General features: G+C 41.5%; 1 protein-coding gene and 1 pseudogene across 1 annotated transcript; one reads left to right on the top strand and one right to left on the bottom strand.

The window, feature by feature from the left end:
• Positions 1-78,153: 78,153 nt before the first annotated feature.
• Positions 78,154-81,307, bottom strand: LOC147437932 (uncharacterized; annotated as a pseudogene).
• A 492-nt stretch (positions 81,308-81,799) lies between these two features.
• Positions 81,800-111,280, top strand: LOC147437931 (putative plastidic glucose transporter 2). Its single transcript, XM_086486032.1, has 13 exons — positions 81,800-81,891; positions 81,983-82,091; positions 84,229-84,296; positions 84,357-84,489; positions 84,820-84,919; positions 85,015-85,127; positions 85,264-85,357; positions 109,455-109,599; positions 109,731-109,877; positions 109,964-110,037; positions 110,105-110,193; positions 110,293-110,407; positions 110,485-111,280. Exons 1-13 carry the CDS (start codon positions 81,837-81,839, stop codon positions 110,731-110,733), a joined length of 1,491 nt encoding a protein of 496 aa, XP_086342158.1. The 5' UTR covers positions 81,800-81,836; the 3' UTR covers positions 110,734-111,280.
• Positions 111,281-144,179: the final 32,899 nt, after the last annotated feature.

The raw sequence follows: 144,179 nt of genomic DNA, 5'->3' as shown, positions 1-144,179 counted from the left end.
CAGCAGGGTGGTCTACCTTGGTCGGTTCTTCTGTGTACAGGTTTTTCATTGCAGACTCTTGCAATGTCTATCACATGCATCTTTGATGTAAGGTCTTGAGGGTCTATTACATCAGAGAATCCGCCGCAGTGGTTACTGAAAAGGGTTTGTGTGGTTGATGTAAGATTTTATGCGCCTTATGTATTGTGATGAAAATATGCAAAGCCTGTTGTTGAGGGTCATGGTAAGGTTTTATTGAGTTGAGGGATTCTCAAATGTGGAGATCCTTTTGGTGATACAGATTTTGGAGCGAGCCCTCGACATCCCCATATTTCTAGCATCGACATAGGATGTATGTTTATGCGGTTAGTGCAGTATTGGTGTGCATCTATTGACCCACCATTGTTGGCATTATTGTCATCTTTATGTGTATGTGTTTGAAAGTGTTCAGTTGGTCAGAGACACTCTTCTAAAGTTGGAGATACTGAAAGTGACAGTTCTTTGAGATTTTATATTGCCGGTTTAGCCACTTTGATTAGCATTTTAGTCATTGTACACATTTGTTTTGGGTTTAGAAGTCAGTTTTGCAGGGGAGACTCTACCAAAATTTTTCAGGTATTCTATCATCTTCTTTAGTGGAGCAGATCTATCACTTTTGTTCCTTGTTGAGTGATGGATTCATCATCGAATAACTCTTTGTTCAACATTGAGAAGTTAGATGGCACTAACTTCCCATTTTGGAAGGAACAAATTTACAATGTCTTAGTACAGAAGAAGCAGGTCCGGCCGATAAAGATGAAGGGGATAAAGCCTGAGGATATGGATGAGTATGACTGGGAGGAGTTGGATGAGCTTGCCAAGTCCACCATCATGATGACTTTGTCAAAGAATGTGTACTTCAATGTGAACATGGAAAAGACTAGCTATGAGATGATGAAGAAGTTATGTGACCTTTATGAGAAGCAAAGTGCAGCATCACAGGTTTATTGGCTGAAAAAGTTAGTTGATTTGAAGATGGATGGGGGCACACCCATGTGCAACCATCTCAATGAGTTTGACACAATTTCAGTCAGCTTTATGCGCAGGGAGTCAATTTTGACAATTTGGTCAAAGCAATTTCTTGCTAGTTACATTGCCAGAAAGTTGGGATACTTTTCGCTCAACCATAAGCACCTCCTGATGGTTTAACATGTGTTGATGTTGAGGGAAATTTGCTTACTGAAGAGATTAGCAAGAAGAATCTTGATACTTCTTGTGGTACTAGCAATGATCTTGTTGTTCGTGGTCGATCACAAGGAAAGGGCAAATAGAATCAGAGAGAAAAATCTCATAGCAAATCACATGGACGAAAAGACATTGAGTGCTATCATTGTCACAAAAAGGGTCATATGAAGAAAGACTGTCAAAAGTGGAAACAAGAGAAAGGTAAAGACAAAAGTAGGAAGAAGGAAAGACTAAGGAAAGCAGTATAAAGAGTGAAGAGATCAACAATGTTTTTGTTGAAGATTATGATAGAGATATTTATCTCACATATGCTATGGATTCAACATTTCTGGTTTCCACTTATGACTATGCTTTAGAGGATTGGGTTACTGACTCAAGTGCATCGTTTCATGTGACTCCTCACAGAGAGTGGTTCAGTACATATGATACAACACATAAAGGTCGTGTTCGTCTTGGCAATGATTTTTCTTGCGGCATAGTTGGTGTGGGTGATGTGTAGCTGAAATTTTAGAATGGTTCTTCATTCATGCTCAAGAATGTGAGACATGTGTCATCAAAAGCTTGATTAGTACAGGACAATTGGATGACGCAGGATATTACTGCACATTTGGTGATAGTTCATGGAAGATCACCAAAGGTTATTTAGTGGTAGCACATGGTCTAAAGTCTGGGACATTGTACATGCTACATGTATCCAATGTTAAAAACCATGTAATTTGTGTAACCGAGCAGCCAAGTGTTTCTTTGTGGCATCACCGGCTAGGACATATGTCTCAAAAGAGAATGAAAATCTTGTCTCGTTTTGGTTATGTGCATGGCTTCAATTTCTCAGACTTTTCAGTTTGTGAGCATTGTCTTTATGGTAAACAAAGACAATCACCGCACAAAAGGGGAAGCACTTGGAAAAGTGAGCCATTAGAGTTAGTGCCTAGAGATGTGTGTGGACTTATGCCTAACGTATCCATGGGAGGTTCATTGTACTTTGCTACATTCATTGATGACTTCTCAAGGAAAGTGTGGGTATATCCTCTCAGGAAGAAGGATGAATTTCTTTCAAAATTTCAAAATTTTGTGGGATTAGTGGAGAATCAGTCTGGAAAGAAAGTCAAGTGCTTAAGGTCAGACAATGGTGGTGAGTATGTCACTAAACCCTTTCAAAAATTTTGTGATCGCAAAGGCATCAAAAGAGAGTTGACTGCTCCATATAACCCTCCACAAAATGGTGTTGCTAAGAGGATGAACTGTACTATACAAGAAAAGTTACGTAGCATGTTGTCTAATGTAGAGTTGCCTAATGGATTTTAGGCGGAAGCTTTAGCAACTGCTATCCATCTTATTAATAGATCTCCTAACAAGGCTTTAGATGAGAAGGTACCTGAAGAGCTTTGGTCTAAGAAGTCACGTTCTTACAAGCATCTTAGAGTCTTTGTCTATGAAGCGTATTGCCATGTTCCAAGAAGTTTCAAGGAAAGTTGTCTCCTAAGTCAAAGAAACGTATATTTCTTGGCTATGGAAATTCTTGCGAGATGGGACTTTGGTTATGGGATCTTGAAGCTAAAACTATAGTTCGCAGCAATGACATATACTTCAATGAAGAAAATATGCATAAGAAGCCTGTGCATACAGTGGAGGTCAGGAGAGTTATCTTCCAAGAAGATGGAATTGTCCACAATAGGGCTGAAGTGCCTAATGTCAGACAACAAGTACAGAATCCTCGTGCAGTACAAGATGTTGCTGAGGGACAACCGGCTCAAGCAGTTATTAGAAGGTCTACAAGAGTTTCAAGGCCTCCTGATAGATTTACTCCCTCATTGGACTACATTATGTTGACAGATTGCAGAGAGCCTTCATGCTATAAGGAAGCCATGTCAATGGATGACAAGGCAAAGTGCAAGAAAGCTATACAATTAGAAATGGACTTGCTGCATAAGAATCAAACTTGGAAGTTGGTTCGGTTGCCTAAAGGTAAAAAGGTATTACCATGCAAATGGGTGTAAAAGCAAAAAATTACACCTCATGATAATAAACCCAAGTACAAGGCACGACTTGTTGCTAAAGGATTTAAGCAGTAGCAGGATATTGACTTTGATGATATCTTTTCTCCGGTTGTCAAGATGACTACTCTACGGTGTGTGCTTGTGTTGGTTGCTAAAGACGACATGGAACTTGACCAGATGGTTGTCAAGACGACGTTCTTGCATGGTGACCTTCAAGAAGAAGTTTATATGTAGTAGCCAGAAGGTTTTGTTGAGAAGGGCAATGAAGACTTGGTGTGTCAGTTAGAAAAGACTCTTTATGGTCTAAAACAGTCATCAAGGAAGTAGTACCGTAGATTCTACTCGTTCATTCTCTCTCAAGTCGACAAACAATATAGACCATTGCCTCTACACTAAGCGAGCTAAAGATAGTAGTTGGCTCATTTTGGTCCTTTATGTGGATGATATGTTAATTGCCGGGAAATGCAAGGATGAGATTTCAGCCTTGAAGTCAGAGTTACATGCAAACTTTGAAATGAAAGACATGGGTGAAGCAATCCACATCCTTGGCATGCGCATTAAACGAGACAGATGCAATAAATTGGTCTATTTGTCTCAATCTAAGTACATTTCTATAGTGCTCAAGCGTTTCAATATGGAGAGTGGGAACGCATTGAGTGCTCCATTGCCTCCTTATGTGAAACTTTATAAAAATGATTGCCCTAAGTCTGCAGAGGAAAAGGTTGATATGGCACAAGTGCCTTATTCATCTGTAGTTGGGAGTTTGATGTATGTTATGATTGCTACACGTCCTGATATTGCTTTTGCAGTGGGAGTTGTTAGCAGATATATGTCAAATCCAGGCAAGAAACATTGGGAGGCAGTGAAAGGGGTTATGCGATATTTGAATGGTACAAAAGACATGTGCATTTGCTTTGGAAGAAAGGAAGCATGTGTAAGGGGTTACACGGATGTAGATTATGTAGGAGACTTGGACAAGAGAAGGTCCACTTTAGGCTATGTTTTTGAATTCACTGGAGGTGTTGTTTCAATGGCGGTCTCATTTGCAAGATTGTGGTACCTTGTCTACTACAAAGGCTGAACATGTTGCAGCTTCAGAAGCTTGCAAGGAAGCTATATGGCTTGATCGGCTAGTGGGAGACTTGGGAATCAATGTTGAGATGCCTGTGCTACATTGTGATAGACAAAGTGCTATACAATTGGAAAAGAATCTATTGTTTCATGCAAAGACAAATAATCTCAATGTGAAGTATCACTTCATTCGTGAGGTGCTTGAGGACAAGCGGTTGCAGCTTGCCAAAATTCACACCACTGAAAATCCTGATGATCTTTTGAAAAAGGGATTACTTTCAGAGCGGTTTGCACATTGTTGGGCACTGATGGGCATTGGGTAGATGATCATGGTCATTGTCTACATGTATTGTATGTATATATACATTGTCACCCCAGCTTAAAGGTACATTGTCCTTTAAGTGGGAGGTTGTTGGGGTGGTAAAGCCCAATGTGCCGCGCCTAAGTGTTGGGCGACCGAAGACTAACCGGGAACTTACATAAAAGAATAAGGGCTCATAACTCTAACACTAGTGTGTTTGGAGTCCACCCAAAACCTATGTCTCCTCTCTTCTCCATTGCTGCACACACACACACACACACGCTCTTGCACGCGCACTTCAACTTCTTGATTTTATGTTTTTACTGCGTGACTTGGCCGTCCTTCTTTGATGTTGGGCATCAATGTCAAATCCCTTCATATTTCTTACCTTTTGTAGGTGCGTTTATGCGTGCGTGTATTGTTTGAATATGTGCGTGCACGTAGGCATGTGTGCTCTTATATATATGTATGTGGGTGTGTACGGAAAGAGAGCGAAAAGTGGGTGAGGTTGGAGTGAGGGGTGTGTGTGTATGTATTTGAAGTGTGTAATAATGTGTGTGGGGGAACGATAGCGTAGGGATTTATATATATATATATATATATATAAAATAAATAAAAAAATTCAACGTGTTACGATAGCATACAGATCATGAGGGGGGGTGAGAGAGCATGAGAGAGAGAGTTGTATGTGTGAGAATGATGGAGATGGGGTGTGTGTGTGTGTTACGATCGAGAGAGAGAGATTATCCTGGCTGCACCTTTGGGCTGAATGAGGGGAAGAGAGAGAGAGGGCGGGAGTGAGTGTGTGGAGAGAGCAAGAGTTGAGGGGGTAGTGTGGGATATGTGTGTGTGTGTGTGTGTGTGGGTGTGAATGAGAGAGAGAGATATTATCTTCTTCCTGCACCTTCGGGCTGCCTTCGACACAAGAAACGAGAGGGGGAGAGAGAGTCAACAGGGGTGGGGGAGAGGGAGAGGGAGTAGTGGGCCAGGGAGGGATGTGTGGGGAGAGTGTATGGGGGGGAAGAAAGTGAGTGTGTAGGGATGTGTGTGCGTGTGAGAGGGGGGAGATGGTGTGTGAGAGAATAATGAGAGAGACAGAGAGCTATGGGGGTACGTACCCAGAACAAAAACAACTTGCCTCACTATAGCTCATGGTAAATACAACACCCCAATCCACTGGGATTCACCTTCAAAATCCTCTTTCCTGCTAGAAGACCACCGCCTACACACCTCTCGAGTAGATCACACTATATCAGATGACGATCGAGCACATACACAACGCATGATACATTTTGTAGCTTCCCATGCACACCCAAAGTCTCTTTCTCTCTCTTTGCCACAAGACATCGTCGGTTTGATGGGGGCACACTTGCCTACATACACACCCGACACCGCGGACACAATCACAAGAGCAACAAAACAGAGAGGGGAAAAGGGGAAACATGCTTAAAAGCGGACAATCATTGCTTTTATTGTATTGAAGATCATCAAATACGGATAGCCCCGTCGGCACGACCTCAACAAGCGTGGAAAAGACGGGTTTCAACAACCCTCGCTGATGCCACCACTGTAGTGGAATCTCTCTCCAACCACCTTCGTTGTTGTGACTGCACACCTACACCAACTCCATCGAGCTCACATTGTCCAAAAAAAAAAAGAGGAACTACTTCCGCTCACCCCTTCCTTGGCAGCCAAAGAAGAAGAAGCCGAAAAGATCCTTTTCTCTGCCCTCCACCCCTTCCTCAAAAAAAACTTCTCCTCTTTTCTTCCCTCTCCTTCCTTCCTTCTCTTGTCCTTTCCCTTCCTCCCTTTTCCTTTCTTCCTTTCTCTTCTTTTCTTTTCTTCTTCTCTTCTTTTCTTCTTCTCTTTCACTTCTACAATGCCCTCTCCTTTTCTTTCTTACCCTCCCCCCTAAAAACCCTTCTCCTTTATTTTTTGACTCTAGGGGCAATGACGACGCCGTCCTCGCTCCCTTGGAGTCTCTAGACTTTTTAGAAAAATCTTTAGGAGAGGGTCCCATGCCCTTTTGCATGAATGCACCCGTGCGGGTCGTATTGCTACCTTATCATCTTCTTTATGCAGGCAGTGTGGCATTCGGTGATTAGAGCACCTAGCCGCAAAGTCCTGGCAAAAGCCATTGTTGTCGACCTTGATCCATGATTTTCTTTTCGCATCCCAATTTTCCTAGGCCCTCGATTCCAAGCCGCCAAAATGGGCAAAAGCATCTGATGCCTTACTCCGAGTCGTTGTCCCGGCATAACTTGCCGCCTGGATTTATGATCGATGATTGATCACTTCCTACCCACTCCACATGGTATGCACTACCCCTGCGAACTATGGCAAGACCCCACAACGTCCAAATGGCATGTTTACCAATACAACTAGGTGGGCACACAACTAGCCATCGACAAATTTTCAAATGGCCATAACTTGTAGTTTAGAGCCCAGAGTGGCAATCTGAGAAGACCGGCATGCTCCACAACTTGAGCCTTCTAATCCTATTTGCTGATGCTAACCTTGGTCATCTGTCCCCATCTTCCCTACCGTCGGGGATCTGCAAGGCTTCTAAATTAGAACTTTAATATCTTTCACCCCAGGACTCCGTTTGACGAGCCGTCTGGATCGGCTTCTAGAGCACCTCAAATACTTCATTCAAAATAACCAATTTGGCACTTCAATCACCTTTACCTACTATCGCATCTGGACCATTCTTGAGTCTTTCTGGCCTAAAAAAGTGCTTTAGACATACACTCCTGCTGCCATTGGTCTGCCGAGGACTTTCCCACTTGCTTTAGCTCGTCGCCATGCACATGCTGGCATCCATAGCACTTCTTGTCACCCTTTCTGGCACGGACCAACTTTGGCTGCACCATCATTGCCCACCCCCCTGTTGAACATTCATGTTCAACGAAAAGAATATTTACAAAACTTGAAACCTGCAACACTTCGCTAGCACTCAAGCATATTGAAAAAGGCATGATCATATGTACAGTATGTGCAATATATACAACATTGTATATCCGTTACTTCCAAATCTCCTCAGGTGGATTGCACCCCCATGGCTACAATCTGGTTTACATCAGGCACCAAACCTCTGTCGAAGTACAGCTTAAGCCGCACCCCATTCACCCTATTTCTAAGCAGCTTTCCATTTGCCCTTATTAATTCATAGGTCCCGTTTGGAAAAGCTTTGTGTACTTTGTACGGACCCGTCCACTTATTCTTGAACTTCTTTTGGAAATTAAAATCCAAATAGCTCTCATACTTCATCACAAGATCACCTTCTTCTATACTTTTATCAAGAAAACTCTGATTAAACTTAATAATTCACTTCTCCCGCTGCTTTACATAATAACCTGCGGCGGCTGCCTCCCTGTTCATCTGCAAAGTTTGGAGCCTAGCAATTCGATCATGTAACATCTCTTTTTGTATGGCATTTACTCGCCACATCCCCTTCAAAGAACCTAATTGCATATGCATTGGCAACACTGCCTCTTTACCGTAGACCAATTCAAACAGGGTAAAATTGGTCGCCACATTGTAGGACATCCTGTACGCTCACAAACACTTTTCAAGGTTCACTTCCCACTCCGCCTCTTGCTTGTAAACATATTTTGTCAACATCTTAATGATTTGGCCATTTGCACTTTCTACCAAACCATTGCATTGAGGATGATAAGGTGAAGAAAACCGGTGTTGAATAGCCAGCTTCTCTACCAAAGCTTTCATAAGTTTACTCCTAAATCCTTGTCCTCCGTATGACACGAGCACCCATGGCACTCCAAAACGACAACAGATGCCATCAGAAACAAATTGAGCTACCACATGAGCATTTACCTCCTTCACAGCTTTGGCTTTGACCCACCTGGTAAGGTAGTCAATTGCCACTACGCTGTATTTTTTCCCACTTGCCGAGTTTGGGAGTGGACCAATGGAGTCTAAGCCCCACTTTTCAAAAGCATCTTGGGAAATCATAGCTCCTTGAGATTTGGCTATCAGCCTCCTCTCACCCATAGTTTGACATTCATGGCAAGTTTTGCACCAATAGTGTACATCACATACTATCGACGGCCACCAAAAACCTGCTCTCAAGATTCGAAACAAAATGTGGTCTTTACCCTGATGCCACTTTCCTCATGACATTGCTATAGCATCATACCAATTTCTTCTTTATAAAGTACCCTTTGCAACACTTCATTACGTCCATAGGTCATAAGATCCTCCCCTATCAGTGTAAACTTGCAATATTTTTGTACTATCTCCTCTTTTGTAGCTTTGACAATCTTTTAGAGCACTGACCAGTATTCAAAAAGTCTTCAATCTCTTTCAAGGTCTCACGACCAGCATAGGTGGCTGGGGCCACATATATACCTGCAAGCTGCACTTGTACTTTGCTGCTTGCAAGCTGATCTGCTTCTTGGTTCTTCTCTCTTCTAGCATGCTTGAACTGAACCTCCTCAAAAAACTTCAGCAGCTTCTTGATGGCATAGAACCAATGCTTTAATGAATCCCGTTTCACATGCCATTGGCCCAACAACTGCTTGATGACTAACAGTGCATCACCTTTCACCACCAACCTCGAGATACCAAACTCGACACACTGTTTCAAACCTAAATGGAGAGTAAGATACTCCACCTCATTATTGGTATGAACATCCTCCAAGTCATAGGCTTTTAAAAAGATCACCCTGTTGCGTGGATCTTGTATCACAACACCTCCACCTTATTTTTGTATTACCCTTCTATATGCTCCATCAAACCACATGGTAAAATATTCCGCTAAGTCAAATCCTCCTTGGTTTCATCCCGCACCACTCTGGGATAGATTGGCAAATCAATCGCCTTGCTGACTAGAATATCTGCCAGGTGAGATCGACTTGTATGGTCAACTTTGAATTCAAACTCAAAATCTTGTAGCTCTATCACCCACTTCATGATCCGCTTCCCTAGCTTTAAGTGCAACACTACCTTCGGCAATAAATTATTGGCCGTTAGCACAAAAAACTTTCGCACGATAAGATACAACTTGAACTTCCTGCAGGCAAAAACTAAGGCCATTACCCACTGTTCGGATTTGGTGTAGGTCGCCTCCCCAGGAATTATCACCATGTTTTCAAAATAAATAGGTTTATAGATTCTTCCCACCTTTTGCAATAGTACTGCCCCAATGGCTAGAGTGCCTATCGTCATGGCAATATAAAAATCATTCATGATTGGGAGGACACACTGTAGGCAGTTGACACAAGATTTCTTTCACCCTGTCAAAAGCTACTTGAGCCTCTTCATCCCATTTAAAATCATGCACTTGTTGCGCCCTCTTTTGAAGTGGGTATACATACTGCGACAACATCCAAAAAAACCTTGACATATACTTTAGCCTATGCACGAACGATGCCAAAGCCTGTGCACTGGGAGGAGGATCCATTAAGACTAGAGCCTTGACCTTTTTTGGATCCGCTTCAATCCCATTTTTTGACACCACTTGGCCCAATAATGATGCTCGGGGTTGTGCTAATCTACACTTCCTGGGGTTCAACTAACCTCCCTCTTCATCCACTCTCCGTAAAAACAATCGCAGTTTTGACAAATGATCCTCCCTTGAGCTATAACATCCAATGTTGTCCATGAAAACCCTAATGAACCTACCCAGATAGGGACCAAAAACCTTGTTCATCCAATCTTGAAAGGTAGCATAGGCATTTACCAGCCCAAAAGGCATCCGATGGTATGCAAAGCAATCCCATGGGGATATGAATGTCGTCTTCAGTTGGTCTTCAAAAGCAATCCCTATTTGAAAGTAACCCAAAAACCCATCCATAATGGAATCCTCTCATGGCCAGCCACCTGATTTAAGATCTCATCTTGAAATGACAAAGGATAGTGAATCCTCTTGGTCGCATCATTCAATGGCTTATAATCCACACACACCCTCCATCTCCCATTCTTCTTAGGAGTGATAACTTCTGGGGAAACCCAATCTGAATCTTTCACATGGTATATAATACCTACATCCAGTAATTGGTTGATCTCCTTCCAAAGGGATTCCTTTTGAATTTCACCCAATCTCCCTTAGCTTCTATGCCTTATGCTTGTATCCTTCCTTGAGGGCTATTTTGTGCTCAGCACCCTTGGCTTCTCATAAATCTTTATACTCATTTGCAAGTTCAGAAAAGATGCACACAACTGGACATAGATTTCTTTCTCCTTCTTGGTCAAGTCTCCACTTAGCATATTGACCACCTCTTTAGTACCCATGGCATGCACCTGTGCTTGCACCTCCTCTTTCGCACAAGGTTCTTCCACAGTGACCCCAAACAAGTCAGCATTAATCTTGAGCATATCATCCTCGCTTTCTTCTTCCTCTGTATCTTTATAGCCCTCATCATAGGCCATTTCAGTCTCGTACTCATAGCTGGTGGTGTCTCCTTCGTCTCTTGCCGTCATAGGATGGAAATGGGTTTCCTTGGTCTTCAAATCCAACATCACTTGTCTTCCTTTCTCTTTATCAGGTAAGGTAAACACTTTGCTTTCCCAATCCTATTTGGCACCTATTGCCAATACACATGTCCTACCCAAAATGATAGGATATGCGTTATCCCCAACTTTCATCACAAAGAAGTCGACCAGGCACTCTATGCCCATCACTTTCACTCTTACATCCTAGGCCATGCCCAAACACCTAGATTTAGCATAATTAGTTATCCTCATGCGCACACTCGACTTGGCTACCGCCTTGACCCCTATTTCCCCCATTGCAGCTTTCGTCATGAAGCAAACATGTGCTCCCTCATCTATATAGGCTTGAACGTGCATCCTTTTCTCAATGACATCATCCACCAAAGGAAGAACATCCATCAGGCTACCTACCTTGAGTGCCATATTTTGCACCACTTGAACATTGCCCTTACCCCTTGGTAGTCTGGTGCTAATGCTAGTCGACCATTTTCGCCTCAACGTTGGGTTCAATGCCAACAACGATCCAAAAGTAATATTAGCTCTTTGACTTTGGACATCACTCACCAAGTCATACTCTGGATGGCCGCGCCCAAGCTAGAAATCTATTTGTTTAATCCTGCGATGCCTTCTTCTCTTGCTAGTTTCTTTCTTCTCGTATACCTTCTCCTTGCCTTTACAAGCTCTGGTCTCTCACTCAGTTTTTGTCTCCCTTTCAGCTCTAGCTCTTTTGTTGGCCAACACTTTGATATCCTGTTTATCCACCCCAATGATGTTCACCCTAGGGGCTTCATCTCCATCCGTTTGGGCTTGCTGCATTACATTCTCCATTGCTTGCTCCCTTGGGCCATTAAACTGTGCTTGGCCTCTCCCCCTTCCAAACAATGGGTAGATACCACCTCTTTCCCTCAAAAGATGAGGGTAGTCTGGTGCATAATGCCCTTATTCACCCCAATTATAGCACCTTCCAAGTAGAGGCCTTGCCCTCCCCTTGCTCCTCTTGGTTGTCCCCTATCCATTACGCTCAATCGTAACTCTTGCATCTGCTCCGATAGATCCTAAACCGTACATATCCACTACTGTGGACTAGCAGCCATAGCCCTATTTCCTTGATTTTCCTCTTGAGTTGACTCTCGCGGGCTTTGTGGCTGAACAGGTGCCATTGCTTCATAACCTACTACACCTTGCTCTATATTTTTAAAAAATTTTCTTTCTACTTTTTGACCTTGCAACCTCCACTGCCCCATTGTAGTTCTCTAGGCTTTCAAAGTCCACTTTCTCTCGCACTTTAGGATGTAAGCATGCCATAAACTTATCCAATTTGAAGTACTCACCATTGGCTAGCTGCATAGTTGCTGCTAACTCTGCCCCAACATGCTTCGAAACGATCCAGAAACGAGCTGAATTTCTCACCTACATCCTGCTTTAGATCCTTTAGCCTCACATCCATCTCAACTGTAGAAGCTTCTTTGTGAAAATCATGCAAAAATCTTGCACATAGAGCCAGCCATGCCTGTCTCAGCTTAAAGTTTAAATTCCTACTTATGATGAAATTAGTCCGCAGGTCAGTGATGCCAAAAGATACAAAATACCTTGAAATGCTTACGTCAATGTGTAGAACTCTTACCTACGGTTACAATGCAATAGATGCGCCTGCAACGCGACAACCGGGGAGGGAGTAGGAAGCACGATAAGGAGAGAAGTGAGCGTCGTTAGCTCTTGCTGTGTATTTCATGATCCAAAAACTTAATGCTAACTTTACAAAATTGGCTTTTATACATTAGCCAAGGTTTTTGGTGGTCAAAACTAATAATTTGGGACCTCTAACTAAAGACAGGTTGATACAATCTAGAAGCGTGTAGCCCCGGCTCATCAATTACAATGTTTATCTGGAAAATAGGAGTTACAATACTCCCGATTCATCAAAATAATAAATTTTTTTATAGTGAGAGCTTCGAAAATGGTATCCGAGTCAGCTTGCTACTAACATTTCCCCCCTCCTCGCTTGTGTCATCCCTTGACACAACTTTATGGGATGAAATAATCTTTGGGTTGACGACTAGCGAGGCGGTCTTAAGTGCATGGAGTTCCTTCTCATATCTGATCTTTCTTTCTTTGTCTGGAACCTACAAAAATTGAATGGTGACTCTGTTCTTGAGCTCGATGGCTGAGTAGCCTACGAATCTGGAAGCTAGTTTGTTGATCACTAGAAAAAAAAATCATTCGCTAAGTGAAAAACCCTGTATAGAACGCTTCCTCAAACGCCAACATATTGTGAGATGACAAGAACATGCAGCCGGCGTAGAAGCCATAAAGGACTTCTTTGGAAGGTTGGCTGCTTAGATTGTAGCATAGACCCTTATTGACCTCGAGGAACGATATCACAGTGCTCTTGCTTGCTCTGGCTCGTGAAAGGCTTCAATGCATGTGAGCAGCATTCGGCATATTTTGTAGAGCATAGCACAAAGAGATCAGGGAGACTTTTGAAGAATGCCATGGCACCCGTTAGGGTTTTCACCATGTATTTCTCTGTTGGCATTCCCTTTTCTTGAGCTGGCAATCTCGGATAATTCAGCCATGTAGGCCGCTTCTTTGTCATTGCCTCATGTGCTTGCCACATCCTTACTCTTGGTACATGACAAAAAGTTGGGTCTTTTTGAAGTACTGAAGGTTCTCTTGTGAACAGAATCAAGTGTCTGGGATTCTTGTTCAGCCAGCTCTTTCTCCACTTGGGGTGGACTTCATCTGCGCCTTCTGCTTGCATGTCTTTATACAGTCGTTCCTTAACCTGTAGCAGCTCTACCTTGATCAAGGGATATGGCAGTGATTGTTGATGCCATTGTGCATTGATTTGGTTGGGAGTGAGCTGAGTAACATTGACTAAATGGAGAACTCTCAACTCCCAATCCATCGCTGCTTTCCACTGCTCATCTGTTTCTTGAGCAACCTGCGCCTTAATTCCATCTTCTTCATCTTTTGACAACTGGACCATTGGCACTTGATCAGCACCTATGATTGGTACCTGAAAGTCTTCTTCTCCTCCTAGCCTTTTTGCCGGCTGTGTTTCCATTTCAGTAAAAGAGACTAAGGGAATTTCAATGTGGGGTTGTTCTGAAGTACCTGCTGCCTCTTGCGTCTCTTGCTGTCCATCTCGCAATAGTTGATTAACTCTCTTGAGTTCTGCTACCTCCTTGAGCAGCTCTTCTTCTCTTTGTACCCGCATTAATGCAAGGTCTATGCGTTGTGATTGCTCTAGCTTTAGCTCAAGCTCGAGATCTTTATTCTTCTTTTCTAGTGCTTTATACACTTCGTTTGTACCTTTGATCGAGGTAACTGCGGGATTTTCTCTTATCTATCACAAGAAGGTTGCCTGATCATTGATCCTTTGCTCTGAATATTGTGATGAAGTGTTTGCCACGTCGAGCTGCACTTGGATCTTTTGAATTGACAGAGTTGTAGTAAAGAGTTCATTGGTAACCTTTGTCAGTTGTTTGTCTTTGGTCTTACAAGCATCTGTTAACTTCGTGAGAAGTTCACCTAGCTCTTCCATTTCCTTTTGTTGCTTTTCTCTGGTCAGCTGGTGTTGTTCAACTTCATCTTTCAACTCTTGGATTTGTCTGTGCAGATCGGTGATGATACATCCTATCCGCTAGTTCTCCTTGCGGAGCATCTATCACCATCTCCAATTATCTAGCCTTAGCATTGCGCCTAAGTGCTGTTGATCGCTGTTTCTATGTCATTTCTTGCATTTTATTTGCATATTCGTCTACTTAGAGAATTACTTCATCATTTTTTTGCCACTCTTCTTGTTCTGTGAGCTGCCTAGATGTTTCAGCAGTCTCTTGTGGCTCCTTGGGTGGGGTTGCGGTTGCTTCGGCTTCTTTCTCTCCTTGAGGCTTAGTGGATGCCTCGGCCGTTTCCTGTTGGGTGGTGGTAGACGGGGTGGCCTTTGATTCTTGTGCCTTTGGTTGCTCAAAACTGGAAGTCTCTTGTGGTTCAGGACTTGCTGTCCTTTTCAGTTCTGGCTCTTTTGCTTTGGCTTGCTCGGAAGTAGTTGTTGCCTGTTGTTCAGATCCTACTGCTTCTTGCGGTTCAGGCTCCTTTTCCTTGGTTTTCTCTTCCTCAGTGGGTCTAAGTGTTGGTGAAGGTGAAGGGCTTGGCATGGGGTGGTCTTGTTGTTCCATAGCAGGTGATGATGGCCTGGGAGACATCTCTTCTTGATCGTGTTGGGCTTCACTTTGTTGGGTCGCTTGAGATTGTCTCTGTTGTTCTATCGCATCTTCCTTTGCATTTCTTTCAGCTTTTTGAGCTTCTTTTAGCTTTAATACTTTTGCTTCTTGGTACATACGTTCAAGAGAATCCTTGGGATCTTCTGGTTCTCTCCTAGTAGGATTCTTGGTTTGTGCTAGGTTCTCAATGCAGCTTGGCGGCTTCCTTCGTAGGTCTCTTTTGCCCTTTCAAACCTCACCTTCTTTTGCTGAATTCTTCTTGATGTGCATCCACTGCCTTCTTCTTCATCTCCTCTCTTCTGGCTTTCTTCTCTTCATTGTCTGAGCTTTTGTTGCTATGTGCGTCATGAGAGCTTTCTATAGACTCCTCATCGGGTTTTTAAACTCTTTTTGTCGACCTTGTGGTACTTGGAGATGACTGTGCTGACACTACCCATGTGTTTTGATCTGGGGCAGGCGAAAAATTGTCTGCCTGCCAATAGCATGGTATGTTATTCTTATGAGTATCTCACGTGCTCCTAAATAGGTTATCTTGCCCTCTTTCTTGGTACCCTTTAGTGTGGATAGCACATACTGTGCATGATCAATGGGTTGCTTGGTTGTCAACTTCAACACTTGTGTGAAGGTAGTCACAACTGCATGATTGGGTGTTGTGTACCTTGGCAGTCTTTTATCTAGAAAGTGGAAGTGTTGGTGATATAACCGTTCTGGTTCTTTCACTTGCATCTGGATGAGATCAACAAAGGTAGCCACAACGGTCTCCTTGGTGAAGGTACCTGCTGTCTTTCTGTCTCTATCCCTCATTGTCATCCCTTCTGTCAGCAAATTGAGAGCCTCTACCACAATATCTGTCGTTATCACCACTTCTACCTTATGCCCTTGCTGGTCAGTAATCTAGGTTGTTCCATCTTCTTTTATTATAGACAAAACCTCATAGGCTTTCCAAAAATCTACACCACACGGCTCTTGGTCGTAGAATTCTCTGAGTCCAATCCTTCTGTTAGCTTCTTTTGTTTCGGGCTTTGCCGCAATAGCATAGACCTCTTTTGGCAACAGCTGTAGTTCTACCTGATGTCCTTCTTCACTTTTAAATCTGCCTGTAAAAATTGTGATGTTGTTTTCTTCAAGTTGCTCCTTGGATATATATGTTGCCTTTGCTGTCTTTAGTGAACTGGGGTCCAGTTGGTATGGTGGTAGTGTTGGGAATGGGATCCTGCTAGCTATGGTGGATGAAAGAGAAACATAGGGTCAATGTGTAAGTGTGTGTGTAATCAAGGTTATCACTCAAGTGAATTAGGTTCCAAGATAGAATTAGCTTGGACTCATAAACACAATCTTGAGTATTGACGTAGCTTAGCACAAGCTCACCATAGACAAGCATGTAGTGCAAAATAGAGTCGTGTTTATTCATTCATGAAATGAGCTTTAAGTAGATCTACATCCTTGCTCCACAACATGTGGGATAATTCCACTCTTCTCTCCTTGACTCACACTTTAGTACAAAGCTCACATTTTACAATCCTCCCCTTGAGGTTTGGACTATGATAAAATACTGAAGATGCATGATCCACACACGATGATAAGCTGATATCCACACATGATGGTAAAATCCACAAAGACTGACAAAATACACACAGGATGATAATATCCACACAGGAAAATAAAAGTCCTCCTCATTTTATGAAAGCATCCCGGAAAGCGCTTTTCTTCCACACAAACCGCTGACCATTATGGGTGGAGAAGATCACTCTAGCATCGACCTTACAAGGAAAACTCTTCAAGAGATGGATGAGAAAACTGAGGTATCCACTTTTCAACTTTATTGATAGTAAATTGTTTCCTATAGCAAGTGTTGAAGTTGTTTAAAATGTTTTGCAGACCGCATACCATGTTGATAAGTTTGCAATGCATACTGGAGGTTCACGCAACAATCCTATGGGTAGAGATAGCTCCTTGTGGCACTACCTTGGCCATCTGGGGCCATCCGTTCTTCAAGTTGCACACACAGAGTGTTACCATATACATGTGGTAGTGATGTGTGTGAACACACTAGGACCGCCGGGGCATTTTTTCCCTCTTTAGGAGGTTTTTTCCCCCGTTCATTGTATATACGCCCATCACTCTAGGGCTATCTATCTTTCCATTGCATGACAAGTTGAAATACAAGCCGGATGGTGAGATCGATCGCCATAAGGCTCGACTTGTTGCAAAAGGTTATGCACAGCAAAAAGGCATAGATTATGAAGAGACTTTTTCTCCCACTTTTCGTATGGCTACTGTACATTTTCTATGTGCATTGGCATCTCATTTTGGTTGGGATGTACATCAATCAAACATTGTTACTGCTTTCTTGAATGGTGACATTTATGTAACGCAGCCTCGCGGTTTTGTCATAAAAGGACAAGAGGACAAAGTGTGCAGATGTAAGAAGGCTTTGTATGGGTTGAAGCAATCTCCTCGTGCTTGGTATGAGAGAAAGATGACACTCATTTGGTTAAACAAGGCTTTCGTAACAGTCCAACAGAAAGCACATTGTATGTAAAGCGTGAGGGTGATGTACTTCTCATTGTGGTTCTTTATGTTGATGATTTGCTGATCACTGGACCAAATGAGAGACATATTGCTGAGTTTAAGTCTGATTTGAATGCTACTTTCAAGATGAAAGATTTGGGGCTGTTGCATCATTACTTGGGTATACAGTTTAAGTAGTGTGTTGGTGGTATTGCCTTGTGTTAGAAAAGTTACATAGAGACATTGCTATGTAAGTTTGGACTTGAGGATTGCAAACCTATTGCCACTCCCATGGAAACAGGTTTGAAGTTGAGTCTACATGATGCTGGCGATCTTGCTGATGTCACTCTTTATCAAATGTTGTTGGTTGCCTCATTTTTTTCCGCAAAGCTTTGGGCTTACTCCCCTTTGTCGACTGATCATGTCCTTAGGGCATGGCACTTCCCTTTACTCATGTGTCAGCTCTCGTGCACCGCATCACTCCAGGGGGGATTTGTTACCATATACATGTGGTAGTGATGTGTGTGAACACACTAGGACCGTCGGGGCATTTTTTCCCTCTTTAGGAGGTTTTTTCCCCCGTGCATTGTATATACGTCCATCACTCTAGGGCTATCTATCTTTCCATTTCACACTAAGTAACACACTCTCTATTGTGTGCCTTGATCTTCCTTCGTCTTCTCCAAGCTGTGTGTGTTTCTCTGCAACCCTAATTCCAACACAGAGTTCTCCAAGCATGGTTCTACGGAGCTGCTCAAGTGCAAGGCATTAAGTGCCATCCTTGCTCTCTTGGTGGATCGTGAGGCCGCATTGTATGCTTTTACAGGAAAGCACCCTGGGTCATTCCTCTCCCACTGTGCCATAAGCTTAGGTCAAGGGGTGACAAACCCAGAGGAGATTGTCAAAACTTTTGGTGTCAAGTCGGCCATTCGCCATATACCAAAAGATGTAATTTACAAGAAAACCAACCATCCATGATGTAATATCCAGAGAAATATACAATAATTTTGTCTTCTGTATTTTGTTTGTCACCATGTACTTATTTTTTCTATTGCACATATTGGCCAATACATATTTTTCTTCAACGCGCTCACACCTCCTCGACCATCCAAGCACTCGTCTGACGTGGGACGCCTACCGGTGAATATTTTGTGAAACGGAGTCGTTTCGGGTGCGTACGGAGGCCGCGGGACGACCAAAAGCCACGGTGATGACCAACGACGCGGAACAGGCCGCAAAAATGCCCTGTGCGCACAGGGCATTTTTGCGGCCTGTTCCGCGTCGTTGGTCATCACCGTGGCTTTTGGTCGTCCCGTGGCCTCCGTACGCACCCGAAACGACTCCGTTTCACAAAATATTCACTGGTAGGCGTCCCACGTCAGACGGGTGATTGGATGGTGGAGGAGGTGAAATCTAACTACTTGATTAATTCAAATACTTCAACAATAGAAAGTACAGAATTAACTATTAGAGTTACATCGAATGAGAGAAAATCGAGTCGTTTATATCATATCGAAAGATTACAAATCTGATAAATAGAGGTTACATGGGAAAACTAATTCTTATGGAGGCACCCTTCATTCCTCATATTGAGGCTAGAGCTAGATCTGTATTTTTTAATGTAACTCACGTTTCATGCACCATACAAGATACACCATCTTGGAACAACTACACCAAAATGTCCTCGGCGGCATCCTGTAAAGCCAAAAGAGCCGCTCGCTGGATACATATAACTGAATATGCATATTCATCCATTATTTCTCTTACCACCCAAGAAAAAGTTGCCTTTGGTATATTGGCTCCGTGCTCTTTTTATATTTGCGGATCTCACGTAGAGCAACTGTTCCAAGCTTCCATCACCTTTTGTTCTGCGATGTTGACGGTGGTGGAGGAGCCGCTTGTTTGGCCCATTCAGGAGGGTCATTTTAATTCTTCTTCCTCCTCTCTTCTTGGGCTTGCTCCTCTTCAGGTGTGAGCTTGTTCTTTTTCTTTTTCGCACATTGTTTTTCTCTCTAAGGAATTTTTGATGGTCTAGAGCTCCCAACCTTTGCTTGCTGGGTGGCCTGAGCCCTGTCCTCTTCTGCTCTCTTCTCGGCCTTTGCTCGTGCTTGTAAATTAGCCAAGTGGGCTCTCTTAGCCTCCGCTCTCTGCCATTCTTCATGCTCTCTCTCCCTTATTTGTTCTTCTTGCAATTTCTATGCTTTTCTATCTACTGCCTCTTTCTTTTCTAACTCTCTCATTCTCTTCCTCCTCTTGGCATCTCTTGCTCTTAAAACAGGATCACCGGGTATTACCTTGATCACCCTTTGTTTGATTCACGGAGGGAATCTCCACGGTGTAGTTGTGGCTGCTTGAGCTTCAGGTGCTGATGTTGCTTGATCTCTAGTTGCTGCCATTGCTTGATCTTCAGTTGGTGTCGTTGCATCGGCTCCAGGTCCTGTTTCTTGTGTTGGTCTGTTAAGAGCTGCAAATGCTCCGAGGTCTAATAGAGGTGTGCAATTCGCATGCTGTAGTGGCTGGAGATCACCAAAAATCTGTCACATGGTTTTTTGATCCTCTGTAAAAGGTTGGGGAAGTGGTTGGGTGTTAGGAGCTGGTTTTTGTGGTTGAGGCTGTGGATTTAAAGCGGTGGATTCTGTACAAGGTGCTGGTTGCGGATTTACAGTGTTGTCAATGGCAGTGGTGTCATCGTTGTGTGTGGTGGTGTGCCCTTGTGTATCGTCCATGTTATGCAAGATATGAGTGCGTATACGTTTAGGCTTGAGAGGATCTTTTAAAATATTCAAACAAGAAATGAACTTTGACTTGTGAGTTTTGACTTATATAGTACTTAAACTTTTAAAATTTTTAAAAAACTCAATAAAATCACTAAAAATTAAAAAAGACTCCAAATAGATGAAACTTGAGCCATGGGACTAATAGCTGTCGCCTTTACAAATCATTTTGCATGACAATGCATGTTTACAATAGAAATGGTTAGTGTCAAAAGGAAATTAAATTTCCACCCAACACCATGCCGCCTTGTCTCCAACCAGCGTTGGAATTGATCTTTTGCACTCGAAGAATGATATGATTGTGATAGCCTCAAGCTGACCACTTTTTCTATTCTACATTTTAAACTTCTTTATTCTCTTGTGTTTTTTCTCTCTCTCTCTGCTAAAACTCTGTAGAAACAATTGAACATCTCGTGAAGGGAATTTCTCTTTTTTCTTCCACCTCCATGTCGTGAATTTTTAAAATACACTTCTTTTGCTTGATAGTGTGAGCGCTCCATCCCTTGGCTGCTCCAAATGCCTAATGAACCATAAGTGTCAAGGAAAAAAGCACTATGTGCAAAAAGAATGTGCTGAAAAAAAAAAAACTTTAGTTTTGCATACAGATGTATTTTGATTGAAAATATCAAATGTGCAACACACCATGTAATGTGTTATGTGTGTCTCCCCCAAGCATCCACCATTTGTGTTGTAAAACTATTGATTACAAACTTTAGGGTGGATACCTCATCATCGGTTAGCTTTGCCTTTTTGAGAAGACAAAAAATATCATCAGTAGACTACCACACACGAGCATGCTTAATTCCTAGGGCTGCTTCATTACCTTTGTAGGTGGTAATGTCACACACCTTTTTCCACAACTGAAACTCATTGGGACTTTGGGAGTCTGAATAGTTTGAAAGCAAATGTCTAGCTTTACTACCACCCATCCAAAATTTATTAGGGCAATCTTGTGTACTTCCAGATGCCTTCTTGTCTTTTGATAGCTCAATTGCACCCCCATGTTGACCAACGCTCGATAGAATCGATTCTAGTTCTCATATACACTCTTCTCTTCTTTCTGAAGGCTCCATATTCCAAGCGTAATTAATATGGAGCATAAGCTACTCATCAAGAATTCGTAGAGGGGCATGAAGGGTGCACACATGCATATTTATCAGTGGTATTGAAAGAATGGGATCCCAATTTGGATCATCCATGTTTCAATTAGGAGGTACCTCTTGGTCACAACTGAGGATACCTTGAAACCATTGTTGCAGTGCTTTACCCACTGCTTGTGTAGTGGGTACACCTTTTGCAGAGTTGGTTGTAACTTTTCCTCCCTTACCCCTACCACCTTTCAACTTGCTGGCCTTTGCACCCTTGCCATTAGTTCGCATTGAGACTTTACTGTGGCAAACAATAAATGCATGGAAAGAGGGTCATTGCACCTTGCTTGCACCCTAACGTACACTTGAGTGTTTTCAAGTCTCTTGTCAAATTCCACTTAACTTGGAACGTTCCAAGACCTGAAACATGCAATCTCTGTCCTTCTTGATGTTGTCGAATGACATCAACGATTGCTATGTGATTGAAATACCATTTGAGAGTCTCATGTGTCTCATGTGGGAGATGGAAAGCTGCTAGCCACCAAATATTTTTCTCTGACTGAACACCTAAACAAGTGTTTCCCTTGTCATTGGCATTTAGCTCCACATCGACACCCACCAAGGCCCTGCTCATCAACGTGACACTTACCCTTTCGAGCCGTTGACCTTTAACAACTTGGCACTCATCAAGCTTCATAACAAATATCACTTTCCCATCACACTCTTCTTGTGTCAACCCATAAAATCTTATCATTGACTCTTGGAGCTTCAATAAGTCAACATACACATTGTTGAACTCGTTGTAGCAGAATAATTTGTTGTCATCTAATGACATGTCATCCTTCACATATTGAAATCCTCCCAACAAGCTTGGCACACCATTATTGGTGCACTTTTTTGCAACACTGACACTGTAAGGCATTGTTAAAAACAGAAACAAACCTTTTTTTCGATGATCGAGTATGACACTTTTCTACAAAGCTTCATAGGCCTTGAAACTTATTCCTGCGTTGTCACACACCTCCATCATCTCTTGAGGCAACACAATGTTCTTTAGCTCACTGAAAAACTTCTCCCACAAAACATTAGCAATGCGAGCGTTGCATGGATCATCTAGTAGCTCAACCAACTCCTTTGGCTTGATGATATGCTACAGCAGAGTACGTCCGGTTGTTTGAGCATCGGGATCAATTCCCATCATCATTCGAGCCAAGTTTCTGCATATTGAATTACCGTTACACAAACCTGTAGAACATATAGGAAATCAGAATCTTTTATCAGTATTCTTACCGAGTTTGACGAACACGTTTCTTTTGAGCTCCACTACTTGAGGATAGCAAGGACATCGCTTGTCTCTTGCGCTTACGAATGTGGTAGCTGAGGGGAATGTGTGTGAGATGATCGATTCGCCGACGCATATTGCGTGAAGTGTGTTGTAGTCGAACATAATTGTGTAGTCGACGCTCCTGCTCTTTTTTGTTGCTGTACTTTTTTATTGAGATTTAAAAAAATCTGGCTATGGAGGAAAAAAGTGGAAGGTACTTAGAGATAGTAGAGAAGGATTATGTTGTGAAGGAAAGAAAGAGAGTGAGTGTAGCTCAATCTCTTTTGAACTCAAAATATTGATCATGAGGGATTTTGAGAGAGAAATGCAGCTACACACAGAGGTAATGGAGTTCTCCATTGCTCTCACCTGAAGCTGGAATGGGAGGAGAGAGAGCCTAAGAGAGAGAGAGAGAGAGAGAGAGAGAGAGTAGATTTGCAGCCTTGGAGGATCTGCACTTTCTGTCAAATGTAGGCAGCATAGAATGTCCTCTTGACGATTGGGAGGTGGAAGTGACAAGAGAGAAAGGGGGGGGGGGGGAAGAGAAAGAGTTGACTCACGTTTTAGAGAGAGAATGCAGAGAGAGAATATGCAAAATCTGTTTTTTGGGCGGGGGCTGAAAAGTGCTTCTTTTAATGAGAACTAAGTGAGAGAGAGTGTTATATGTTAGAGAGAGAGGAGAGAGATGGGGAAAGACATTTTTAAATTTAGTTACCCACCTCTCTTTTGTGTTAAAGTAGCCTATTTTTAAAATACAAAATATAAAAATGGTATTTTTAAAATCTCAGCATAGGCCTTTGTGCCCTCTCTTTTAGGCTTGGTAAAACTTGACTTAAGCTTTAAGCATTTCCTTAAAGTGCCAAATAAAGAGGCCCTCCTATACCCCATTCCCTTCCTAATGAAGGAATGAAGGAAGAGACTGTGGAAGAGGAGTTGTGGCTAGAACCCATGCCATTATTAGGAGCCAACATTAGGAGACCTAGCTATTGTGAGAGTAACTTTGCACCCTTGAAACTTGAGAAAGGTAGCTTAGGAAAAGAAGCATCATTGAGCACCTAAATGAAACAGATGGATTTCCCTAAAAAAGATGCAACATGTAAAGATAAAATATCTCTCCTTAAAGTCATTCAAACTTATTTTTGAGATGAGGACATCTCAATTCTTCAAGTTGGAGAGAATGTAAGGTCTTTGAACCCTTGCAGAGGGGATTCCCATGTAAAGGATTAATATCAAGTCATTTTGGTCATAAATAGAAAGTTTCTATTTTTGATAGTTTTTTTGAATATATTGATGTAAGATTTTTAAAAATGAAATTTTTACTTTTTCCTCATCTTTGTTCAGATATAATAAGTTTTGAGGTGCTTCCACCCACTTAGATGGGACTGTCTCGTCTAAATCTATCCCATCCTAGATTTCCACAAAAATAGTTGTTTGCCTTGAAAACTACTAAATATAGTGGATGCGTGCATTTGACATCTTAGTTTGTCATTCTTAAGCTTGTCTTTTTAATAACAACTTTGAGAATAAATTTTTGTAAGCCAAGCTCACTCTAGAGAAATAATTTTCTTCCTAGTGTTAATAAATCAATTCCTAAGTCTAAGGTGTGTATATATATATATATATATATGCATGTGCATGGGCATGTATGTGCATGTGTAGTATGTGCATGAGTATGTATGTCCATGGATGCCCATAAATGACCCATAGCCATGGACCCATCTCTTGTGGTATGGTTGACTATAAGCATGGGTAAGTACATGAGGTGTATCACCCAAAAGGGTAAAGAGGGACACCTCTAATGACTAAGTGGGAGCTTGTGACACCTCTACACATGAATTTAGCAAGAGGGGGCAAGCTAGGGAGGTATGGGGCTGAGTTGGGCAACAAGGAACCTCCAAACTCTATATAAAGAGCATTCCCACTCAGTTTTACACACACTTGAACACACTTGGGAGAAGGGAACTTTGCTGTCAATAGCTTCAAAGCACATTTGGATAATGTCAATCTATTATTCAATCAGGTTAATAACAAAGTCTTCTCTCAATTGGAATCCTTTCCAATTGCTACCATAATATTATTCACAAGGAATCCTTTCCAATTACTACCATATTATTATTCAATTGGAATCCTTTCCAATTGCTACTCTATTATCAAATGCTATTCTCTTATTTACCTATCTTCAATTGGAAATTAATAATTATTATACCTATTGTATGGTGATTTCTCTACATTACAAAGTAATGCAGGTCTCACTACTTGATTAATCAATTGTGTAGACTGCATGCAGAATTCTTCGTCAATGTAGCCTAGATGTTTGCATGTATCCGACTAAAATGATGGATTGTTCTTGCAAGTAAATATAAGTGATTAATCATGTGATTAGTGTATGGGTTATAACGCATGTCTATTATAAGATTATAGAAAGATTAATCAAGCATATGTTTTTGGTTTGATGTGTGGAATAACCATATATGTTTTGGAATTTAATCATTTACCCTACTTCCATTGGTTTCTTTATACATTAGATTACAAACCTCTCAAGTTAATTTAAGTATCTAACAGTGGGGATGGCACCCAAGAGAACTCGCTATGGTGGATTATATGATCACGAAGCCAGAACCAGCCATGGTAAAGACAAAGGAGAGGTCTTGATGAATGAGGATGTGCCACTTATCCCACTAAAACACCATTTTAGATAATTTGGGAAAATCCCGTTTCCCAAATTCTAAATGTGTATGCTAGGATTTTGTTATTTAATGATTTTTAAGCTCTAGTTGCCTTTAATTTAGATAAATTATCATGATTGTATGAGTCTATTTTAATTTCTCTACTATAAAATTTAAGAATAAACCTCCAATATAGTTTTTGGAAAGAGGATTTGTATGACATCAGTGCTTTTCAAAATTCAACAAATGCTTCTAGAAGTAGCTTCTCAAAAAATGAGGTGTCAAAAAAACCAATATATTGATATGATTTTAAAGCAGCATATAGATTGATTACAGCAATTAAAAAAGATCATATGTAAAGGCAAATACTATTAAACACTCTTGTCATAATTTGGTGACCTTAATCCATGTATAACAAAATACTTGGTCATGGTTTTGTAGCATGCTATCAAGTTTTAAATACACGATACTTTAAACAACATTCAACTAATATTTCACGCTTAAAAAGTCAAAACAATACTATATAGTATCCTATGGCTATAAGACCATGAGATGCCATCTATTGCACCTATGGCCTTAAGTCCATATGGTGCTGTTTGTAGACATGTCTATGACTTTAATATGTCTCTTTATGACCTCAAGGCCATAGGGTTAGGATTGTTAGCTGGTCCCAACGTATAAAGAGATCCAGTCCTTCAAAGCCATATGGGACTTTATTTATGTGCCACCCTATGTCCCTAAGGCTGTAGGTTGTCTTAGGGCCACAAGATGTTGTTTATGCCAATAAGAAACCCTTCTATGCTCTATGTTGGCACTCTATATCCCAAGGCGCACAAGGTGTGCCTCGTATGCTAGTTAGAAACCCTTTATTCTATATGTTGTCACCATATGGCCTTAGACCATAGGGTGCCCTCTGTGCTAGTAAGAACTCCTCTATACTCTGTGTTTGCACCCTATGGACCTAGGGCCACAAGGTACCCTCTATGCTAGTAAGAAATCCTCTACGCTCAATATTGAGACCATGTGGCCCCAAATCCATAGGATATCCTCTATGGTAGTGAGAAAAACCCTCTATGATCTATGTTCACAAACAATTAAAAAATCTAAACAATACTATAGAGTATCCTATGGCCCTAAGACCATAAGATGTCATCTATTGCACCTATAATTCCATTTGGTATTTTATTTAACTATACAAAGTTAGATGAGGCTCTTACTTAGATAAACTATCATAATTCTAACTTTCAAATTATTTCTTAACATAAAACTACAATATAAAAACTCCTAATATAAGTTTGTGCCAAAGAATCAATGTTAAGATGAAGATTTTGTACATCAAGTACATGCTTTAAAACTTCACTCAAAGGTTTTAGAGATGGTGTCTCAAAAAAAGGAGGTGTTTAAAAACACCATTTGATGTGAATAATACTAATTGTATACATTGATTAAGTCAAAATAGTATAAAGTATAAACATAAAGATTACCACCAACTTGACAGTTTCATAAAAATGATGGTCTTTATCGCATGTACAATAAAGTACTAACTAGAAAGAGTATGATATCTCCAAGATTGAGGGTGTTCAAAAAACACCGTTTTGTAACACTACCAAATGTCAAGAACATTCTGATTGTTTGGATCACTTAATAAAGACAATTAATAAGAAGAAAAAGTTAACAATACCATAGAAGCATCAAACAATGAAACCAAAGAACTTGAATGAGAGACGTCTCCTGACAATAGGATGCACTTCATTAAAAAAACAGTTTAAAGATGTTTCAAGATATCCCACAACATTCCATCAAGTTTAAATTTTGAAAAGTACACATTGCCAAATACTTGGTAGATGGTATTTAGAATACTTAACTAGTACACTTAAAATGGCCTCCTTCTCTTGAGATTTCGAGTCCTTTGAGACATATAACATTGCATTACATAGTGAGTCTCAGGATCAGGATGGAACATTACAAAATTTCTTATGGTATATACTCTCTTGTCTTTAGCATACAACCATCCACATAACCATGGAACAATTTCATCTTTTAAAAAACTTTGAAGCAATTGAGTAGGTTGGTTCCAAAACTTTGGAAAAATCATATAAGTTCCTTGCATATTCCACATCACTCGATATGGACTATCATCAAATATTATAGTGTTGCCCCCATCTAAATAATCAAATAGCTTCCATATGGTCGAAAGATTTTTGTGATAGGCTCTTTTGTAACCGATCATGAAAGTTGAATTTTGGCAGCACCGGTTATCCATAATCATCTTGAATTTGTGACTTTGTGTAGGAAAACAGGTCTTGATTATGTGTTGAGCTTTTTGTAAACGATGACAGCTCCAAATCCAAACCTCAAAGAACTCAAAGCAAAATCTTAAGAAATACTCTGCATCTGGACGTACCGCATACACCTCATTGTTATCTTCTACAATGCACATGTACTTGGTCCAAGTTGGCCTTGATTGAAGTTCAAATGTTGCAAGAAGCACACCCTCTAAATCCAAGATAAGCGTTCTTTTGTCCTGTTTGAAAGATGTTGGTAGATAATGAAACCATTGCTCTTGGTTTGAATGTGATATTTGATGTAATATGAAAGGGAGCTCCTCTATTTTGTGATAATCTAATAGCAAAACATTTTTTCTTAGAAGCTCTGAAATGATTAAAAAAGAAAAGTTAATATAGAGATCTTAAGTGTGTTGAAGACCTTAGGGACATAGGGTGCTAATTTGTGGTTACACTTAGTAAGTCCTATGCAAGAACACATGCCAAACTATGACCCTATGGCCTTAGATTCATAGGGTGTTAAGACCATAAAGTGAAACTCCCCCAAGGTTATAGAGCACGATTTGACCTTCTGAGCATGTGTATTGTCCTTGATGGCACAATGAACTCAAATTTCAAAGCAAACAACATAAAATCTTTTTAAAAAACGAGCATTTGGCACATGAAACTCAGAAGTTACTTATAGTATTGAAAGACAATTTAAAAAACTATTCATCATTTACATCTTCATATATCTTGAAACCCTAAGCACTCTAACAAATTCTCTGAGTACATAAAGATCTTTGTAAATGACAAAATGTTACAAAACATTGCTCCATCATTTCTTGATATAGGGCTATTTGAGATCATACTGAATTTTTAGATGCTTTATATAATTCCTGGCTTCATGTACTTTGATCACAGGCTCCTTGTATCCCAATTTTTGGGCAAGCATGATTGCTTCTGTACCTTTCAAGGCTGATAATGATTTGATATTCTTTAAGACCCTTACTTTTTCTCGATCACGTGCTGAAAGTTTCTTGTCTTGACTTCGAGTGGACATTCCACTAGTGCTAGATGTTGTAACTTTCTCATCGTGAAGAGGACGAGAAACTTCTAGTAGCCTTCCCGTGGAGTAGGTTTTTCCTAGAAAAATTAGATTGCTCTCCTCCCACTCTGCAACAACCTTGTGTATACGGTTATAAAGCTCATGACCTTGAGCAATGGGTGCTTGTCCATATAAATGAGACCCTGTAACTGTGCGAATGTCATTAACATGATTGAGAGCTTTGATATATGGTAGCAGCTCCCCAAGGAGGATATTATCCTCCTCATCATCAACATTAAATGATGGTGGAAAAATACAATTCACTGCAGGATTCACACATCCCTTTAATGGTTCATCATCTACAAGAAGCAATCTTCTTGCATCAAGCCCAAATTTTGATGATGCAATAGCCAACGGTTTGAAAAGTGCTTCTACTCCTAGATTATCTAAGAGAGTGATCCTTGATTCTACGCACCAAGGACATAGGGTGTCCTCCATGATAGTAAGAAACCCTCTATGCTCTAAGTTTACACCCCATTTGACTATGTTGACACCCTATGGACCTGGGGCCATAGGGTGCTGCCTAGGCCCACAAGGTGCCCTTCAACTTAGAAAAAGACCCTTTATGCCCTAAATTGGTACTCTTTGGCCTCAGGGTCATAGGGTGCCTTCTATGCTAGTATGATACATTATAGGTCTAGGTTTACACTTTATAGTGTAGGGATAAAAGGTTTGCTCTATGAAGAAACCATGTATACTATATGTTGGCAGTGTATGGCGCTAGGGATAGAAGGAAATTCTAGGGCTATAGGGTGTTCTCTATGCTACTATCATATGGTCCAAGGGCTAGATAGTGACCAAGGTATCATGTGTGTGAGAATTCTCTACTATATATACAAAAACCACTTTATGGCACTATGGTGTCCCAAGGGCAACAAGGTTCTAATAAAAAGCCGTCTATGCTCTATGTTGGCACCCTATGGTCCCAAGGCCATAGGGCGGTCTTTATGCTAGTAAAATTCCCTCTATGCACTATGTTTACGTGTATACTTATAAGAAGGCATTTATGCACTATGTTGGTGTCTTATGACCCTAGATACATAAGATGTCCTCTATGGTAAAAGAGAAATTGTACATGGGATATGATGGCATTTTATGGTCCTAGGGCCATAGGGTGTCCTCTATGCTAGAAAAATGTGTAAGTTAATATTGCGATAAATATGCAACACGATATACAAAATTGAATCATTATCATACATCATACATTTGTTGCTTTGCCACACAGTTGAAGGTGTCTTTGCCTTCAAATATCATCATAACATTCAAACATTTAAATCAAATTTGCAAGTACTGTAATTTGCAAATGCATTGATCTGTTGGTGGATGGAAGGTCCGGCTCACCATGCACTTTGATTTACAAATCCTGAGGGGCAAAAGTATTTGTGTTGGATTCTCCTTATGGCATTGCACATATTTTGGAACTTGCATTGCCTTCTACTTCTAATTCACAAACTTAAACAATGGTTATACATTATACAATCATTTCTTTGCAATAAACCTTGATACAATGTTCCGATTGCTACATGACAAGCTAAAAAATTCTACTAGTCCTAGCTTCCCTCTATTGAAAAAAATTCAAGGTATAAATTCCAATTCTCTGCATCATCTAGAAGAGAAACAAAATCATAGTTTGGAACAAAATACTCGCACTTTATATCTTTGAATAAAATCTTGTTACAATCAAAGAAATAAATCTTCACATAATCCAAAGGACAAATTCTTCAATAACCATTTATACTCGATGTTTACTATCTAAGCAATCAATTGGCATTTACAAAAAATATTGAATATATGTTTAATCTAGTTAGTTTCAATACAAAGATAATTATTTCAAAGAGAATATGTTTAATCTAGTTAGTTGCAATACAAAGATGATTATTTCAAACGCTTACACCATCAATTCACAATAGAAGGACTTACACCCAACAAAAAATGATCATACATCAATTGTTCAAACTCTCATTTTGGAATTTTGAGGACTAAATACTTTTTAGTTTTTTCTAGCTTATTTCATTCTCAATAGACACCTAGATATGGACACAAGATATAAGGCCAACAAAAAATGTTCTTGAAACACTTAAAGAGTCTTTAGGTGACCTAGAATAACCAACCTATGGTCTAAAGGTTATAGGGTGTCATGTGATGTTTTATAAGATGTGTCCATAAGAGCTAGGTGATTTGTATCCATGGGGTGATTTAAGTGCCCCTGTGGAGATTCTATGTCACCACCCTATGGCCCTAAGGCCTTAGGGTATCCCAAATTCTCTTGGATAACTTATGTTTCCTTCTAGAATATCCCAAATACTCATGTGCCCGTTTGGAGACTTTATGTAATCTCTCTATATACATAAGATTGTAGGATAGCTGTGTTGACACCCTATGGCCTTAAGGCTGTAGACTAGCCCAAATGCTTATGTACCCTTTTAAAGAATCTATATAATCACCCTATATCCGTAAGATTGTAGGGTAGCCAAATTCTTTTGGGGGATTCTATGTTGACACCCTATGGGCCTAAGGCTATAGAGTAACCCAGATGCTTATGTGCCCTTTTAGAGACTCAGCGTAATCACCCTACATCTGTAAGGTTTTAGGGTATCCCATTTTCTTTTGGGGGATTCTATGGCCCTAGGGCCATAGGGTGTCTTGTCTACAAAGAACTCTATGATCCTCAAGTCTACAAAGAACTCTATGATCCTCAAGTCATAGTGTATTCTTCCCAAACCTCATATGATCAATTAACTTTAAAGTATTACATAATATATATCTTATGACCATATATAAATGTAGAATTCTATTTACCAAAACGTGTCCATATAATATCATACACTTAAGTCTAATTCATTTATTGTGGAAAAACTCAAACTCACAAGTTCACATTTTTTCAAAGAAAATAAATTGAGAAAAATAACGAGCCAAACATCAATGTTTTTAACATCATGGGTAGATTTGAGATGGTACAAATAAAATAAAATGACAACAATAATAATCTAAATATCAGTAATCTAATATCATGGGTAGCTAGCTTAACCTGTTTCCTGTAGAATTTCTAGAATGGCCTCAGCACTTGCATCCAATGGTTCTTCAATTTCTTCTTCCTCTGAATCCTTGGCATTGACTTTCTCTGTGTTATCCACACCTGCCCACCTTCTAAGATCAAGGTCTTCTTCCACTATGGAATGGCAAAGAGATTCCAATTGCGTCATTTGATCACTACTACATGCAATTGATATCACCTTTCTCTGTTGTTGTAGTGCCTCTTTAGTCCCATAGCCTAATGAGAAGATGTCTATCACTTGATCATCTTCTTTGAGACAGATGCATTTGATTGCACGACGTACAAAAAAGGATTTGTCCGTGGTCACAGCATCATACTCGTCGTCATTGATGCAGAGAGTATGCATTGGCTCCAACAATGACTCTTTAACACTAGAGTAGTTGGTGTACTGCTCTCCTTGACTGAAAAATGCCCAAACCCCCAAAAATTACTTCGCGAAGAGCACATGTTTGGATGGTCTCTGATCCCATTAAGGAGCTCAAAGGTAGAACGTGCATTTCATACCATTTAGCTTTTTCAGAAATTGCCTTCTCTAGGGAAGCAGCATGCTGATACTTGACTAAGCCGGTAATTAAAAACTCTGATGGTTGATGTGCTACCCCACATACTCCATCAACTACTTTACCAAATTGGGCAGCACTCCAACCACTAGATGTAAGACTTTTGTTTGTTGTGTCTATGATGCAAACACCAACACGAATTTTAGAGCTATTCTCACTGCAGAGAAACTCAATGCCTTCCAGATTCTTTCCAACACACTTGATTGTCCATGGTAAAATGAATTCCAAACTAGAAGTCCCATTCTTTTGTGCAATGATCCACTGCACATATGCCCTAGTGATCTCAGGAATTGGCTCTTTCTCCTTTCCTTTTTGTAGTAGGAGATTTAGCCATTGCGTACAACTCGTGAAGAGAGATTTGTAAATCTCATCTGTAATGTTATAATGAGACTTACATTGATCCCATGAAGTAATTGCTATCGCTGATGGATCTATCTCTTTAAATGCCATCAACATTTGAGGCTCAAAAACCCTGGTCTTCTTTAAGACCGTTGCACGTGCAGTGAGGTCGAGCATGCCCGCTTGACCTGGTTGCTTCACTAAGAAGATCTTCTCATCTGCCAGCTCTTGTTGTAGTAGCTTGACATCATTATCTTCTAAACCATTTAGGAATCTAAAGGTTGTTATGCTTGGTTGTCGCCCACGAGCAGTTGATGTATGATGCTTCTCCAAGATGTGTATCCACTGATCATAGATTTCATCATCGTACATGACCATGTGTGCTTCTTTGTTGGCAAATGATTTATGGTTGAACACGATGTTTGCCACATTTACAAAGGCCTTCAAAATAAAGAAAAGAAAATTAACTTTATTTCAAGACATATTTGTAACAAAAACAAGCATAGGGAAGTGGAACTTACATCCCAACCTGCTCGACTCGGATGACCGACAGGAACACCTGCCTTGGGTTTTGTTGGTTTAGAATATGCAAGCCATTGACTACGGCCATGCTTCAAGACCTCCACATAAGGCTGGTGTTTCATTGCTGTTATTCTCTCCATGTTCTCCATTCTGGAAATTCGAACAACAAGCTCTTTCGGAGCGTCTACCACTATCCTTGCAGTTCTAAACTTGTAGAACTCTTTTCTCAAAGCATACTTAGTGCTGTTGTTACGCAAAAAAGCTCTAGCCACTATGATGGAATGCTGACCAGCTAGAATCCAGTAGTGGTATGTTGATAGCTTGTCTCCATGCACTTCAGCTGTTTGTAAAGTCATTTTTGTAATTGGGTTATACGGCATCAAGTCTGCTGCACTCGAGACTGGCCTAGAGTGCCCTGCAAATTGCTTCAAGAGATATTTCACATATACATCTGACAATGGTCTGCATCTATAGCCATCTGGTGCAAGGTTGCATTGCTCAACTGGGATCAATTGGGTAAATTGTACACCAAATTTAAAATAGTGGTCAATTCCGACGTATCCATCTAGCCCACTCTTAGAAGTTTTGGCAACTTCTTTATCAAGATCTTTTTCTTTGGGCTGTATAATAGAGTCCAACACAGCTAAGGATGCTGAGTCCACAACCACTACCACTGAGGGGGTTCCAACTGTTAGGGTTGCAAGTCCACTAGAATCTCTTGCTTCTTGAGTCTGTAAGGGTATAACTGAAAGATTTTCTTTCGCCACATTTCCACTATTTTCTCCAAGTGAGGGAGTCTGACTCTCCTTGCGCGTCTTAGATTGATTTACTGTACCTGTGTCTTCATTCTTTCGCTTCTTATTCTTCTTTGTGCTGCTCAATTTACCTAAATATTGATTGACTTTCTTAAAGCCCTCAATATATAAGTCTATAAAGTTCTCACTTGGAGTGTCGTCTTGAAGCTCCACCCACCCTGCTTTTGTCATTATCACTCCTTCATAATCAACCTTCATCAATTTTTGAGCAAATGCCACAGGCTCCAACAAGTAGGAGTCACCATTGAGTAGTTTTACTCCAAGGCATGGAGACATTTCAAGATCTGAACAATCTTTCTTTATGTCCTTGACAATACCACAGTCCTTGAAGGGCAATTGCTCTTTATCTTGAAAGAACAAGTGGACTTTCTCATCACTTCCACCATTTGGTAAGTGAAAATCTAGATACCAAGAATTTGGTGTTGAGCCTGTTGCATCAACTGACTTTGACTTTCTCTTCTGAGACATTTTCTGTAAAAAGAATGACATATATTTAGACAAGATGGACATTATTACATCCATATGGACCTAGGGCCATAGAGTCACCTCTATGTTAAACCATGTGGTCCTAGGTCCAAAGGGTGCCAACAAAATGGTTCTACAAGTGTACCTAGGCCACTCTATGGTAGTGTGATCACATGTTCCCTTATGACATTAGAGGACCCTCAAAGAAGTATTCCTTGAATGGCCTAAATACCCCTTTAGAGCCTCTACACCAACACCATATGGCACCATGTGGCCTGAAGGCCATAGGGTCCCCTGCATGCTAGTAAGAACCTCTCTATGCTCTACATTGGCATCCTATGGCCCCAAGGCCACAAGGTGGCCACAATGTTTTAAAGAAACGCTTCATGAGGGTTTTCAGGTAACCTATGACCCCAGGGCCATATGGTGCTCTCCATGCAAGTAAAAACCACTATTTGCTCTATATTGAGGAGACCTTGTGGGATGAAGTCCATAGGGTCCCCTCTATGCTAGTAAGAACCTCTGTTTACTCTATAATGGCACCCTATGGCCTGAAGGTCATAGGGTTCCCTCTATGCTACTAAGAATCTCTTTGTTCTCTATGCTCTATTGTCTATGCTCTATGATCTATATTGAATTCCTATGGCCCCAAGACCACAAGGTGCCCTCATCATTTCCAAAAACACCTCATTGTTTTGCTATGGCCCTAGGGCCATAGCTCTCTATGCCGATAGAAAGCACCATGCTCTATATTAGCTCCCTAAGGCCTGAAGGCCATAGGGTTGGCCTCAAGGGCCCCAAGGGTGCTCTGTATGCCAATGAAAAATACTATTCGCTCTATACTGAGAAGACCTTGTGGGCTGAAGGCCATAGGAACCCTTCTATGATGGATTTTTGACAACCAATCCCCCTAGGTCAGGATGTTCTATATGCTAGTAAAAACACTATTTTCTCTATATTGGCAGTATGTGACTTGAAAGCCATATAGTCCCCTATATTCTAGTAAGAGCCGCTCCATGCTCTATATTGGCACCCTTTGGCCTGAAGGCCATAGGGTCCGATCTTTGCTAGTAAGAACCATCTATGCTCTATATTGGCATCCTATGGCCTGAAGGCCATAGGGTCCCCTGTATGCTAGTAAGAACCTCTCTATGCTCTACACATCCGATGATCCCAAGGACACAAGTTGCCCTCTATGTTTTGAAGAAACCCTTCAGGAGGGTTTTTTGGCAACCTATGGACCCAGGGCCATAGGGTGTTTATCTATGCCATTGAACAACCCTCATTGTTTTGGTACCCTATGGCCCCAGGTATAAAGCACTATTTGGTCTGTCTATGCTAGTAAGAACTGATCTTTGTTCTATATTGGCACCCTTTGGCCTAAAGGCCATAGGGTCCGCTCTGTGCTAGTAAGAACCGATCTATTCTCTATATTGGCACCCTTTGGCTTGAAGGCCATAGGGTCCCCTGTATGTTAGTAAGAACCTCTCTATGCTCTACACATACTATGACCCCAAGGGCACAAGGTGCCCTCTATGTTTTTAAGAAACCCTTCATGATGGTTTTTTGGCAACCTATGGACCCACGGCCATAGGGTGCTCTCTATGCTAGTAAAAACACTATTTTCTCTATATTGAGGAGACTTTGTGGGCTGAAGGCCATAGGTTCCCCTCTATGCTAGTGAGAACCTCTATTTTCTCTACGTTGACACCCTGTGGCCTGAAGGCCATAGGGTTCTTTGTATGCTAGTAAGAAGATCTCTATGCTCTATGCTCTATGCTCTATATTGACATCCTATGGCCCCAAGGCCACAAGGTGCCCTCATTGTTTTGAAAAAACCCTCATTGTTGTTTTGGAACCCTATGGCCACATGTATAAAGCACTATTTGGTCTCTCTATGTTAGTAAGAACCGATCTATGCTCTATATTGGCACCCTATGGACTGAAGGCCATAGGGTCCCCCCTATGCTAGTAAGTAACTCTCTATGTTCTACACATCCTATATGTTTTGAAGAAACCCTTCATGAGGGTTTTTTGGCAACCTATGGACCCAGGGCCATAGGATTCTCTCTATGCCATTGAGAAGACCTTGTGGGCTGAAGGCCATAGGGTCCCCTCTATGCTAGTAAGAACCTCTGTTTTCTCTACGTTGACACCCTGTGGCTGAAGGCCATAGGGTCCCCTCTATGCTAGTAAGAACCTCTGTTTTCTCTACGTTGACACCCTGTGGCGTGAAGGCCATAGGGTTCCCTCTATGACAATAAGAAGCTCTCTATGCTCTATGCTCTTTGCTCTATATTGACATCCTATGGCCCCAAGGCCACAAGGTGCCCTCATAGTTTTGTAAAAACCCTCATTGTTTTGGCACATTATGCTCCCATGTATAAAGCACTATTTGGTCTCTCTATGCTAGCAAGAACTGATCTATGCTCCATATTGGGACCCTGTGGCCTTCGGGCCATAGAGTTCCCTGTATTCTAGTAAGAACCTCTCTATGCTCTACACATCTTATGACCCTAAGGGCACAAGGTGCCCTGTATGTTTTAAAGAAACCATTCATGACAGTTTTTTGGCAACCTATGGACCCAGGTCCATAGGGTGCTCTCTATGCTAGTACAAAACACTATTTTCTCTATATTGAGGAGACCTTGTGGGCTGAAGTCCATAGGGTCCCCTCTATGCTAGTAAGAACCTCTCTTATCTCTATATTGACACCCTGTGTCCTGAAAGCCATAGGGTTCCCTCTATGGTAGTAAGAAGCTCTCTATGCACTATGCTCTATGCTCTATGATCTATATTGACATCCTATGGCCCCAAGGCCACAAGGTGCCCTCATTGTTTTGACACCTTATGGCCCCATGTATAAAGCACTATTTGGTCTCTCTATGCTAGTAAGAACTGATCTATGCTCCATATTGGGAGCCTGTGGCCTTCAGGCCATAGAGTCCCCTGTATTCTAGTAAGAACCTCTCTATGCTCTACACATCTTATGACCCTAAGGACACAAGGTGCCGTGTATGTTTTAAAGAAACCTATGGACCCAAGTCCATAGGGTGCTCTCTATGCCAGTAAAAAATACTATTTTCTTTATATTGAGGAGACCTTGTCGGTTGAAGGCCATAGGGTCCCCTTTGTGCTAGTAAGTACCTCTGTTATCTCTATATTGACACCCTGTGGCCTGAAGGCCATAGGGTTCCCTCTATGGTAGTAAGAAGCTCTCTATGCTCTTTGCTCTATGCTCTACATAGAGATCCTATGGCCCGAAGGCCACAAGGTGCCCTCATTGTTTCAAATGGAAAGTAGGGCACCTTGTGACCCTAGGGAACATAGGGAATCCTATGGCCCTTGAGATTGTAGATTGTCACCCTATGGCCCTTGGACCACAAGGTCTTTAGATGAGACAGAGGGCATCCAAGGGCCCAAGGGTGGCCTACGTACATAGGGTACACCATGGTGCATATTAACGGGCACCATGGCAGCCCCATGCACCTAGGGCTCTAGGGCCATAGGATCTCCAAAAGGAACATAGGGAATCATATGGCCCTTTCGATTGTACATTGCCACCCTATGGCACTTGGGCCATAGGGTCTTCGGATGGAACGTAGGGCACCTTGTGACCCTAGGGAACATAGGGAATCCTATGGCCCTTCAGATTGTAGATTGTCACCCTATGGCCCTTGGGCCACAAGGTCTCTAGATGGGACATAGGGCACCCTGTGATCCTATGGATATAGGGCCATAGGATCTCCAAAAAAAACATATGGAACCCTATGGCCCTTGAGATTGTACAAATACACCCTATGCCCCTTGGGCCGCAAGATCTCAATATGGAACATAGGGCACCTTTTGATCCTATGGCCATAGGTTCCTTATGTTCCTTTTGGAGATTCTATGGCGCTAGGGCCATAGGATCTTCAAAAGGAACATATGGAACCATATGGCCCTTGAGATTGTACATTGCCATCCTATGGCCCTTGGGCCACTGTGTCTCTTGATGGGATCCTATGTCGGTAGGGCCATATGTTCATTTTGGAGATCCTATGGCCCGAGGACCATAGGATCTCGAAAAGGAACATAGGGCACCCTGTGATCCTATGTCCGTAGGGCCATATGTTCATTTTGGAGATCCTATGGCCCGAGGACCATAGGATCTCCAAAAGGAACATAGGGAACCCTGTGATCCTATGTCCGTAGGGCCATATGTTCTTTTTGGAGATCCTATGGCCCGAGGACCATAGGATCTCCAAAAGGAACATAGGGAAGCCTGTGATCCTACGTCCATAGGGCCATATGTTCATTTTGGAGATCCTGTGGCCCGAGGACCATAGGATCTCCAAAAGGAACATAGGGAACCCTGTGATCCTATGTCCGTAGGGCCATATGTTCATTTTGGAGATCCTATGGCCCGAGGACCATAGGATCTCCAAAAGGAACATAGGGAAGCCTATGGCCCTTGAGATTGTACATTCCCACACTATAGCCCTTGGGCCACAAGGTCTCCAATAGGTCACCCTTTGATCCTATGGCCCTGGGTTCTTTATGTTGCTTTTGGAGATTCTATGGCCCTAGTGCCACCCTATGTCCAAAAGGAACATAGGGAACCCTATGGCCCTTGAGATTGTACATTGCCACCCTAAGGCCCTTGGGCCACAAGGTCTCTAGATTGGACATAGAGAACCATGTGATCCTATGTCCATAGTGCCATATATACGTTTTGGAGATCCTATGGCCCTATGGCCATAGGATCTTCAATAGGAACATAGGGAACCCTATGACCCTTGAGATTGTACATTGGCACCCTATGGCCAGATGGGACATTGGTCACCTTGTAGTACGATGTGAGACCACCCTATGGCCTTATGGTCATTGGGTGCCTTAGGGCCATATGTTACTCTTTAGTATGAGGTGAAACCCTATGTAGGAACACCCTGTCTACCCTTCTAAAGATTTGATGTCTAGTTTTATTTTAGTGACTACAAATGAATTTAAAGAAACTATATTACACCATATCTTACAAACACATATAGTGTACACTTTCTTTCCCACCTTTTTGCCTCTTTTTTTTTCCCATCCTCTTGCAACTGAACCCTTATCCATCCTCATACAACAGCGCGCTCTACTCGTCCTCTTACAACGTGTGCCCAACTCCCCACAACCCAATTACAGGTATCCATAGTTTCAGCATTTTGTGTAGTTATTGTCTTTTGTATTTGCAGGTTTATAATTGTTTTTGTAAGTAGAGATTTTTGCAATTAGAGTTTTACAATTTTACAATATTAGGTCACTTATGAGGAGTTTTCTGTTTTATAGATTTAAGTCCCTAATAAGAGTTTTTCGTTTTACAAATCTAGGTCCCTAATTAGTGTCTTTTGTTTTATATTTTTAGGTCTCTAATTAGAGTATTCTGTATTACAGTTTTAGATCTCTAATTAGAGATTTTTCTGTTTTATAGTTCTACAGTCTACAGTTTTACAGTTTTAGAGAGAGGTAATTAATGATTTTTGTTTATTGTTTTAGAGAGAGGTGATTCACAACTTAGCTAAAACGTAATTAGATTAAGAACAGTTAAAACCGAATTAAGCAAAAAGATTAGGGTTTCTACATGTTACCTCTGAGTAAATCTGTGTTTGATGAAAACCGGCTGCAGCAGTAGCAAGCAGTCACTTAGGTGTGTTGAGGCCGCGACGATGATGGTAACAAATGTGTGTTTGGAAGGTCGCGACAACAGTCCTTCTGTTGAAGGTTGTGGCAATGGCTTCGCGTAGATCTGTGTGCGCGTCGCAACGATGGCGTAGAACTGTATGCGTAGGGAGAGAGGGAGAGAGAGACAGAGAAAGACAAGCTCTGTGCAGGTTTCTGTGTAGGTTTCGAGCAAGAAACGAGAGAGAGAAAGAGAGCGACAGTGCGAAAAAATTTGTGGTAGAGAGAGAAAGAGAGAGATAAGGTTAGTTAGGTTAGGTTAGAAATTCAAAATTCAAATTTTGAATGCAGGGGCTGTTCTCACGGGTTTGCAGTCGAGATTACTAGAGTTCTAGTCTTTGTTCAAAAATGAGACATAGCTCGTCGGCTCCGAAATTGAAAGAGCTTTATAAAAATAAAAAAAAAGAGTATGGAAAAAAAAAGTTGGTGCTAGGCTTTGTCAATGTCCATATCTTTGTAGTACGAGTGGAACGACACCCATGAAGCAAAATTTGACTCCGGAATCAAAATCTGCATAGTAAAAAATACACTAAAAATAGCTAAATTTTAAAAAAAATATCCCGAAAATTGTGCGCTTTTTTTTTGTCCGATATCAATAAGTGTATTTGAAAAACCATTATGACAAAGTTTGTCGTAGCGTAAATTTTTTTAAATTATTTTTTAAATTTATGCCACTTGCGGATATCCCTTGAATGGCCGAAATTATTATGAAGACACCTAAGCCACCCCTAGGCTCACACCATAGGACGACAATGTTAGAGGTCAAGGATCAAAGCGTGAAAATCCTATGTCCTAGGGTTTTCTTCTTCTATCTTGTGAGATCCTTGTGGCCCTACGGTGGCAATGTGAAAGCTTGTGGACCTAGGGCCATAGGGTGGCAATGTATAAGCTCAAGAACCATAAGTTGCCCTATATTCCATTTGGAAATCCTATGGCCCTAGGGTTTAGGGGCAACAATGGATAAGCTCCAATACATAGCCTTATGTTCCAGTTGGAGATCCTATGGCCCTAGGTCCACGACAATGTATAAGCTCAAGAGCCATACGTTGCCCTACTTTCTAGCTGGAGATCCTATGGCCCTAGGGTCATGGGGTGGCAATATGTAAGCTCAAGGGCCATAGCGTGCCACATGTCCCATATGGAGATCCTACGGCCCTAGGGCCATGGGGTGGCAATGTATAAGCTCAATGGCCATACATTGCCTATGTTCCATTCGGAAATCCTATGGCCCTTGGGTAATGGGGTGGCAATGTATAAACTCAAGGGCCATACATTACCCATGTTACATTTGGAAATCCTATGGCCCTAGGGTAATGGGGTGGCAATGTATAAGCTCAAGGTCCATAGGGTGCCACATGTCCCATATAGAGATCCTATGGCCCTAGGGCCATGGGGCTGCATTGATATCTTGGCCACCCTTACACCCGCACCCTTGAGCTTGGGAACCTTAGGTTCTCTTATTGTATGTTGTGAGATCTTGTGGCACTAGGGCCATAGGGTGGCAATGTATAAGCTCAAGGCCGCATGTTCCATATAGAGATCCTATGGCCCTAGGGCCATGGGGCTGCATTGATATCTTGGCCACCTTTGACATCTTGGCCATAGGTTGTCTTTTTGTATGTTTTGAAGTCTTGTGGCCCTAGCGCCATAGGGTGTCAATGCTCACACCCTTGGCCTTAGGGCCATAGGTTGTCTTCTTGTATGTTTTGAAATCTTGTGGCCCTAGGGCCATAGGGTGTCAATGTATAAGCTCAAGGGCCATACGTTGCCTTATGTTCCATTGGAAATCCTATAGCCCTAGGGTCATGGGGTTGCAATGTATAAGCTCAAGGGCCATACATTGCCGTATGTTTCATATGCCAATCCTATGGCCCTAGGGTCATGGGGTTGCAATGTATAAGCTCAAGGGCCATAGATTGTCGTATGTTCCGTTTGGAGATCTTATGGCCCTAGGGTCATGGGGTGCCATAGGATGTATATATACTTGACATGAAACTCCGTGAGGTGATCTTGAGGACAACCCTATGGCCTTCAGGCCTTAGGGAGCTAATATAGAGCAAATATGCTTTATACCGGCATAGAGAGCTATGGCCCTGGGGCCATAGCAAAACAATGAGGGTTTTTTGGAAACAATGAGGGCGCCTTGTGGTCTAGGGGCCATAGGAAGTCAATATAGATCATAGAGCATAGAGCATAGAGCATAGAGCACAAAGAGATTCTTAGTAGCATAGAGGGAACCCTATGACCTTAAGGCCACGGGGTGCTTGTCATGAAACACCCACATACATACTTGTTATGCTTTATGCTACGTAAATCAATATACTCTGCAAGCGGTTTGTTTAACAATTATTCTTGAAAATCTTCTTGCAGGTATGGCTAATTTCAATCATGGTGATAGAGTGTGCATGTTTGTAGCGACACAAAAGGTTGCCATTGGGACTGTATTTGAAATAAATCCAAGTGCATATTGTTCTGGCATGCTTATTGGGGAAGGCAATGTATCGGTGTCAGTTGATTTGTGTTTTGAAAAGAAAGCACTCATCCCTTTTCCAACAATGGATGCATTGACAGTGGGAGATGCTTTTCATAGTATTGTGAAATGGAGTAGTGGGTTGTTGCAACATATAAATGAGATGTAGTACAAAGGGGCTTCTATGCATATGGCTAACAAAACAAAAGGAGCATTGGATGCACAATGTAATGGAATGAGCTACAGAGAGGTTTGGAAGGATAAGAGGGTTCAACTTTGGGATGAAAGCAAAACACATGTAGTAGCCGAAGGGGTTGTCATGTATGTGTGTCCGTTTGACTCTGTAAACTTTGGTGAGCTAGGTGAAGATAACATTGGTATTGGTATCGAAACATCCTATGCAGATGAGGCTACTATTTCTACAGAAGCTAGTGTATGCAGCATTAATCTAGTTTGTTGGCCTATCAAGAGAGTGACAACTATGGATGGAAAAGAATTGTTATGCTATGAGGATCTACATGCTATGCATGCGTTACAAGACACATGCATTGAATCAGCTTATTTGGTAGAGCCTATTTCAAAAAAGCGGAAATATTGCTTTGTAAATAGGAAGCCAAAAATGTCAGTGAAAGCTTCTAAGAGATCCAATCAAGCATCTCTAGCATCTGTCCAGCTTGTTTCAACCATAGATTGTTGTTCCAAAAGGTGTTGTCAATATGCCAATCGAGATAAGGTGATGGCTATGCGCAATGAATTTTGGGGACAGACTTTGCAAAATAGAACAAACTATGTGTATGATACAATGTTGACTGCATGGCGTGAGAACAAAACAACTACAAAGACATGCTATGTGTTTTCTTTTAATGGCACTGAGGTTTGCAGTAGAGCTTGGTACGAAATTCGTGGCATTCCAAAAACTTCATTTTATCGTTACCGTGAACATTTTGAGAATGGGGTTAGACGCTCAGTGCATGGTAATGATGGTGTCATGAGAAAAGGAAGAGACCATACAGAAATGGGAAGGGCATTGATGCGCTCTTTTGTTGATGAAAACTAGGAGAGAATGCCACATAAGAGTAGAACCATGGAAGATGGTACTAGGGAGACTTTGCTTGCAATACCAAACACGTACAAGCAAGTAGACATTTTACATGATGTCAATAAAACACTTGACAGTATGAGTCTCAAGCCAATGTCTAGCACGACATTCAATAGGATTTGGAATACAAAGTTTGCTAATGTGACATTGTCAAAAACAAGTGAGTTCTCCAAATGTGTTGTGTGTAGTCGGATAAAGTCTCAACTAGAGTCAACAAAGGATGACGAGATGATTGCACGTTTGAAGGATGAACGTCGAATTCACATGTTGCAACAACAAAGTTGTAGGAATGTGTACTACACCTAGCGTAAGTTCTCCCAATTGCAAAAGGATAAGTATTTATGCATTATACATGATAAAATGGATCAAAAAAAGACAGCAATACCTAGGTTGCGTGTGAACTCAAAAGATTATGCAAATGCATATCAATTGCAAGTATCATTAACCGGTATGATAACACATGGACATGGTCATGGAATGTATGGTCACTTCTCACTTGGTCTATGGCCTTCAGATCCCAATGCTACAATTGGTTCCCTTGCATTATGCTTATAGAATCTGGAAAGAGCAGAAAACCATGGACTAGGAGATTTATGCCATGACGGTATGCCACGCAGCAATGTAACGTTATTCAATGCATTGAACTCAAGGAGAGCTCTAGACCTCCAAAACAAAATGAAGCAAGAGCGTGAGAGGAATGCATCAACAATGACACCACCGTTGTCCATCCAAGGAAGTAATGAAGAGATTGTACACATACAATCAACTTCCTCTCAATGTGTTGTGGATACCATATCCACTCCTGTATTTCAAAAATTGTCTGAGAATCTTTTGCTACAGCTAGATAATTGTGCAGGAGAGAATAAAAAACGATATTTGTTTGCATACTTATCCTTGTTAGTAGCAAAAGGAGTTTTCAAAACCGTGCATTTGGGATTCTTAATGGTGGGTCATACACATGAGGACATAGATGTTTAGTAGGTTCTCAGAAAGATTGCGAACAAGAATGACATTCACTTTTCCACATCTGATGGAACATTTTCAAAAATGTGAAAGCTCAGCTCCAGCACCATTTTTGATGACACAAGTTCCCGACTTTAAATCCTTTGTGCAAGGGTACATGTGTGACGGACAAGATGCTCTAGTCAGACACTCTAAGCCACTTCAATTTCGTTTCTATATGCAAGGTGAAGTCCCAGTAATGCAGTACAAAATTCATCCCAAATCACCCGATTGGATGCCAAAGGAGTCAGGAATTGAGTTGTGGAAAAAAGATGACCATGGAAAACCAAAATTACCAACAGGCTGTCCAGATGTGGTGCCTATAGCAGACTATGTGAGAGATAGTCTGCTTGTTATTCAAGGGATTAAATCATATCTTGAATTTTGGAAAAGATGTTCTCTATTAAAGGGAAAGGACCATGACTCCACAAAATATATGGAGCCTGTTATCACTTATTGGCAAAACATAATCAATGAGCTTGAACAACCAACCAATAAACACATTGGTGAATATACAACATTTTGGCCAAAGACTATAGGGAGTCATCGAATGCAAGAGATAGAGGAAGACAAAGATGAGTTTCAAGGATATGAAGAATTGAATGATCACTATGTTGGTCCTCAAAGTGCAAGGCCACAAGAGGCCTTTAGGCCTCAAATTGATGTAAGAAAAGAGGATCTTGTTCTTGTGAGACCCGCAGATCCTGCATATCCGATATGGCTAGGAGTGGCAGAGTCAAACGTTGATGTAAACAAATCATCTCCTAACTACAAGAAAGTTCTGATTGAGTATTGGGCACCAAAACATCGGAAACAAAATCCCACAATCCAAGAACAGTATGAGGATTGTTGGAAAAAGAGTTGGTGCTGCAATCTTGTTGACCCAAAGCGCTGGGAGTGTGTTGATACAATTGTATGGTCATGGACTCCAAGGGGTGGAAGAATTGCGGAAACAATCAAGATCCCATCAAATGTCATGGAGAAGGCATAGGCTAGCTTAATAGGAGAAATTGAATAGCATTTCAATATCTTGCTCATTGTTTTATTTCCCCAGCTTATGTATGATTTTATGAAGTCTTTTTAAACACCCACATAAAAATAAAAATTCTAAAAGGTGTTTCTCAACACCACCATTTTCTTGGGAATCTATCTCTTTTATGAAGTGTTTTGAAACACCCACATAAAAATAAAAATTTTAAAAGGTGTTTCTCAACACCACCATTTTCTTGAGAATCTATCTCTTTTATGAAGTGTTTTGAAACACCCACATAAAAATAAAAATTTTAAAAGGTGTTTCTCAACACCATCATTTTCTTGAGAATCTATCTCTTTGTCACATTCCCAAATTAAATGAATTTTTTCAAATTTAATGGGAAATAGGAATCCATAGGCGTTGAAATTAGTCCCAAAGTTGTGGGATTTTCCCATTTCATCTAAAATGGTGTTCTAAGTGATGTTATTATGTAAGAACAGGTAGGAAACTTCTTTTTTGTTTAATGCATCATGTAATTAGGAAGTAGAAAACTACCTAAACATTGAGTTAGTCCCAATTCAAAACCACAAAAAATGAACTTGTTAATTTTCTTTAAGTTGTATTAATACAGAAGGATAGTTTGAGGATATATTGTGTGAAATAGGAAAGAATTGTTTGCTTAGTAAGAAAACTCTCGAAACTTCTTCATTAAAAAATCCTCTACTGACGTCCTGACGCCCCGCGCTCATTGGGAGAGAAACATAAAACAAAAAGGATTTTAAAACACTTTGGCTATTGATTTTGAAGTGGGAAAGATTATGGGGAGATGCTCGACAATATTAATATATTTGGTGGTCCCAATGCTTTGGTAGATATGTGTGTCGAGTATTGTACTTTGTGATGCTTGGTCTGTATACAAGCCAAAGGTGGTGCGCTCGTGAAAGCACAAAAGGTTCTTGATGGGTTTTATTTTTGTCATCTACTCAAATACATTGATTGCCGTGATGGCCAACATGAAGGTGGTAAAGAGTCTTCAAAAAACATGTGTTGGAAAATGCTTTGGTCGATATGAATATGCTCAACAATATGCCAAATTAAGTGGCCTCTCGGATCGCCATGTGAACCATTGCTTGAGTTGTGAGCTAGAATAAATAAAACATTATATATATATATATATATATATATATATATATATATATATATATATATATATATATATATATATATATATATATATATATATATATATCACAGCGAGGAGATAACGAGGTGGTTGGCAGGAAAGAAAACGAGGAGCATGCCATAAATTGAGCAGTAGGAGACCGAGAAAGCAGGTGGTCGAGTTGAGCTGCAGGGCCGCATGTGCTGTAGCGGGAGGTGATCAAGACTACCAGCAGTTTGCAGGAGGTGGCGACGAGCAATTTATGAGCAGAGCCATCGTGCTGTACCGAGGAGAGGGGGCCAGAAGAGGAGGATAGTGTTTCTTATTAAAGAGGACCAAGAAGAGAGGTGTAGGAGGTATTAAGCATGGCCTGTAGGTGAGCACTAAAAAAGCTGGCAAAGATAGGAGGTGGCCAATGAGCAATTGGAAGGTGAGGAGTAGCGCTTAGAGGACGTCATGGAGAAGACGAATTATGAGAGGGATAGCTTCGGCAGAGGGCGAGGAGCAGCTCCGTAATAAAGGAGGGATTTGCGGATTTTGTAGCATGATCGACAAGAAGAGTGTTGCAAGAGGGCGTCATGTGCAACAAATTAGGGGTGGCCAATTTGCAATCGAGCAACGAGGGGAAAAGAGAGAGCCGACCACAAGCTGAACAGAGGGTATTGAGAGAGGCGACCGACATACGAGAGCGAGGAGTCAGTAGAAACGAAGAGAGAAGTTGAGGAGCAAGACCGATGATCTTCTGCCGGCTGCTACAAATGAACAAGGCCGACAAGCAGATAATGATGCATCATTATTTGTTTTTGTTTCTTTCAAGGCTTTGAACATTTTCTTAACACTTCAAGAATTTTCTTGAAAGAGAGCGAGTTCCTGCAAGACGATCATAAAAAAGGGAATGCCTTGGCAAAGTTAAGTCGATAAAGAAGCAGATTTTAGAAGTTTGTTTGATTTTGAGGAGATCAAAGCAAGTGACGGTAAAGTAAGAGCTCGTCAAGGTGGTTGGGAAGAGCAAGGGAAGGAAACTAAAGCAAATAAGGCTTTGGTCTTCGTGCTTTTGATCAACATCTTGACAACTTTAAGAGCACAAAGGGCCTATTGTAACGGTCAAGCCTTGTATTCAGCTTTTGAGTTCATTAGTATAATTTAAGGTTTTTAAGGTGTCTTTCGTATCAAATTCTCTTGTGTTGTGCATCTCTCTCTCTCTCTCTCTCTCTCTCTCTCTCTCTCTCTCTCTCTCTCTCTCTCTCTCCCTCCGTTTCTCACAGCAAGCAGCCCGGATCATTAATTGAACACTCTTTGCATTGGTGAACCCGACGTGAAGCGAGCCAAGGTGGGAAATTTTGGTAGAGAGGATGACGATGACATCTCAAGTAGAGATGATGCAGCAGATGATGCAACTATTTGATGCTTTCTTCCAGCAGCAGCAACAACATCAGGTTACTTATGAGCAATTTGGTTCAGACCAAGAAGTTTTATTTCAAGGATTTGCTTGATTAGATGAAGCCGAAATGAAGCAAGCAAAAGTGGAAGAAGCATTGGATAAGGTTTATGTTGAAAGAGGTACATTCGACGGTTATGATAGTGATGGATATCTTGTATGCTACAGGTAAGAGATGGAGCTTATGGGTATTCCAACTAAGCATATAACCAAGAAGTTTGACTGGTTAGTAGCTCCAAAACTACGTGATCTGATACAAAAGCTTATCAATAAGTATGCACATAACTGGGCTAAATTTGAAGAAGCGGTTGTACAAGTGGGTGACCGGCACATAGTCTTGGAAATAGAGCAGATGAATCAACGAAAGCATGTTACTTTCAGTAAAGGTGATGGAGAACAATTGCAGACAATCAGCTATGATGAATTTTGGGAGCAGATTCATGCAAGAAGTAAAGCTAAAGCAGATGTAGCTTTGCAAGTACGAGATTTTGTCCCAGAGGATCATGCTTCAAGCAATTTAGTACGGGTAAATAACGAGTTTTAGAAAAAAGACATTGGTGAAAATTTTTCAAAGCTTGCTCGCATGGTAGCCGCCTCTATCATTGATTCTTGTGAAGAATTAGACAAGGGTGAAAATTGTGTTGTTAGTGTTCCACATACTAGTAATCTTTGCAGCATGGATTGTTGTCAAGAAGTTCAAGATGATCCTTTACAAGGTGTTGATGGTCCTCTCAACACAATGGAAGCATGTGAAGAAAGTAGAACAACAGGTTTCTTGAAGATGATTGCATTGATAAGAGCATTTATACTGTAACAAATGAAGTGCAAGAAATTATGGAGTCAATAGAGGATGTGCATGAGGGTGTATATGAGTCTACAATTTCTGCTAACAATATGTTTACAGGTGCTAGTATCACAGAGCAAGATGAAGATGCGAATAGTGATGCTTCCTTGTTAGGGTTAAGAGAAGAGAATGCCATTATTGATGTCTTTTTATCTGATTGTGGTATGTATGAGCAACATATTATGGATGATTTCTCTACTACTAGTACCTATTCAAAGGAGGTGCATGAAGAGTCTTCACAGAGTATGGATGCATTTTTGGCTACCATAGAAAATACTCGACATGAAGTTTCTTCTTTTGTTATTTCTCATGATCTGCAAGAGGAGGCAACCCACAATTATTTGACAGATGATGAGAGTATTCACCCACTGCTCTACAAATCCAAAAGTGGATGCAAATTCACAAGCTATAGCTCTTTTTCATGGTCACACAGGAGTTCCAAGTAATGATGTCTTTGACACTGATGCAAGAATTTCAGAGGTTTGTGATAATTATGGAGTCCAAGGGGGTGAATCACTATGGGTAAAGCAAAGGATGCAGATGCTTCTTCAGCTTCCTTGACGAGGTACTGGCTATGGTTGGGTCCATATACTCTTTCTACTAATGCCTATGTCAATGCTATTATGGTTACGGGTAAAAGGTGCAATGTTCCTATATGCTTATTGAGCAAAAGTTGTTTACGAGAGCTGGGTGATTCATTATGATTCACGGGAAGTTTTACTTATTGTGAGGCTCATAGATGCTATGTGTTTGCAATGGTATTCCTCCCGAGGGATTTTGAGGTCCTTAAGAAGCAAGTTGAATATAATTGGGATCTTTTAGATGGACAAGGTCATTGGTTGCTGCTTGATCCAAGAATAGCAAGCTTATACCAAGGTTGTTTGATGTCGGCAGAGACTGATGATGTATGCTCATGTGGATTTATGAATCTCCAATACTTAAGCAAGATCTTCTTAAGCCATTTGACCCTGGAGGACAGGGTTATGTACCCCGCATGTCACAATTGATCTACATATCATATGATCCCAGTGGAGTTCAGGATGCTACTAGATTATGGCAATTGGTTTACAGGTTTTACAATGATTCAATAACTTTATGGACTTTTGAATGGTTACACTTCATTGACACAAATTTTTTGAGTTTTCCCTTAGACCTTGGAGGTTTATGCCTACCTGAGGTCAAATTCTTGAGAGGTTACTCACAACATGCTTACTGTGGACATTGGTTAGATTCTATGCTCATAGACTTTTGAAGACGGTTGGCACATCCGGAGGATGTGCAGGTTCAGAGGGGGTGGATGTCATGACGCCCTGTGCTCATTGGGAGAAAACACAAAACAAAAAGGATTTTATAACACATTGGCTATTGATTGTGAAGTGGGAAAGCTTATGGGGAGATGCTCGGCAACATTAATATATTTGGTCGCCAATGCTTTGGTAGATATGTGTGTCGAGTATTGTACTTTGTGATGCTTGGTCAGTATACAATCCAAAGGTGGTGCACTTGGCAAAGAACAAATGGTCCTTGATGGGTTTTATTTTTGTCATTGACTTGAATACATTGATTGCGGCCATGGCCAACATGAAGGTGGTAAAGAGGCTTAAAGAAACAGGTGGTGGAAAAAGCTTTGGTCGATATGAATATGCTCAACAGTATGCCAAATCAAGTGGCCTCTCGAATCGCCATGTGAATCATTACTTCGTCAGCGTAGAAGGCAAAATCGCAATGTTTCCCTCTCGTTAACCCACGTGCCTACTCTCCGAAGTGAAAGAGTATCTCTCTCTCTCTCTCTCTCTCTCTCTCTCTCTCTCTCTCTCTCTCTCTCTCTCTCTCTCTCTCTCTCTCTCTCTCTCTCTCTCTCTCTCTCTCAAGTGAGCGCTAGCGCTCATTACTTCGTTAGCGTAGAAGGCAAAATCGCAATGTTGCCCTCTCGTTAACCCACATGCCTACTCTCCCGCTATTTTTACAAGCTTGCTTTTTAAATCGTCACAAGGTCGCTCTCCTCCAGATGCAATCACCTACCCCTACACAAGCATCTGCAAGGCATACGGGTCAGCAGATCCAATCTCCTACGCAGCTATCTTGAAGGCATGCAGGTCAGCAGATGCTGTCTCTCGGCTTTCTTTAGCGTTGTATTTATAGTGCTGCTGCTACACAAGTCAAGCACAGACAAGAAAAGCTTCTTTTTACTTACTTCATTAGCATACATCTCAATTCAAAACTCTGGCTTCCTATTAATCCACGTGGCAGAGCGTTTCAACCCGCTACACTTTATTTTCAGCATGTCGCATACGCACTATTTTTTTATCATAGGCAACAAAGCCCAGAGGAGCAACAGGACGAAGAACGAATTGATTCCATCTCGCATGATTTGCTCCACAAGGGTAGGGATAGAAAACTCTACTTTGTTTTCAGCAGCCTCTCTCCAAATGCAATCATGTACGTATGCATGAAGGCATGTAGCTCTACGTAAGAAGCTGATATGGGCACAAAAATTCACAATTGTATTGTTAGTCAGAGGTTGTTGAAAAATGATGTCATGCTTGGTACTGCCTTGATCGATATGTATGCCAACTGTGGTGCGTTTGAGTAAGCACAAAAAGTGCTTGAGGACCTTTTTGTCCGAAATGTTGTCTCTTGGAAGGCACTGATTGTGGGATACGCACAACAAAAAGCTCTAGTCTATTTTCAGTGATGCATCTTTTCAAATTCAATCTGAATGCATATGCTTGCACCTTGAAGGCCAATGACCTTATGCAAGCGGTTGACATGGGTGAGAGAATTAATGAGGCCATACCTAGTCCAACGCTCTTGAGGAAGCATGTCATTCTCTAGACTACTTTTAGCTATTCTGTTTTTAGTAGCCTCTATCCAAATGCAATCATGTACGCAAGAAGCTGATATGGGCACACAATTTTATTGTCGATCAGAGGCTGTTGAAAAAAGATGTCGTGCTTGGTACTGCATTGATCGATATGTATGCCAAATGTGGTGCGTTTGGGAAAGCACAAAAGGTGATTGAGGAGCTTTTCGTCCGGAATTTTGTCTCTTGGAATGCACTGATTGCGGGATACGCATGACAGAAAGCTTTATGTTGTTTTAAGCAATGCATCTCTCCAAATTCTAACTAAATGTGACCTCCTACAAGCCGTTGACATGGTTGAGAGAATTAATGAGGTCATACCTAGTTTGAGGCTCTTGGGGAATCATGTCATGCTCTAGACTGCTTTCAGCGGATGCAAAGGAAGTGTATCTCTCCAGATTTGGTCACCTATACTTTTGTCTTAAAGGCTATGCTTAAATCTTGAAGGCATGTTGCTCTATGCAAGAGCTTAAGGAGCTTCCTTTTTGGAGTGTGGACTCTTGGAATGCACTAATTCCAAGATTTTCCATGTGCAACATGCTTTGCATTTCCTTGGTCAATATGTATGCAAAGCGAGGGCCTCTCTCCAGATGCAATCACCTACATATGTATCTTGAAGGTATATGACTCTACACAAGATATTGATATGGACACAAAAATTTGCAATTATATTGTTAGTCAGAGGCTGTTGAAAAAGAATGTCATGCTTGGCACTACCTTGGTCGATATGTAAGCCAAGTGCTCGGGGGTGCACTATGTAACCATGTTAATGTATAACATGAGTTCGATAGAAGGGGTTTTAAAATGCAAACATTTTAGGTAATTTAAAAGAGATACATTAAAATAAGGGGTTTTTATATTCAAAAATCTTAAAATAATAAGGGATTGTTTTATTCATTTAGGCCTGTTAAAAGAGGGGTTCTTTTAATACCCCCGAACGCACGTTATATAGGGGAGTATTGAATGGTGAACCCCTCGAGGCCAAATGTGGAGTGCTTAAGAAAGCTAAGAATGCACAAAAAGAACTTGAGCAGCTTCTTGAACAGATTGTTGCCTCTTCCCTTAGATTCCCTCGTTAGTCCTACTATGTTGTGAAATCTTTGTTAGACTCAAAAATTTCTTCAATCGAACTCCGTTAGCTCAATTTGCAAGAATTTGCAAAAACAGGCCTTGGCGGCCTAATTTAGGTCTCCGACTTCCATTTGTCATTTTAATTGAATTTTCTTTTGATCATCAGCATATCTTCCATTTCTCCATCTGAGCTCATTGGCTATTTATTATTAATTTTTCACATCTTTATTAAAAAAATAAAAATAATAATAAAATGCACTAAAAAAGCAAATTAAAAAATCAAGAATTATTGCTTTTTGGTGGATTTCTCCTTCTTTAAACTCCAATATCAAGAAAAATTGGTGAAAATAAGCAAAAAAGGCTATTTTTTAATCTATTTTCTAATAGTATATCCAGTATTTAAACTCATCGGGGAGATGTTATCAGTTGAAATTCCTTTCCTGATGATTTTTAAGGGCATTATTAGTTAATTTTGCATAAAAAACACACGTTAACATCCAACTTTTCCTTCCTCTTCAAACATTGCCCTTAATTATACTGAAGTTTCCTTCCACCCCTCCTAGATGGAGTACTCCGGGACGACTTTGTGCATGGGTTGAACAATTGTGTCTATACATAGCCATGGTTGGATCTACCATGCTTTGAAGGTCAATCCAATTGAAACCAGTATATGGTGCAAAAAGTTGGGTCTTGAGTAGTTAACTCAAGGGTTTCCATGGTCGAGGTTTCCTGTTGATGTTTTCTAAATAGCATAATCTGTAATTTGTGTGCTCTTTGCCTGATTGTACCATCTAGATGCTTTTGCACACTGATTTCCTGAGTTGTAGGTATCAATGATGACGGTTGCTGAGCTTTAACTCTCCATTGATATTTTGGTTTTCTGTTGTGGTGAAAGCTATTGTGGTTGAGTTTTTTAAGATTTAACCTTCCACTGATTCATCGGCTTTATAGTTGGCGGAGAAGATAAATGCTCCTTTGGTTTCCAAACCCATCTAGTGCTAGTGTCTCTTCTGAAAGACGTTTTTCTCTGATTTGTCAGATGTGAAATTTTTGTTAGTATGGTAGATGAGTTTTTATGCACCCAAATTTGGGACGTATTGTCCTTGATTTGTGCTTTTGGTACTCAAATTTGCTGACTCCTTCCATGCTACTTGTAACATTTCCTTGTCTAGAGGAGGAAGTAGATTGATTACTCCCTGGTTTCTTTTGTGGGAGACCTCTTTTCCATTCCTGTTTTCTTGGTGCTATTGGAATTAAGGGTTGTCCTCCTTTAAGTGATAGCTTCAGTTGATTGGTGTCCCAATCTGGTACTGCCTTGTATGTCCACATCCATGAGATTCCAAGAATCAATGTTTCATTCATATGTTCATATGGTATGCATACAAATTGATGAGGGCATGCACATCCATGTACTATCACATTCAAGTTGACTACTCCCAATGCCGGTGTTGGGTTTTTGTTGCATCCGTTGATAGCAGATATTCCCGATGCTAAAGACTGATTCGTAGATTTCTTGTAAATGGAATAACTGATTGCATTCATTCGAGCTCTGGTATCTCCCAATGCATTTGTGTTATGATTTTTCAATTTTACTTTGATGTGAAGATCCATTCCATCCAAACATTCATCATTCGTTGATACTACATCATTATGTGATTCCCATAGCATGTAATCTGGTTCCAAAGTGTTGATAGGAATAGGTGTTTGTTGATTTTTGAAAGCAACTTTCCTCTTGAGTACTTGAAGTCAAGCTTCCTCTTGAGCTTCATCAATAACCTGTTGTTGTTTAATCTTTCTCTGCTTTGCTACACATATTTTCTCTAGCAAATCATTTGTTAGCAAAAAATGGTACTTCTTTAATTGGCATCCACTAATCCAGTTAGCCATTGGTTCACCATCTAGAGTGGACAACTTAATTGCTCCACTTGGACATACATCTTCAATGATAAATGGTCTATTTCTGTTTTTCTTGAACTTGGAAATGTGCTGCTTAAGGGAATACACTAAAACTAGGTCTCCCTTTTCGAAGATTTTTGTGACTTGATGTGAATCAAAAAATTGTTTTTGCTTTCATTTTATGTGTAGATGTGAGCTACAACTGTTAGCCTTTGCTCATCGTCTCCATTTGTAATTATTTTTATGAGGCTGGATTCCTCTATAAATGCAATATAAATATTTCTTTTTGTTAAATGGTGTCGCACTGAGTGAGAGTATTTTATTTAGATTACTGGTGTTTCATACAGATTTGAGAAATATTGTTGATTTTTTTGGATATTCTGATTTTCCTGTAATATGTTTGAAGTTTCAAGTCTTAATCATTCCACCATGAAGAAATTCATGCAATATTTTGATTTCAGTTTAATCACTAATGGTTATTCTTATTAAGTGGATCGTAACCTTTGTCAAGATGTCCTCATTTGGGGATGTTGAATATATATCAATAGCAACATTTCAAAAGTTGAGAAAGCTAAATTCTTGCTTTCCAAAATGTTATTGTTTCCATACTATGCATATGCCAAGCTTGACTTAGAGAAATGACAACTTGAGATGGAGGTGTAGATATATAGGGGTGAATTATTATTGATTCTTGTTTCATCATATATATTATAAAGCCTTTGAGTTTCCACCTTTTTGAGTAGTGTTGACAAGTTTTTGGTATCAAATCTTCTTAAATATCCCTATTCATTCGCTATTGGTAGCTATTTATTTGGTATTGTTAAAGATCATACCAATAGCTATCACCTTGTGAACTTAATTGTTAAATTGCGGGTTTGATTTTTACTATGTAGCTCATTTGGATAGAGAAAGTGTAAACATAAATTATAGATACATGCATTGTTAACATAGAAGATATGTATCACTCGAACCTATATAACTACTAATCAAGAAACCTTTTGTCGGATACTATAACAATAGGGGTCACATGTGGTTTTAAATACCAAAGAAATGGCTTAACCAAAACATTTCCAAGAACACGAGGTGAACACAAGGAAGTAAAAATTGGCTCCTTGTTTGGTTGATTTCTAGTGCTAAATGTTCTGAGTGCACAAAATTTGTGAGGCCTTTGACCTTGCGAGTTCACTAAAGTATATGTAACATAGCACATGTGTTCAACAGAAGGGAATTTATATTCTTGTAAAGTTAGAGAAACATGTGTAGGTAAGGCCTATAAGGGCTACTTTCAATCCATTGTGGTGAACGCACATGATATAGGAAAATTTGACATAGTGAATACTCCGGACATCAAACACTACAACTCTATCTCATGGCCATACATTAAAACAAAGCCCCTATTTGTCATTTTGAAGCCCCAGAGACCCTCAACAAGAGGGACCACAACGGCGCGTAGAATGCCCATCCAGGCACAAATAGGGACCAAGATATTTCCAAGAACAGGGGATGGACACAAGGAAGTAAAATATGGTTGATAAGCATGATACAAGGTTTAGGTATCTGCCATTTGGGGGGGGGGGGGAGGGGTTGCTATGAACACATTAAACTGCCCAGTTCTATGTCATGGCCATGCATTAAAAAAAGCTTGTACTTGTCATTTTAGGGGCCCAGGGACCCTCAACAAGAGGGGCCACAAGGGCACGCAAACAGGCCATCCAAAATTTTTTGGATGGCCTGTTTGCGTGTCCTTGTGGCCCCTCTTGTTGAGGGTCCCTGGGCCCCTAAAATGACAAGTACAAGCTTTTTTTAATGCATGATTTTTTGGATGGCTGATTTGCGCGTCCTTGTGGCCCCTCATGTTGAGGGTCCCTGGGGCCCTAAAATGACAAGTACAAGATTTATTTTTATGCATGGCATAATACAATGTTTAGCTATTTGCCATTGTGGGGGGGGGGGGGGGGGGGAGTTTGCTATGAATACATTAATTTTCCCAATTCTATCTCATGGCTATGCATCAAAAAAAGCCTGTACTTGTCATTTTAGGGCCCCAGGGACCCTCAACATGAGGGGCCACAAGGACGCGCAAATCAGCCATCCAAAATTTTTGGATGGCTGATTTGCGCGTCCTTGTGGCCCCTCATGTTGAGGGTCCCTGGGGCCCTAAAATGACAAGTACAAGATTTATTTTTATGCATGGTCATAATTCAAGTTGTAAGTTTTAAGTGTTGGACTTTTAGGCTGTTTTCAAGAGCTTCTAGTGTTCAATTGGCTCTGAATCTGTCTGGGCTTGTCTCACATAAATTTGTTCATCTCGTCGCGCTCTTCGACTATCGTGTGATGCAAAAAAATCATATCCTACTCGGATTTTCCAAAAATCAACGTGCAAGTTGGCAATTTCTTTAAAAATGATGTAAAACAGACATTTCTTACTTTTTCCTTAATCTACGGGCTCGAACGGGCATTAAAACCATGGAATCTGAAAATACTCAGAGAACCAATGTTTTTTATTGTGTTAAGGACTGCATTTCCTACATAAAAAACTTTCTCCAAATCTCACCCTAACACCTTCAAAAGTGGCTTCCAAGGAGTGCCCTCGATCAAAAATTGAAACTGAAGGAAAACAATCAGAATGAACTCCTAAACTGTGTACAAACTTTAAAATAACCAAAATTTCCTTTTAAAAAAAGTTATTGCTAAAAATTTGAAAATAGACCACCCTTAGACTTCCCACAATGATAGAAATCAAAAGGTTCAAGGAGAGGTCTGGTGTCACAAGTGCATGGTAGGAATCTAATCGAGGCTTATTCCGTCAAGATCTCTTATACTTTATTATGTCTTCTCATGTACAATCTTACCAAACACAAACAAACTTACACTTTAAATGACTACAAATTTTATTTAACTTATCAAACAATCTAAAATATGGTAGACCTAGAGTGCTCTTACACATCAACAAACAAAAAAGTCCAAATTTCTTCTCATTAACTTTGATAAACATACATCTGTGAACACTTTACAAGGAGTAGTGTGGTCATAGTTCTTACATCCATTCCATGACATGGTATGCTCCTGGGGTGACCTATCACATAAAAATATCTTTGGTAGGAGTGCCCTCATGTTAGGAAAGAGTGTGTTTCTGCTGATGAAAAGTTTTTGCATTGTCCTACTAGGGATCTCTTCATGTCAGCATAATGATTTTTGGTGTAGTGGGAGCCACATTGCCGCTGAGGAGAGCTTTGTGCCACCGTAAAAGCTTCATGTTATGCCAGTTCCTTGAGCCGTTCTTGCAAACAACGCCACTCAACTAGCATAGCAAGAGGTCACCTTGTAACCAAAACATGTATGAATTCAACATTTGCAAGCTATATAATGAAGACACTTGTTAAGTATATGTTGTAAAAATTTGCAAGTATTTCTATCTAGCTAGGAATAAACAATATAAAAATATACATTAGGATGAGACTACCACGCCTAATAAGCATGGATTTGAAGCACCTACCTGCAAGATGTAACAAAGAAGACTATTTTAGAGGAAAAGTGGTGACACTTGGCCTCTCTAACCTGCAGCCTTTCACTATTTGTGCATAAAAGCAACCTTTGTGCCAAGCACTACAAAACAAGTAGAGGCAACACCTTAAACTTCAAAGTTTATGATAAGAAGAACACAATCAAAAGTAAGAAGTATATTGTTACCTTGCATAAAGGGGTGTTTTATTCAAATATGTGATGGTATTGGCAAGATATTGAAGAATCGTCAACATTCATTTCACTGATGGTGCGACGTTCCTGGGATGACCTATGCTCACCCTCACGTGCGGCCTTCGATGCAAACATTGCGAACAAGCAAATATGTATGCATATGATTTGTGATGTCCTTGAGCACCATGGTAGCTGTTGCATGAGGAAGCAAAGGATGAAAAGAGAGAGGGGGGAGGGAGAGAGAGGAACATGGGAGAAGACAAGGGGGTAGTGGGGGGGAGAGAGAGAGAGAGAGAGAGAGAGAGAGAGAGAGAGAGAGTGGAGAAGGGGGCAGGGAGGGAGAGGGAGGAACATGGGAGGAGAGAAGGGGGCAGGGAGGGAGAGGGAGGAACATGGGAGGAGAGAAGGGGACAGTGGGAGAGAGGGAGAGAGGGGAGGAGGAGGAGAGAAGGGGCAGGTAGGGAGAGGAGAGGGAGAAAGGAGGGAGGAGGAAGAGAGAAGAAAGGTTTTTTTTTGGGGGGGGGGAGGTTTTTTTTGAAAAATTGGACTTTTAGTGCTTGTAAGTTTAAAAAAATATCAAAAAATACTTTTTTGATATGGATATATGTTGGGGGACAGTTTTAAGTCAAAAATAAGTAAAAATAACTTTTTTTTTTAAAAGTCAAATTTTGGCTCTTAGTGATCCACGTTTTTTATGATGTGGCCACACCTCTTTACTCCCTTCACTTTCAAAAAGCTAGAGAGAGAAGGTGACCTCTTAGGTCCACATCCTACATGTGTCTAAAAAAAAGGCTAGAAAAGCCTACTCAAAACTAGCTTCTTGAATGCCCTTGTCCCCTTAACCCTACACACCATTAGCCTTAATCCCTAAAAATTAGGATTCCTTACAAGGCCCATGCAAGGTTCATATTTCTCCTAATGCTTTCGTATGTGTGTATGTGGCTAGGTGGTGTAGTTGAGAGAAGTGAGGTTCCTGATTGTGGTTTAGTTGGCCTTCCACAGTGTTGTATGTGTAGGATGGTCTCAGCCTGACAAGCTAAAGAGATTTCCTCCGTGTGCCTATGGTGTCATCTGTGTCGTCAATTGACATTATGTTGATCTAGGTAGTGTTTGCATGGACTTCATGGGTGTGTGAGTCGCTTCCGCAAAAAAAATCTACGCTTTAAAACAAAAAAAGACCGAGAGAGTGAAGGAAGCTTTGCTTCGCTTCAAAGAATACATTGATAGATGTCCGTGAGAGAGTTACCGCAAGATGAGAAATTGACAGTTCTCTTCATAGAGGGCTTGAGGAATAAAACTCTCAAAAAGGACCTACATTTGAAAGGATGCACGAGTTTGAGCAAGTCACTAGAGAAGCTCTTTATCTAGTTGAAAATTGCAAGGCCTATGAAGAGGTGACTAAAGATACAGACAACGCAACTAGTAGTGCCTCATCTCCAAAGAGCGAATCAACAACAAAAAGAGATGTTCAAACTCCTTGGGAACCAATCATTGATCAAGTGATCAAGGGAGTGAATAGAAGAATAAACCAAGGCTACATACAGAACCCGATTGTACGACAACCTCAATTGAGGAGATGCAATACTTGTAGAGGGGATCATACCACTCCATGGTGGAGAACTCAGCCAAAGCCACAACGTGTGCCAGGGCAACAACCACTTCTTCATAATAATGGTGGATTTGTAGTCAATTACACTCAGCCAACTCATGTGCCACAACCTACAAGAAACCATTACTTCGATGCGAATACGCTCATGTTCATAGCCAATCATGAGTATGGTTCAAAGAACATCCTCACAAGGCAAGAACAACCATTAGCTAGATCACTAGCTGTGAAACAAAAAGGTCCATGCTATGAGTGTGGAGGTGACCATTGGACACGAAGTTATCCAAACGAGGGTCCACAAATAGATTACTTGTATTCTGTGAACTTTGTGGGACCGACCATCTACGCCAACACTGTGCTAAAAATCCAAACTACAAAGGGAAAGCAACAATGAATGTTGTAGACGTGATGCCTTCTTCAAGCGTATCCGATGTAGAATCCGCCATTCCTTTAAACGTGATGACTCAAGATCAAGCTCAAGAAGCTGCCAAAAACAAACCAGCTGAAAAAGCCACATTGCCTGTTCAAACAGACTTTGAGAACATATCGGTGAGAACCTTCGGAAGAAGATCATGGAAAGGCAAACAAGACAAAATGAAAGCAAAGAGGCTGAAGGAGAAAGCAACTTTGGGAATTGAACTAAATCAAACAAGAGAGCAGCTTAGACAAGAGCAAGAAAGGAACAAAAACGCAAAGGGACCTAAAGAGTCAAAGACTAAGTCGGGAGGTTCAGTCTTGGTCGACAAAGTGTTTGAACCTTTGGATGCGGATCTTGAAAGCTTATGATGCTAGATAAAAGAATAACCAAACCCAAGAGGATAGATGGCTAACGTACCCTCACCCGGGGTATGAAAAAGAGAGGTTTCAAATGTGCAAGGAGCTTATCCAAAGGCCCAAGCTCCACTATAGGCAGTACTGCACAGGCTATTTTGTCATTTTGTGCAGAATTTCTGTCAGTGTCGTTTTCTGCATAACAGGTGCCTTATAGTGTTCTATGGTTTGTGCTATATAGCACGGGTTGTTCCCACTCCGTTTCTCCTATTTTCGGGCAGTTTTCACATCAGGTGCAGCATTTACCATGGTTGACAACAACAACACAGATGTGTTCAAGATGTTTGCTGCTGAGGACAGGTTGGATGGGGACAACTACCCTATGTGGGCTTATATGATGCAACATGTTCTTGTGTCAAAGGGTGTCTGGAACATTGTGCAGGGTATTGATGTACGTCCTAGTTCTGAGGATGTAGGCGATATTGAGGATGTTGCAGGTCTTGCTGCAAGGATTGCAGCTGTTAGAGTTGTTTTGCCTACGGCAGAACAAGCTCGTTGGGATGTTAAGGATGCGCAAGCTCATGCATTGATTGCGTTGTCTCTGAAGCGCACCATTGTTCCTCACACCCGTTCAGCAAAATCTGCAAAACAGGCTTGGGATATTCTAGCATGTCTTTATGCAAGCCGCAATGAGGCTAAAATTGCTTTCCTGCGTAAAGAGCTGGAGTCGAAGATTATGCATGAGGAAGATGATATGGACACTTTCCTTGCTAGTGTCAAGGATATCAATGAGCAGCTTATTTCTGCAGGTGAAGTCATTTCAGACAGTTCCCTTGTGCAGACTATTCTTGATGCCTTACCAGCTTCTTACCATACTTTTGCTAGTACTTGGAGACTTATGACCCAAGGAAATCCTGAAGTTGTCAAGTTTGATGCATGATGCACATTGTTGTTGCAAGAGTCACTTTCCAGAAAAAATAGGACTAGGCAGCGTGCAGTTGAACAAGCTTTTATTGCTTCTCAAAGAAAGGGTGGTAACAGCAATGCAGCCACTTCTTATGGTTCTGCTGCGAGTGGCAAAAATTATGTTCCTAATGCTTCTGTTGGCAGCAATTTGTCTGGAAATTCTGGTGAAAAGGGCAAAAATAAGATGCGTTGCCATTATTGTAAAGCCAATGATCACTTGATCAAGTCGTGTCCTAAGTTGAAGGCCAAAGAGGCTAAGAAGAAAGAGGGTGGTTCCACTGCAAATGCTGGTTCCACTACAAATGCAACCATTGTTGAGTCTTCTGTGAAAGGAGACTGTGTTGCTGATGTTGATGTAGAATGGGCTTTTAGCGCAGAGTGCACTTACAATTCTGCTGTCCATGATGCATGCTTGTCAGTTGCTGCAAATTCACATGTGTGGTATTTTGACAGTGGTGCTACAAAGCACATTACCTCACATCGTGAATTGTTTACCTCTCTCGAGTCTGTCCCTCATGGGAATTCAGTCACTTGTGCCAACAACGCCTCTTATCCAGTTCAAGGAGTTGGAAAGATTGTGCTCACTGCTGCTAATGGCAGTTCCTTCACACTTGTTGATGCACTTTATGTACCTGGGATCAAGAAGAATCTCTTGTCTGTATCCGCACTTGCTAGACTTGGACTTGTAGTCAAATTTGTGGATGACAGATGTACAGTTCATGATCTCAGTTTTGGTGATGAAATTGTTGCATCTGGGCTTTTGTGTCATGGGCTGTATAAGCTCACTTTGTATGACAAGTGTGGACAAAATTTTGCAAATGTTGTTGCAGATTCAAGGACTATTTCAGATGCAAAACTTTGGCATGCACGTTTTGGTCATCTGAATTTTGCCAGTTTGGTGCGTTTGCAGAAATTTGATATGGTTGCTTCTTTGCCGCCTCTTGAAGCACCTGTCAAACATGTTTGTGAAGGCTGTATTTTGGGTAAGATGCAACGTTCTAAATTTCCAAAGGATGGTTCAGTTCGGGCCACATGCAGGTTGCAGCTTGTGCATAGTGATGTTTGTGGGCCCATGCAAACTCCGTCCTTGGGCAATTACCTGTACTTCGTGACTTTCATTGATGATTACTCCAGGCATGCATGGGTATTTCCGCTTAAAGCGAAGTCCGAAGTTTTTATGTGCTTCAAACAATTTCTGGCTATGGCTGAAAATGTCTCGAAATGTACTATGGGCACCCTCCGTTCCGATCGAGGGGGGGAGTATACGTCTCATGAATTTAATGCATTTCTGGCTAGTCGTGGGATAAAACACCAATGTACAGTGCCTTATACACCTTAGCAAAATGGTGTTGCTGAGAGGAAAAACAGGTCACTGACCGAAATGGCATGATGTATGGTCAAAAGTCAAGCTTTACCGCATTCTTTTTCGCTTGAGGCCATCATGTGTGCCACTTATGTACTTAACAGGTGTCCTACAAAAGCTTTGCAATCTATTACTCCATATGAAGCATGGCATGATAGAAAGCCTTCTATTGAGCACATGCGTGTTTTTGGATGTTTGGCATATGCTTTGGTGCCACAAGTGCAGTGCAGAAAATTGGATGATAAGGCTGTCAAATGTATTTTTGTTGGTTATAGTGTTGAAAGCAAAGGTTACAGGTTGTATCATCTGCAAACAAAACGTATTCTGGTTTCACGGGATGTAGTGTTTGTGGAAGATTCTATTCAGCCCTTGTTGTCATGTACCAGAGACAGTAATGTAAGCTCACAGGACATTTATGACACTTTGTTGCCTCTTTTCAGTGGTGGAAATACGAATGTAAGTTCCAATGAGGCAAATGTACAGCCTATGGGGGTTTCTGAAAATGTTTTAGATCAACCTATTACTGATGCAGATGTACATGATGTACTTGATGAGGAAAGGGCTGAAAATGAGCAGGCTAGAGGTATGCCAAAATGGCTGGTGCAAACTTTGCGTGACAGTAAATTGGATGCACCTTTGTCTAGTCGTACTCGTTCAAGATCTTGCCATGCATCTTATGCATCAGATTGTTATGCTTTGGCTGTGTCTAGCTTACATGATGTTGAGGAGCCTCTGACATTTAATGGAGCACAAAATTCAGAAAATTGGATGGCTGCCATGCAATCAGAATATGATGCACTTATAGAGAATGACACATGGACTTTATGTGATTTGCCTCCTAGCAAAAAACATTGGTACAAAGTGGGTTTACAAGTTGAAACGCAAACTGGATGGTGAGATCGATCGCCATAAGGCTCGACTTGTTGCAAAGGGTTATGCACAGCAAAAAGGCATAGATTATGAAGAGACTTTTGCTCCCACTTGTCGTATGACTACTGTGCATTTTCTATGTGCATTGGCAGCTCGTTTTGGTTGGGATGTACTTCAATCAGACATTGTTACTGCTTTCTTGAATGGTGACATATTTGAGGAAGTTTATGTAACGCAGCCTCGCGGTTTTGTCATAAAAGGACAAGAGGACAAAGTGTGCAAATGTAACAAGGCTTTGTATGGGTTGAAGCAATCTCCTCGTGCTTGGTATGAGAAAGCTGACACTCATTTGGTCAAACAAGGCTTTCGTAACAGTCCAACAGAAAGCACATTGTATGTAAAGCGTGAGGGTGATGTACTTCTCATTGTGGTTCTTTATGTTGATGATTTGTTTAGGTGCAAAGTGTAGGTCAATTGATTTACACACCTACTTTTAGCAAATAATTACCAACATTGAATCACATTAATCAATCAAGAATTCACATGATGAAGTGAGTGCACTTACATCATAATCACACTCCAAGCTATTCCTTTGCTCCACGCACATCCGCATCATTGCACACACAAGTATGTGCACCATCAAATCGGCTCCCAAATTGACCATTATAGGCCAAAAATCAAACACTCAAATCATCAAATTAGGCATAAATTAGCACAATTAACCTTATTAGAGTGATGATTTCACCTCTTACAAGGGGATTAATCATACATTACACATCAAATGTTAGCGGTTAGTAAAGTTAGTCAAAAATTAGTAAGAAATTAGTACAATTAGCATGGAAAGGAAGCAAAATTAGCAATGGTTAGTGAGAAGTTAGTGAAATTGGGGGTTTGGGATATTCATAACTTAACAACTAGTTTCAATTACTTGCACAACATCATCAAATCAAACCAAAATTGAGTTACACACACTCAAAAACCAATAAAATCAATAGTGAAATCACACCATTCTAAACATCCTATACTCACTAGCTTAGGTTATCGATCCCCGGCAACGACGCCAAATGTTGGGGGTCATTGAAGCAACGACCTAATCGCAGCCCACACAAAATTATCAATCCATGGATCGCAACCCAGCTAGGGTTTTGAGGTACGAGCATGCATCGAAATAGAGGATTCAAGAGAATACCTCACCAATGCAAGTAGAGATTATCCATGGCAAGACTAAGTCTAATCATACTCTCATCACTAATCAATTAATTCCTACATACATCGAGCCCACCAAAGTCCAACTTATACCAATCTTATGGAGTCACAAGAACACAAGAATCCATGATCAAAGCACACACTAATTGCATTAAAGTTGGCTTTCCCAATCACCACATGCCAACCAAGGTACTCTAATCACATCACGCACAAGTAATATTGATCTCAAGACTCTTAAACCTTCACACACTTAAGCACACAATTAGGCACAAACTCTAATCAAATGACCAAGAGTGCACACACACTACACTAATAAAGAGAATTAGCGATGTCATCAACCAATTGAAACACTTATGGAAGAAGAGAGTTAAGATCAAAGCAAGAAGTAATTACCTCTCTCAAATCTAGAATAAAGAGAGTGTAAAAAAACTTCATGACATAATAAAATGTGGAGAAGATAAGACTAATGAGTACAAAAGAGACTAGATTATTCAAGAAGAGATTACTCTAATTATAGTGGATTAGCACTAACCTCTTAAGCATGGGCATTAAGCTCAAGGCTAGGCCATTCATAAAGTCAACACTCAAGAGAGACAGCTCTCAAAAGTGGATCCTCAAGAGTGGTTGCTCAAGAATGAAGCCTCCTTGCATAAAGGCTTCCTTATAAAGGCCTTCACCACAATCCCTTCTAGTATGGGCTTAAGTTTGAGACCTCTAGCTAGCATATACAACTTTGGAACTCCCAATGAGCCCAAAACCTTATACAAATGTGGATAGGAAATATTGTGAACATTTCCATAGCATATCTCTTGCTTGATGCATAATTGGTGTAGCCTGTGTTAGCCGCTGCTAACATCTACCATGGAGTGTGAGAGCTTCATGTTCACACTTTAGATAGATATGGAAATATTCAAGGTTTTCAATTAATCCTCATATTACAATGAGAATCAATTGCAAGACTTGATTATTATTATCAATTATCGTAATGTGTGAAAGTCGTAATCTTACACTTTAGATAAATCCATATAGTGCAACATGATGATGATATTTATTTGCATTTTTTTTAATAAGTGATTAAGATTATTGTTATCGTAATGTGTTAAAACCAAAAGCTTGCACTTTAGATAAATCAATGTGGTGCAATGCGAGCATTCTGATTGAAATGTTTTGTTTTAAGTGATCGAGTTATTTTGCATTTGAAAAGATAATTTCATTGACATGAGTTTATACATGAATAATGATAAGACTATCATTGCTTATTGTTAATTGATATTGTAGTGTGAGTCTAATTGATTATATGCATACAGATTTTAATCACTAGATTGATTGATAAAGTGTTGCTTGTGTAATCCTTTTCTTTGAATCTGTCAACATGGTGAAAAGATGCCGAGTGGAGTGATTTCCACGAGCTGCGTGCCGAGAAGAATACATATTGATTGAAATGCAAAACCAAAATCAAAGAGCATCTGTTTAAAGTCCTTGGCAATGTGTCAAAGTGTATGGATCCGCCAAGAGATATTCATGCTAGATTGCCAAAGTACCCTCACATAGTAGAGAAAATTATTGTAGCTAAAAAGAGAAGTGTTGTTTTTAAACAAGTTGCAATGGATGCTTACATGTTTGCTGCCAATGAGGGGACAGAGCATGTGCTTATACAAGCAAATGATCACACTCCCCAGTCAACTCCTCTTCATGGACATGCTTCAACGTGAGCAGCAGATTGCAGCACAACTAAATTTATTAAAGCATCATCCAATAGACATACTCTATATGAAGCTTTAGATAAGTAATGGTTGGTTGAGTTGCACTTGAAATGGGTGCAAATTTGATGGCATGCGGTATACCATTCAATGCTATGCACAACCCCATATTTCAAGATGATTTAATGAGCACAATTAGAAAAGGTTTTGTGCTTCCTGATTATAATAAGATGCACACAGAGTATCTAATTATGTGAAAGACAATATTGAATTCATCCTAGAATGCACGGTAGTAGATCTTGTTCATGCACATGGTTGCATAGCGTTGGATGGATGGACCAACTATCAGAAGAAGACGCTAATGAATGTGATGCTTATCAATCCTAGAGGGTTTATATTTGTAGAATCCATTGACACCTCTTTAAAATAGAAGACCAACAATTATCTAGCAAGGATATACAAGCGATGTCGTGTTGTCACACGTACATAGTGGGAACAAATGCTACAAGATCTATCTTGTGACTTTTTAGATACATAAGTATATTTTCTCTAATGTACATATGCATATGTAAGTATAGTAATAAGCTTTCTATCTCATCCTATTATTTATCTCAAGGGTAACATATTCTTACTTTATTGTCAAAAAGTACTACGGAAAAACCGTCAATAGCTTCGCCGCTTTAACTTGGGACAAAAAGTATTGATTCTTTATTTCTTCTATCACATTATCATCTCACACCCTTTCTAGATCCTATATCTAGGTTAACTTTCAACACATACATATATATATATATATATTATTTTTATTATATTTCTTTTTAATAGCTACTAGGAAGGAATCAAATCCTAGTGGGATACTAGCTTGCATGATTCTCAAAGATACACATATTTTAATGCATTATTGCAAGCATGATTACGAAAATTTGTCAAGGAGAAATGTCATGCTTTCATATTGCATGAGGTGTCCATTGGAATCAAATGAAAGTCTAAGCTAAGGGGACCACAAGAAGACTTTTGCTGCCAAAACTGTACCCTATTTTGATGATTTTTTTACACAAAGGTTCCAATCCGAATTGAAAAAAGTATATAAAATGGGAGTCATGGCTTATGGGCTGAATTTTTTGCCCCTATTTTAACGTTTTATTTGGAGGAAATGTTGAGGAAGTATGATTAAAATACTGGACCCCAGTCTGCCCACATCATGCAGGGACAACCCATTTCAAACTTTTTTAGTTTCTGTTCACACTGGCTCTTATCTTCTTGTGTAAACCCTTGGGGATTCCCTTCACTTGTAAAAGGGGACGTGTTCTTCCTTGAAAACCATTCAATCCATTCATGAGATGAATTCATGAGGGAGTGAGAGTAGTAATGCCTATTTGTACGTAGCCATAAGCATAAGCCTAAGCCTACCCTTACTCCTAGAGGAAGACTAGCCAATCTTGTAAGCTATCCTTGTAATATAAGCTTTAATCAAAGAAGACTTTGAACTTGGTGCATCAATCAAGGCTTGAAGTTTTCCCTCTTCTTCTCTCTCCATAAAAAATGGTGAATAACTCCCGAAGGGTTTGTCAAGTAAGATGTGTTCTACTTTGATAATTTGTTAATTTCTTGTTGTTTTAATTATGATCTCTAATCCAGCATATATCTCTAATTTCATCTCCCTCTCTAACCAAACCTACCTCTATCACTCTAGAAATTCATTCTCTCTACAAATTCTAGATTCTCCTTGCTACAGGTACATCTCTCCCTGCAGTATTCTTATTGACTATGGGCAAGAAAAGGGCATGGGAGGAAAATTTCTCATCTCTTCACTTCTCTCATATCTACATTTCTCACATACTATCCTAGATGAATAATCCGAATGATGTAAATTTGTATCGCTTCCACTCTGTGTGATTTATTAGAATTAATGTATGGATTAAATATAAAATACACTTTCAACTACGAATAGTGTTTTTCGTTGGCCGAGAAAGGCTCAATAAAATACTTCTTTCACCGGATCCCATCAGACTACCCCTTATAGACTATAAAATTTTTTTTTGACGTAAGTGTAGTTATCTTGCTATGAACCAAGAGGATTTGTACACACCATTAATTCCAATCACTAGACAAAACATATATATTGTGGTAAGCACAAAACTACAATTCTAAAGAACAATTCGTAGCCTATTTGGTTGGCAAAGATTTAACACCATTAGCTCATCTATAAACCCTTTCATATTACCCATGATACGAGATATGACCATCGCCTTGATGTTTTCATCTTTGTGTTGTTTTGATATTCTCTTTTATGTTTTTTCTTTGTGTGTGTGTGAGTGCAAGAGAGAAAGAGTGGGCCTTCTTTGTGTGTGTGAGTGCAAGAGAGAAAGAGTGGGCCTTCTTTGATTGTACTACCTTCTAAACCCTAGATTGCATGGCATCTATGGTTTAACTCCTTCATATAGTTTTTGGAGTTCTCTCACAAACTCTCACAGCCAAAAGCCCGGTGCTTTTCTAGCAAAACTGCAACTTTCTCGACATATTTTTTTTGGGGTGAACTCGATGCAATTTTTCAGGGTGAGTTTTTGTGTTAGTATGGGTGATCATGTTGAGCAACAAGGTATGCATTTTGACCCAACAACAACGAAATGTTTCAAGCATTTGCAATGTTCATGCAACAACAACATGCCATTGAAAGAAGGGAGATTTCAGCAACAACACAAATGTTTCAAGCATTTGCAATGTTCATGCAACAACAACATGCCCTTGAAAAAAGGGAGATTTTAGCAACCAAATTCATACAAGTGGTCATCAACAGAATGGATCAATTCAATGGAAAAGATGTAACCAATTATCTACACAAGTGTCTGAAGGAGATGGAGCTGCATTGCATGTCAGAAGGTGAAATGATTCAAATCTTTGAGCTAGTTGTTGCTCCAAAAATTAGGAAACATGTTAGGGGAATTAAAGATGGGCATGGGAGAAACTGGGAAGAACTCAAAGTAGCTTTAAAGGAGGAATATTTGATGGAGGACTCTGAGAGAGTGACCAAAAGGACATTCTTAGAATGGGTAGTCAAGTTAAAGCAAGGACTATCAATAACATAGCTACTTAGGGAATTTCAGTGGCACTATGAACAACTCACCAGGACAGAAAGGGCCACACTAGATGCGAAGAAGACATATTTTTTCTACTAACAAGCTGCAGGTAAAGAGTTTCAAGAAAAATTGAAGCTTCTTCTTGAAGATAAAGATGTTGAGCAAGGACTAAAGACCGACTGGAATGAAGTTAAAGGTGTTGTCTCACTGCTTGCCAAACGACAAAGACGAAGGGACAAGATGGTGGTAAACACTACAAGTTCTTCCACCTCAACTTTTGACAAAATGGTAAATCCTACTTTTATAGCTCCTAAGTTTGATGAGTCCATGCTAGGTGAGCTTGTGAAGGGAATGCGTGACTTGAAGGTGAAGCTTGCAAAGCTTGAAGAAAAAGGCCAACCATCAGGGCCAGTTCCTAGGCAAAGATAACAACCCAAAGAAGGTTTTGTTAATAGATGTATTTGGTGTGATAGCACAGACCATGTAAGAAGGAATTGTGATGGTTTTAGTGATGCTTTTAGAAAATATGTTGTCTTTTTTAAGGATGGTAAAATCCACTTAAGGGAGACACGTCTACCGTTGAGAACTAACTTTGGGAAGGGGGGAATGCAAACCTTAGTTGAAGATATGGCAACCAACCATGCCACCTCTTCAGTTGAGGCATCTACTTATGGACTAAAAATTGAGCATCTTAGTTATGAAGAGGTGACTGACCATCATGGTCAAATTTGGCCAAATGTCATGCAATTAGCCAAAAAGGGCAAGCTCACAAAAGAGATTCTACATGAAGCAGGTGATTGCATACGTCTAGAAATAGGATGGAATGATGCAGTGGACTCATTGTCAGTACATGATGCCTACATTACAAAATGGCAACAAAATGAGGCTATTGTAGAAGAGAAGCGTATACGTGACAATGCAAATGAAGGACCATCTAAAAGAGCTTCTAGAAGTGGGGGAAGAAGCAACTCAATGCCTTCCCAACCACCCCCGACACAAAGATAATCTCCACCTGAAGTACTCATGGAGAAGTCTACAACAGGAAAGAAGAAAGATCCAACAAAATCTAAGACAAAAGGCCCAACTTATAAACTACAATCTGATATTGAGGTTGCTACAAAATTTAAAGAAGTCTTGGAGGATAGGATTTTGAATGAGAAGATTGAGTTTACTCTGGGAGAAGTTCTTGGCATTGCAAAGCGTGAATTCCATGAGGAGATCATTGACATCATCAAGAGAAAGAGGCAAACTCTTGCTGAAGTTTCTTGTCCATAGGTTGAAAAGGAAACCTTGAAGACACAAGGATGCAGTTGCAAAATAAGGAGGGTGATGGAGGTGTGGTAGGATGCTACCAATCTATTGGGAGCGTGAAGCAAGTGCATTTCTCAAATGATGAGGAAGAAGTTGAAGCTATTCCTGAGCTACTATTCACGAAGTCACTGGGTAAGGGCTACTACAGAAACTTTGGTCAAGGTGGTAGGTGATATCAAAGAGCTATTTGTTGCCTTGATTGACCATGGTTCAAAAATAAACATCATGTCAAAGAGTTCCTACAGCAAGTGCAAATGGCCGATGGACACAGACCAAGGTTGGATGGTAAAATTGGCAAACAATTAATCCGGTGAATTGTATACAGCATGTCTAGGTGTGAAGGTAACAATAGGTGATGTAAAGATTGACAAAACTTCTTTGTACAGGATACATATTCATTGTGGGAGTTCGAATGGAAACAAAGGTAATGGATGATGGTTTCACTTATGCCAGGATAGAAAGCAAGGATGGTAAACGTCTTGTTCAATTTCTCAGAGTTTGTGTAAACCATGAAAGAAATCGTGACAACCTCAAAAATCATCCTCTACCAAAGGTGAGCAAAGAGTTTCATAATCACAGGCAAATGTTGGGTTTTGGCCAAGTACCATTGTAAAGCAGGATGCAGTGGTACAGAAAGAAAAAGGGTCTCGCCTGATCCAAAAAGAGGTGAATCTCTCTCAACAGGATCCTTGGTAACAAGGAATGGATCAGTATGCTTTAAGAAACTTGAAGATTTGAAGAGACGTGAGAGGCAATATGTACATAAGTACAAATGGGCATGCAAGAAACTGGGTTGCTAGAGCCTACTGAAAATGTTTTGGGTTTGTGTGAGCAAGTTTCTTTTGTAGATACTATGGGTGAGCTTGATTCTCTAATGGAGTATAGTTTGCATCTTAAAATGAAGTTGTGGAAGTATGCTCTATGGAAATGTATCAAGTCATAGAAGCCTTTAAAGAAAACAAAACAGTTGGTGTTAGCGGGTCGCCACGACGGACGTCTGCAGCATAGCTTTCTGGCACTAACATAATGTCAATACTCAGGGAAAGTGACTCGAATGGGGCACGGAGACTCTATGAGATCTTCAATATCAAGAAGTGAACCTAAACAAGAAAATGCAACAACTCTACATGCAAACCAACACTCAATGATCAGGGAAATTTGCCAATGTCCTTTCTCACAGCTTTAGGTCATCACGCCATTCTCGCACTCGAACGGACTTGAAATGCAACAAAACTTTAGGAGGAGGTTTAGGACACCTAGGGGCACTATCTTAGCAAGTCTGGTTGCAATCCAACAAGGTACCAAAATCACGATCCATCATGATAAACGTCCTAAAACTGCAACAGATCAATCTAGAAGTGTCTCCCTATGGTCTAAGAACACTCTCGTATGGTCAAAATGACTATAAACAATGATTTAAGCACTCAAATCTGCAGCTACATCTCACAGACACGTAGTCACCAACCACAGAAAAACTGACAATGCTTACACTTGAATTAAAGAGCAAAGAGAGAGGAACACAATGCAAGTTTTGGATTTGAAAATGAAATACCCAATCATGAGAAACTTTGATTACAAGGTTGGAGTAGCTTGTAGCTTGAGCGTACTTTTTTTGACCTCCCTTCTTCTTCTCAAGATAAGCCCCTCTTTCACATTAAGGTTATTGACATTTATACTTAGGGCATTCTAAATGGCCAATGGCTGGCTCACACGGACCTTTACAAATATCATTACAACATTACGACTTAGGGGATTGATCCACTACTCTGGAATGAGGATTTACACAGAGTATTACTACACTAGCTCGACAAAATAATAAACTATAAATGTGGTGCCCGGCTACGTGTCCGACCAGGTGGACACCCGTTTGATCTGTCCTCAAACATTCCCCTCTTCCTAATTCGTGTTGTCCCTTGACATGACCTTGTGCAGTCTTGTCATAGGGTTGCCTTCAGCTTTGTCTTTAAAATTGGTCTTCAACAAGCTTTTTCTTCAAGGTTGGTCTTCTGCTTTGAAAGTGCATTGTCGTTGAAGACGCTCTCCCCTTCCTAGAGTGATTCATAGTTGTTGTGTTGTTGATACATGATTTGCGTTTGATTGTTGAGGCAAATTTTCTTCTTGTTGCGCATTCTCCTCTTTGTTGCCAGTCTTGACCGTCGTGAAGAGGGATTTTATGTTTTAGCTTGTCGAACTGATTCCTTTGTGGTGTGGACTTTATGTTGGGGTTGTTTTCCATGTCCACTGCAATTTGAGTTGTTTGCAATAGGTCACCAATGTTGAAGCACTGTGTGAGCTATTTTTTATTGTTGTGGATAGCTTGCTTGCTGAATTTTTCATTGCTTGTCGTTGTAGGCCATTCTTTGACTTGCCATTGTTGGATGGAGCTTTGTTATTGCCCTTGAACATAAAAGATGCTCTTGATAAGCATATGGAGACCTGCAGTTTTTGCTCCAAGTCATTGTCGATTGATTTGGATAGCCATTTCCTTATTGTTGATGTAAAAGGAATATATACAAGAGTGTGGTGATGACGGTGTTTATATTAGGGTCTTAAAACTTGGATGACCAAAGGGAAAAAACCCAGTGGGAAAAAAATGCCTTTGGTATACGCTCTTATTGGAGTTGAGCATTTGGACTTGAAGTACCTATCATGCAAGGCGAGTGTTAGGGAGAAACAAAGGAAGAGTGTCTAATGCAAGTGCCAATTATGGCACACTCTATATGCATATGAAAATCTGTCGAACAAAAGCATGCAGTGTAAGAGATGGATATGATGGGTGCTTCAAGGAACAAATGTAGCACATTGAACATTAAAGGACGTCTCAATAGCTTCTACGTTTTGGAGAAGGGTTTTTGATGTAAAAGCTTCTCCACTCATTCCTCATTGTGTTGAGTGCGTGAGTGTCTTTTGGACTTCCTTCTTCGCTTACCACTATACTACAACAACTTCAACTCTTATGCTCACCTATATGAGCATGAGCGACACAACGTAATCATGCTCAACTCTTCTAGCTTGAGCAGTACCTAGAATAGCTATGATGCTTAGACCACAGAGAATATTACATGAAGGTTTGAGACTAACACCTCGCTCATTTAGTGGCTTAGCTTCCCGACTCTGACTTTTATGCCATGTATTTTTAATGGGGACTTGGACGTACCTGTTCAAGGCCAGAAACCCAATTCCATAACTTCTTGAAATTTAGGCCTTTTGCATTGTGTTGGTCTTTGGATGCCACCATTTTGTCGAGTAGGTTGGCATACTTTGGCTCCTCTTGACTTGCTTGCCATATGTTCACACTGCTTTGTAAAACAAGTCCTTCAGCTCTTGTAGGGGTTGATGTAGCTTTTGCTTTGAGAAGCGGTTGAATTTGTGTGTGGGTTCTTTGTGTTTGAGTTTCTACAAGCAATTTTGGAACCCACCTTGATTTTGGTCCTTGTGTAACCGTCTTTGGCATTTTATCTTCTTCTATAATTTGATGGACACTAGGCTTCGGTATCCAAACCTGATGATTTACTTTATAGAAGCCTTGATTTTGTAGCTAAAGACGAGGTATCTTTCTAGAGTTCTTAGCACTGTCAGTGATGACTGGCTGTTGGCTCTTCCTGTTGATTATGTGCCTTTGGGTGGAGCCTTGTGCTTCTTGATTTCTCTTGGTTGTTCCAGATTGAGCTACAAAATTTGGTAACCATATTTGAGTGTTACCTTCATAAAATCCTTGTGCTTTAAGTAGCTTGATCGGAATCATTCATTGCTTTACCTGTTTGTGTTGGGTAGCTTCGCTAAGGTCTTAGGCACCCATACTTTTTGTGTTGCTCGCTTGGGAGGTCTTTTTGTCTACCTTTTGTTGTTGTTCCTTTTCTTGTCTGCGTATTTTGTATTCCGTTGATAGCTTGGCTCTCTCATTGTAGAACTTCTTTCTTGAGGTGAGTACTTTCCAGGCTGTTGCTTTAGGCTTTTTGGCCCAAATATTAATGTTTCCTTCGAAGTAACCTTGAGCAGTGATTGACTCCTTTGATGCTACCCACCCTGTCAGTTTATGTTGTTGTGGTTGAAACGGAGGCCAAAATGAGCCCAAATCATGTTCACATAGGGTAATTATCCCCATCCAACATGTACTCAACAACAAACATCTTGAACACATCTTTGTTGTTGTCAACCATGGTAAATGATGTGAAAACTACCCAAAAAGAGGAGAAACAAAGCGGGAACAACACGTGCTATATAGCACAAACCGTAGAAGACTGTAAGGCACCTGTTATGCAGAAAATGGCACTGATAGAAATTCTGCACAAAATGAAAAAATAGCCTGTGCAGTACTGCCTATAGTGGAAATGGAGGCCGAAATGAGCCCGAATAAAAAATCTGAGCAAACTATGCTCTACGAGCTTTCTCGAAATTTTTGTCGACCTGCGAACACTCGCTTAAGCTCGCTGAAATCGGAGAAAGTGAGCAGGCATGTGCTGGAGCAGCTGGCTACTAAGCCCGAGAGGACGTGACCTGCTCTGATACCAATTGTTGGAATTAGGGTTGCAGAGAAACACACACAGCTTGGAGAAGACGAAGGAAGCTCAAGGCACACAATAGAGAGTGTGTTACTTAGTGTGCAATGGAAAGATAGATAGCCCTAGAGTGATGGGTGTATATACAATGCTTGGGGGGAAAAACCTCCTAAAGAGGGAAAAAATGCCCCGGCGGTCCTAGTGTGTTCACACACATCACTACCACATGTATATGGTAACAGGGGGGTAAATTCGATGGGATCACCCGCCATGATTTTGAAGTGGGGTGTGTCACCTCACCTCACCTCAGGCAGTGAGGGGAGCCTGCAGGTCGTCCCGCCATTCTCGACCGGGTTGCTTTCACTTTGCACCTCATAGTACAGCCTGCAAGTCGTCTCGCCATTCTCGATCGGGTTCCGTTCAACATTGCCACCTCTGTTTTGGGGTTTGAGGGGGTGTTTCAGGGCTGCAATCTCTATCAAAGTTGAGAAAAACTATACACCTAATGGTTGCACAAGAAATACAATCCTAAGAGGGCATCGAGAATGAACTGCCACATAAAGAGGTAGCCCATGGTCAATTAAAATAGGTATGGAATCAAGTGTATAAAGCAGAGGTATTGAAGATTATTTTAGGGAAGGTAATGAGTCAAAATTCTCCATCACAAGACAAGAAGTAGTGCCGATAGGTTGAGAAAAACCCAAAATAGGTATAAGGTTGATTGAAAGAAAAACAAAAAGCCTATCAAGTTGTACAAAGTAAGAATAGTCCACTCCTTTACCACCATAATAATAAGTTTAAAACTTGCCTTATTCAGGTGAAAAGAGATGGTAGGTGATTGAGAGGTCCAAGAATAGTACAAATAACCAAACATGGGATACAGATAAACCCGGGCAAAACAGCAAGACAAGAGGCAGATGTTTACTGCTCAGTTTCAGGTGAAAAGATATGGTAGGTGATTGAGAGGTCCAAAAATAGTACAAATAACCAAACATGGGATACATATAAACCCGGGAAAAACAGCAAGGCAAGAGGAAGATTTTTACTGGAGGGTTTTACAAAAGTACAATTCAATGAGCTGATGCCAATACTCCATGCATGGTTTCCCCATCATTGAACTTCAGATCAAACAAACACTCATCGTCATTGTTTGGTCCGCATACCACGAATGTAACAAGGCATTCATAAGCATCAGACCCATGAAACAACAAGGCTTGTCGGCCTATCAATGCTCCTAGCTTTTCTTGAGCTCTTAGCCGTGGAGTCATAGGCAACAATGCATTGCAAGTGTGGCATGTATCGACCCCCTCGTCCACCAAGAAAGTCTTTGTGCAACAATGATGACAGTAAACCCGCCTTTGCGAAGCAAACCGAACTCTCTTACGGCCCCTTTGATGCTTATGTCGCAAGGCACCCGTTTGTCTAGCAGGCCGTGTGGGCACCGTGATTTGCATATTTACTCCTTCTGGCCTAGGTTGGCCATGCCCAAGTCGAGTGGCAGTTACATGTGCCTGTACTTGTGTTACACTTCCCTTCTTTGGCAAATCGATCTCCATGGGTGCTCTTTGAGCAAAGAGGCCAACATATGCTGCTCGCACTTGCCCCACCAATGACAAGATCTTTGAGTCACTATATGATGGAATGCCCTCTTCAATGTTGTGCAAGAGTGATTTTATCTCGTCAATTCATTGGGTCAAAACTTGTGTTGGAGAAGGCTCTACATCGATGGTAGTACCCTCAAACTGTTCAGGATCGTGCTCCATGACTAGCTCTCAGGCTGTGTCAATGATGGGTAGAATATGGCTAATATGAGAAAAGAAGTCCCTTAAGATGAGTCGCATTCCATACAGATGCTTGCAGTTGCTAAACCAATCTGGGTAGTCACAATATGCCGACTGTATACTAACTTGATACCATGTCCCTGTGGATGACATGCTCAAGACCTTAAATAAGAGTGCAGCTTCATCGATAACTTGAATCGTGGATGGGTCATTTGCATATCTCCTTAAGATTTCTTCACCTCGTGCAAGTCTTGTGGTCTAATGCCGATCATTTCCATAAATGTTGTGCTTTCTAGAGTCAACTACACAAAATATACAGTGATCAGCTTCAGAAGCAATCTAGACACAGATAAACCCAGGCAACCATATAAACCTATACCATACTATAAACCCAGGCACAAATGCAAGTCTTCATGCAAACGAATAATCCTACTAGGCAGTCATAGAAAAACCCATTGCCTTTGCTTTGATTAATATGAAAAGAAAATATTATACCAATCTCTTGCTTCTGACGAAAGAACTCGATAGCAGTGCCACCCATTCGTGTCCCGGTGTTTGAGTCACCCACCAGGGCATGCAATAAATCCAAGGCTGATTGATTGATCCTTGCATCTAGAAGCGTGTATTTCACATATTGCCATAGTCGCTCGACCAAATTGGTAGTGTCCACATGTCCATGTGGAAATAAACGACCGTATTTTGGCCACATTCGTCGCCAGATGCATGTCTTTGCGGCCCAACCATTGCAGATATACCTTACAATATTAGGGTGGCCTTCACATTCTATCAACAACTGGGCATACCGAGCCTCGAAGTTGTCCTCTGTACCACATTGCATTAGATTTTCCATTGATGCATATAGGGTTTCACGCATCTCCTTAGGAGCCTGCAAAAAAAGTGGGCAGGCATATCAAGAAACATATACGAGATAATCTATAGTTCACCCATATCAGCCCAGGTCCACATAGATAAGCTCTCACACACAGAAAAACCAAGGCACTCACAGATAAACCCAGACACTGACAGATAAACCCAGGCACTAACAGATAAACCTCTAACATGCAGATAAACCCACGTACACATATACAAAACCATATTACAAACTTGTGGAAGCAAGTGCTCCACCCATGCTTTCTTGGTATGGAACCAACATAGCAAGACAGTACATGCAACTTGTTGAGTTGTCCCATCTTTGTCCACCTCCCAACAAGATTGATTAGCATGAACAACTTTATTGATGGCCAATAATGAAGTCATACACTTGTCAATCACCAATGCTCGAGGGCGAATGTTGTTCATTCTGTGGAACACAAGCCTTAGTGTCACTTGCAAAGCAATGCTTTCTTGAGATTTTCCTACATCATGTGTGCATAACATAAACCACAAGGGTAAACCAATTCCATTTTGATTTGGCAATACGGCTGCATAGAGTGGCATCCCAAAAACATTTGTTTTGAATGTGGAGTCTATTGCCCAAGCATTGTTTGTTGAGAAACGCATGCACATGCCGAGCATCCAATCATCCTGAATAATGGAGTATGAATGGCCTTTCCATCTCATCGAAGGCATCCGGGTTGTAGGGTTGACAATAGAGAACTTTGTTTTGCTCTTTTAATTTTAGAGCCTCCTGGTACATTGAAGACCAGTCATCGCTTCCTAGCCTCCCTAAACAAAAGCAGTCAATTAAACTCAAGTCTTAAATGAATCTGACAGATAAACCCAGGCAAAATAATAAATAAACCCAGGCACTACCCCAAAATAAACACAGGCACCATGACAGATAAGCCCATACAAACCTATGATTATCCCAGCAAGGAGACATTCAGGGATTTATCTACCTTCGGATCGAAGCTGATATGCCATCATTTGAATTTCCTTTGGTATCATGAAGAATCTATGTGACACTTGCTCTATCGGCAATGCCATATTCAAGTGAAATAGCTCCTTGGAGACACTCATCTTTGCTACATGGCGACATGTTCCAAAGTCAAACAAATCTTCCATGCATCGTTTCCTCACAGTAGGATTCACCGGCAAGTGATAAAGATCCCACGTGATCCCGGCACATGACCTTTGTGCCCAACATGAACCCTTATCCTTACACTTTCCTTTATATCATAGACGCGTTGAATGACAATAGTAAACGGGCATCCACACTTCTTTGATGTGCGCAGTCTTCGATGATCCTGGCCCTTTCTTCGTGCCTCCCCATTACGATGACACACAAGTTAAATGAAGCCCCTCGACGACGATGATTGCCGCTCTACCAATCTAGCCTTGTGCTTGATGGCAATAGCGTTGATCACATTTTGAATATCATCCATTAGCGCTATATGTTCCTCAACACCACCTTCATCCTTGCCGCGACTCTTTTGTCTGTCTTGTAAACCCGGGCACTTTTCTGTGGAAGTGGTGTCATGGCTCTCCAATTCCCCCAACCTGGGCAACGATGCACAAACACACAAGTCCAAAAACTCCTTCACATAAGCAAGTGGGATTCCATGCTGTCTAATACTTGTGCACCATGTACATGCAATGGATGCCATCGTTGCCCGCAAGCATACATGGTCGTTTGAGTGGCATGCGGAAACAATGCTTTCCCAATCTTCTATACATGCAATCAACTTTCCATTCCCAATAACAAGATGCGAAGATCCACCTTGGTCAACCATTACGTGGAGTGAATCCCTCATTCTTGCCCATTTTTTCAAGTCTAGCACACCTCACTTGTCATGGGCTTTGAGAGCACTTATGGTAATCGTTTGGCCACTTTCGATAGAAGCTATCATAAGCCCGTATGTTTGTCTATCAAAAGAAAAGTACCTAGTTGATGCAAAAGCAAATGCATCCAAACACCCACTTTGATGCTCTTCAAAGAACTCTTCCACCTCATCCATATCACTTGAGTTTCCATCCGAAGCGCCAACCGCCCCCCCCTCGGACTCGTTCCAAGCAGCATCAAGCTCCCCGAAGCTCTCATTGCCTTGTAGCTGCAAGAGCAACCCATTCAGATCCCACCCCCAAGGCCCCCCAACCGCTGCCCCTCCACTGGCGGAGGCGTGCATCTTTGTCAACACAAAACACCCGCCTGCGTTCCCTGTTCAGAAGCCCGAGTTTACCCCTACACCTGCTCTGTTGTATGACCTTCGCCAATTCAAATATGAAACTGACCCGCCACCCCGCCACCCCACCTTGCATGAAGCAATCCCTTTCGGCGCCCTAACTGACAATCATTGTCCGCGCACGAAAAGCCGTCCCGACCACCCACCTGCCCCTTTATCCACATGGCACCTCGTCGCCCGGCGCCACGTCGTCCCGCCATTCAGCGCTCGGGTTTACCTCCTACCCCGAGCCCGGCCCCGCCATTCGGACAATCCAGATCGTCTCGTCGATCACGCCTCAATTCCGCGATGTTGATCCCATGAACGAGCTTCTTAAATGTGCATGTGTATATAGTCCTGAGGCGAGCCCGGTGAACATGAACACAAAAGGTCCAAAAGTGCATTACATAATCACGTGGGCGGATCTATCTACAACTCTCACAAGTAATAAAAAATTGAGGATCATTAAAGATGCATTACGACTGCATGGCCAGCACTTAAATGCTCTATCTCTCTAATCTCTCTCTCGCGCGCGCGATTCAGTGAAGGCGCTTGTAGCAGTCCCTGAGAGCCTCCCCAACCCCGCCCCCCCAAAAAACACACACACACACACACACACACAAAAGATGGAGCAACGCGTTCCCTTACTGATAAATGATGACAAGGAGGTAGCAGCTTCACGTAAGCTTCATGGCTCTTCCTGTGTGTTTTGTGTCTATGTTCGCTCTATATATGGATAATTTTTCATCTCACCTGCTTGCTTCTACCATAGGGCGCCAAAACACTAAAGAATCCGTTGAAGCTTCACTTCCATGGCGCTCCTGCTTGCCTCGTGTCTGCGTTGCAGCAATGGGCTCCTTTCTAGTTGGATATCACACAGGGTATGCTGCAAAATGTGTTACATTCGTGGGTACTTCTTTTGTGTGCTCTTCTCTAGCTTTCTGCGCTCTTCATGTTGCAAGTAGCCCGGGATTTTGATAAATAGCAAATTTTCTGTTCAAAAAGATTCAAGAGATTTTTTGTTTGATATCTGTTGATTGTCTTATTGCATCCATTTCTGTTGGACGAGATCAATCGAATGCATGTGTTGTGATGCCGGTGGCCAGCTTGTATGTGGCCAAAAGTTTTGGATAGTGCATTGCTCAGGTGAAAACAGACCTTCATGTATCTTTTTCAAGGCAAAGTGATCAACAGTTAAGAACTATGTCGTATGTCCAGGCCGCACTTGGTGATACAAAAGTTCAATTTCCGGGAAGATTTTTCCAATATCTGCAATGGAAATGATGTACTTTGGTGCATTCTCCACAGAATTGATTGCTGTGATCTTGAAGAAGACATCGGCAATTTTTAACACATTTTAGTGTCAAAAACGACAAACTCAGCATTACTCTTTCTTCCCTCGCCTTAGAAAACTGCTTTTGTGAGCACTAGATATCGATGCAATGTCAAAGAATTTCTCATATGATGAGGTTGCATAGGGAGAGCATACTTCTTAGAAATCTGTACAAAGACTTGGTGTACATTAATATTACTTTAGGTATGAGACTTGTACATCTTAAGGTGTTTAATTGGGAAGGATTATCATTGATAGATTAAGGGGGAGTGCTAGGATTTCTTCGAACACAAGGGAGAAAATGTTGTCCTATGGTTCAAATCCAAGCTTTTGGGAGATTAAAAGGCAGGTATCCAGCTGGGGGCTACCACACTGCCATGGTGACTCCTGTTTTCCCATCAACTATTACTGATTTTGACATGCATATGGTTCGAATGTAATGATCTCATGTTGTGTCTCTTGTCATAAAGGAAAACAAGGCTAATGTATTTCAAGAACAGTCTTTCCCTAGTTGTTCACAAGGGTTTCCAAAATCCTTGGCTTCTAAAACATATGAAATTGTTGGAGCTTTGCAAGTTGGACCTTCGTTGAGACACAAAATCTTGTTGAAATGGTAGAGGAGCGCCAATGCTAGCTGTCGTGGGACCCTGCAATAAATCTTTATTGAAGCTACATACTTTTTCCTGCTTGTGGATTATAAAGGAGGGTGAAGATGAAAAGAGAAAGCCGATCAGAGCCTCTGTCTGCGCTGAGATGAGATATATGCTAAAATCCCTACTTTATTGCAATCTCTTCTTTTGATGTGGCGACCCATGTCTTCTCAGAATTATGCTAAACTAGGGCTTGCATGTTCGTGGAATGGACGGGGGGGGGACTTTGCAATGTCCAGTACTAGGATATAATAAAAGGAAGTTTCAAGGAAGGCTGTGCACTAGAGTCTAGACGAATAGAGAAGAATTGCAATTACATAGATGTTTTTGTGCTGCATTCCATCTACACGGGGTCATTCCAACCATAGAATTTTCCAAGGAAGATAGCCAAAGGATGAATGATACTGGTATGAAAGGATGCAAGAGTGAATGGGGATGTATTTGCTTGAGTATATGCACTTTAATTTTCTTTGACATAAAGATGCCCTTTTTGGTGGAAGCTGTGTAATTGTGTGTGCTGATGTTCTCTTATGTATTCAGGGAATGAAATTTTGGGAGAGGTGAGCCCCCCAAGGAGGAATAATTCAAGAGGAGATCCCTGGCAACTCAAACACACAAGTGAACTTTGGTGTCCATGCTCTCATGAAAGAGCTCAAGGGGACTGGAACCCACAACCTTGGAGCTATGAAGCACAAGCGTCGCACATAATTTTCTTCACAGACTGATCAACAAATAAGAATGCCCGTTCATGCATGAAAAAGTCCTGGATACGTATAGAGTTCTTACTTTGATATCAGGATAGCTATATTGAGACCAGTGTTGTCTTTAATGTTGCGTCAAGAGTATGCAAAGAAAAAAAACCTTACTAGTAGCATTCAAAGTGACCTTGTGCTGCTCTAGCCCACTATGGCAACACATTTTCCAGCTTGTTGGTACTTTGAAAATAGTAGCATGCAAGCTAAGCCTTCTAGCTGGCGTTTTTTTAGTCCGTTAGCCAGCCAGCGATTACTAAATATTTTAATTCTTTTTGTGTAGGGTGTTGAATGCTGCATTACCGTTTGTTGCCAGAGACCTTGATCTTGTCGAAGATGCTTTCGCTCAAGGTGCTGACTTTGTGAATGCTACCAGCTGCTGCTTGTGCTTATGGAGCTGAGAATTTTCAGGTTGGGTTGTAAGCATATCTCTAGTGGGAGGCTTGCTTGGTAGTATGGGAAGCGGTACAATTGCAGATAACCTGGGCAGGCGTCGTGCCGCCCAACTAAGCACTATCCCTCTCATTGTAGGAGGCTGTTTCAGGTGATTTGCTTTCTGAGTATTAGACATGTTGCAGTGTAATTGTTCAGTCTGCTGAGAAAGTGACTCATCCTGCTAAAATTATAGACAAACTTCGTTTCTGAGGCTTAACAAGGTTTCTGAGTGCTGAATTTTTTTGGCACTTTTGGGTTGAGAGTGCTCATAGATAGCACAGTGCCCACGTATTCCTCCACCACCTAGAAGAGTTCTTTGGATGTGTTTTGCACTCTTGCGACATTAATTTATTAATTAGACCTGCCTTTCATTATGTTTTTCAGGCATTTTTTATCGTGAAATCAGGTGCTGTTTTTTGACTTCTTTTTGAACTTCCAGTGCAGTTGGAAGGAGCACAAATCTTATGCTCCTTGGACGTCTTCTAGTGGGAGTTGGCCTTGGCATTGGTGATTCTACTACCACTGTGTATGTTTCAGAGGTATGCTAAATCATGAGTAATGGCTTTGGTTGGATTGATTTGTGCAAGTTCTATTTGCGAATGCTTATGTCTTTTTAAGTTAATCAATCGTATAGATTTCTCCGGCACAACTAAGGGGAAATTTTGGAGCAATGTGCCAAATTTCTGGATGCCTTGGTTTGTTGGGATCCTATGTTGTTGGGCTTCCAGTGGCAACTATTAATGGCTGGTGATGAGAGAATTCTGGATTTGGACTGTTGTGCTAATGATAGAGCTTGGCTTTGAGTTTTAATTTTAACTTATTGTGCCAAGCCTTGATAGTTAAGGATAGAATGTAACTATGTTTCTCATTTTTTGTTGTTCAGGTGGCGCCTGTGCTTTTGGTTATCTTTAGTACCAGCTGCCATACTTCTCTTGGGCTTTGAGTGTTGCCCAGAAAGCCCTCGGTGGCTATTTAAGGTAGTTTCTTTCCTTGTCTGACATCTCCTTGTTCAAACATGAAACCTTTGTATTAAACGTTTGAGTTAACTTAGTCAAGTGATGGTTGAAATCTCATGTTGAGTGTAAGAAATAGATGCGTTGATATGTCCTTCTGCTGCCTTAAGCTGACCATTAGGGAGACAAAGGTAAAAGAGTAGCCTCGTTCACCCTTTTAGAAGTTTACCACTCTGTCCAACCTTTTGAACACATGACACTTTCACTAACTTTGACATAGTCTGTCACCCAGTGCTTTTGAGATTGTGGCACTTTGCCGTTGCTTTGTTACATCCCCAAGCACTATGTCCATATATTTAAAATTAAAATTATGATTCCGCTTTCTATGCCTAGTATGGCATTGATAGGGTCTCACACTAAGAACTAAGGAGACATTGGGCCTTTTTTTCTCTCTGACGATAAGGATACCCATTGCCTTGAGTGACACCCTTAAACTCGATAACATGCATACAATTTTTACACACGACACCCAAACGAAAACAAAATAGCCCAATTCTTTTTGATTGCAACATACTGTAGAAACTGATCACGTCAACATTAACGCTACCTTAATGTAGACAAGACTCTAATGACAAAGCAAGACAATGATGATAGAAGAGGATACACAAAAAATGTATTTACTACTTACTTCAAAAGGTCATTACATGGCTTTTATATGCAAGATGTCAAGAGGTGGTAAGTATGATAGTCTCGGTTCTTCAAAAGTGGACTCCCTACCCTAGTAACCTGGAAAAGACTCTAGACTTCCATCCCATTGTTGAGTGCTTGCGGTACTTCATCATCTCGTTCCATAGTATGTTGAATGTCCTCTGTCAGAAGAGAGCACTTCTTTTCTACTCTCAGCCTTGCTTTGGTTTTTATGGGTTGTCGGGTAGTCTTTTGCCCTATTTTACTTAATTCATGAATGGGTTGGTTCTTCACATATTGAGCATAGGCAGGAAGGATCCTGTGCAGATTTCATACACCTCTTCTTACAAGTGCTCACTTGCAATTGGCTGTGCAGATCTGTAGCCTGTTGATCCTTCTGAAGTGAGTCGTCAAGAAGATCATCAGACTTGTCCCACAGTAGAATGGTTGATGTTGGAATCTTCCTCTTTCAAAACTCTGCCGGAGTCTGCTCCTGTTCCTACCCGGATCTCTATTAGAGTCCATAGCGTGTGGGCAAAATTTGGATCCGTTGTGGGCAAAAATTGGAACGGATCTTCTTGTGAAGAAGGAATCGACTTATCATTGACAAGACGGTAAATCCTCATCAACACACACACGAACGGAAGAGAAACTCTCAAAACTTAGAACTTTAATAAAACACAAAGTAGTCAAGACACGAAGCGGTGAAGTTCTGCTTCCAAATGCACTGGCCCCGAAGTTTGGTGGCCCTTTTGGTACTTTCTTTTATATTGATGAATATAGAGCACAACTGCCAGGGAGTCACTCTACATCCGTGTAACCATTCACTGATCTGACCAAAGTGGCCCCCTATAACTTTTATAGGCACCAAAAGCCCCCAGAAACAGGGCTCTCCATGAAAAGCACAAGGCTGAAAATGAATTTCCAAAAGCACCTCCTAAACCTGGTCCAAAAGTGCATTAGCTAGGCTGCCACATGGCAGCCTGCAAAACACGCTGCAAATCACAAAAATGCCCCATCAGCTACGTCAGGCAGCCATGCCATCATAGTTTGCGATCTCCCTTTTTGACTGGTTCCAACTGGGGTTCATGTGCCACGTCATCAGTTCTGTGACAAAGATCTTTGCATAAGACAAGGAACCCAACTAATTTCAAGGCTAAACCTTTCTGTTTTTAGTTGCGCTGAAGGCAAGGACTATAGAAGATGATGTTATACTTCTTATATATTATGTCAACAAAACCCTAGATTTAAAGTTTCTTTTAGATTGAATGATGGGATTTAAGTTCTATATTCAGAGCAGTTTTTGAAGACTTAGGGCTTAATGTTTAATTGGTAGAAGACATAGAAAGAGAGTATATTAATGTCCTTAAAATGCCAATGTGGCCTATGATACCAAAATGATTGATACAATGCAATGTATCTCTTATCCAGGAGAAAAGAAAACAAACCCAAATCTATGTTATAGTTTGTAAGGGAAGATGGGAATATGGTAGCAAAAGTAGCTGAGACAAACAGAAGTGAATTGAAAGAATTGTTTGTTTATTCTTGTGAAAGGCTTTAAAAAACAATGAGACAAAAAAGTAACATCGTCATTGTATGATTAAATTGTCGAATACAAAAGACTAATGTAAAAATGCTAAAAATAAAGAAATAAATGAATCAGAAGAGCCAATTGGTAGCATCTCCCAAAGCTTGATCTCTAGAGTAGGTTGTCACTCTTAAGTACCATCACATCAATTCTCTCATGGGCTGCTTTATCATGGCATCAATCTCCTCCTCTTTTGAAGAAACTCATAGGAGCTGCTCTATGTTAAAGGCTTCATATAACAACACACAAAAAAAGTTATGCAAATAACTTAACTTGACGCGAGAGAGAGAGAGAGAGAGAGAGAGAGAGAGAGAGAGAGAGAGAGAGAGAGAGTTTTAATGTCGTAGGAAACTATCCCAAGAGACCTTAGAGATCTAGCCGATAAGGAGTTGAACTCAAGACTAGTTATTCAAGAGGGAAATGGCATAACCAATCTACCACACTTGGGTGATAGAAAGGTTAAACCATTTTCGTCTTTTTATTAGCGCGTGCGCGCACACACACACACACACACACACACCCAAGAAGAAGAGAATTTTAACGTCATAGGAAACTATCCCAAGAGACCTTAGAGATCTACCAGTTGTCTGGCATAATCGGCATATCTTGTTGTCTGCTAGTATCCCTCTGAATCTACCAGTCTCAATCTCGAGCTGATGTGAGGATGTGCGTATATGACCAATGGCACAACGCAAACCATGAGACATATGTGTGTCCATGTAGCTGGGTCGAATCACAAACCCATCTCCTGTGAGGTGGAGAAGATGCTCTCTATAGAAAGCCATCTTCGTGCTCAACTCCTGAGGCGGCTCTATCCATGTCCTCCTGGTGTCGAGCTGGATCAGGTCCTGACGAATGAGTCTAGTGATCTCCACCCGTGTAAGAGACAGCGAGGGTGCCTGAAGAGAATACTGGAAAGGGGGCAACCTGTCCATGGTGAAGCCATGCGTCTGAAACCATGAAGTCATCTGTGCATACCAGCATGAAGTGTCCCCCTGTAGAGCTAACTGTCTGGAAGACTCAAGGGCCAATCTAGCATATCTGTCTCTAGTAGTATCCCATAGGCTGTGCACAAAGGACACTGATCTGGTAAGCGCCTCAATCTCCATGGGGGGGCAGCTAGCTCTGCTCGAATGATCGCGTGAGGTACGGAGGCCTTGGCTCTAATCAATCGGGAGATCATAGATACCAAGGGCCTCTCCATACGTCTCCAACCATCCTGGCCTACAGAAGGTCCCCATACCTGTACCCCATACATCATAGCTGAGGCTACTAAAGTATCAAAGAGCCATAACTTTGTCCGAGGTTCCTGGAACTGAACCTGCGAACACATCCTCTCCAAGCCTCCCAAGGCCGCATAAGCTCTGGTCAGTCTAGTCTTTGCTGCTCTCTCCAAAGAAAACCTCGGCCCAGTGAAGACTATCCCAAGGTAAGTGTATGCGTCTGTATACTCCACAATCTCTTGACCATACGTGAAGGTCGGTGCCGATCTCCTGATCCACTGCGGTGTGGTGTTAAACACCATGACCTTGGTTTTACCAAGGTTTACAGACAATCCACTATCCTCTGCAAAACTGTGTAATGCATCCAACTGTCGCTGCATACCCTCTGGTGAGTCAGAGATCAAGACAATATCATCAGCATATAACAACAATGGGATCCACGTCCCTGCCAGTTGGGCACCTCTATCACCCTCTCTGTCAATGTAATCAGACACCTCATCAACATACATACCAAATAGAGTAGGAGACAATGGGCAATCCTGTTTCACCCCGATAGTGGAGTGAACTAAGTCAGATATCCCCTCTGGGGTGCGTACATGTCCCATCACTGATCTGTATAAAGCCATAATCCCCCAAATCAACACTGTGGGCACCCCCATCTCCTGCAGTCTGCGCATCAGTCGAGCTCTTGGTACCATGTCAAATGCTTTGCGGAAATCCACAAAGCTACAATAAATCCGTCTCCCATGTGACCTGCCCTCCTCAATGATAGCTCTGAGTGTCAGAATATGGTCAAGAGTGGAGAAACCCCTCCTGAAACCTGCCTGTCCCTTTGCCCGTACACCCTCACCCTCTGCGAGAGAGAGAGAGAGAGAGAGAGAGAGAGAGAGAGAGAGAGAGAGTTGACAGTGCTCGACATGGAACGACAAAGTTCCGTCCCCAGATGCACTGGCCCCAAAGACTTGTGCCCCTTCTTGTATTTCTTTATTATTTCTTTGCAAAGGTACAACTCCCTTAGGGTCCAACTCTCTCGAGACTTTGCTTCAAGATTCTCTCTGGAGAGTGTCCCTCTGGGTATAATCGTACAAGGGATGCTCAAAAGCAGAGCCTCAAAAGCGCTTGATCCAAAAGCTCTTGCATCCAAAAGCATTTGTTGCCCCAAAAGCATGCGGAAAATTTCCAGTTCTATAGCCATCGCAAATGTGGGATTCATTCCGTACATAAGTGCCAAGTCAGCACGTCAACGCAAATTGCAAAAAGCACCTGCAGCCCTTATGCTTTTGACTTTTAGCATTTTAGGCCCCTTGCCCAGGACCATAAGTCGGTAGGGTTATGTTTTTATTAAAAACCCTAATCACTTTGTTTAGGCCCCTCAGCCACCCTTTCTACGTTCAATTGTTCTTGTAGTCTCGTAGAGTTGAGCATGTCACGTCACCAACTTGTGACATTTCCCCCTCTTGAAAGAATTGTAATCGCCCTCGAGTTCACTTGCAAAACAACCAAAGGATAGAAACTTTCTTCAATAGACATCGATTCTATGTACCCATGTACTAGACTTCCACATTTGAGCACTTCTACAAAGACATCAGTCACTGACCAGATCACGAGGGTCTCTGGTACAAATCTTGATCATTGTAAGCATATAGCAATCACATCCAGACCGCGTTGATCTTTTCACGGATGTCTTGATCTACCAAGTCTCGTTGTTTGTTATAAGCTTGGACACTTCAAGCGAGAAAATATGTACAATGAGGCTAAATCACAAAATGGGAGGAAGAAAGAGCCACACAGGTGGCCGATAGTGCCATCTAGGCACATCCTGGACTATCGTGAAGAAGGGCCTTGGGCACCAGAGTCGCACTCTCTCGAACTGATCCCTGAGAGTATGGAGAGACTTCAGACGAGTCATGAACAGTCTTTGTCGGTGGGACAGGGCGAGCCTCAAAGATGTGTAAGCAACAGGCCCGCCAAATGAACGAGAGTGTCAGGCCACAAATGAGCTCCCAACACACATCTCTCTCGCTGCACCACTCTTGAGGGGTAATCTCTGTAGCACGCTGAAGTGTAGGTTGACTCCCCTAGATCACTATCATCTTTCTGGTGGAAGATAGCTCAAACTGGAGCGCAGGGCCCATCAAGGTGGACTAGGCAGCAACACCCCAAGTGTACTATCGCACAATGGAAAGAGCCGGCATTAGCCGAAGAATCCGAAGCCAAACCTGCTGTGCCATGGGGCAATCCCACAGACAGTGACGTTGACCCTCCAAAGGATGGTCGCAAGCTGCACAGGCTGCCGAAAGGCCGGTATGTACCAGCCAGCTCCCCACTCTTGTAGCTCTGTGTGCAACTAGCCAATGAAACAAAGTGACTCGCCTTTCTTGATGTACTCACAACAGTATCCAGTCGTCTAATCCAGATAGACATCTTGATGCACTAGATCAGTGTACAACCGTCTCTTCCTTCCGGAATTCTTGACAGGTGACTTGATGCACTAAGTTCAAATCGAATTTCATCAAACAAAATTTTGTAGACAATTCATCTTTCTCTACATGTCTCTAGCAATACACACATAAAAGAGCACATATTTTCAACTCAATTAAGAAAATCTCCAATTTAGTGCACATTTGTTCATAAAGTCATTTTGCAACATACTATTAGCCTGTTACTACCCTAAAATTTCAATGAGAAATTAGTGACTTTTATTCAATCTAGGCAATTTGTGACAAAGAAGTGGAGTGTCTTTCCTCTTGTGCAATCTGCACCGCACCAGATTCAACCTAGTGATTCATCGGCATCTTTTGGCGGACACTACTTATATCCCAAATGCTTCAAGATACAACACTTTTTAAAGAGAATTTGTGATGTTCTCCTGCTCCATCAACTTTGCATCGAGGGCCAAAAAGTACCCTTGACCAAATTATCCAGTGGACCTAGCTAACCTTTCTCTTTTCTTGTGCCCTGTGACTTGTTGGTAGCCCTGTTGGCCTCCTTGTTTGATCTACCAATTGATTCCCTTTACTTTCTTTCCTTGTGGCGTGAGACCTCTGGGTAGCATCGCTGTTCTTTCCTACTCTTTGGCATGTCAGTCTCAATCGTTGGAACCCTAAGACGGACCATCATTTGATCGCCTTTCTTCTCCGAAATTCTTTGATGAACTTGCATCCGGTTCCCTTACTTTGTCAGAACCTTCCGATGCGCTACCATTTGAAAGACTCTTACCCTCTTAAGGTGGATATTGTCCCGTCTATAGGATTAGTCAATGAGCTGGCATGCATTCCAAATCCTTTCTTAGCATGTCCCATAAGTCTCTGAATAGAGTCAAACATTTGTTTGAGACAATACCGTCGAGTCTCTTTTGGCAAACCACAACAAAACCGCTCAATTTGGTTCCTCAAAGTAATCTTCTGAAACAAGAACACTCGCAAGTAAGTATCCCAAAACCTCTGGCAGTAGTCATCTATCGTGTCTTTAGTCATCCTTAGATGATGCTAAGCCGTGATGAAATGTTCTCCATATTCGTTTGATATCAAAGTTGACGTGAATTTTTTTTTGAATTTTACCCACATCCTAGGTGTTTCTGTGCGTAACAACAAAATAGACCACCATGTATGTGCATCTCCTTTCAAGTAAGATGCCCCCCTTCGCACCTTGGAGTGTTTCGAGAATCAATTTCTTGAGAAGGTGACGTCAAATTGCTATATAAATTCAATGGCTCGATGGGTGTCCTGGTAGCCTGAAAACGTCTCAAATTCGACGGTGTGACCCCCTTCCTTTAACTCCTTGGTCTTCTTCCTCATCTCTTCATTGACACAAGAGGATGACCTGTCCTCCTTTGAACTCTTGGATGGTTTCCCATGCCTTCTAGACTTTTTTAGAAATTTGCTTTTCTTGCTTTTTCTCGGCTTCTTCCGCCTTTTCTCATCCTCATTGGAACTAGAGGACGACAAACTGTCAAGGCTCTCTGAAGACGAAGAAAAATCTGGGTCATCCTTGAAACGAGCATGCTTCTTGGATCTGCTTGCCACCTGAAAGTCGACTTCCGGCCCAGATAACTGCGGAAATCCCGCATCTTGAGTGAATCTCATCCATTGGGCCAGGTGTTTGGCAAATTTCGGGTCCTTGGAAGTCCTTGATCAATCTTTTCACACAGGTGTCAAGCACATGTTGACGATTGTACTCCGTTCTGGCAACCTTCCTACCGGAAATTTTCCCATGGCTGGCATTTTAGGGTACCCTCTCACTCTTGGGTTCTTTATGGCTTATGTCCGCCCCTTAAGACAGAGCGACGAAGACAGGAGCGCGTGTGATGCGCGATGGACTAAGTATGGGAGTGGCTAGTAAGTCTGGGACAGAGACACGAAGATTCTAATCAAATCCGATTGTTGTGTGTGCTCTTGGAGGACTGGTGTACTTTTAGAAAATCACACGTTACCATTGTTACAAGCTTGGACACTCCAAGACAGAAATCAATAGCAACACATGAACAAAAATTCCAAAATTATTGAACTTGACTAGAGAGAGAGAGTCAACATGGCACGACATAGTTTCGTGCCCAGACGTACTAGCCTCAAAGACTGGCGTCCCTTTCGGTATTTCTTTATTATCGATGGTCCTTTTCTCTCAGGCTCTGCGTCTAGATGTCGTGCAGAGAATAAGGCCCAAGGGTTCTTTTAAACTTACAAGGGATGTCCAAAAGCAGATCCCCGAAAAGCTTCAGTTCTAAAAGTACAGTAACCCAAAAGCAGCTACTCTCAAAATCTAGAGCTAGAAACTCCAAAAACAGTGAGCATAATTTGCAGAGATTCGTACAGCCTGCCACATGGCATCAATAGCGCAAAACGCGGAAAATCCGTATAGCAACTGCCACGTCAGTATCCGTAGAGTGGGCCATGTCAGCACGTGAGTGTGTTTTACGGAAATCATTCTCCGATTCCAAGCTTTGGGGCTTTAGGGTTTTAGGCGCCATGGCAGGTGCTTATAAGTTCTTTAAGGTTCAATTCTTCAGTTTCTTTGGTTCACACAGACATTTATCTTTCAATTGGTCATGTCACATCGTCACTTTGTGGAATTGTTACTTTCAAATTCATATCCTTTTCTTTCACATTTCAAGCAAACAATGCCCATGAACATCCCCACGAGAGTACATTCATAGAGCGTGCAGTTCAGAAAATCACACACTTAGTTCACATTGAATGTTATGAGCGCGTATAGAGCTAGAAGAGAGCAAGAGGAGGCGCTCACAATGTACAAGAACTTGGACTTGATGATAAGCTTAATATTGATCATAAAACTTAATACTTTATTAAGAGAGATAGATACAAGACTTGGATTACATGACTTGAGTACAAGACAAGGCTTGATTGCAAGGACAAGACTTGAACATAAGAACTAGAAGAGGGATTTCCTCATAGGAGCCTCACAACTCTTGTTGGCAAGACTGAGGGGCTTGTGGCCGTGCTTGAGGAGGTTACTTGAGGAGGTTAGGACTTTCTAGGCTCTTTTTGAGGAGGTTAGAATCTTCTAGAACCTTCTTGATCCTTCTAGTTCTTTTAGAACCTTCTTCAACTTTCTAGAGATTTCTAGAAACTTCTAGATTCTTCCGGAATCTTCTCCGTGCTTCTAGAAACTTCTAGAATCTCCTTGATACTTTTTAGAACCTTCTAGAATCTTCTAGATCCTTCTAGATTCTTCTAGAGCCTTCTAGTGATGATGTAGAATCTAGAGCCTTCTAGTGATGATGTAGGCAATGACATAGGCGATGACATCAACGATGATGCATGCGATGACACAAGCGATGATGCAGGCGATGACATAGACGATGATGCAGATGATGACACAAGCGATGACATTAACGATGATGTAGGTGATGTCATAAGCGATGATGCCGTCTTCTAGAGTCTTCAAAACTTTCTTCCAAGATCTTCCAAGACTTTCTAGAATCTCCTTAGTGATTTCCTATAGGAAACTCAAGACGACCGACTCTCAAGCTTCCATGACATTATCCCCTCCTCTAGCGACGAGTTCCACGAGGAGCAGTTTTGCTTCTTGGCATGGAAGCAAAGCTTGATGGATGGTTGTTGATGGTACTCATGAAGTTTGGACCAATGGAAAGACTCGAGTACTAAAACATGGAAGATTGCATAAATCCGCATAGACTGTGGAAACTGGAGAGGATATGTACTGGATTCACTTGACCAACTATCTTGAATGGTCCAAGTCTTTGATAATCTAGCTTTTGCAAAGGGTGAGATGAACGTAGAGCACGTGGAGAAGCCACACTCGATCCTTAATCTCGTATAGTGGATGTTGCATTTGATGTTTGTGCACACTAGCTTTATACGTGTGTTGATCTCTTCTAATATTTACTGTCAATTCTTTGTGAATGCTTTGTGGATGTGTGGCTAAATCTGTGGCAGTGCGATTCTTCACTCGATGATTCATGTGGACATCCATCATTAGGTGATGATGATAGTTGATTGTACATCGATGATACTGCTCTATGGCTTGATTCACCCCCTTTTGTTTGTCCATCACTTTGTGGATGATTGGATAAAGAGAGGTTAATCTTTACAACTTGAATCTTGAACAAGTCTTTCCAAAAGCTCAATAGAAACTCTAGTTCTTGATTTGAAACAGTGTCACCTGAAAGTCCATGATAGCGGTAAATATCCTCAAAGAAAAGCTTCCCCATTCCTTTCCCAATGAATGAAGAAGGGTGATAGCCTTGACGTAGCTTGCTAAGCTTGGTTTCAACAACTACTTCTTCAAAGCGTGTTGAGAGAAGTGCGCCAATGAGATTAATTTAAGAAGCACCATCGGAATAAAGCTTTGGTTGCATGCATATAAACAATGCCGCTTGTTGGAAGAAGCCTCTAAAATTCAATCCTATCCCATCATACTTTTCAGGTAAGCTGTCCTCAGGCTCCTTCCTTTGTTGTGGTGAACTAGCTGAAACCACGGGAAGATTTTTGATCTTATTGGCTTCTCGGATTGGTGATTGAGACTTGCACTACTGGACTTGGAAAGTGTGGGTTCTCTACTTGACCCCTTGGACTAGCCAAAATCATGGGTGGATTTTGGCATATAGTGGCTTTATGGAGTTCTTACACTGGGGGTTGAAGCTCTTGGGAATGGCATGGGGATTGAAGCTCTTGCACTACTAGACTTGGCAAGTGTGATTGCTCTTCTTTTTGTTGAGCATGTAGCTCCTGAATTTGTTGTTGCATCTTTTTCAAGGTGGATGCAATGCTTTCCAAAATACATTGTTGCATGGCTAGCTAGGTAAGCCATGATGGCAGTCTTGCCAAATTGTTATGAACGCGTATAGAGCTAGAAGAGAGCAAGAGGAGACGCGTATAGAGCTAGAAGAGAGCAAGAGGAGACTTGATGATAAGCTTAATATTGATTATAAGACTTAATACTTTATTAAGAGAGCTAGATACAAGACTAGGATTACATGACTTGAGTACAAGACAAGGCTCGATTGCAAGGACAAGACTTGAACATGAGAACTAGAAGAGGGATTTCCTCATAAGAGCCTCACAACTGGTGTTGGCAAGACTGAGGGGCTTGTGGCCCAAGACCCCTATTTATACTAGTGCTTGAGGAGGTTACCTGAGGAGGTTAGAATCTTCTAGAACCTTCTTGATCCTTCTAGTTCTTCTAGAACCTTCCGGATCCTTCTTCAACTTTCTAGAGCTTTCTAGAAACTTCTAGACTCTTCCGGAATCTTCTCCATGCTTCTAGAAACTTGTAGAATCTCCTTGATACTTTTTAGAACCTTCTAGATTCTTCTAGAGCCTTCTAGTGATGATGTAGGTGATGACACAGGCGATGACATAGGCGATGACATCAACGATGACACAAGCGATGATGCAGGCGATGACATAGGCGATGATGTAGATGATGACACAAGCGATGACATCAACGATGATGTAGGCGATTTCATAAGCTATGATGCCGTCTTCTAGAGTCTTCCAAAACTTTCTTCCAAGATCTTCCAAGACTTTCCAGAATCTCCTTAGTGATTTCCTATAGGAAACTCAAGAAGATTGACTCTCAAGCCTCCATGACACGTGTTTCAATCTTTCAATTCAACCATCGCATCTTGTCCAAAAGTCTTGATGCACCTAGATTATTGTGTAGCCATCTCATCCACTCACAACAGTATCTAGTCATCTCATCCAGATTAGAATCTTTATGTACTAGAATCTCATTCATTTTACGTTCACTTAGCCATCACATCCAGATCTCTTTGATCTCTAACAGATGTCTAGATGCACCAAGTTCAAATTATTCATCAGATAAAATATTGAATATTGCAAACATTTCATCTTTTCTTCTTTTCATATGTGTGTGTGCGAGTGGTATGTATTGTGTTTGGGAGCATATGTTAGTACTAGCTCTACACCCACTATTGGGCACTAACGATCTTAGTGGGGATGTCGTGGTATTTAGTTAATACTATGCATGATGGATTTGATGGTTATATTGTTGTGTGGTTGACTACCATGGGTCTATACCTTGCACTTTCCTTGAAGAGAGAATGTGGGCTTGTCCTAGGTTCCTCTAGATAAATTTTCAACACACATGAAAGAAATTTCCAATTCAAGGTACATATTTTCATAAAGTCATTCCGCAAAATACTCTCAGCCTCTCAATATCCCTAAAATCTCAAGAAGAAATCAATGACTTCATTTAATCTAGGCAATTTGTGACAAAGGAGTGGAGTGGCTCGCCTCTTGCGCAGTCCGCATAGCCTTCTGGAACTTTTGGAATAAACACTACTAATAATTTAAAATCCTCAAGATATAGCTCAAAACTAATGAGAATCTGTGAGGTTCTCTTCCCCCATCCACTTTGCATCAAGAGCCAAAAAGTGTGCCCTTGCCAAACTATCCGGTGGACCCTCGGGATCATTAGGGAAAATTTAGACTCTCAAAGGGGCCCTATAAGGAGGTTTCACTTTGCCTCTTTTGTTCAAAGTGGGCAACTTGGTGAAGTACATAAACGCTTTGTCAAAACCCTATCAATCAACATATCATTGGAAAGATCTTAGAAAGTAGGCTCTAAATCCCCAAACTCCAACAAATTTGGAGTTGATTTATAGAAGTTATGGCCTCCCATTGAAACTAAAATGTGAGGAGAGATTGCATTTATAAGACGAAGTTGTCACATCAAAAGATGAAATCTTCTAGAATATAAGGAATCTAATGGCACGCTATATATCAATTGATAGATCTCGATTAGTACATTCTAAATCCAAAAGGTCCAACAAGTTTTGATTCCATTTGTAAAAAAATTACCGTGCGTCTACTTTGGACAAGAGGGAGAAAATCAAAGTCCTTATAAGGCCCATTTGAGAGTCCCTAATGTTGTATTTTGCGAAGTGTAATAATAAAGAATAGTGTCACGTGACACATCCAACCCTATGTGCCCGTGGACAAGCTACAGCATGATCAGAGTTCAGTCAGTCCAGTCAGTCTAGATTAGAAGTGATCTGGCACTTTTGTGAGTCTATTCGTAGACCGTGCATGTCAGAGTCACTTAGTGTAGATGCATATCCTTTGGTTGCACACAGCATGATCATCAGTATTCCCATCAGAATCCATCAGATTCTTTTTGGGGAATTTTTCAGTGTATTTAGCCTATTTTACCTATTTTTGGCATTTTTCACTTATTAATTTAAGTGACTTTCCAACAAAAGTAGGTAGGGCAATTTTGCTAAGAAAATATATAAGCAAACCAAAGATAGCACTAAATGGCAGAAGAGGCAACAGGAGCTAAGCTCAGCAAGCAACTTCTCAACAGGACCTTGGCGGTTTCCCCCTCCAAGCAAGACCCCCATGCTAGCATTTTCTTCATCAGACATCTCTAGCGTTTTGATCCCAGCCTGGCGTTTTTGCGTCAGTCTTGTCATTGCCAGCAAGTTCCAGTGTCTAGCGTTGTTGGATCAATAAGGATTGCCAGCAGAAGACCTTCACTAGCATTTTGGAAATCCAGCAAGCTGGCGTTTTTGGAACACAATAGTCCAGCGTTTCTGGTCCCATCTTCAGCCCTTGCAGATCCAGCATATGAAGCGATTTGCAGCCCTAAAAGACCATCAAAGATTCAGCTCGGTAAGAACCTCAGTTTTCAGCCTCTAGGAACCTCTGTTTTCAGCCCTAAACCTGCAGATTTTCAGCGACAAAGACCCACAGAAAATAGTCCCAAAATCAGCGTTTTTGGCTTAGTCGCAAATTTCAGCCCATAGCGTTTTTGGAGAGCAGTAGAAAGATTGCAGATCTCAGTCCTAGTGTCGGCCTCGTCATCCCCGTCATAGTCATCAATATAGTCTAGACTTGCATCAGTCTCATCCATCACCATTGTACCAGATTGTGCAATCATAAGTAGACCACTCTCGCCGACGAGAGTGGGGCCTTGGGAGGAGGGTTTTACAACGTCTCTAGTGTCGTATCTCTCTTCTCTCTCTATCTCTCAGTCTCATACACTTGCATGCAGAGTGTCCATTTACTTTGTTTGTGATCATAGCATTCTCTCATTAAGAACGGAACGCTCTACCTTCCATAAGAACAAAAGAAACCTTAAGCACAGTTCGGAGCACTCATCTTGAGCAAAGCGCAAACATTCATTCCGCTTCACCCTACATTGGTATCAGAGCTTTGGCAATGTTCTGTATTACTCAAGGAAAGAACCACAAGAATCAGAAGAATTTTTTTTTGCTTGTTGTGGTCGCACGAACCCAAGTTCGCTTGGGCGTGCCGATTCCTAATCGTGTTTTTGAATAGTGACAGGAATCCGAGGAAAGAAGGGGTTGTCCAGCGCCTCCCCTTGTGTCTCTTTTCACTCATTGAGAGTGGACCGTGCACTTAGCGGCCAACCAATTGACGTGGAGGTGGGAAAAAGCAACCTTGGTGTGAGCGCAAGGCCGCTAAGGGGTGCGTCCGCAGAAAGGAGTAGAACTCGGGTGAAGAGAAGATCCTTCTCAAACGCGGTTTGCAAGCGAAAGAAAACCTCAAGAACCCAAGACCCTCAAGAACCCAAGTTCCTCGTGAACTCAAGAACTCAAGATCCCCAAGAACTAAGACCCCCAAGTTCCTCGTGAACTTAAGAACCCAAGACCACAAGAACCCACGACTTCTGTGGATGGTCATCACTCGAAGCGGAATGGATACTTCGCTTGGAGGTGATGAGCATGAGAGAGGCGAAGAAGAATTTTCCCCACCAGGATGTTTTTCCGACCCTCCCCCTTTCCCATCTACGTCAAGGATTGCGCTAACTCCTATGGAGGAGTTGGACCAAGAAAGAGAAGCAGACAGAAAGGCCTACGAAGAAGAAATGGCAGCCATAGATCGTGACTACGAAGAAGAAATGGCAGCCATAGATCGTGACTACGAAGAAGAAATGGCAGCCATAGAACGTAAGTACGACTTGGAAGAAAAAGAAAGTCAAGCTAAATTTGATCGCGAGAAGAAAGCAAGACAAGCAGAATTTGATCGCGAGACCAAAGCAAGAATGCAAAAGATGTTGCGACTCTTTTCTCAAATGCAAGCACAGATGCAAGAGATTCGGGAAAAGGAGACTCTCAGTCTCTTCTTCTCCCAAGCATGACACACGGGATTTGCATGATTATGAGAAGCATGATGAATTGAATGATAATGATGAGCATGATGATTTGCATGATCAAGATGTGATTTCTCACAAGCATGATGAGTTGCATGAAGATGATGTGATTGTTCACAAGGGTGATATGTTAGTGGATGCTTTTTCTAGCGAAGCTAACCTCGTTGTAGATTACATCAATCACGAAGAACCGATCTTGGCTTTCGAGTCGAGGTCCAAAGAACCCCCACAGGTTGATTTGATCCTTCAGGAAGAACCGATCTTGGCTCTCGAGCCTAGGTCCAAAGAACCTCACAGGAAGTATTATGTGTTCGCATGATTGATACGCACGCATTGTTCAAGTGTTTCATTCGTGGTCGTTTCCTATATTTTAATCAGCGTCTTTATGTGATCCCTTTTCTTGAAAAGTTTGCATTCAAGGAAGTCACATTCCGTGTCTCTTCCTTGGCATGACACATCATAGAAAGAGCACATGAAAGTATGAGTACCAAGCATGGGCATTTCCGTTGTGGATTGCCACAATTGATTGTTGTAGATCAGAAGAGAAAGATTCAATTTGATTGTTTGCGTGTATGTGGTGAACGGTTTAGCACTCCGTCTCATTGTTCATCTACATTGCATGCACAGTCTTTGAGGAAGACAAGATTTTTTCCACTCACTTTACATGGAATAGGTATATTCATGGTTTTGTGTTGGAAATGGTTTCAGGAATTTTCAGCCATGGAGATTCTTGAAGAAGAAAGAAGCATATGACTCTTGACGAAGTTGAAGTATTGAAGGAGCCACAGAAGACTTTGTGTCGCTTTCGGTGCGGCCCAAAGAAGCAAGCGTTGCAGACCTTTATGAAGTTCAAGTACTGCACGACCCACACATCAGACTGGGCCGGCGAAGAATCCCTTCCAAGATTCCGGATGCTATTGGCGATCTCCTTCGATGCCATACAATTCAGTACCAGTACCTCACTTTGAAAAGGAGGGGATGTCACGTGACACATCCAACCCTATGTGTCCGTGGACAAGCTACAGCATGATCAGGGTTCAGTCAGTCCAATCAGTCTAGATTAGAAGTGATTTGGCACTATTGTGAGTCTATTCGTAGACCGTGCATGGCCAGTCACTTAGTGTAGATGCATATCCTCTGGTTGTACACAACATGATCATCAGTATTCCCATCACAATCCATCAGATTCCTTTAGGGGAATTTTCTAGTGCATTTAACCTATTTTACCTATTTTTGGCATTTTTCACTTATTAATTTAAGTGACTTTCCAACAAAAGTAGGTAGGGCAATTTTGCTAAGAAAATATATAAGCAAACCAAAGCTAGCACTAAATGGCAGAAGAGGCAACAGGAGCTAAGCTCAACAGGAAACTTCTCAACAGGACCTTGGCGGTTTCCCCCTCCAAGCAAGACCCCCATGCTAGCGTTTTCTTCATCAGACATCTCTAGCGTTTTGATCCCAGCCTGGCGTTTGTGCATCAGCCTTGTCATCGCCAGCAAGTTCCAGTGTCTAGCCTTGTTGCATCAACAAGGATCGCCAGCATAAGAGCTTCACTAGCGTTTTGGAAATCCAGCAAGCTTGCGTTTTTGGAACACAACAATCCAGCGTTTTTGGTCCCATCTTCAGCCCTTGCAGATTTGGCATATGCAGCGATTTGCAGCCCTAAAAGACCATCAAGATTCAGCCCTCGAAGAGTAGTAGATTCAGCCCGGTAAGAACCTCAATTTTCAGCCCTAAACCTGCAGATTTTCAGCGACAAAGACCCACAGAAAACAACCCCAAAATCAGCGTTTTTGGCTTAGTCGCAGATTTTAGCCCATAGCGTTTTTGGACAGCAGTAGAAAGATTGCAGATTTCAACCCTAGTGTCGGCCTCGTCATTCCCGTAGTAGTCGTCAACATAGTCTAGACCTTGCATCAGTCTCATGCATCACCATTGTACCAGATTGTGCAATCATAAGTAGACCACTCTCGCCGACGAGAGTGGGGCCTTCGGAGGAGGGTTTTACAACGTCTCTGGTGTCGTATCTCTCTTCTCTCTCTATCTCTCAGTCTCATACACTTGTGCGCACAGTGTCCATTCACTTTGTTTGTGATCATAGCATTCTCTCATTAAGAACGGAAGGCTCTACCTTCGATAAGAACAAAAGGAACCTTGAGCACAGTTCGGAGCACTCATCTTGAGCAAAGCGCAACATTCATTTCACTGCACCTTACAAAAAGGGGCGCCTGTCTTTTGGGCCAATGCGGCTTGTCTCGAGATTCCACGGAGTCGTGTTGTCTGTCTCTCAATTATTCAAGTGTTAAAGTGCTGCCAAGTGTGTAGTTTGCAGCTATCCTTGCATTTCCGTTTGGACCGTCGCCTAAAGTGATTACGTGAAGTCTTTCCATGTCCTTGGAACATGAGGTTTGGTAGATAGAGAACTCCACCACTACAAAGCATTCTTGTCAAGGAGTTGCTCTCTAAGCATCCTCAAGGCAGTCTTTGGTTGTGGTAAACTACCTTGTAGATGCTTAGAGAGAGACTCTTGCAACTCGTTGACGAGAAACCTTGTATGTTCTTCAGACTCCATAATTGTAGGTTTGTGAGCAGGATTAGTTTGCTTGCTGGAGAAGAGACTGCTGAGCTCTGTTGCTATAGAACCTGAAGGCACCACGTGCCAATGGGAAAGATCAACTGGATCAAATTTTGGAACAACAAAGTTCTAAACACTTTAGATACTTCAACTCAAAGAAAGTACCGAACAATTGAGACGAGACACTAACGAGGTGGAGTTCCTTTTCAGAGATTGCTGACCCCCAAATAGGTACATGTGGCGGTATTCAGCTGTCCTTCATGAAGGTATCTTCAAAAAACTGCTTCTCTACCTACCCTATGCAACAGCAAAAAGAGAGCTTGCAACCCCTTTAATTGATGTCGTTAGCACAGATCACAGATCAAAACTTGCATGTAAAAGAGTTAAAGGACTGCTTCCACCTCCTCAAAGATCAACTAGTTAGTTGCTTTGTTTGCCGAGCGTTTTGACAGCCGAGATGAATTCCTTTTCTGGGGCGATTTTGAGAGCAATGCATAGGAGAGGAGTCTCAGTCTGAAATTGAAAATTTGACCACTTGTGTAGAAGTCATGGCAAGATAGATTGTGTTTATGTCAAAAAAGGTACTTTATTTGTTGATATTTTAGGCCCATGTGCAGCTTACTTTTTTCTTCTTTTGTATTGAAGATTTTATACGACTTTCGCTTTTAGTTTTGTTTCTCAAAACGAAGTGATGCCCCAAGTAGAGGGTAAATTCAGAAATAGGGAGAAAAGAAATAATGATGCCCTCTAATTTGTACATAGCATGTGTGTTGGGGTATAAAGCCCAATGTGGTCGCCCAGGTAAGTGGGCGGGCCGCCAGGTATGTACACATATTCTTTTGTAAAAACCTAATAAGAACTCACTATGCTCTACACATTACAGTAGAGCGAGTTCACCATATCGTCGTGCTCTTCTTCTCGCACTCTCTCTCGCGTCGCACTTTCGCTCGTACTCCTTTAACTGGTATCAGAGCTCAGATCGAGGCTCGGGGCATCACTGCAGGAGGCTAGAGTCACCAGCTCAGATTGGAGTGAAATTCAACAGGCAAAGACACGGCCCCAAATCTTGTGGGAGAGCTCGTAGGGCTTGGTGTGCTCAGAAATTCATTCTGAGGTCATCTCGGTTACCGTTCGGCTTTGACAAAGTTCTGTGTAGGCCATTTTCGACTACGTGGTCTTAGCGGGTGCAGATCCGACTCTGCAAATTTGGGGTTTTCGGCCTACGACTGCAGGTGCTGAGAATATCGACACTCCTAGAGTGTTGATTTGTGGTTGTCTACACATCGAAGGACGGCTCACAGTTCTTGGAGGCGTCACATACGACACGGGCGCATCTACACACAGACTGTAGGCGACATCTACTAGTTCATCAGGTAGCTTGTGTTTGCTGCTTTATATTTCAGATTTCATCCTGACATTGCAGGTACTTCCACATGGGATGTATTGTCAGAGATGATATATGTTTGTTGAGGGTTTGCTGGCTGTGAGTCACGCAGCAAACAACCGCCGCAGCGGTTACAGCATACAGTGGGAAATTTGTGGATGTATGACTTTGTGGGATGTCTATGTACTGTCAGATTTACTGCAGCCTTTGTTGAGGGTCGAGTGAGGTTCTATTGAGCTGGGGGATTCTCGAATGTTGAGATCCTTTCGGTGATACAGGTCTTGGAGCGATCCCTCGAGCACCCTTAGATAGGCAACCAGGATGTATTGACTGTGAGTTAGACAGTTGGGATTGCATCTTTGCTTTACTGCCGTTGAGGCATAGTCGCAGTCTATGCTTACAGGACAGTGACAGGACAGTCAGAGACAGTACAGGTGCAGGACAGGTTTACCCACAGCTTACAGTGTTAGAGAGACAGTGGTTTTTTTAGTTGTTTTTTGGTCTGTTTTTAGTACACCAGAGCCATTTTACAAAGGAGACTCTGCCAAAATTTCTGCAGAATCTGAAGCTTTCTTGGTTCATTTGACAAGTTGATATTGGTTCAGAGGTCAGTTTACAGGGGAAACTTTGCCGAATTTTTCCAAGGAAAGTAAACTACTGTGAAGCGTAGCTATGGCTGGATCACAGGACAGTGCTCTTTACAATATCAAGAAGCTGGATGGAACCAATTTCCCATTGTGGAAGCAGCAGATTTGGCACGTGTTGGTACAAAAGAAGTAGATAAAACCTATAAAGCTCAAGGGGAGAAAACCAGAAGATATGGGCGAAGATGAATGGAGTGAAATGGATGAATTGGCACTTTTTATCATTATGTTGACTTTGGCAGAAAGCGTTTACTTCAATGTAGCAGACGAGATGTCGGCTTATCAAGCATGGTTAAAGCTGAGTGATCTTTATGAGAAGCAGAGTGTAGCTTCACAGGTATACTGGCTTAAGAAGCTTGTTGACTTGAAGATGAAAGAAGGGACACCTATGTCCAATCATCTAAATGAATTCAACACAATCTATAGTCAGTTGTCAGCTCAAGGTGTCAAGTTTGATGAATCTGTTAGAGCTATGTTCCTGTTGATCACATTGCCGGAAAGTTGGGACACTTTTCGCACAGCTTTGAGTAATTCTGCACCTCCAGATGGTTTGAACATAGCAGGTGTAGAAGGAAGTCTGCTTACTGAAGAAACCAATAGAAAGACAATGGACAAAGGCAAAGGAACAGCCTTAGTTGTCAGGGGAAGGACCAAAGAAAAGTACAAAGGTGGAAAGAGGAATCAGTCTCGTAGCAAGTCCCGCAGTGCTAAAGGCAAGAGTGACATAGAATGCTACCATTGTGGCAAGAAGGGTCACATGAAAAGAGACTGCAGAGAATGGAAAGCAGAAAAAGGCAAAGAGAAAGTTGAAGACCATGGTGAGAAGAACAAGTCCTCAGTGAAGATTCAAGAAATAAATGTGACAAACACTGTTGCAGAAGATGACAGTCTAGTGTCAGGAGACATCTACTTCTTGAAGAATACAATGGACTCAGCTCTTCTTACAGCATCTGATGGAAATGCACTGAGTGATTGGATTATAGACTCAGGGGCATCACTTCATGTGTCTCCAAACAAGGAGTGGTTTACTTCTTATGTGACCACTAAAGATCATGTTCGGCTAGGCAATGGGCAGACATGTGAGATCTTAGGTGTTGGAGATGTTCAATTGAAGTTTCAGAATGGCTCTTCTTTCACGCTGAAGAATGTGAGACATGTTCCCGCAATTACAAAGAGCTTGACCAGCACAGGTTTACTTGATGATGCTGGCTACGTCACCACTTTTGGACAAAACATGTAGAAGATATCCAAGGGTTCTATGACAGTAGCACATGGAGTAAAGTCTGGAGGACTTTACATGATTTATTTATCAAATGTCTCTAAAAATGTAATCAATGTAACCGAGCAGTCGAACGTTTCTTTGTGGCATAGCCGGTTAGGACATATGTCCAAGAAGGGAATGGAAATCTTGTCTCGTTCTGGTTATTTTCCTGGCTTTTCATTTAATGATTTTGAATTCTGTGAACATTGTTTGTATGGTAAGCAAAAACAGCAGCCACATAAGCATAGAAGCAGTAGAAGAGATACACAGTTGGCACTTGTTCATAGTGATTTGTGTGGACCTATGCCTAACCTATCTCTAGGGGGAGCTTCTTACTTTATGACATTTATAGATGATTACTCGAGGAAAGTATGGGTTTACTTTCTCAAGCACAAGGATGAAGCGTTTAGTGTTTTCAAAACGTTTGTGACACTTGTGGAGAATCAGAGTGGCAAGAAGCTTAAATGCTTACGCACTGACAATGGTGGAGAGTATGTTTCAAAGGCCTTTCAGGACTTTTGTGAGTCAAAAGGTATAAAACGTGAACTTACTGCTCCTTACAATCCTCCTCAAAATGGTGTTGCTGAGAGGATGAATAGGACCATACAAGAGAAGGTCAGAAGTATGTTGTCTAATGCACAGCTGCCAAATGGGTTTTGGGCTGAAGCTGTATCAATAGCTGTTCATCTTGTAAATAGATCTCCTAGCAAGGTTTTGCAGAAGGATTCAGTGCCAGAGATGGTATGGTCAGGCAAAATGCCCTCATACAAGCATCTCAGAGTCTTTGGCTGTGAGACATATACTCACGTTCCAAAGGAATTTAGGAACAAACTTGAGCCAAAGAGTAGAAAGTGCATCTTTCTAGGCTATGGTAATTCTGGTGAGATGGGGTACAGACTTTGGGATCCCGAATCCAGAAAGGTTGTCCGCAGCAATGATGTTCACTTTAATGAATCCAAATATCATTCTAAACCAGAGAGGGTTGAGGAGATTAGAAGAGTTGTCTTCCAAGAAGATGGACCTGCACGTGCAAGACAAAATGTCAGGGCTCAAGAGGAGCAAGGACAGGATAGAGTGGAACCACAGGTTGTGGCTGAGCCTGAGCCACCTATTGTGCGTAGATCTGGACGTGTCACGCGACCTCCTGATAGGTTTGTTCCATCTATGAACTATGTCATGTTGATTGATTGCAATGAACCTTCATGTTACAAGGAAGCAGTGCAAATGAAGGACTTCGGGAATTGGCAATTGGCCATGCAGTCAGAGATGACAGCTCTGCATAAAAACAAGACATGGAAGCTAGTTAAATTACCACAGGGCAAAAAGGCTCTACCTTGTAAATGGGTTTACAGGTATAAGATCACCGCTCATGATAGTCAGCCAAAGTACAAAGCAAGGCTTGTTGCCAAGGGCTTTAAGCAAGAACAAGGTATTGACTTTGATGAAGTCTTCTCTCCGGTGGTCAAGATGACTACATTGAGATGCTTTCTTGCATTGGTTGCCATATTAGATTTGGTGTTGCACCAAATGGATGTCAAGACAGCGTTCTTGCATGGTGATTTAGATGTGGAAATTTACATGCAGCAACTAGAAGGGTTTGTTGAGAAAGGCAAGGAAGATTGGGTATGCCAGTTGTTAAAGAGTCTTTATGGCTTAAAACAATCACCGAGGGCATGGTACCATAAATTCCACAAGTTTATGCTTTCTCAAGGCTACAAACGTAGTGAGTTCGATCACTGTCTATATACAAAGAAGGCTAAGGATGGTAGTTGGCTGATCCTTATTTTGTATGTGGATGACATGTTGATTGCTTGCAAGCATTTGGAAGAAATTTCAGCTTTGAAGTCAAAGATGGCAAAATCGTTTGACATGAAAGACATGGGTGAGGCAAGTCATATACTTGGTATGCGCATTGAGAGAGACAGATCAAATAAGTTGATTTGGTTATCTCAAACAGAGTATATTGACAAGGTTTTGCAACGTTTCAATATGGAGAAGGGAAAGGCACTGAGTGTTCCATTGCCACCATATGTGAAACTTAGCAAACAAGATTGTCCTGTGTCTGAAAAAGAACAGGCTGAAATGGATAAGATTCCATATGCGTCTGCAGTGGGTAGTTTGATGTATGCAATGATTGCTACTCGCCTAGACATTGCATTTGCAGTGGGAGTAGTAAGTCGATACTTGTCAAACCCAAGCAAGAAACATTGGGAGGCAGTGAAAGGAATATTGAGATACCTGAAAGCTACAAAGAGTATGTGTATATGCTATGGGAGTCGGGAGCTAAGTGTAAAGGGTTTTCCAGACTCAGATTATGCAGGTGACTTAGACAACCGAAGGTCTACGTCAGGGTATGTCTTTACATTGGCTGGTGGAGCAGTATCATGGCGTTCTAGATTACAAGATTGTGTTACTCAGTCTACTACAGAGGCTGAATATGTTGCAGCATCAGAGGCATGCAAAGAATCAATTTGGCTTAATCGACTAGTAACAGATTTGGGAATCAAAGAAGAGATGCCTGTGTTATATTGTGATAGTCAAAGTGCTATACAATTGGCTCGCAATCCAGTTTATCACTCAAAGACAAAGCATGTGGATGTGGAGTATCATTTCATCAGGGAAATGCTCGAGGATAAGCAACTTCAGCTTGTCAAAGTTCACACCACAGAAAATCCTGCTGATCTACTTACAAAAGGACTTCCCTCAGAGAGCTTTGCGTATTTTCGCAAGCAGTTAGGTGTAGGGTAGTACATCACTTCTCTACATCTCTTGTATATTAGCTTCTCTCACACTTAAAGTACCACATTGGACTTTAAGTGGGAGGTTGTTGGGGTATAAAGCCCAATGTGGTCGCCCAGGTAAGTGGGCGGGCCGCCAGGTATGTACACATATTCTTTTGTAAAAACCTAATAAGAACTCACTATGCTCTACACATTACAGTAGAGCGAGTTCACCATATCGTCGTGCTCTTCTTCTCGCACTCTCTCTCGCGTCGCACTTCCGCTCGTACTCCTTCAATGTGTATGCTTGTGTATTGCTAGATGAAGAGGAGTGTCTTCATTATCCACACATCATGATCAATCAATTTGCTAAACTGGTTTTGCATCTGCTAATACCTTAAATGTGTTGCATGCCAGCAATCTAGATGGGATGAGGCAGAAATTGCAATGGAAAAGCTGTGGGGCACTACAAATTTCAAAGCAGACTTTGCTGATCTAGGCCAAGGAGAAAAGACTGAGACAGCCACATATGCTGATCTATGTAACAAAGAGATTGTTAAAGGTGATCCAATATACCCTACTCACTACAGCATGCTTGGTGGCTTACTTGTTGAGGATTATGTTCAACCTTGATTAGGAAGCTCATCTCTTTTCAGAATTCATCTGACAGATTTGTGTTTGGTTTGTCTGTAGTCATTCTTAAAGGAGCTGCCATCTTTGTATTTCAACAGTTTGCAGGAATCAATGCTATTGTCTATTTCTCATCAACTATCTTCAGAAACGCGGGAGTCGCATCAAGTCTAGCTGCAAGTGTCTGTGTAGGCTTTGTTAATCTCGTTGGTAATGGATTTTGGCTTTTTTAGTCCTCTTCAAAGGCATACTGGGCAAGATTTTGACATAATTAGGTGTCTGGTATGGCCATGCAGTTTCTTGTATCACGACATACCTCATTGACAGGTGGGGAAGAAAAACTCTGCTCATGTGGAGTTTCTTGGGCATGGTAAGCATATGAATATTTTAACGTGGGTTTGCAATTGTAGAGATGTAACTCAATGGTGATTGTGCAGTCATTGGGTATGGCAATCCAATCTTGTGCAGTGCTGCTCCCAATCGCCAACAATGCTAAGAGCTATGTTCTGCTGTTTGGAACACTGTTGTAAGTTGGGCATATCATTGTGTCATGGCATGTGGCGTGATTAAAAGTAAACCATTGCTCTTATGTTAATGGTCTCTCTATATTCCAATTCTGCCGCAGCTACATGCTGATGTTTGCGATTGGTGCGGGACCGGTTCCTATGGCTTTGTTGCCAGAAATGTTTCCCAATCTCATTCGTGCCAAAGCCATGGCCATTTGTTTGAGTGTTCTTTGGGTAAGAGCATAGTGGCAGTTTGTTATGGGTTTGAATGGTTCACATCACCTATGCTTTTATGATGCTGAACTGTGCAGATTACCAGCGGCTTAATCGGAATGTTGTACCTGCCAATCCTTGAACTATATGGTGACTTGTTTCTATTCACATTCTTCGCCATTGTGAGACTTTCTGGCATGATTTTTGTTAGAATATGCATTGTCGAGATGAGGGGCAGGTCGCTGGAGGAGATTGAGGATTCCTTATTTCCTGATGATCAGAAGCCAGCTACTCCCAAAAGAATGGGTATGCTAGTTTCGGGAGGTGGCTACGGAATGAAAAGGTGATCTGTGCAGTAATTGAAGAGGCCCACCATTGAAGCTACTCTCCCTTTGCAATGCCTGGCTATTCAGTACATTGAAGCAAGTCTTAGTGAAGAAGGGAGATAGGCATCAAAGCAGGTTTTTTTTTAGTTTTTTTAAAGAGTGGAAATGAAATTGAGAAAGCAATCAAAAAGGTCATTGATCCCACAGGTTAGGGGTGGGATATCAAAGGAGGTTATTACGTTTCTTTCTAGAACAAGTCTTCTTGAAGAGGGGAGATAGCCTCATCCAGAGGAGTCACATGAAAGGCAACAAAAATCCCAGTATGTCATTTGTATGGTAGACAAAAAAATTGCTCGTCCACTCAGACAATCAAACTTTTGTGAAGTTGGTTCATTGAAGTGCAATAGGCTGGCTTACTCAACCAGAACAAGATGTTTTTATACATCGTATAAAAATAATCCTCCAACAATAATTCATTTAAAAAGTACGTCCGCCCACCAAGCCAAGGCCCTCAATATATGTAAAACATGAAAAATGGACCGGCAATGGGAGATTTTTCCATGCTATGTGGAATTGTTATCCTCAGATTTGAGTGTTCATTGAAAATTTGGATACAGGCACTTGACTTTGCATGTGAAACATTGCAAACTTCTTTAGTTTTTAGTTTGGAAACGGTCCTTTCATTTAAGAGCATCATATGGGTCCTATTCGTGTTTTGGCCTACCCCAAAGGGGTAAGGTTTTGGTGATGCCTACCCTTTTTCCTAATGAAAAAACTGAGGCTATTTTAAAAATAGAATTGTTAATTTTTTGAGATAAAACTATTTTCTAATTGATGCATGAAAATAGTGGTGATTTATTCCATTGATAGGATGGGATAGGAATCCTAAGAAATAGTTTTATTTTTTGAGATAAACAATTTTTGATTGGTGCATGAAGATAGTACCCTCCCACAGCTCGAGGGGAGATCACCTCTCTGGCCTTCTTCTCTATAACCTCCGCCAATGTTGTCAACTTTGCGTTCTCTACTGCGAGTCATCAACGGACGTCGGACGAGAGTTTCATTTACGTTGTCCCTTTGAGTCAATGTTGAAGTGAGCATTGATTGCACGCTAATTCAGAGAACTGACAGGAGTGCTTGGTAATGCTTGCAGTATAGCTTCTCACAAAGCCAAGGAACGTCCATTTAATACAGGTTCACCTCTTCAGCTTCCGTTTATTGATCTGTTGCCTCAACAACCACCACCAGACCGGAAATCCTATAAAGACTACCTTCCGAACATCTACACCTCTTCAGCTTCTATTCTACTGCTGAGCTCCCATCCGCTGTGCTGCTTTGCTTTGCTCTAGACATAACATTTCTTTGCATGTCTGCAACAAAGTGGAGATCCAAGCTGAAGCTGGAATCTTGCGCAGGCGAGCAAAGTTCGCAATAGATATCAGAGTCACGTCTATCTACACCTATACCTCTACCGCAAAGAGAGTTGGGGGCCAGTACATGGCAGCAGCTGTGAGCCGAAGGCTAAATGCCACCCTCAATCATTAGGGCGGAGGCTGGGGGTCCGGGGGATGGCACTGGCGCCACTGGGGCAGGCAGGTGCAAAGGGCGGGATGCGGGCTCGTGCAGGGCACACAAGTGCATGAGCTCTCTCTCTCTCTCTCTCTCTCTCTCTGCTGGGGTATAGCAGGCGTGCAATTCTGCAGTGTCCGTTGCAGCGGGGTCAGGAGTTGGGGGCGGAAGGAGTTGGGGCACCTGACGTGGAAAAGTGGAAGGGGGGAGGAATATGATCTTAGGAAGTAATAGGTTTTTATTTAAGTGAGCCAGTATAGTGTTCTAGAGGTTGAAGGATGCAAAAGACCAAGTGTGATCTCAATTTACTTCAAATATCTTCAGATATTGTCAATTTACCTTTAAAAACTTTTCTACACGTAGGTTTTCCAAGTTTACACAAAAACATTTATTTCCAGCACTTAAGACGAGACTGAAGACCTGGGGGCGAGCAATGGGAGGACAAAGAGATGATACGGTAGGAGCGGGAGAGGTGTGTGTGCGCGCGCGAGAGAGAGAGAGAGAGAGAGAGAGAGAGAGAGAGAGTTGTATTACAAGAGCGTCGTAGAATCACCATGCATTAGAGTGGTATGATCTCCGCTTTTGGTTCTGAGTCACCTTCAATTGATCTCTCTCTCTCTCTCTCTCTCTCTCTCTCTCTCTCTTAGCGCACAATGCCTAGCATGCACAAGGCAGCTATATTGGGAGCTTAATAAGAAGATCGCTCTATCCAGTGGGGGGATGCTTAGGAAAAAAGAAATCAATTGCGCTAAACATAGTATATTTACTAAACTACAAGAAAATTCTTGATAATCTTCTTGTCCATCTTTGAATGGCTTTTCTTTTGTTGTTGCCATAGGCAACACCATCATCGGAGGCAGCCGAATTCCACTCGTATACCTACATTAAAATCTTAGGAGTAACGTCTATGTGGTTGCAAATACATAGTCACGTTGGACTAATGTACGAGCTTACCTAGTTGCCACTTTGCTTGATCCATGTGGAAGCCTACTACTTGCCAGCAACAAGTCTGTTGAGCCAGCAGAGGATCACACCCACATTTTTGCTCACACTCATCATTTTTGTAACCATTGATTGTAATAAATGTCTTTCCGACATTAATTTTGATTTGAGCCATTCATTAAGTAACGGAATTCAATTGAGTTTTCAGCTTGTAATTTCGAAGTAATTTCACTTGCTGATATAATTAGTTAGAGATGTTCTCACCTCCAAGGCTGAGGTATATAAGCCAAAGTTTTTGTAACCTAAGGGGGGAGATTTTATCTAATTAAAGTGAGTTTTTGGAGCGCCGTGACTGTGTCTGAGAGAGAGAGAAAGAGAGAGAGAGAGAGAGTGTCTTATCTACTTGCTACGCGAGTTACGGAGCCGCCATTGGAGAAGCGACACCGCCATTGTGTTAGCAACGGTTAGAGCTACGCACAAATACCAAGAGTGCGTGCTATCGACTTCTATGTGTGGTAAGTTTTTACGAGCTTCGGTGTGAGTTTTCTTCCAACTCGTGTGTCGGAATGGAGCGTGCAACATATCTATAGAACCACGAGTAGAGCTACGCATTAGTACCATCGGGGTCAAGTTTCGGTCACCTGTATTTTTCGGCCTGTCTTTATACGCGTTTACCGCACGGAGTGATTATAGGTTGATTTTGCAGTTCAAGCCTTTAGGGTGTTGTTCTTACCTAGTGTATAGACTTCCCCTCGAGTTTGAGATCAATTCAATGATTCTAGATCCTGTTTCGTATAACATTCGTTCGTAGTACGGATTTCAGTCACTTGCGTATTTTAGAACTTAGATTTGATTTCCTTAGTAGTGATTGTCATTAAAAGGTCGAGTAGGTGATTTGATACCCACCTAGTTGTTTTCATGCGCCTGCGGGTCAAGCTCCGTCCTTGTCTGACAAATTCTGTTGTTGGTTGAGTTCTCGTTATTTAGCTTCCGCTAGCGGCGTAACCGCCTTAACATTTGGCGTCGTTGCCGGGGACGAGAGCCCTAAGTAGGTGACCTTAGACTAATCCTACGAGGTGAGTCGTATAAACTACTTTATATACTTTAGTTAGAAAAGATCTAGGAGTGGTGGACTCCGAAGATCTCGAGAGATATTAGGAAGTGGGGTATTCCCGGGTCTTCCGTGTTGACAGTATTTTTAGATTAGCTTAGATTTGTTTGTTGTTTTGTTGGTGTTGAGTAGTTGTTGATAGAAGAAGAATTTGCTAGTCCGTGAGTGACAGTGGATCTCTTTAAAATCACAATTACCAAACCCATTTTATAATTAGGAATAGCTTAGGTAGGACTTCATTTGATCCTGATCTGGAGCTAGTAATCATTGGAGTATTTACTTGATATGGTTGATTGCATGTTAGATCACTAAACCGTCGAGTTAGTAGTGAAACTTGCAATAAACAAAAGCCAGAGAAATTTTTTGTGTATCTGGGAGTTGCCGAGCACTTGAGAAAGCTTTAGGAAGGATTCTGTGCCAAAAAACTGGAAATCTGCAACTTTAGACATCATACGCGTATGATGTTTAAATGACTAAACAGAAACCAAAACAGAAATTTTGACTTTACCAGAGTGTTCAAAAAGGGAGTTATACTCTAATTTCAACTTAAAACAAGAGCATTAACACTCAAAGAAACCCAAAAAGACAAGTCGGAGTCCAAGAAACGCAAAGAATAGGAAATTTTGGATTCAGATTTTGTTTTTACATTCAAACCTGACAAAAACACTTGAAACTCAATTATAAACATTGGAGAAGGTTTAAAACCAAGAATAGTCCAAATCTGTGAAAAAAGACATCATACGCGTATAATGTCTTTTAGCACATCCACTGCTTATTTTTGATATCTGACCTGACAAGATTGTTACAAACACTGTAAAAAGCAAAAATATCAAGTCTTGACCCAAATTGATGAAAAAGACATCATACGCGTATGATGTCTTTGACCTAATTTTGGACATATTTTGATACTTTGCCAACACAGATCCATTGTAATAGCTGTCTAGAGGTTATATTTCAAGTTTCATCCCATTTGGATCATAATTGACCCAAAAATAAGTCAAAAGCGAAAAATTGCCAAGAAAAGCCTAAATTAGCCATAACTTGCTCAAACAGAGTTCAATCTGAATTTTGTGAGTGGAAAGAGCATAAGGGGGCTACTGAGAGTGAGCATAACCAAAATAGTCCAAATCTGTGAAAAAAGACATCATACGCGTATAATGTCTTTTTCAGCATAACTGCAACAAAATTCTCACTTGATGAAACAGAAGTTGTCCAACTGACAAGATTAAACAATTGACCAAGTATCAATCAGTTTGGATCAATTCTGACCACAAAAACTTGGGGAAAACAAATTGCCGAGACGGAAAAGTTAAAGTTCTTTAGGGGAATTGATGAATTTGAGATCGGGCAGGAATCTCCAGAATAACCAACCAAGACAAGGAGAACAAGCAAGTGTCATATCAATCGAGGGAAGTGTAAACCAAAGTTGGGTGCAACCAACAGAGCCGATCTTTGAAGGAAGTGTTTCTGATACTTCTTCGGAGAGATCTTACGAGATTTTCACCGAACACTTGGAACACTTGAACCTGAACAACAGAGAAAATATGGCAGCAGGATCATCAAACCCTTCCGTCACAATGAAGCTATTGTTCATAAAATACCAGTACGACAATGAGCAAGGTGCCAAGATCTACAAAGATGGAATGGACCGCTATTGTGTAAAGATAGAAGAGAGACCTAGTGAGTTCAAGGACTTAGTGCATGTGAGCTATAGCGGAGATAGATATCTAGATGACGAGGGTACCATGTACTTGGTAGTCCTAAACCCTAACATTGTGGACAAGTGGGGATTGATGGCACCAAAGCCAAAGTAGATGAAGAACTTGAGGAGAAAGCACCAATAATGAACTTCCCTGATGCGAGGTTAAGAAGAGAGAATGAAACTACAAGGATCAACACTGATAACATCTATGTGGAGCTATACAAATATAATAATGGGGAGCAAGATCTCTATTATAGATGTGAAGAACCCTACACCGGAGAGTTGACAGACCAAAAAAGACTTTATGTCTTTACCTACACAGAGGGATCGGAAGTGAAAATTGCTGCTTACGACAAGTATGGGAGGCAATACTCAACAATGGGCAAGAAATAATTAGAAGGATATACATACTTTGGGGGACCACTACATTAGTATTATGTTACTTCTAGCTCACAAAGACCAACACCAACAAATGGAGTGCAAAACCCAATGACGACAGGAGGACAAAGAACTCAGGCTGCTGACTCTTTCAGTCAACCTCAGTACTCGAAGCCCGGACCAATGGGATCATTACATTCCAGAGAGTCAATGGATACGAATCGAGGTAGTGCAGTTCCAATCCCCACATATACCACTCCAGGTCCAAGGTTCGAAGCGGAACCATCACATTTACCTCCTAGTAGTAGATTCAGGGCAAGGGAACCGACAAGGATAACCCATGAAGTCCATGATGCTAGAGAAAGCTTTAGCCGGGACACAGGATCAATGAGATTGGTAGCAGACCATAGACGTATGAGACCATCTCAAGTAGCGAAGTGTATGCCAAAGAAGTATGGTGGTTCGGGAGATCCGTATGCACATGTGTCACTCTTTAAGCAAGTCTTAAGAGCTGAGCAGATAACCGATTTCCATACACAATACGAGGGATTTGGTCTTACTCTAGAAGGTACGGCATTGACATGGTTTCAACCACTGAACATAGGGGGATTCCATGACATTGACCATTTGCTAAGAGAGTTTGCTGAGGAATTCTCAAAACGAGGGATTAAGCACAATACGGTCTTACAAATATATGCTTTTAAACAGAGAGAACACGAAAAAGTGAAGGAAGCTTCACTTCGCTTCAAACAATACATTGAGAGATGTCCAGTACGTCAACGACCACAAGATGACAGACTATCTGTTCTCTTTATTGAGGGACTGAGAAACGACACTCTCAAGAAGGACTTGCACTTGAAAGCTTGTACAAGTTTCGAGCAAGTAATAAGAGAGGCATTGTACTTAGTGGATAACTGTACGGTTTATGGAGAGGTGTCAGCGGATACAGATTTTGCATCCAATAGCTCCTCCTCCGTAGCGAGCGAGACTACCACTAAAAAGAATGTTCAAACAACAACCATGCCAAATGTAGAGCAAATGATAGAAGATGCTCTAAAAAGGATGGCACCATACCAAAAACCATTGCCAAAACCACTGAAATGGTGTGCTATTGAACAAAAATGGACAAACCATCCAACAGAGGAGTGCTATTACAACAAAGGGTATGTAAGGGAGCGTCATAAGCACCTCCTGCTCAATTAGTACCACCTCAAGTACATCCAGTACCTCGATACCCAACGGGAAATGTACCAGGACCTATGGGGATAGAAAGACCGCAACCGATATTGGGACAACAACCACCTTTACCAGGAGAAAGACCAGTGGGGATTAGATATGCACCAACCTTAGAGAATCAGGAAGAACAAGCCTTAGTGTCTGTTCAAGCCTATTATGAAGAATTTGGTGCACACATGTCTCCAACTGTGTATTACCCACCAGAAGAACCCAAACAACCAGAACCATGGGGCATGATTGGGAATGTTGGAATACCAACAGTTATAAGTGCTTCTGATGAAGAGAGATACAATTTGGACGCAAGAACATTGATGTTCATAGCTCATGGAGGGTTAACAGGACAAAGACCATCCTATCCACAAAGGACGAATCAAATGGGACCAAGACCAGCACTAGGACCCTGTTACAAGTGTGGAGGTGACCATCTGATGAATGTTTGTCCACATACGGAAATCATTAGAATAAATGCTTATTGCACTGAGTGTGGGGTTACTCACTTCATTGAGGATTGTTCAAAGAATCCAAACAAAGTGCAAAAGACGACATTGAATATGCTAGAAACTATTCCTACCAGCAGTGGGTCTGAAAATGAAACTCTGATACCAACGCAAGTTGTTACTAGAGCTCAAGCTAAGAAAACCACTAGAGAACCTGAGAATGGAAAGTTAGCGACTGAAGTGGTTAGTCAAGGACCACAGAGTCAGAGAAACACATGGAAAGCTAGAAAAGCACGCATGAAGTTGAGAAAAGAACGTGAAGACGCTATTCTAGCCGAGGAACTAAAGCGAACTAAAGATAGATTAGAAAAACTTGAGAGTCAAAACGGGAAACGAGAGATGAGCCCTGAAAGAACGAAACAAAAGAGTATCAAAGAAACAACGAGCTTAAGCTCAGGGGGATCAGTGCTAGTCGACAAAGTACACGAACCATTGGATGCACTGATGAGAGCTTACAAAGCTAGGTTAAAGAACAACCAAACACAAGAACAGAGGTGGATGACATACCCAAACGCGGAATTGGAAAAGCAGAGACTTGAAATGTGCCAGAGAATGATCGAGACTGCACAAGCCTTATTAGAACCACCAAGAGAAACAATGAATTGTGGAACGAAAAACCCAATTCAGCAAGAGACTATCATTTCACGGGTAGCTGAAAAGACTCCCAGTGCACAAAAGCCTGAAAATACACACAAGGATGACCGCATAGTATTGAACACAACAAATTAGAAAATAGAGATAGAGAGTTTTCATCCAGTCATACAGAGGTCTTACGGAAGAGATGAGGATTACAATGAATTTTGGAAACAAGTGAGAGAGGCAAACTTTGCAAACGAGCTAAGTTTCCAAGCTAATCAGACAAATTGGGAAAAGAACATCAGGAATCCTCCCATAGTGGAATTTAAGGCAGGATCTCAAGTGGACTTGGATCTGCAATCTTACTGTGGAGATGGGGGCTCTGTTAGAACAATGGAAAGCAAACCTCACTCACTGAATACCTTACCTTCATACTTAGGAGAGTATGAAGCAAAATCCGAGACTAGAGCACTTCCCTCACGAAGAATCTCATCAGAAAAAGTCATGGACTCGCAAGGATTGATAGAGATCTTGTCAACACCAGTGACATGCACTATCACTCTAGCTGAGCTTTTGAGGCTAAGACCACATATGTGGACCACTGTAGGAAAATGCTTGGAGAAATTTGGGATAAAAGACCCAACATCGAGACTGCAAGAGGGTATACAAGAGCTGAGCAAACCACAAAAGAACGCTAAGCCTGTACCCTTAAACAAGGTCGGAGAGTATTGCGAAGGTGAAGAGGGGAATACAACCTTACCAGTTGAATTCCAAGGAGTGAACACGATGGCAATACTAGACAGCGGAGCTGGGGTAGCCATTGCTACAAAAGAAATCTGGAAAAAATGGGGGAAACCAGCAATAAGGAAGACTAGGTTGAAACTCCAATTAGCAGATGGACACATGGAGAAACCTATAGGGTTATTAGAGAAAGTCGTAGTGACTTCTTGCGGCATTGAATACGAACATACTTTTGCTATTGTCGATTTTGGCAAGGAGAATAACTATGATATCATATTGGGAAGACCATTCATGAGACATTGAAAATGGTCCAAGATTGGGGTTACGATCACATATACCTGAGAAATATGGAAACCACTACACGTGTGAACCTGAGAGACCATAGCTACAAAGATGTGAACCGAACACCGGTAGAGGAGTTTGATTCAGCTACTTTGGCGGGATCCGAATTTCCAGCTTGGTTAGGTAAGCCCAAGGAGTTATGGATGTGTGGAGCCTCGAAATGTGGAAGTCTGAGGCGAGAAGAATGTGTTTTAGAAAGGGCTATCGAAGACGAAGCTTATGTAGGAGAACCCTTTCCAGAGGACACGCTTGAACCATTAGAATGGACACACATTCTAGCAACCCTAGATGTTTGTGCAATTCCGGATGGTCCCACAACAAAATTTTGCGACAAGGACGGGTACGACGTGGTTCCGTACTTCATGTTGAGAACTGTACTCGAAAAAGAAACTGAAAAGAACGATACACTGGAAAAGGAAGATGAAGAAGAGGTGTTTCACGACATTCCCGATCATCTAGACTGGGGAAATGAAGCAGACAACGAGTCAACGGACAATTCAAGCGGAAACGAAGAAACTATAACGGATGTCAGATTTTATGATTTTCCGAACCAAACTAAACAACGCCAGAAACGCTATAGAGCAAAGAGAAAAACAAAGGGGGTTAGAACCAATCCGATGCTTAGAATAAGAGGAAAAAATCAATTCCTAATGCTAGTAAAGGCGGAAGATTGTGTTAAGGACAAGATTTCTGGAAGAATGAGAGGCAATGATCAAAAGAGCTTACGGAAAAGACAAAAAAGGCTCAAGAAATCAAGTTCAAAGGAATGGAACGAAAACAGAAACAGAAAAATCAGAAAAGAACAAGCGCAACAGAGAACACACGGAGTCCAAGTTAGAACGTAGAAACAAGTACAGAGAGCTCAAGAAAACTCTGAAAGAAGTTTGGACGACAGAAATTGAGAGTGGAGAGGACAAAAACGTCAAAATCAAGGAAAACATGGATGTTCCCTCTCACTATAGGAAATTCACAATAGAGGATAGGAAGGTGGTATTAACCCAACCTATTCGAGAGAGAAGGGAGAACGAATCTTATGACGGACCGGAGGATGCAAAAAAAGTTGATTTAGCAGCTCCAGGTGAGACACCTAGACCGGTGTACATAGCCACAGATTTGTCTCCAGGCGAGGAAGAGAGACTTTTGAGTCTTCTCAGAGAGTATAGGGATGTGTTTGCATGGTCTTATAAGGACTTAAAGGGAGTTGACCCATCGATATGCCAACACACAATCCCACTGAAACAAGACGCAAAGCCTAGCAGACAGAGACCATACACATATAATGATACGTTTGCTAAGCGAATCAAAGAAGAGATAGATAAGCTAATGGAAGCTGAATTCATATACGAGATTGAACACACCGATTGGGTATCTCCGATTGTGGTAGTACCCAAGAAGAACGGAAAACTCCGAGTGTGTGTCAACTTAAAGAAAGTGAATGCTGCAACAATCAGGGACAATTATCCCCTGCCAATAACTGATCATGTTCTAGAGCGTGTATCAAGGAAAACAACATACTCTTTTCTTGATGGTTTTTCAGGATATAACCAGCTAGCCATAGCATTGGAAGATCAACATAAAACAGCTTTTGCAACGGAATGGGGAATTTATGCTTATCGGGTTATGCCTTTTGGTCTAACCAATGCTCCCGCAACCTTCCAGAGGCTGATGACGCATGCTTTCAAAGAATACTTAAGGTTGTTTCTAGAAATATACATGGATGACTTATGTGTACATTCTCTTCTGAGAGATGAGCATCTAGAACACCTAAGAAAAGTATTTGAGAAATGTAGGACATATCGCATTTGTCTCAATCCTGAGAAATGTGTGTTTATGGTCCGACAGGGCAGAATTCTGGGACATATTGTCTCACAAAACGGAATATCCACGGATTTAGAGAAGATAAAAGTTATAGTGGATATGCCTAGACCAACCAATGCGAAACAAGTACAGAGATTTATGGGACATTGCGGATATTATAGACGATTCATTTACATGTACGCTATAATAGGCCAACCACTTTACAGGCTAATAGTGAACTTTGAATGGACAGAGGAGTGTGAGGAATCATTCAAGAAATTGAAAGAGGCACTCATTACTGCTCCAGTCTTGAAATCACCAGATTGGGAGAAGATATTCCATGTGCATATAGATGCTTCGGCATATGCAATAGGATGCATTCTGGCTCAGCCAGAAGAAGGAAACATGGATTTTTCTATCTGTTACGCCAGTCGACAGCTCAACAATGCAGAGAAGAATTACACCACAACAGAGCGAGAAGGATTAGGAATGATATATGCTGTGAAGAAATTTTGGCATTATCTTCTAGCCAACAAGTTTGTGTTTTTTACGGATCACCAAGCCTTGCTCTACCTAGTGAATAAACCATGCAATACCGGGAGAATAGTGAGATGGTTCATTATCTTACTAGAATTCGACTTCACGGTAGTAGTAAAGAAAGGAAAAACACATCTTAGAGCTGATCATCTTTCGCGATTGAAGAATGGAGAAGACCCTATAGAAGTAGATGACGACATGCCAGACGCGTACTTGTTCAACATAGAAATGATACCGAAGTGGTCTCAAAATGTCGTTAACCTATTAACCTATGGAGGAGAGTTCGATAGAAGAGAATACAACCAGAAACATATTGCTATTCAGCAATCCAAGAATCTTCAATTGGTTGCAGGAAGGTTGTATCAATTGGGAAATGATCATGTTTTACGACTATGCATCAATCCTGAGGAATATAATATATATCTGCGCGAAGCACATGTTCAGGAATGTGCATTTCATTGTTCAAGAAGGAACACATATAGGAATTTGTTACAATTGGGATTCTATTGGCCAGGAATGAAAGAAAGCGTACATGAATATGTCACTGTATGTATTGTATGTTCATCAAAACCGCCAGTAGAGTATTCGACATTATATCAGATAATGATTGCTCCGGAATGGAGTCAGTATATTGTTGAATATCTCACAAATAGAACTTTCCCAGAAGGAACGTCAAAAGCTCGTCAGAAATCTGTAGAGACAGAAGCTAGAGATTACACTTTAATAGGAGATCAACTCTATAAGAGAGGTAAAGACAACCAGCTTAGGATTTGCGCATCAGAGACTGAGTATGTGATAATACTAGAGCAAGCTCATGGAGGAGTAGGTGGAGGCCATTTCTCCGGTGATAAGACAGCAAAACTTGTCTTAGCCGCAGGAATATAGTGGCCAACATTACATATGGACGCTGAGGAATACGTTAAACGGTGCGATGACTGTCAGCGGACCAAAGTACCACTTAAAAGAGATGATATGCCGCTTAGACCAATGATGGGAGCAAGAGCTTTTGCAAAATGGGGGATTGATTATGTCGGACCCATTTCACCTCCTGCATATAAGACTCATGCACAATACATCGTTGTGGCTACAGACTATCTAACAAAGTGGGTCGAAGCAAAGGCAACTCAAAAAGCAGATGCCAGGACCACGACACAATTTCTATATGAATACGTCTTTGTACGATATGGATTGCCAATAGAAATTGTGAGTGATCGAGGTAATCCATAGGAAATCAGCCCCGTATCATCCACAAGCAAACGGACAAGCTGAAGCAACAAACAAAACCATATGCACGGTCCTTACGAAGATTGTATCTGAGTCGAGAACTGACTGGGACCAGAAGTTGCATTCAACATTATGAGCATATAGGGTAGCATATAAAACATCAATAGGAACGACCCCATATAACATGGTTTTTGGGCTAAATGCTATCTTACCAATAGAATTCTTGATTTCAACCTTAAGGGTGGCTAAGGATCTAGAGTGGACAGGGCACGAGCTTTCTGATAGAATAGATGACCTGGAAAAGCTAAACGAGCTTCGCCTAAAGCAGTAGCTTCTATCTACGCTCAAAAAAGGCGACAAAAGGAATTTTTTGATAAGCATGTGCGGACTAAAGAGTTTAAGGTTGGGGACTATGTCCTAGTTTACACTCTGAAACAGCATGCTAAGAAGCTTAAAAAGCGAGGGATGGGACCTCTGGTGATTAAAGATCTATCACCAAGTGGAGCCGTCAAGCTTGCTACATTAGACGGAGAAGAAATGCCCAATTGGATTAGTGGATGCAGAGTGAAAAAGTATCTTTTGCCGCTAACCCAAGACATGCTTCTCAAAATACATCAAGAAAAGCTGCGTGTCCAAAAAAGAAAAAGATTGTGGAGGAAGCGCAAGCCGAGGCGAAGGAAAGAATGGAGAAAAGAAGACTACTGCGTCAGAAACAGCGCAATGAAGGAGCAATACGAATAAACGCAGTCAGTATAACAGAAATGGATAATGACAAAGAAGAACCCATCATTGAATGCAAAGTAGGAACCAACCAAATCAAAGCCAGAGCACTATTGGATTCAGGAGCTCAAACTAACCTACTTTCACTCAGTTTGTATAGACAATTGACAAATGACACTAAATTACAAACTGCCAAGCAAGAGTTAAAGAGTTACTCTGAGAATTCAATCAAAACTGTCGGATGCACAGTTTTACATATACAGATTAACCAGTATGTGTATCCTCATATGTTTTACGTGGTTGAAGACCAAGCTACACAACATCCATTATTGCTAGGACAACCATGGCAGAAGCAATACAATGCAATGATTGATTGGAGTTCTAAATCAGTGCTTATCAAATACGAAGGTGAAAGTCAATCAGTTAAGTTCACCAAAGGAGAAGAGCCAACTCCAAAGGACGAATCCAAAGACAAAGGTAAACAACAACCAGAGAAAAAGAAGAAGCAATGGCAACCAAAAGTTTCTATACAACCGGATTACTCTTCGACGAGGAATTCTCAACAGTGTGTAAGGAAGACAAGCAATAATATAACAGCTCAACCTTGGGAAAAAACGGAGTCAAAGTTGGTATGGAGACCAAAAAAGGTTGTGCCAGAGAACACAAAGGTGGAAAACAGAGTCTTCAATACCAGACAACAGAGTGATTCCAGACAATCAAGGACAGTGAAACAGATCTGGATTCCAAAGAAGTTCACGACGGCACAAAGCTATAGCAAGCAAATTTGGATCCCAAAGATTTGTAAACAGGAACTCCCTTCAGTACAATCAACGGAAACTCCTAGGTATTTCAAGTCGAGGAAATCAACACAAAGAACAAAGCAGGTTTGGGTCGCAAAGAGTTTGTGGCAAGCACAAGTGAAGCGGAAGCAGATTTGGATTGTAAAAGAGAACAACAAAGTAAAGAAGAATCCATCTACTGATTCTACTACCGAAGTGCCAAAACCAACCCAAAACCCGACCACCAATCCTTCAATCAAACAAAGAGCAGCTTTATTGGAAAGACTGTTGTATCATCGCTCTACAATTGCATTGGGAACTTATGACCAAAACAACTACAATGCTTCGTCCACAGACACTTCATAGTCGTCCGGGAGGGGGGGAGGTATATAGGTATACAGAGTTACAAAGCAGCTACAAGCGCCAAAAACAAAGAAAAACAAAAATTATATTACAAGGGCAGTGTCTTACATGATTTTGCAATTTTTATGTTTGATTGCGGATATTGATAATATTTATGCCCTTATATACCTTGTTTTGCAACAAGAAGAGATCAAATGATGAATTTGGGTCTCTAGACGTGTAAATATCACTAAATAAGAGTGTTTTTGGAGCTAAAAAGTGGTAATCCAAGTCCAGAAATCACAAATAAGTGTATATTCATATACACAGGGTTACCAGCTATTTATCGTGTATGTTTGGAATTTTTTGGCTTCAATTTGCTATTTTTCTTTATTTTTTATGATTTTCTTAATAAAAATAAAAGAAAAATAAAAAAGCAGGTGAAACGAGATCGGAAAAAAGAAAAGAATAGATGGTGATGATCCTAATGACAAGGGCAACCCATGGTAAAAATTGAGTACAATTCGAAAAAAGTTGCGGAAAGCCCGAAATGACAGAATTTTGGCAAAGTGGACAGATTTCTCAGAAACAGGTCAAACGGAGTCCAAATTGAGAAATTTCAAATCCTAAAGTGCATTTCACGACGAGATAGGAGCACATGTCAAATTTGGTAACAAGTGATCCGGGAAGTCCGAAGTTAAGTATTTTTCACTTCACTTTCAAGCTCATTTCCACTATTACCTTCTTGGAGAGAGCAAAGAGCACACAGGAGCATCCAACCTTCTACAGCCTTCTACGACTGCTACGAGAGCTCAGAGGACACCAGACATGAGAGGTAGACTCGTTGCCATAAGCTTTTGATGCTTATCATTAACTTTTGTCGCGAAAACTGACCAAAACCAAGAAACAAGAGCAGACGGGGAATGCGGTAGAATGCTAGGTAGTGGCACAACCGCCTAACCAAACCTTGCAAGAACTTATAGGTGGGTTACCCTAGTATAGAAGATGGGTTTCTAACACTCAAAGCTCGAGAAAGAACGACTGGAAAAACCCTAGGTCAACAGAGCCTGCAAGAGGCAAACAGGAAAAAGTTGTCGAAACGACACAAAACTTCTCAGGAAGCTTAACAACATCGAGGGCAATGCAACCATGGAGTATCTCCAGGTTTGGACCACCAAAAGTAGGTCGGAACAACCGATTCGGCTGCGGACACACAAAGCGTCATTTTGGCATAACGGCTGAAATTGACGACCGAATGAAATGAAACTTCACAAGCAGCTTCAAATATACATGGATGACTTATGTTTGCAAACAAAACCCAAAAGAAAGCTGATTCACTTACCGATGGTGAAAAAGACACATTCGGGCAACCAAAAGGAGAAAGATAGAGAACGGGAAGCCAAAGTCAAGTTCAACCAAATAGATGGCTTCACAACATATCCAATGAGCTGGAAATGCAACTCTCGAGAAGAAAAGTTGAAGAAATTCAACTCCAAAGCAAAAAGACGACTTCGGAGACTAAAATGCCTATAAGGGGGCTTTTTAGCTAAACTAATGACTTATTAAGTTGAAAACTAGTTAGCAGGGCTTAGGGCACTAGCACAAAGCATTCTTTGCACAAAAAGACCAACATTTCAAGAAAAGACATCATACGTGTATGATGTCTCACAGCATGAATTTCACATCTATTTCAACATTTGAGTGCATAGCCTCATTCCACATGTTAATCACATCCTATGAACCAAGTATCATGAGAATTGGAGTTAGAAAACCCAAGGAAAACCAAAAAGACTCAAAGTAGGCCATAAAATTGATTTTTGGTCCTAATTTTGTCAAAATAACTCCAAACTCATTGAAACTTTGTAGGATTGTTGATTAATACATCTACAAGCTATCTGGAATCAAAAAGCACCATTTTTACACAAAAGACATCATACGCGTATGATGTCTATTTGCACTTACAGAGCCAAAACTGCTCATTTGTCATCATACATCCATTATATATATCTAATACATGCTACATATGAAATTTGGAACCATTTGGTCAAGAGGATCACCCCATTAGCCCAATTGAAGGAAAATCCTTCACCTAAAGCCTATTTTTGGCCCAAATCCAACATACTCAAGTCCAAACCAAGATTTGAGTAGATATAGTCCTTCACTAGTACATGGGGAGTCCACAGAACCAATCCCATGCAAAATTGATGAAAAAGACATCATACGCGTATGATGTCTCCAGAGCCATTTTTAGCCCAAAATCTATCCAAACTTCATAAATCCACTGAATAAGCCTATCTAAAGCCAAATCCAAGCTTATAGAGAAATTTGGTCCAAAAATACACTAAAGACATCATACGCGTATAATGTCTCACTATGTGATTTTGCCACCTTAGGGCTTCAACCACCAAACAGAAGTGATCTACATGCCATTTGAAAGTGAACCACCAAGTTTTATCCAATTTGGATCATAAAATCCAAATCCCTTTCAAAATTTTGCCAAGAGCCGGAACTGGACTAAACTGGCCAAAACTTGACCAAATGGGATCCAAACTCAAATCCAAGCATATGATACTCATGTATACACTATCAGCTACAAGCACAACCAATATGAAGTCATTTTGACACGAAAGACATCATACGCGTATGATGTCTCCATCATGATTTTGAGCCCATTTTGCATATTTTTTCACCTACCTTGCATCCTTAGGCCCTGAATAGCTCATGTTTCAATTTTCAAGTCATTTGGATAGTTAAAAGCTTCATTTCGGCTTTCAGTACTAAAAAGACGCTAACTTCTGAAATTGGAGTTACAGGATCCATGGATTCCGCCAAGTTATCGGCAACGAAGAGAAAAAGACCAACAATCAAAGATGCTCTTGCAGAAGCGGAACCCTTTGACATTCCAGCAGAAACCCTCAAGCCAACCAAAACTTGGGTGGAGGAAGCAGTATTGGAGAAAGAGGGAATAAAGATCTACCGGGGGACTTTCAGAGACCCTCAAGGGCAAGCGGTGGATGTAACGATGATCCCACAGGAATTGGTAGATTATAGTAGATCAGAAGACATCAGCAGGTACCTGGAAAGGGCAGACTTGCACAGTTTCTTCACCTCGAGACCATCAGGTGTGGATACAAGAAGAGTGTACGAGTTGGCAACATCCATTCAGAAGGATGGGAAAGCCACATTGACAGCCATGGATGGAGAGAAAGTAGAAGTACAGATCACTCCACAGCTCATTGCAGACGCATTGAAGCTGCACAACAAAGGGAGCTCTGTCAGGGAAAGAAGGGAGGCCATAGAGGTCTATGGATCCAAGAAACATAATGCAACCTATGGAGATATGGCGGACCAAAGAGCGGCAACCCTTTGCCGACTGTACAACCAGTTTCTCCATGTTTGCAGTAAAAGACCGCAAAAGTATACGACACCGCCCCATGCCATTGCGACCACCATCACATGGGCATTAAAGAGCAATATGCCAAAAGAGGTGAATTACGCTCAACACATCCACGAGCAAGTAATTGCCATGCACAACGAGAAGCCAAAGTACATAGGAGGAGCGGAAATTCTGACAAGAATAGCTTATGAAGCTATTGGAGCTAGAGATCAGTGGCCAAAGGTTCCCTCCCAGAATGAGTGGCTTAGAGAAGCCGACGAGGAGGAAGAACAGCCCGAAGTGTCCAAGAGGGCGTCCACAAGAGCACGCCGGAAACTAGAAATAGTTTCAGAACCTGAAGAGGAGGTGGACGAGCCGCTTATGAAGAAAGTAAAGAAGAAGGTGGCTCCCAAGCAAACCAAAAGTCAGAAAGTGGCAAGAATGGAAAGACTAGTGGAGCAGTTTAGAGCAGAAAGAGCTCTAAAGGGTGACTTTGAAGAAAAGTGGGTGTCAGACCCCACCAAAGTCCGAACAAGCTCAGCCAGGCCACATGTTGATCAATACGATCAATATATTAAAGCTTATGAGGAGTCAGAGGCTATACTGGAGAGCCATACACTGAAGAGGAGGTACAGCTTTTAAAAGCTGAGCTGAAAAAGGACGACAAGGGGAAAGGGAAAGTAGATGAGTCTACTAAATCTCAAGAGAAAGACGGGCAAGCCGACAAGGGGAAAGCCAAGGAAGCTGAGGACAGATACCCCTCTATGATTGATGTACCAAGCCCGAAGAAGACGAAAAATATCGTGGAAGAGACCACAATAGAGATGGACACAGATGATTTGGAAAAGCCGAAGGCCGAGACCAAAGAAAAGGAGATAGATCCAGTTCATCAAAAGAGAAATGATTATGAGGATCTGGTAGCGATAGGATACACTGAAGCAGAGGCCCTTGAGGCAGTTTATGGGATCACCCTACAAAAACAAGATGATCGGAGAGGGACGGAGGAAAAAACAAAGAGTACCAAAGAAAGTGAAGAGAAACTGGACGAACAGAACGTACTAGAAGAGCCGAAGCCAGTGGAGGTGGTGGGAGAAAGAGCTTTAGAGTTGACACATGAAGATGAAAAAGACATGCACATGGTGCATGAACTGCTAGGCAAGATCAAAGAAAGATCCAGGGCAAAGGAAGTAGAGATTGAGACAGCCAAACAAAGGGAAGCAGAGTTGCAGAGGAAATTAGAGAATGCTATGACTGAATCTGAAAGTCATAAAGCATCACTCTATGATGCGGAAAACGAGAGAGACGGCTTGATACTCCAGCTAGCCGAGGCTTCAAGAGAGGTAACAAGTGCACAGGAAGCAAAGGAGCGGATAGAAGATGAGTTGGAGGCAGCCAAGGATGAGCTCATTGAGCTAAGGGAAAGAGTCGAGCTCCAAGAAAGAACAATCACTAGACTTAGGACTACCCCTTGAGCTAGCAGAGCAGGAACCGAACAAGAAGGAGTTATCATACCCGCTTTGGAAGACCAGGTCCGAAGCTTACAAAGAGAGCTGAGATTAGAGCAAGTGCAAAGGTTGCACATTGCGGAGGGATCATTGGCCTCAGAGGAGAGGCTCACATTAGAAAATCAAACACTACGGACAGAGAATGAGGCCCTCCGCAAACAGCTCCAAGATCTACAAGAGCAACAAAGAAGAGAGACAGAGACACCACACGAAGAATCAGGTGGAGCAGCCATAGAGCTACCAGAAACTGGAGAGGCAACCACAATTGAAGATCCAGCCTCAGCTCACGAGGTGGCCTCGACTTCAGGAATCTCTGAAGAAGAAGAACAAAGGCTCCATGACCAAATAGAAAAGTCAGCAGAGGAGAGTGCCAAGGCGGAAATGGAATGGGAGAGGAGACTCCTCATCTCCATTAGACTTCAGGGATTAGACACAAAAGTGCTCCATGAAGAGTGGATGCAACCCAGCCAGCCTTTCCCTTTGATGAAATTTGAAGTGCTAAAGACGAAAAAGAGAATAGAGGAGGAGCAGTATGTCGCTCTTTACGAAGGCGACATCACAAAGGAGGAACAGTCAAAGAAGATAGTAGATTCACAACCTAGATGGAGGAACGATTGGCTGAACAAATACTCAGCCTACCTAATCTACTTGGTGGAGGCACCAAAGGAGATTCGGGAGGATGCAACCTTCTGCCCGGTGCCAAGAGTCAAAAACTGGAAAGAGCATGGCAAGATTGCAGAAAAGAAGCCAAATTGGCTTAATTATCCCAGGATGCCAGGACCAAAGGCAGGAGAGAGAATAGGTAAAGCCTACATAGTGAAAACCCTAACGGGCACCATCAAGCTCTTTACTGGCTCTCCTGACCTTTCGTGTCAGATGCTCAAGAAAATCTGCAGGACTCTCTTAGCTTGCATTGAAGTGTTCGCGCCAGATAAAGCCACGACCTCGAGTCTACTATCGACGGCCGACACGGTGACTGATATGATGTACGATCTTTCATTGCAGCCTTCTCCAAAAGTGTTACACCTCCTATACCAAAGGATTATGTTTTTGCCTAGCTTCCATATGCAAACATTCGAAGAAGCTTTCTACACCTGCTTTTTCACCCACGAAAGCAAAATATTCGGCCCAACCTTGACCATCGGCAACCTACGATACGAATCACATTTGCAGATGCTCAAGACGACAGGACTTTATTGACCAAGCATAAAAGTCATGTCAGGGATGACATGAACGCGGAGGGGGGTAGTGTTGAGCTAGCAGAGGATCACGCCCACATTTTTGCTCACACTCATCATTTTTGTAACCATTGATTGTAATAAATGTCTTTCCGACATTAATTTTGATTTGAGCCATTCATTAAGTAACGGGACTCAATTGAGTTTCCAGCTTGTAATTCCGAAGTAATTTCACTTGCGGATGTAATTAGTTAGAGATGTTCTCACCTCCAAGGCTGAGGTATATAAGCCAAGGTTTTGTAACCTAAGGGGGGAGTTTGTATTTAATCAAAGTGAGTTTTTGGAGCGCCGTGACTGTGTCTGAGAGAGAGAGAGAGAGAGAGAGAGAGAGAGAGAGAGAGAGAGAGAGAGAGAGAGAGAGTCTTATCTACTTGCTACGCGAGATATGGAGCCGCCATTGGAGAAGCGACACCGCCATTGTGCTAGCAACGGCTAGAGCTACGCACAGATACCAAGAGTGCGCGCTATCGGCTTCTATGTGTGGTAAGTTTTTACGAGCTTCGGTGTGAGTTTTATTCCAACTCGTGTGTCGGAATGGAGCATGCAGCATATCTATAGAACCACAACGAGTAGAGCTACGCATTAGTACCATCGGGGTCAAGTTTGCGTCACCTGTATTTTTCGGCCTGTCGTCATACGCGTTTACCGCACGGAGTGATTATAGGTTGATTTTGCAGTTCAAGCCTCCAGGTCCAAGGTTCGAAGCGGAACCATCACATTTACCTCCTAGTAGTAGATTCAGGGCAAGGGAACCGACAAGGGTAACCCATGAAGTCCATGATGCTAGAGAAAGCTTTAGCCGGGACACAGGATCAATGAGATTGGTAGCAGACCATAGACGTATGAGACCATCTCAAGTAGCGAAGTGTATGCCAAAGAAGTATGGTGGTTCGGGAGATCCGTATGCACATGTGTCACTCTTTAAGCAAGTCTTAAGAGCTGAGCAGATAACCGATTTCCATACACAATACGAGGGATTTGGTCTTACTCTAGAAGGTACGGCATTGACATGGTTTCAACCACTGAACATAGGGGGATTCCATGACATTGACCATTTGCTAAGAGAGTTTGCTGAGGAATTCTCTAAACGAGGGATTAAGCACAATACGGTCTCACAAATATATGCTTTTAAACAGAGAGAACACGAAAAAGTGAAGGAAGCTTCACTTCGCTTCAAACAATACATTGGGAGATGTCCAGTACGTGAACGACCACAAGATGACAGACTATCTGTTCTCTTTATTGAGGGACTGAGAAACGACACTCTCAAGAAGGACTTGCACTTGAAAGCTTGTACAAGTTTCGAGCAAGTAACGAGAGAGGCATTGTACTTAGTGGATAACTGTACGGTTTATGGAGAGGTGTCAGCGGATACAGATTTTGCATCCAATAGCTCCTCCTCCGTAGCGAGAGAGATTACCACTAAAAAGAATGTTCAAACAACAACCATGCCAAATGTAGAGCAAATGATAGAAGATGCTCTAAAAAGGATGGCACCATACCAAAAACCATTGCCAAAACCACTGAAATGGTGTGCTATTGAACAAAAATGGACAAACCATCCAACAAAGGAGTGCTATTACAACAAAGGGTATGTAAGGGAGCGTCAGTATGCACCTCCTACTCAATTAGTACCACCTCAAGTACATCCAGTACCTCGATACCCAACGGGAAATGTACCAGGACCTATGGGGATAGAAAGACCGCAACCAGTATTGGGACAACAACCACCTTTACCAGGAGCAAGACCGGTGGGGATTAGATATGCACCAACCTTAGAGAATCAGGAAGAACAAGCCTTAGTGTCTGTTCAAGCCTATTATGAAGAATCTGGTGCACACATGTCTCCAACTGTGTATTACCCACCAGAAGAACCCAAACAACCAGAACCATGGGGCATGATTGGGAATGTTGGAATACCAACAGTTATAAGTGCTTCTGATGAAGAGAGATACAATTTGGACGCAAGAACATTGATGTTCATAGCTCATGGAGGGTTAACAGGACAAAGACCATCCTATCCACAAAGGACGAATCAAATGGGACCAAGACCAGCACTAGGACCCTGTTACAAGTGTGGAGGTGACCATCTGATGAATGTTTGTCCACATATGGAAATCATTAGAATTAATGCTTATTGCACTGAGTGTGGGGTTACTCACTTCATTGAGGATTGTTCAAAGAATCCAAACAAAGTGCAAAAGACGACATTGAATATGCTAGAAACTATTCCTACCAGCAGTGGGTCTGAAAATGAAACTCTGATACCAACGCAAGTTGTTACTAGAGCTCAAGCTAAGAAAACCACTAGAGAACCTGAGAATGGAAAGTTAGCGACTGAAGTGGTTAGTCAAGGACCGCGGAGTCAGAGAAACACATGGAAAGCTAGAAAAGCACGCATGAAGTTGAGAAAAGAACGTGAAGACGCTATTCTAGCCGAGGAACTAAAGCGAACTAAAGATAGATTAGAAAAACTTGAGAGTCAAAACGGGAAACGAGAGATGAGCCCTGAAAGAACGAAACAAAAGAGTATCAAAGAAACAACGAGCTTAAGCTCAGGGGGATCAATGCTAGTCGACAAAGTACACGAACCATTGGACGCACTGATGAGAGCTTACAAAGCTAGGTTAAAGAACAACCAAACACAAGAACAGAGGTGGATGACATACCCAAACGCGGAATTGGAAAAGCAGAGACTTGAAATGTGCCAGAGAATGATCGAGACTGCACAAGCCTTATTAGAACCACCAAGAGAAACAATGAATTGTGGAACGGAAAACCCAATTCAGCAAGAGACTATCATTTCACGGGTAGCTGAAAAGACTCCCAGTGCACAAAAGCCTGAAAATACACACAAGGATGACCGCATAGTATTGAACACAACAAATTAGAAAATAGAGATAGAGAGTTTTCATCCAGTCATACAGAGGTCTTACGGAAGAGATGAGGATTACAATGAATTTTGGAAACAAGTGAGAGAGGCAAACTTTGCAAACGAGCTAAGTTTCCAAGCTAATCAGACAAATTGGGAAAAGAACATCAGGAATCCTCCCATAGTGGAATTTAAGGCAGGATCTCAAGTGGAATTGGATCTGCAATCTTACTGTGGAGATGGGGGCTCTGTTAGAACAATGGAAAGCAAACCTCACTCGCTGAATACCTTACCTTCATACTTAGGAGAGTATGAAGCAAAATCCGAGACTAGAGCACTTCCCTCACGAAGAATCTCATCAGAAAAAGTCATGGACTCGCAAGGATTGATAGAGATCTTGTCAACACCAGTGACATGCACTATCACTCTAGCTCAACTTTTGAGGCTAAGACCACATATGTGTACCACTGTAGGAAAATGCTTGGAGAAATTTGGGATAAAAGACCCAACATCGAGACTGCAAGAGGGTATACAAGAGCTGAGCAAACCACAAAAGAACGCTAAGCCTGTACCCTTAAACAAGGTCGGAGAGTATTGCGAAGGTGAAGAGGGGAATACAACCTTACCAGTTGAATTCCAAGGAGTGAACACGATGGCAATACTAGACAGCGGAGATGGGGTAGCCATTGCTACAAAAGAAGTCTGGAAAAAATGGGGGAAACCAGCAATAAGGAAGACTAGGTTGAAACTCCAATTAGCAGATCGACACATGGAGAAACCTATAGGGTTATTAGAGAAAGTCGTAGTGACTTCTTGCGGCATTGAGTACGAACATACTTTTGCTATTGTCGATTTTGGCAAGGAGAATAACTATGATATCATATTGGGAAGACCATTCATGAGACATTTGAAAATGGTCCAAGATTGGGGTTACGATCACATATACCTGAGAAATATAGAAACCACTACACGTGTGAACCTGAGAGACCATAGCTACAAAGATGTGAACCGAACACCGGTAGAGGAGTTTGATTCAGCTACTTTGGCGGGATCGGAATTTCCAGCTTGGTTAGGTAAGCCCAAGGAGTTATGGATGTGTGGAGCCTCGAAATGTGGAAGTCTGAGGCGAGAAGAATGTGTTTTAGAAAGGGCTATCGAAGACGAAGCTTATGTAGGAGAACCCTTTCCAGAGGACACGCTTGAACCATTAGAATGGACACACATTCTAGCAACCCTAGATGTTTGTGCAATTCCGGATGGTCCCACAACAAAATTTTGCGACAAGGACGGGTACGACGTGGTTCCGTACTTCATGTTGAGAACTGTACTCGAAAAAGAAACTGAAAAGAACGATACACTGGAAAAGGAAGATGAAGAAGAGGTGTTTCACGACATTCCCGATCATCTAGACTGGGGAAATGAAGCAGACAACGAGTCAACGGACAGTTCAAGCGGAAACGAAGAAACTATAACGGATGTCAGATTTTATGATTTTCCGAACCAAACTAAACCACGCCAGAAACGCTATAGAGCAAAGAGAAAAACAAAGGGGGTTAGAACCAATCCGATGCTTAGAATAAGAGGAAAAAATCAATTCCTAATGCTAGTAAAGGCGGAAGATTGTGTTAAGGACAAGATTTCTGGAAGAATGAGAGGCAATGATCAAAAGAGCTTACGGAAAGACAAAAAAGGCTCAAGAAATCAAGTTCAAAGGAATGGAACGAAAACAGAAACAGAAAAATCAGAAAAGAACAAGCGCAACAGAGAACACACGGAGTCCAAGTTAGAACGTAGAAACAAGTACAGAGAGCTCAAGAAAACTCTGAAAGAAGTTTGGACGACAGAAATTGAGAGTGGAGAGAACAAAAACGTCAAAATCAAGGAAAACATGGATGTTCCCTCTCACTATAGGAAATTCACAATAGAGGATAGGAAGGTGGTATTAACCCAACCTATTCGAGAGAGAAGGGAGAACGAATCTTATGACGGACCGGAGGATGCAAAAAAAGTTGATTTAGCAGCTCCAGGTGAGACACCTAGACCGGTGTACATAGCCACAGATTTGTCTCCAGGCGAGGAAGAGAGACTTTTGAGTCTTCTCAGAGAGTATAGGGATGTGTTTGCATGGTCTTATAAGGACTTAAAGGGAGTTGACCCATCGATATGCCAACACACAATCCCACTGAAACAAGACGCAAAGCCTAGCAGACAGAGACCATACACATATAATGATACGTTTGCTAAGCGAATCAAAGAAGAGATAGATAAGCTAATGGAAGCTGAATTCATAGACGAGATTGAACACACCGATTGGGTATCTCCGATTGTGGTAGTACCCAAGAAGAATGGAAAACTCCGAGTGTGTGTCAACTTAAAGAAAGTGAATGCTGCAACAATCAGGGACAATTATCCCCTGCCAATAACTGATCATGTTCTAGAGCGTGTATCAAGGAAAACAACATACTCTTTTCTTGATGGTTTTTCAGGATATAACCAGCTAGCCATAGCATTGGAAGATCAACATAAAACAGCTTTTGCAACGGAATGGGGAATTTATGCTTATCGGGTTATGCCTTTTGGTCTAACCAATGCTCCCGCAACCTTCCAGAGGCTGATGACGCATGCTTTCAAAGAATACTTAAGGTTGTTTCTAGAAATATACATGGATGACTTATGTGTACATTCTCTTCTGAGAGATGAGCATCTAGAACACCTAAGAAAAGTATTTGAGAAATGTAGGACATATCGCATTTGTCTCAATCCTGAGAAATGTGTGTTTATGGTCCGACAGGGCAGAATTCTGAGACAGAAGCTAGAGATTACACTTTAATAGGAGATCAACTCTATAAGAGAGGTAAAGACAACCAGCTTAGGATTTGCGCATCAGAGACTGAGTATGTGATAATACTAGAGCAAGCTCATGGAGGAGTAGGTGGAGGCCATTTCTCCGGTGATAAGACAACAAAACTTGTCTTAGCCGCAGGAATATAGTGGCCAACATTACATATGGACGCTGAGGAATACGTTAAACGGTGCGATGACTGTCAGCGGACCAAAGTACCACTTAAAAGAGATGATATGCCGCTTAGACCAATGATGGGAGCAAGAGCTTTTGCAAAATGGGGGATTGATTATGTCGGACCCATTTCACCTCCTGCATATAAGACTCATGCACAATACGTCGTTGTGGCTACAGACTATCTAACAAAGTGGGTCTAAGCAAAGGCAACTCAAAAAGCAGATGCCAGGATCACGACACAATTTCTATATGAATACGTCTTTGTACGATATGGATTGCCAATAGAAATTGTGAGTGATCGAGGTAATCCATAGGAAATCAGCCCCGTATCATCCACAAGCAAACGGACAAGCTGAAGCAACAAACAAAACCATATGCACGGTCCTTACGAAGATTGTATCTGAGTCGAGAACTGACTGGGACCAGAAGTTGCATTCAACATTATGAGCATATAGGGTAGCATATAAAACATCAATAGGAACGACCCCATATAACATGGTTTTTGGGCTAAATGCTATCTTACCAATAGAATTCTTGATTTCAACCTTAAGGGTGGCTAAGGATCTAGAGTGGACAGGGCACGAGCTTTCTGATAGAATAGATGACCTGTAAAAGCTAAACGAGCTTCGCCTCAAAGCAGTAGCTTCTATCTACGCTCAAAAAAGGCGACAAAAGGAATTTTTTGATAAGCATGTGCGGACTAAAGAGTTTAAGGTTGGGGACTATGTCCTAGTTTACACTCTGAAACAGCATGCTAAGAAGCTTAAAAAGCGAGGGATGGGACCTCTGGTGATTAAAGATCTATCACCAAGTGGAGCCGTCAAGCTTGCTACATTAGACGGAGAAGAAATGCGCAATTGGATTAGTGGATGCAGAGTGAAAAAGTATCTTTTGCCGCTAACCCAAGACATGCTTCTCAAAATACATCAAGAAAAGCTGCGTGTCCAAAAAAAGAAAAAGATTGTGGAGGAAGCGCAAGCCGAGGCGAAGGAAAGAATGGAGAAAAGAAGACTACTGCGTCAGAAACAGCGCAATGAAGGAGCAATACGAATAAACGCAGTCAGTATAACAGAAATGGATAATGACAAAGAAGAACCCATCATTGAATGCAAAGTAGGAACCAACCAAATCAAAGCCAGAGCACTATTGGATTCAGGAGCTCAAACTAACCTACTTTCACTCAGTTTGTATAGACAATTGACAAATGATACTAAATTACAAACTGCCAAGCAAGAGTTAAAGAGTTACTCTGAGAATTCAATCAAAACTGTCGGATGCACAGTTTTACATATACAGATTAACCAGTATGTGTATCCTCATATGTTTTACGTGGTTGAAGACCAAGCTACACAACATCCATTATTGCTAGGACAACCATGGTAGAAGCAATACAATGCAATGATTGATTGGAGTTCTAAATCAGTGCTTATCAAATACGAAGGTGAAAGTCAATCAGTTAAGTTCACCAAAGGAGAAGAGCCAACTCCAAAGGACGAATCCAAAGACAAAGGTAAACAACAACCAGAGAAAAAGAAGAAGCAATGGCAACCAAAAGTTTCTATACAACCGGATTACTCTTCGACGAGGAATTCTCAACAGTGTGTAAGGAAGACAAGCAATAATATAACAGCTCAACCTTGGGAAAAAACGGAGTCAAAGTTGGTATGGAGACCAAAAAAGGTTGTGCCAGAGAACACAAAGGTGGAAAACAGAGTCTTCAATACCAGACAACAGAGTGATTCCAGACAATCAAGGACAGTGAAACAGATCTGGATTCCAAAGAAGTTCACGACGGCACAAAGCTATAGCAAGCAAATTTGGATCCCAAAGATTTGTAAACAGGAACTCCCTTCAGTACAATCAACGGAAACTCCTAGGTATTTCAAGTCGAGGAAATCAACACAAAGAACAAAGCAGGTTTGGGTCGCAAAGAGTTTGTGGCAAGCACACGTGAAGCGGAAGCAGATTTGGATTGTAAAAGAGAACAACAAAGTAAAGAAGAATCCATCTACTGATTCTACTACCGAAGTGCCAAAACCAACCCAAAACCCGACCACCAATCCTTCAATCAAACAAAGAGCAGCTTTATTGGAAAGACTGTTGTATCATCGCTCTACAATTGCATTGGGAACTTATGACCAAAACAACTACAATGCTTCGTCCACAGACACTTCATAGTCGTCCGGGAGGGGGGGAGGTATATAGGTATACAGAAGTTACAAAGCAGCTACAAGCGCCAAAAACAAAGAAAAACAAAAATTATATTACAAGGGCAGTGTCTTACATGATTTTGCAATTTTTATGTTTGATTGCGGATATTGATAATATTTATGCCCTTATATACCTTGTTTTGCAGCAAGAAGAGATCAAATGATGAATTTGGGTCTCTAGACGTGCAAATATCATCAAATAAGAGTGTTTTTGGAGCTAAAAAGTGGTAATCCAAGTCCAGAAATCACAAATAAGTGTATATTCATATACACAGGGTTACCAGCTATTTATCGTGTATGTTTGGAATTTTTTGGCTTCAATTTGCTATTTTTCTTTATTTTTTATGATTTTCTTAATAAAAATAAAAGAAAAATAAAAAAGCAGGTGAAACGAGATCGGAAAAAAGAAAAGAATAGATGGTGATGATCCTAATGACAAGGGCAACCCATGGTAAAAATTGAGTACAATTCGAAAAAAGTTGCGGAAAGCCCGAAATGACAGAATTTTGGCAAAGTGGACAGATTTCTCAGAAACAGGTCAAACGGAGTCCAAATTGAGAAATTTCAAATCCTAAAGTGCATTTCACGACGAGATAGGAGCACATGTCAAATTTGGTAACAAGTGATCCGGGAAGTCCGAAGTTAAGTATTTTTCACTTCACTTTCAAGCTCATTTCCACTATTACCTTCTTGGAGAGAGCAAAGAGCACACAGGAGCATCCAACCTTCTACAGCCTTCTACGACTGCTACGAGAGCTCAGAGGACACCAGACATGAGAGGTAGACTCGTTGCCATAAGCTTTTGATGCTTATCATTAACTTTTGTCGCGAAAACTGACCAAAACCAAGAAACAAGAGCAGACGGGGAATGCGGTAGAATGCTAGGTAGTGGCACAACCGCCTAATCAAACCTTGCAAGAACTTATAGGTGGGTTACCCTAGTATAGAAGATGGGTTTCTAACACTCAAAGCTCGAGAAAGAACGACTGGAAAAACCCTAGGTCAACAGAGCCTGCAAGAGGCAAACAGGAAAAAGTTGTCGAAACGACACAAAACTTCTCAGGAAGCTTAACAACATCGAGGGCAATGCAACCATGGAGTATCTCCAGGTTTGGACCACCAAAAGTAGGTCGGAACAACCAATTCGGCTGCGGACACACAAAGCGTCATTTTGGCATAACGGCTGAAATTGACGACCGAATGAAATGAAACTTCACAAGCAGCTTCAAATATACATGGATGACTTATGTTTGCAAACAAAACCCAAAAGAAAGCTGATTCACTTACCGATGGTGAAAAAGACACATTCGGGCAACCAAAAGGAGAAAGATAGAGAACGGGAAGCCAAAGTCAAGTTCAACCAAATAGATGGCTTCACAACATATCCAATGAGCTGGAAATGCAACTCTCGAGAAGAAAAGTTGAAGAAATTCAACTCCAAGGCAAAAAGACGACTTCGGAGACTGAAATGCCTATAAGGGGGCTTTTTAGCTAAACTAATGACTTATTAAGTTGAAAACTAGTTAGCAGGGCTTAGGGCACTAGCACAAAGCATTCTTTGCACAAAAAGACCAACATTTCAAGAAAAGACATCATACGTGTATGATGTCTCACAGCATGAATTTCACATCTATTTCAACATTTGAGTGCATAGCCTCATTCCACATGTTAATCACATCCTATGAACCAAGTATCATGAGAATTGGAGTTAGAAAACCCAAGGAAAACCAAAAAGACTCAAAGTAGGCCATAAAATTGATTTTTGGTCCTAATTTTGTCAAAATAACTCCAAACTCATTGAAACTTTGTAGGATTGTTGATTAATACATCTACAAGCTATCTGGAATCAAAAAGCACCATTTTTACACAAAAGACATCATACGCGTATGATGTCTATTTGCACTTACAGAGCCAAAACTGCTCATTTGTCATCATATATCCATTATATATACCTAATACATGCTACATATGAAATTTGGAACCATTTGGTCAAGAGGATCACCCCATTAGCCCAATTGAAGGAAAATCCTTCACCTAAAGCCTATTTTTGGCCCAAATCCAACATACTCAAGTCCAAACCAAGATTTGAGTAGATATAGTCCTTCACTAGTACATGGGGAGTCCACAGAACCAATCCCATGCAAAATTGATGAAAAAGACATCATACGCGTATGATGTCTCCAGAGCCATTTTTAGCCCAAAATCTATCCAAACTTCATAAATCCACTGAATAAGCCTATCTAAAGCCAAATCCAAGCTTATAGAGAAATTTGGTCCAAAAATACACTAAAGACATCATACGCGTATAATGTCTCACTATGTGATTTTGCCACCTTAGGGCTTCAACCACCAAACAGAAGTGATCTACGTGCCATTTGAAAGTGAACCACCAAGTTTTATCCAATTTGGATCATAAAATCCAAATCCCTTTCAAAATTTTGCCAAGAGCCGGAACTGGACTAAACTGGCCAAAACTTGACCAAATGGGATCCAAACTCAAATCCAAGCATATGATACTCATGTATACACTATCAGCTACAAGCACAACCAATATGAAGTCATTTTGACACGAAAGACATCATACGCGTATGATGTCTCCATCATGATTTTGAGCCCATTTTGCATATTTTTTCACCTACCTTGCATCCTTAGGCCCTGAATAGCTCATGTTTCAATTTTCAAGTCATTTGGATAGTTAAAAGCTTCATTTCGGCTTTCAGTACTAAAAAGACGCTAACTTCTGAAATTGGAGTTACAGGATCCATGGATTCCGCCAAGTTATCGGCAACGAAGAGAAAAAGACCAACAATCAAAGATGCTCTTGCAGAAGCGGAACCCTTTGACATTCCAGCAGAAACCCTCAAGCCAACCAAAACTTGGGTGGAGGAAGCAGTATTGGAGAAAGAGGGAATAAAGATCTACCGGGGGACTTTCAGAGACCCTCAAGGGCAAGCGGTGGATGTAACGATGATCCCACAGGAATTGGTAGATTATAGTAGATCAGAAGACATCAGCAGGTACCTGGAAAGGGCAGACTTGCACAGTTTCTTCACCTCGAGACCATCAGGTGTGGATACAAGAAGAGTGTACGAGTTGGCAACATCCATTCAGAAGGATGGGAAAGCCACATTGACAGCCATGGATGGAGAGAAAGTAGAAGTACAGATCACTCCACAGCTCATTGCAGACGCATTGAAGCTGCACAACAAAGGGAGCTCTGTCAGGGAAAGAAGGGAGGCCATAGAGGTCTATGGATCCAAGAAACATAATGCAACCTATGGAGATATGGCGGACCAAAGAGCGGCAACCCTTTGCCGACTGTACAACCAGTTTCTCCATGTTTGCAGTAAAAGACCGCAAAAGTATACGACACCGCCCCATGCCATTGCGACCACCATCACATGGGCATTAAAGAGCAATATGCCAAAAGAGGTGAATTACGCTCAACACATCCACGAGCAAGTAATTGCCATGCACAACGAGAAGCCAAAGTACATAGGAGGAGCGGAAATTCTGACAAGAATAGCTTATGAAGCTATTGGAGCTAGAGATCAGTGGCCAAAGGTTCCCTCCCAGAATGAGTGGCTTAGAGAAGCCGACGAGGAGGAAGAACAGCCCGAAGTGTCCAAGAGGGCGTCCACAAGAGCACGCCGGAAACTAGAAATAGTTTCAGAACCTGAAGAGGAGGTGGACGAGCCGCTTATGAAGAAAGTAAAGAAGAAGGTGGCTCCCAAGCAAACCAAAAGTCAGAAAGTGGCAAGAATGGAAAGACTAGTGGAGCAGTTTAGAGCAGAAAGAGCTCTAAAGGGTGACTTTGAAGAAAAGTGGGTGTCAGACCCCACCAAAGTCCGAACAAGCTCAGCCAGGCCACATGTTGATCAATACGATCAATATATTAAAGCTTATGAGGAGTCAGAGGCTATACTGGAGAGCCATACACTGAAGAGGAGGTACAGCTTTTAAAAGCTGAGCTGAAAAAGGACGACAAGGGGAAAGGGAAAGTAGATGAGTCTACTAAATCTCAAGAGAGAGACGGGCAAGCCGACAAGGGGAAAGCCAAGGAAGCTGAGGACAGATACCCCTCTATGATTGATGTACCAAGCCCGAAGAAGACGAAAAATATCGTGGAAGAGACCACAATAGAGATGGACACAGATGATTTGGAAAAGCCGAAGGCCGAGACCAAAGAAAAGGAGATAGATCCAGTTCATCAAAAGAGAAATGATTATGAGGATCTGGTAGCGATAGGATACACTGAAGCAGAGGCCCTTGAGGCAGTTTATGGGATCACCCTACAAAAACAAGATGATCGGAGAGGGACGGAGGAAAAAACAAAGAGTACCAAAGAAAGTGAAGAGAAACTGGACGAACAGAACGTACTAGAAGAGCCGAAGCCAGTGGAGGTGGTGGGAGAAAGAGCTTTAGAGTTGACACATGAAGATGAAAAAGACATGCACATGGTGCATGAACTGCTAGGCAAGATCAAAGAAAGATCCAGGGCAAAGGAAGTAGAGATTGAGACAGCCAAACAAAGGGAAGCAGAGTTGCAGAGGAAATTAGAGAATGCTATGACTGAATCTGAAAGTCATAAAGCATCACTCTATGATGCGGAAAACGAGAGAGACGGCTTGATACTCCAGCTAGCCGAGGCTTCAAGAGAGGTAACAAGTGCACAGGAAGCAAAGGAGCGGATAGAAGATGAGTTGGAGGCAGCCAAGGATGAGCTCATTGAGCTAAGGGAAAGAGTCGAGCTC

The sequence above is a fragment of the Adiantum capillus-veneris genome, chromosome 17 (genome assembly GCF_014529385.1).
Source record: "Adiantum capillus-veneris isolate H3 chromosome 17, ASM1452938v2, whole genome shotgun sequence".
Lineage (NCBI taxonomy): Eukaryota > Viridiplantae > Streptophyta > Polypodiopsida > Polypodiales > Pteridaceae > Adiantum > Adiantum capillus-veneris.
Note: the sequence above shows the minus strand (reverse complement) of the source record. Positions and strands in the feature narration are given on the sequence as shown.

Excerpts from the sequence above, each read along its gene's own strand:
- LOC147437931 (XM_086486032.1), top strand. The coding sequence starts at position 81,837 with ATGGAGCAACGCGTTCCCTTACTGATAAATGATGACAAGGAGGTAGCA. Across the intron at positions 109,878-109,963 it reads AGGCTTTGTTAATCTCGTTG|TTTCTTGTATCACGACATAC; the intron begins GTAATGGATTTT and ends ATGGCCATGCAG. Across the intron at positions 110,408-110,484 it reads TTTGTTTGAGTGTTCTTTGG|ATTACCAGCGGCTTAATCGG; the intron begins GTAAGAGCATAG and ends TGAACTGTGCAG.